General features: G+C 45.3%; 4 protein-coding genes across 7 annotated transcripts; 1 reads left to right on the forward strand and 3 right to left on the reverse strand.

Moving 5' to 3' along the window:
* Positions 1 to 261: 261 nt before the first annotated feature.
* Positions 262 to 45,880, reverse strand: STK4 (serine/threonine kinase 4). 2 transcript variants are annotated; one of them, XM_021527863.3, is made up of 12 exons: positions 45,787 to 45,880; positions 43,249 to 43,329; positions 42,289 to 42,417; positions 40,414 to 40,528; positions 39,725 to 39,889; positions 39,153 to 39,320; positions 38,453 to 38,590; positions 37,674 to 37,802; positions 37,200 to 37,253; positions 35,194 to 35,380; positions 23,074 to 23,231; positions 262 to 3,317 (listed from the first exon to the last, which is right to left on the reverse strand). In XM_021527863.3, exons 1-12 carry the CDS (start codon positions 45,816 to 45,818, stop codon positions 3,159 to 3,161), a joined length of 1,515 nt encoding a protein of 504 aa, XP_021383538.1. In that variant the 5' UTR covers positions 45,819 to 45,880; the 3' UTR covers positions 262 to 3,158. The 2 variants fall into 2 exon arrangements, with proteins under 2 accessions (XP_021383538.1, XP_021383539.1); XM_021527864.3 differs by lacking the exon at positions 37,200 to 37,253.
* Positions 45,881 to 45,942: 62 nt separating this feature from the next.
* On the forward strand, positions 45,943 to 50,296 carry TOMM34 (translocase of outer mitochondrial membrane 34). Its single transcript, XM_021527912.2, has 7 exons — positions 45,943 to 46,077; positions 46,146 to 46,245; positions 46,380 to 46,532; positions 47,109 to 47,269; positions 47,536 to 47,680; positions 48,320 to 48,446; positions 49,239 to 50,296. The coding sequence occupies exons 1-7, from the start codon at positions 45,963 to 45,965 to the stop codon at positions 49,335 to 49,337; spliced, it is 900 nt and encodes a 299-aa protein (XP_021383587.2). The 5' UTR covers positions 45,943 to 45,962; the 3' UTR covers positions 49,338 to 50,296.
* A 1,446-nt stretch (positions 50,297 to 51,742) lies between these two features.
* PABPC1L (poly(A) binding protein cytoplasmic 1 like) lies at positions 51,743 to 64,646 on the reverse strand. Of its 3 annotated transcripts, XM_085558022.1 has the most exons (17): positions 64,568 to 64,646; positions 64,134 to 64,171; positions 63,206 to 63,417; positions 62,357 to 62,550; positions 61,808 to 61,923; positions 60,906 to 61,045; positions 60,043 to 60,137; positions 59,659 to 59,796; positions 59,071 to 59,166; positions 57,970 to 58,236; positions 57,378 to 57,468; positions 56,980 to 57,108; positions 55,843 to 55,982; positions 55,456 to 55,549; positions 54,542 to 54,672; positions 53,643 to 53,732; positions 51,743 to 53,071 (listed from the first exon to the last, which is right to left on the reverse strand). In XM_085558022.1, the coding sequence occupies exons 3-16, from the start codon at positions 63,396 to 63,398 to the stop codon at positions 53,649 to 53,651; spliced, it is 1,908 nt and encodes a 635-aa protein (XP_085414148.1). In that variant the 5' UTR covers positions 63,399 to 63,417; positions 64,134 to 64,171; positions 64,568 to 64,646; the 3' UTR covers positions 51,743 to 53,071; positions 53,643 to 53,648. The 3 variants fall into 3 exon arrangements, with proteins under 3 accessions (XP_085414148.1, XP_085414146.1, XP_085414149.1); XM_085558020.1 differs by lacking the exon at positions 64,568 to 64,646 and having other exon boundaries at positions 64,134 to 64,544; XM_085558023.1 differs by lacking the exon at positions 64,568 to 64,646 and having other exon boundaries at positions 63,206 to 63,441; positions 64,134 to 64,544.
* Positions 64,647 to 66,459: 1,813 nt separating this feature from the next.
* On the reverse strand, positions 66,460 to 80,295 carry YWHAB (tyrosine 3-monooxygenase/tryptophan 5-monooxygenase activation protein beta). The gene is made up of 6 exons (XM_021527865.3): positions 80,194 to 80,295; positions 72,519 to 72,819; positions 71,397 to 71,520; positions 70,252 to 70,415; positions 68,814 to 68,909; positions 66,460 to 68,351 (listed from the first exon to the last, which is right to left on the reverse strand). Exons 2-6 carry the CDS (start codon positions 72,810 to 72,812, stop codon positions 68,295 to 68,297), a joined length of 735 nt encoding a protein of 244 aa, XP_021383540.1. The 5' UTR covers positions 72,813 to 72,819; positions 80,194 to 80,295; the 3' UTR covers positions 66,460 to 68,294.
* Positions 80,296 to 114,363: the final 34,068 nt, after the last annotated feature.

Raw genomic sequence — 114,363 nt, forward strand, 5'->3', positions numbered from 1 at the left:
CTGAGCATCACCTCCTGAAGCCCCACAAAGCTGCCAGCACATGGAACTGCCCCTCTGCTCAAGCAATCTCACCCCGAGCTGCAGCATTAGGAATGTTTTAAAACGTGTGTCTGACATGTTCACTGCTTGAAAGCTTGTGCCCTCCTCCAGAACGTTGCATAACATTGACTGGCTAGAGGTGCATCATGTTAAAACTTGTCCTGGTAAACAGTAACACCCCCAAGTACTGCAGTGCATAAATATGAGACACAACACCGATGCTTTCAGGTAGGGACAGTTTATTTGCCCTTTTGAACAAATAAGGCAAAATATTTGAGAGAGATCAAACAAAATCTCCTGTATCAAACTGAGAGGAATGCAATAAAAGTTACTGTTCCATACATATACAAACTAAAGACCAGAACACTATTATATACAAACAGCCAGATCTTACAAAACAGCATTTCAAGTCAGCAGTTTATGCCAGTGTTGCTAATTTCTTTGTTACAAAAAAAGTTAAAGCTACAAACTTCACATTTGTAAGTCTCACATGACTGATACCATCAGTATCTCCAGGTTTTAGAAGCAAAGAGAATGGTTTGTCCAGAACCCTTTCCAAATGCAGATGGACCCATGGAGCACATGAATGCAGCTTCTCAATTAAGCAAGTTTTTTGCTTAAAACTTTGTCAAAACATCCTTTCCTTATGGTACCAGCCTTGGTCATAGCTTGGAGGATTCTGAGGAATGAACAGTTTCTGTGCTTCCAGACAAAGGGACCAAAAAAAGGGAAATACTTTCTCCAACAAATTGAAAATCAGTGAAGGAGAAAATAATTCCTCTGCACCACAGCTCCAAATGCAAGAAACACCATTAAGTCTCACCCACTGCAAGCATTTTAGAAAGGTTCAAAGACAGTTAAGCCATTGGACCAGTTTTAGTTATTTTGGTTTGTTTGCTATATTTTAAGACAATCACGTCAGCAAAGCAGAGTATTTCAAGAGTGCTTACATTCAGTTACAACAGTCACAGGTTGCATATTCTGTAAATAGACACCACCCCGTGGTGTTTCACCTTAAAGTTGGGGTTTCTAATGCCCTCTGATCTCTACAGAGTTACCTATACAGTGCAGAGGAAAAAATCCTTCCAGCAGAACAAGCTTGACCCAGGCCACACAGGCAGTGCACAATTTACCATGTCACAGATCTCTGTGTCTGTCACACCAGAGGTGCTGGGCCAGATCCATCCAAGTGACTTACACAAAATCCAACACTGACCAGAGAACTGCCTGCTAAGCTGGAGGAGCTTCTTTGATGCAAAGGATGCTCATGCAAATTGGCTCATCATGAAGACACGGTCAGGGCAAAGCCTATTGCACAGATTGCAGCTGAGCCCTGATGTGACACCTGGGGCTGTCAGATTGCTGGCTCTCCCAGGATGTACTCCTCCTGCAGCACCCTACATACACTGCTCACTGCCTCCCTTTTCCTTAGGGACAGCTGTGATCCCACTGCATTATCAAACTGAGAGAAACCCATGCAGTGAGCCCTGCAGAGGGTAAGAATGGCTTGGTTCCTTTCACAGCTGTGGAGCAGAACTGTAAGCAGCAGCCAAGAGCCTGCTCCAGTGAGGAAACAAGACCCTACAGAAACATGGAACAAACACATCGCCTCTGTAGCAGCATTTGATTCAGGAGACACTGCTGTTTCATCATCCAGGTGATGTACCAAGGCCTACTTCAGAAGCACGACGTGGAAACTGTTCCCTCTATCAGAACAAAATAAAAAAATATTGGTAGAAACTTGCTCTGCCCAAGCATTCCATCATATGCTAGGCACACCTGAAACGACACAGCTGTGCTGTTGGAGCCCACGGGGCAGAGGCATTGCTCAGTCTCTGCCCTGCAAACAGGCTTTGTTTTACTCTCCACTCTGCTGTGAGCTGATTGCACTGTCCTCACAGCGATTGTGGCTGATTGAGCTATGCTGGGCAGGGGTGGCAGGGACATGAAAAAAAAAAAAAAAACCAACACAAGAGCATCCAGAGGAACTGGAAGAGACTGAACCTCTTCCAGCAGGACATTGGTAATTGTCTTCTCATCCAGATCAACTCTGCCTTTGCTCCACCACCGTGAATGCAGATCTTTGTTAATTTAACAGTCTTTACTTTCAGTTTGACTCTCCTGATGCACTAAACCTTGCAGAAATGTGAAGGATTGTGAAATCAAGTTTTTATTCAAGCATCCAAAGATGTAAATTCAAAATTAAGCCTATAAAATAATTCACAAGCTGTGGAGATTTTAGACACAGCTGAAGTACCTAATTCCTGAGAGAGGTTCACACAACTTCCACCCATTCAAACGCTGCTTTCTTTTCCCAGCACTCCATTCTCAGCAGGGTCTCCCTGAAGGACATTTCCAAACAGACAGACAAAGGGGTATCACATCACTGACTGGCTTTTGGTTTTAAGTGAGTGTGGATTTTAAATTACAGAATGTAATTTCTTATGGAGGCACAACATGCTTTATCTACTTGTACAAACTCATGAAGTACACAAAATGAGGACAAAACTGAGGTCTTGAAGATATCACACTTGCTTAAAGCACACAGTGTAAGGCATGGGGCTTATTACAGGCTTTTTAAAAACTGAGAATTAAGTTTCTTTCAAAAGGCTGGACCAGTTTGTACATGTTTTCACCAGCTCTCTTCAGTGACCTAAAACTTATCAGTACCTTAACAGTAGAAACAGTTAACAGCTTGAAATTGAGTCTGTGCATTCACAAAGGAAAACAAAAAAATCACAAAAGAATCAGCTGTTACAGACAACCATCTGTATTAACTTAAACCAAAATAGACTCCTGAAAGTTCAGTTGAAAAGAGAGTGAGCCAACTTTCATTAGCCAATTTCTATCCGGTTCCTCTGGTTTAAAAACAATCCTCCTAAAAAAGTAACAGAACTCTTTTGGAATTATGTTTTAAATATATGTCTAACATTACAACATACAATCAGGATTTTCCACATGATGGCATTCCTGAGTTCACAAAGGTGCTATGGAAAAATAAACGAGCAGAAGTATTGCCCTCTATTTTGCTAGAATATTTCAATAGAAATCAATCTGTTCAGTAGTCATAAAAGCAAGGGGCTGATTGTTTGAGGATGGCAGGAGGTTCCACCCGTGGCTCAGAAGTTCTGCTGCCGCCGCTTCTTGGCTTCGATGGCATCGAGGATCGGCTGCCGCTTGGATTGGTACTTCTGGCGAATCTCCTCGATCTCCTGCTCCATCATGGGGTCCAGGGCAGAGAGCCTCTTCTGCAGCTCATCCACGCTCCAAGACTTCAGCTAGCAGGGAGACAAAAGAGGAACAGACACTGGCATCAGTGCAACCACCACCCACACACCTGCAGGGATCCTGCTGCTGCGCTGACGCCAAGCGCATCTTCCAGCAGGGAAAGGCAGCAAGAGCTCTGCTCCACGCTGCTGGCCTCAGTGAGAGTGCTGTGAGCCCCAGGACACTGCTTCTGCTCATTTCTCAGGTACATTACATGCTCTGGTTGCTGGCTGTGTGAGCACACAACCAACCAGTGAAATGTTTCCCCCATGGAGTTGCTTTTCTAATGCTTCGTTTTGCAGGCTTAGGACAGAAATGCTGCACTGAGATGGAAGGAAAGCAAAGTTCTCTTCTCCTCCCCATTCCCTGCAACTAAACCTCCTTATGCTAAATGACAAAAGGAGACATAGGGAACAGGAAGAAAATAATATCATTGACAAAAGCTGCAGGTGGAAAAAAAAAGGCAATTATGTACAATCAGGCTGAAACTCAGTCATGGTGAGGAATTCAGACTCTGCTGCACCAGAAATCCCAGAGCACGAACACACACCAGGTCACTTCGGGTCAGCCTTGTACTGATAAAATATGCAAGTACAATTTGTATTTTCCTGTACATGTGAAGATGTCAGGCTCATCTGGACAAGCTCCCTCTCCCTGAATCCTCTCTCTCTGCCCGGCCTTTGTTGAGTTGGCTGTCTTGTCTGTGGCAATTTGCCAAGAACTGGCACAGGAAAGTTTTGCTCTCTGATTACAGATGTCAAGTGTGGCTTGGGATAGCCTAAGTTACCCACAGCTACAGCCTTTATGTAATGTTATAATATAACAATTGGTGTAACAGACAGGATTTTAGTAAAATGTTAAAAATATGGACACTAGAAGGGCTTCAAATGTTTACTTAAGCACCAGCCCTTTCCCCATCCAAGACCAAGTGACCACAGGAGAGATTATTTTACAGGCATTCCAGCAGGACAGAAATGACTGTGCAGCACCTGCTATCACTAAGCACCTGCTGTGGATGCTAAGAATATGCAAAATAATTTGGGTTCTTTCTTGTGCACAAAGAACTGTCAACATTTTTTTTTTGCTTTCAACAAATGTCATAATTAAGTGACATATCTTTATTTTCATGCAAGCGGGCCTGTTCTAGTTTAGCTGTTAATTAATCAGCTGTCATGATTACTCTTCAAGCAGTTTCTGAACCAAAACACGAAGTTAAATGTTTGCTGCCTACTATAAGGCAACAAATGAATGTTTAATGGCAGTTTGCTTCACTCCTTAAAACTAAGATATGGAGCTCCTGATGTGGAGCTCCTTTACCTGAGGTGGAAGAGATACCAGTCCCTAAATCACAGTCACCTGCTACTTGATTTCTCAAAACGTTTTTTGAAGTTCTTTAGCATATTCTGCTAAACAAGATCTTTCCTAGTTGTTGTTTCAAGATCACAAATCCGTTTTAATAATCCAGACACATATGAAACAACCTTTCTGCCCAGGGTATACAGTATTTCAGCCTTTCCAATCAGGCAACTGTTCATTAGAAAGACAAAGCACTTCCTCCACAAAGATATATATTATTTATACACATTAATGCAACTTTAACAGGCAGCAGTTTAAGTTGATGCATGGCATCAGTTGCCTTTTCACACTAACTTATTAAGGAGCAGGTAATTATTCAACATTCCACTTCCTCACAGTCTAGGGAATTGAAAAGTCAAATAAAAATGCAAAATAGAAGAAAATATTAATACAAGTACTGAATACATATACTAAGCAGCTACACCTCTCCCAGTGCTGGACTGCTTAAAGAGAGTATTGGAACAAATCTAAAACACCTTGCTCAAGGTGTAAGCCAAATATTAGATGTGAGGAATTGCCCTAGGGCTGCAATCTTCCAGGGATGCCCTTTGAGCCTTCTCTGCCATCCTCCTGAAGTGCCTGGGTGCTGCTCAGAGCCAGGAACCAAGTGCCTGAGCTGGCAGAGCAGATGTACAGATGGGCTCTCCAGAACACGTGGCAGCAAGAAAACACTGCCCTGCTGCTGTCCTTGAACAGGATGGAGCATCAGGGGACATCCTCCGTGGACACCGACACCCCCAAGTCTTCCTGCAAAGCGCAGGAGCTGCTCACCAAGGGACACAACAGCTTGGCAATCCCGGGGACTGCGTTTGTCAGGACACATGGCTGAGCTGTGTGGAAGATGCTGGAGCACAGCTGAGTCTGGAGTGGGCAAAGGCCACAGATTTGTATTGGTATGAACCAACGGGGAAGTGGGTCACCCACGTGAGGCAGAGAAAGCGGCTGCTTGCAGAGCTGATCACGGGTCAAACACCACAGGATGGTGGGAGAAGGAAGGGAGGCAAGTGCATGTGCCCAGGAATCTGGGAGCACAGAACAGCCTGTGTGCAGAGCTGTGCCAGCGAGGAGGAACGACTGGCAGAGTTTTCATCTGCAGGAATGGCACACTGTGAATGCCACGCTACTCCTGGAGGGGCAAAGCCAAAGGGCAACGCTGGTCCAGGAGGTGACTGCTCAGCCCAGATGAGCTGATGGGAGACTGGCAGGTCCCCAGTGGGTAATGAGAGCCACAAGGAGCACACAGAGCAGGGGACACCCAGCCCTCTGCTCCCGCTGTGACAGCAAGAGCCTGGGCACCTGGCCTGGCCAATTACTCAGCCTGTCCTTCTGCTCACACACATCTTCAGAAGGGAGAAAATACAACAAACTGTTCAAAATGTGATGGCCTCCATTTCACTTTGCTGTCTGGCATTTCACTGTAAGGCAATGCCACAGGCAGGCTTTCTCCCAGAAATGAAGTTTTAGACTCCAGTATATCTCTTGCTGCACTCCTGGGACACTGACATTATTCTCTTAGAGAAACGCCAGGAGCAGAATAAGACAAGAAGGACAAAGACAGTATTTCATGACAGACGGGTACCTGGGGAAAAGTCTCAGTGCTGAGCAGCTGCAATTAGAGCGGGTTTTAGCCATGGGCTCAGTCCCATTCCTCTCCTCACTTCTCAGCATCTCCTCTGCTCTAAGAAGTCTGTCTCTGTAAAAGCTATCTATTTTTGTCCATGCTGATCAAATACCTAAGACAAACTTCTAAAGGAAGGAATCTCATTTCAAATGTAAAGCTGGATAAAAAATACTTGTTCTAAGGTTGGCCAAACAAATCTATCAAAATGGTGAGGAGGCAGCACATGAAATTCTTCCAGCAAGCCTGTATGTTGAGAAAGCTAATTTTTAACTGTTTGATTAACAGTTGTATTTTTACTTGAGGTTTTGAGAACGATCTTAACTCTGCAAAAATGCCCAGCTGAAGACATATGTCAGATGTCAGAGGTGGAAGTGTTCATCTGAAAGACTCTCACCCACACTTGTTGGATGCTGTTTGTTTTCTTCAGACATCACTGACAGCAACATCTTGTTTTAATATGCTGATGATTTCTACTGTATAATTCAGAAGGACACACATAATTATATCCTTTGGAAGGACATAACCTACAGCCTTTCCATGCCTACACAGTAGTGATGGACAAATCAGGAACAGATCATTTGAAATACAATTTCTTCCTCAAGGAGAAGATTTGTAAGCTACTCATGACATTCCTTTGTCAGCATTTCTGGCAGATTTGCAGACAACCTACCCCACTGAATAATGTTCAACTCAGCAAACTGCTTCTGAGTTGCAGTTCTTTCAAATCAGCATTTTAAAAACAGGGGGGGAAAAACCCCACTTGCATTTCTTACAGTCAGGTAAAGTGTCAGAGGAACATGATATTCTACTGAATGTAAATGAACCTAAGCAGCAAAAGGAGAATAAGTTCTCTGCAGACACAGACACAGGTTTGGCATTCAAGGGCACCATGGTCTTAACTTCATACCTCTGCTGTTCTGTCCTAAACAGGACACAGCCCAAAACCCTACCACCATGCCAGATTTCTGTTTCACATAAAACAAAACAAAAAAAGCTGTTGTAAAACACAAAGCCTAGAGAATTAACTCAGCATCTGCCCTGTCCCCACTAAAACCAAGCAAAAACCCCAAATGGTGGAAACTTTTTGAATTAGAAGCTGATGCAAATAATTTATCACAGTCCCCTTAGTACCCACAGCCCTCACAGTGAGGAGCACCTGTGCTGGTTTCCCTACAGCAAGGTCTGCAGCTTGCCCAGTCTGGGACTTGGCACATTCTCTGGTCCCTCAAGTGCCCTTGAGCAGCACAAGGTCACCACTGCCTGGACCAGCCAGCACTAGTGACATAAATACGGTCATCCAGTGACCCCTGAGTCACTCCAGCCATCATTCTGATTTGCTCCTCTGGCAAAACCACTGCCAGCCAAATCTCCTTGCAGCATGAATTACGAGCATCAAACAGAAATGAGCTGTTTCCCAGCAGCTTTCACACATTTCTCTCCCAACGAAGAGTTTTGGCCAAGCTTTAGCTCACTGAATGCACAGGAATCAAAAAATGTTATCTTGGGGCAAGTGGAAAACATGCTTCTCCTGAAACATTCTTTTTACTCACTGATACTGATTTTGCTCCCTCCATTTAGCATAAAGCCTTTTCTTTGCATGTCTGCAAGGTTTCAGGCTATCTGGGCTTTGCTTTTCAATACTGTCTTTCAAGTCCTGAGGCTTGTGCCAAACAGGAATCCTCTATCCCCTGGGGGGATGCAGTTTTTCCACCATCACTTCTCAAATGTGCAGATGGACCCTGACTCTGGAACAAAACTGGAATATGTATGACACTGTGAGATGAAGTTACTTTCCTCCTGGTGAAAGCACTTGAATGGTTTTTCAGAAGGAGAATAGTTTGAAGTCTTGGTACTACAACCAATCCTACAAACAAAATTAGGAAGTTGTTCTCTTCTTCCTTAGCCCTCCAGACACATTCCTCTACCACAATTCCTGTGAGTTTGAACACTTGTCTTCCACATGCTCAGGGTGTTTTCCGAATATCCTCCCACTCTTACCAAGAGCCTGTGGCTTTTTAGAAAGAAAACACCCAGCTGTAGCAATTGCTCTGCCTGCCTTTCACCCAGAGATTCCAGGTGGCATTTACTGCTCAACATAACTTGATGTCAAACTTTTAAGTTTTATATAGCCCTTAGAAAAACTGACTTTGGCAATTATCACTTCATAAGGGGCAGTGGGAGTTTGAAGACTAAAATACAGAAGTAATAAAATTGCAGCTTCCCACGCTACACAGGGAAATAAATTCTTAGTAGAAAAGATACAAGCTAGATGGGAGCTAAGGAAAAACAAATTAATTGTCTATTTAGCACAGCTTTTATTGTTATAGTTTCCTTTTAAGCTTAGTTTTATGCTGCAATCTAACAGTTCTTGACTGCATAGCCAGTGATCATAACCCCCCATAAAACTCATCAATCCCATCAGCAGGGAGCACAACACATCATTTTTTTGGTGTGTATTTAGACAGGCAAACTCTAAGCATGGCTTGAGAAGGGTTTTTACCCAAATCAAGTTACCCAAGCCATGCTAAACATTAAATGCCAAATAGGAATTTGCTGTTAGAGATAATGAAAAGCATTACCACAGTAATAGAGTAGCAACAATCTGCTTTGGAAAAACAAAACCAGAACAACCAACTGGGACTACAATTGCGTGGAAGCCCCTCAAAGGAGGCTGTTGATGATGACACTTGACAGCAGAAGTGGCTACATATGAGACAAGTACAAAACAATTCCTACAAGTGCAATTAAATGTTCATGTGTCCTTTAGGAAGGGAGGCTCTTCACAGAAGAGAATAATTAAACTCCTGCTTCACTTGACCTTGGCTATCACCAAGGCTATCAAGATGTTTCCCTGCTGATAACACCAAGGGCACACTGACACTTCCTTCTCCAGAACCCCGCAGATCAGTTTGGTGTGCATCCACCTCAACTCCTGAACTTTCCTGCCATCACCTCCTCAAACAGAATTTGTTTTTGGGAAGAGCTCTCCCATCAGATGCTTTTTGCAGCAAGCACCTTGGGGCAGAGCTCAGACTGCAGTGGTGCTACAGACAGCACAGGCCAGGGAGGGCTGTCACAACTCAGGGATTCATCAATGTGAGCTCTAAAAACTGAGATTATCCTGGAATTAGCTTTCTGTAACTTGAAAGACTGGTTAAACAAGGTATCCATTAAATGCTCATATCAAATGTACTCTGAGGACACAGATTACTCAAAAGTACTATGCACTTTTTTTTAAACCAGAAAAAAAAAAAAAAAGCTCTCAATTTCCCCAGCCAAAATTAAATTGTAGTAAGGTAATTTCTCAGGCTCAGCAGTGCTCCAGACTTTAGATCTTGAAGATGGTGATATAAATTGGTGTTGGAATAGCATGCCATTTTTTCCCATAGCATTTTTCCTGAAATGCTGCCTCAATATCACTTGGCATACTTTCAATCACTGCTCTAAAAATTAAGTGCCTCGTTCTCATTTATGTTTCCAGCACAAGAAAGCTTTGATGTAATGTACGAGCAGGCATTAACTATTTATTCACTTTAAGTTGTCAAATGCAAAGGACACAAGGACCTACTGGCACTTTCTGACCATTTTTCCTCATCCATCAGGTCCCTACAGCTTCACAGATCTGTCAAGCAGCCATGCTACAGAGGGGCTGCAGTAAATCAGAACAAGCCCTTGTGCCTGCACCAGCACTAATTATCTTGCTTTTCCTCCCTTTTAGCATCAGCATGTCAGTGAAGTTTCTCACTGTTATGAAAGCAGTGGATGAAATGCACTCATTGTGGGATTTCATGCAAGATTAAAACCACAGATATTAATCTTTCAAAAGATTTGAAAAATAAGTCTCAGCAGCACAAGCTTCTGCTTTTAATGCACCTTAATTATTTAGGCAATATACTGGCAAAACACATCACGGGCTGCAGCATCCAGCATAGCCAAAACAGCTCTGCAGCTGAACTGCCCAAAGAAAGAGAAGAGGAGCTGTGATCACTGCACATCTGGAGATGTTCTCCAGCCCCTCACCTGAACAGCAGATGGCTTTCCACATAGAAACAACACTTCCAGTGAGATCATCAGATGCCCCAGAGGTCAAGCCAGCTTAAGGCAGTTAAATATTTAAGTGCAATCACAGCATCGCTTTTGGGGAAGATGGACACTACCACACACTCAGCTTTTGATCCCCAGCTGAACTGGAAAAGTGCATCTTAACAGAGAGTTATATCAGAGGGGACCCAGGGCCTCTCAAGTGAAGTGTTTGGGATGGCTCTACCTCACCTGCACAGACTGGGAGCTACTGAAAGTGAAGCACCTCATTGTTATGAATGCCAGTAAGGATTCCAGTTCATTTTCCATGTAGCTCTGCTTACTTGATTAAAATAAAGGTTCAAGACCCCAGACCATGGTCTCTGTGCTACCCTTGCAGAACTCCTGGAGGGCCATGTGTGCCACCAGGCACACTGGGAAGATCATGTCTAAGCTGGAAACTGCCTCTGCAGGAATGACAGCAGCCATGTAGCTTAATTTACACCCACGATGTCTGATCCTGCTGCTTCAGCAATGTCGCAGTTGAGGCAGGCACGGGAATGAAATGACTGCATGTTCAGAAGGCAAAGAATGAACGTTTATTCAAAGAACGTCTCTATAAAAGAGAGAATATTGTGAAGATTAATTTCATTGGGCTTAAAGTAAAAACATTTCACACCATTGGTGCACTACGAATAGCACACAGTGGTAGAACATATCTATTAACAATATGAACAGAAAGAGAGATAATAGAGAGTTTACATTCCTCTCAGACCTTTTCCCAGGCTTAGCCTGGTAGAAATCTCTCTCCTTTTCTCTCTGACTGAACTGGGAATATCCATACAGCAAGGACCTTGAGCAGCCCATTCCTGTGGTAACTCTGGAAGAGACACCCACGCTCTGGACACACAACTGCTCCTCCCAGCTCAGAGGCACCTCTGCCTTCCCACCCTCCCCACACTTTGGACATTTTCCCCCATTCCTCAAAAGCCTTTAGGAAGCAGAGAGCAGCTTTGCTGTTGGCAAGGTATCAGGAAATTCCCAATTTCAGAGGATTACAGCAAACATCCCATGAACAGCACAGCCAGGATCAACAGCCCTGGCATCCCTGGGCTGCTCTTAGCCAAGAACTGCACTTCACTAATCCCTGCTGTAATCCTTTCAAGGCTCAGGGAAGTTTTGGAAGCCCAACCATAGAACCTCTGTAAGATGTTACTATCCTCAGAATTGTCCTGAAGTATTAGGAAGAAAACCCATCCAAAGGTCTACTTGCTGATAGGAGTGCTGAGTGATCATTAAAAAAATAAAGCTTTTTTTTAAAAAAAGCAATTCATTTTAACCTTCTAAGATCCAAAATTAAATTTCCTTTTTTAGCCTTAGTGTCAATTATGAGTGTGAATAGCCCCATTCACTTCCAAAATCACCCCAAGTCCTGTGCACACTTCTTGTAAATAACGGGAATGAAAAATGGTGTCAGTATTATTCTGCAGCACCAAACTTCAAGAAGTCCAAACCTTGAAATCATTTAGAAACTTAGAAAGTGGCTGACTAATCCTATAACCACAAAGACAGGTTATTTCACCGCTATTTTTTTTTCAGTAACTGAATTACAAACCAAGCTAAAAGGTCAGCCTGTCTGGACAAGCAAGCAAGAAAGAAAAAAAAAGGAAAAAAAAAAACATAAAAAGGAAAGAAAGGTAAAAAAAGGAGCACCGTTTGCTTTTAAAAAGCACTTGCTTGCCAGCGGTTTGATTAAATAAAAACAGCAGGGTTTTTTTTCCTTCTCTAAGTGATTATGATTTAATTTTCTTAAGTAAGAGCACAAAAATACCTCTCAACATGCAAAAATAAATCATGTCATTAGGCCATGAGGATCTGGCAAGCTGCACAACTCAGCTATAAAGTACAGAGCTGGCCAATGTGGGGTTTTTCTCTTTTTTTTTTTTTTTTTAAGAGCAATCTGTCAGAAAATGCCGATTCCTTTAAATCAAACAAAATTCTTTTACAAATCTGAAAAGTTTAACAAAGTTCTTCTAGGAAGGGTACATATGTCCATAAAGGAGCTCCCTTCCAATTCCAGGTACCCTTCACCCCTCCCTCTCTTGCTCCTAAGGGCCCTACTTGCTGAAGGATTAACAACTAATTTCTTCATTCAGGATCACTTATCCTGAATAAAGCAGAACAACTTATCCTGAATAAAGCAAAACAACTGAAGAGGTAAGAATACCTCTTAAGTAAGAGTGATTAATTAATACAATATTTTTCAGTATGAAACACAAATGTAACTAAAGTGGTAACCAATTAATTAACACTAAATGAGTACTCAAATACAGCCTTTATTAATGATGTGGAGTAAGAAGCATCATTAACATATCTGAAGACTTCACACACTCAAATCTGCAAGGCACAGGGAAGGCTTAAAACACACAGCCTCAGTTTCAAAGGCTTAAGACTACATCATCCATGGCAAGCAGCCATTATAGCTTTAAATAACTGGGGCCTGTTTATCTTAAGAGTATTAAACTTTACTCAGCAAACATTTTTGAGTCTTAGTCTCCCATTTTAGTCCTAGCTCCATGAGAGCTGCTGAAAGGGATTTGTTTTCAGGAAGACCCCACATTGTCTACCCAAAAGTGATGCTTATTACAAAACCTTGGTCCAACAGTGTTCTGCCTCCCCCGTTTCACTCAGGGAAAGGAGGAAACAGCTGCAACTTGAAGGCAAAGAAGACAGGAGAGAGAATGAAAAGCTTTCTGAGGAAAGACTGAATTACAGAGATTTCCAGGGCATTCTGGAAAAATGAATAGCTGCATGTCCATGCAGTTGTCTTTAAAACCAGGGGTATGTGTTTAATATTTAAGAGGCAAATATTTTTTGGGACAGTCCCCAGGTGAACCATCTCCACAAAATCTATCTTGAATTAACCTGCACAATTCACTATGAAAGTTTTCCCCAGTTGTTCACTTGGGTTTCCATTTATAACGATCCTGCGTGATGGCAGGACACAAAACAAGAAGGAATCAAACACTTAATTTCTGAAAAATTTTCCTTTCAGACTGTATCAGTCTATATGTATTAAGCTGTTCTTTCTTGCTCTTCCTGAAGGTGAAAGCTTTGATTATGAATCATAAAATGGTTTGGGTGGGAAGGGACCTTAAATCACATCCAGTGCCACCCTGGCCATGGGCAGGGACAATTTCCACTGTCCCAGGCTGCTCCAAGCCCTGTCCAGCCCGGCCTTGGGCTCTTCCAGAGATCCAGGGGCAGCCCCAGCTGCCCTGGGCACCAGTGCCAGGACCTGCCCACCCTGCCAGGGCAGGATTTCACCCCAGTGTCTGGACCAGGACACCCCAAGGTTACACACACACCAGTCACGCTGGCAGTGCCTCCATGGTCCCGCAGGTTTTCAAGTAACACAAGAAGAGGCTGCACAAGGTCAAATGCACCAGGTCCAGCAGTCAGAGCTGAGGTAACTTTGCTCCTCTCACAGTTCATCATTTCAGGCACTTGTCCAGATCGAAAGTGTTCACACAGACACGATGGAGGCTTCATCCCTCCACTTTTCCAGATGGTCCAGACTCCATCCCCAAGAGGCAATCCAGAGCAGCTATAACAGACTCTCCATGCAGAGTATCCAAAAGGAGCCCTTTTGGGTGCAGATGAGAAAAACCTGGACAAGCGTGTCTTTTTAAGCTACATTACCCTTTGCAAACATTTGCACTGACAGATGAGCTGGAAGAAGATTTCAGAAGCATTTCAAACAGATATTGTTTCAGCAGCAGAGTTCTTTCTTTAAGGGAGATGCTGTGCCAAGAACACATCCAGCCCTGAAAACAGATCTCAAGGCACAACAAGGCTCAAACAGGTTTTCTAAAGAATTCAGTGTGGTCAAAGAGCATTTTTATAGTACCACACTTTCAGCTACCAATTCCTCTCCCCTTTTTCCCAAAGCAGAAATGCATGTTGCAGCCGACCTTAACCATGCAACAGCAGTGGAACAAACCCAATAATCACAAACGCAGGATGAAATTCTATTAGTCACTTAGCTCATCTGCGAAACTTTCAGTCAATGTCCTAGCAGATTAAATCTACAGTAGGCAAGGGGCCTCCAAGATAGTCCAGGATGTTGAATTTACAAGTCTGAGTACTCTGATACGAAGTCGATTTCAGGTTACATTATTTCAGTCTCCATTAAGGGCTATGACCTAAGCAACAAACTATAGCAACTCATTTTACTTCCCACTCACTGCAGGTTTCATCTAAAAGCCTCATGTCACAGAAGGCCTGCTATATACAAAAATATAGCAAAAAATGAAAATTTGACAGCAAGTTGTGGCAGTAAGTGCTTTGCAATCAATGTCAGTTTGCACCAAAGTGAAAGCAGGTGGTGAGCAATGACCCTGTTAGCAAATGGAGAGAGCAGGAATCTATTCTCTTCCCCAGCAGACAGGAGTCATGTCTCTGAAGAACCTTTTTCAATTTTCAATATTGCTAACAAATTTTAAAACCAAACGTGGTATATTCTTCTTTTGTTGTTGTTGTTGCTATAAAGGGAATTTGGAAAGGTTTATAAAACCTACATACACGGAACTCGCTGTGAATCACGTTGGTGGTTTGACACGGCCACAAATCCAACGAGGTTTGCAGTGAGGTTCAGAGTGCCTTCCTCATGCAAATGTTACAGAAGATTCAAGACTACTTAAACAATTAAAGAGAGAAGCAAGCTGCTCCTGGGATTATTTTTAAAAAAGATTGTTTGACTACAAAGTGACAGAATGAACCATTTGTCCTTAATAAAGATGTCACAAGCTAAAAGTATTTGCTAGGAAGAACATACCAAATATGCTTAAAAGAGAAATAAACAATTAACAGAGCTTTAAAAATTCTTGGCAGATGGCTGAAGAGAAAAAAAAAAAGGGAATCCATTCAAGGAATGTCAGTGTTATGAATCAAGACAGGTGACATTTAAAACCAATGAATAAAACATCAGGAAAACCTGTCTCTTTTTATAAATCATACTTCACAGTGGAACTACATCTAAGTAATACCCTTCAAGATCCTCCTCAATAAGCAGGAGATACCATGGGGGTACAATTCAGGTTTGAAAGTTAATAATTGTCTATCCTGGACTGCCTCCTGTTGTCAGAAAACCAGTCCTTTTATTCGAGTTTGTTTCCCTCCATCTCACAAAAAAGAAAAGGAAAAAAAATGTAGCCTTCATGCTCTCCCACAGAAAGAAATCTTTATTTTAGATCCAGCACAGCAGAAACAAGTACCTCAAGTTTTCCTGCTTCCCAACCAGGAATCTGCCCTAGTTCCATACTGCCCAGACAGAGATATCCATCAGCCACCCCAGATCTGGCGTTATCTCTCAAACTGATAAATGCCTCAGCAAATAAGTTCACTTTATGTCCAAAGTAAAACTATTGGAAAAAATCAGTGCCTGAGAATTTTCATTCCAGTCACCACTGGGAAAAAGGAGAGTTCATGATAGATGAAGGGAAGAAACACTTGGACAGAGAAATCCCTGAAGATTCACTCAAAGTGTTTGGTTAAGTCTTCAAAAAATGTTATTGAAAAATGCTCTACTTTAACCAAACTTTTTTTGTTTTCTACACAACACTATATGTATTCAGATGAATTTTTTGAGCAATCTTCATTTATCACACAAGGGTCAGAGAAACTTGCTCTCTTAGGAAATAAAGAATATCATCTAAGTTTCATAATAATTCAGTAGAAATTACAAGATTATTTGATTTTCAGTGATGCCGTTTAAATGACCTACAAATGTGCACACTTGAATACAGCTGTTTTGTTTTTTTTTTTTTGTTTTTTTTTTTTTTTTTTTTTGTTTTTTTTTTTTCCTGTAATTTTTTTTTTTTTTTTTTTTTTGCTGAGGCTTTCTGGTGTCTCAGTAACCAACTCAAATTATTCACTTGAGTAATTTGTCTGGGAGAAAGGAGAAACAGAAAGATTATTGCAGAGGCCTGCATCTGACACCTTTACCAAGCTGCTTAAAAGGCAGAAGTAAAAAGAAGATAAACCTAAGAGGATCACAGCAAAGTCAGGAAACACTATAAAATAATAAATTATAAGAAGTCACACACCAGCAGCTTTCCCATATAATGTAAGTATTCCTAGCTTCTGCCTTAATCCTGTATCCTCAGCATGCCTCCTTCCTACTGCCAGCAAAGACCAATTCCAACAAAATAAGAGCCAATTATTCAGTCTACCATCATTTTCAAAGCTGGCAACTACACAGAAAATACTCTCAAGTTTTTAATCGATTGAACTTTTAAAAGGACAAAAGGTAGTAAAGCTATAAAGCATCAATATTAGATTGCTAACAAATGCTATCCAAATGGATGTTCAGAGAAACCAAAGATGGTGAATGTTCCAGGTCCTGGCAGACAACGAGCTGTTCACAAGACAAATGACACCTTCACAGACAGAATGCAATAAATTAGAGACTCTGGTCATTGTAAAGCAGCGTGTGTTTACTGTTATTGATAAGCAATAAATCACCTGCCCTCCAACAGTTCCTCCCTATAAATCACTTCCAGTGAAAGAAACAGATGGTTCCAGTGTGCAGCCATTCTTCAGCAGAGCTGGGAGAGGCACTGAGCTGTGCTGAGCCACGAGGTGACTGCAGCTGGGCACGGGGAGCACAGGAGCTGCAGGTCCCTGCAGCTGGGGCTGTGCCAGGCTGAGCAGCCCCTGTGCCCCCCAGGGCATCCTCCCTGCAGCTCCGAGGGCTCAGCCCACTGCCATCCATCCCTCCTGCCAGGCCTCCCTGCCTGCACCACACCTGACACGCACAAGCAACTCATCTGCAGGCTGCTCTCTACCTGTAAAATATAGAATAAAATACATATAAAAAATACAGCATGGTCCTAGTGCTCTGGCAGCCTTGCTTTCTACACACTTCTCAGCAACTCCAGTTTCTTGCTATCACATCAATACCTAACTTGTCTAACTGGAAGGAAAAACAGATTCATGTTCATGATTTCATTGCAAACAAACAGCCTCTTGTTCAGGCTAAACAAGCTGAAGACACCATTAGATCAACACACTTTTCTTTTTTGCTGGTAAAGATACCAAAAGTCGGTTTACTTATTTATTTATTTATTTATTTTAAAAATCTGTTTCCAATGTGACATTTTGAACTACTAAGGAAAAGCACAGAAATGAGGATGCGAATAATAACAGAATATCCCAGGAGAGATCAGCATAATGAATCATTGTCTCTAGTAAACAGAAAATTTTATTTTTCTTTACTACTTCAAGAAAAATAATTATACCTTCACTCAGGGAAGAGGAAGGTTTGCTTTTATCTACATTATACTTGTAAAAAAAGAAAAATCCCTGGCTAGAAACTGCTTACAGAGAAAATATTAGTTTCCTATCAAATAATTATAAATGAACATCCAGTTATTCAGCTATTTGAAGGAGATGGCAGTTGTGATACCAACTCCTGCAATTTAAGATCTCCAAAAGATGCAAACATACTTTTGGAAATGGGACTTAATTAAATTTTAAGAGTTTTGATGTTTTGCTTCAGCCACTGGCTTGGTGAGCCGGCATCCAACTCCCACAGCTTCCAGCTCCAAAGAGCCCTGGGCAGGACTCAGGGTAAGCAAACAGAACCAGAGGCCACAGTGAGTGGTGTACAGACAGTTCTGAAATGAGTATGTCTCATTTCAATACTGGTCTGTTTTAAGGAGCACAGTGAAGTCACACATGGACAGCAAATTGTGGCACTCTGGACGCAGCAGGTCAAACAGCCAGGAAGAGTTCAGTAGGTGGGGAAGAGCTGGGTGTGATCCCACAGCTCCTGAAGCTCCTTCTCTGCCCATCCCTGACAGGCAGCTTGTGGAGACCAGAACTTACAGCCCTGGAAGCAGTGGCAGCTGATGAGTTCTTGTATTCTTCCTCCCAATTAGCGGCAATTAACACCTCCTGCTCATCCTTCTTTATTTTGCCCTGGAAAAATTTCCTAAGCCACAACTCTATTGCTTGCAGGACAGCCCTCCCCAGCAGCAGAGAAACAGATGACACTGTGCAGTGAGAAGTGATGAAGGCTGCTTTGGAATGCAGGGAAATCACAGCAATCTTTCCTGTCCAGAGGAATTCCCATCAGCAGGCAGTGAGACACTGCTCAGAGGGAGCTGAAGGGATGGGCTAAGGCACAGAATGGCACTCACAGCAGGGACACAGCGAGCTGAAACACAGGTGCACTCCCAGCACGCTGCAGGGTGGTGACACTGTGACCAAAGGCCACGGCAGCTGCCACCTTCCACAGGAATCTGACAAACAGGCCACGACTGCTCCTTCCATGATGCTGCTGAGCCAGGGAAGGGCAAAATGATCCCACGACTTCAGAAAGCAAAGTGAGCATTTATTCAAAAGCACTTCTATATTTTATAGAGAGCATCGTGAACACTAATTCCATTGGTCTTAAAGCAAAAGTATTTCACCTGATTGGTACACTGGACTTAGGTCAGTGTGGTAGAACGTATCTATAAACAATATGAATAGAAAGCAAGATAACAGATAGTTTACATTCCTCTACGACTCTTTCCCAGGCTTAGCCTGGCAGAAATCTCTCTTTTTCTCTCTGACTGAACTGAGAATATCCACACTTCCACTTCTGCAAAACCTGACATTCTCAAGGCTATATGTTAGTTTTATTTTCCCAAGGACAGAAACTCTGCTCCAAAGTGTTTCTGCTTCAAAGAGAGAACCTGTGAATGCAGATCCTCTCCATTAAGCCAAGGAGAGAGAAGGATGGACCCATATCAAGGCTGCTGATAATTGCAGGAATGGGAAAAGTCTGACTCACCAAGACCTTGCAGATGCAAGCAAACCAGGGTTTTCCCAAAAGAAGCAGCACACTTAGGAAAGACACATAAGCCTTGATTCTGGTTGTTATCTTCCTTCCCAGCAGGATGGAGATTGCCAGTGCAGAAAACCAGGGCTTCCTGCAGGGGAATGGCACTGCCACCTTTCAACAGCCCAGCTCCCTCCTGCTGCCCTGCCAGGGCAGCACAGAGAGCAGCTCCAGAGCCAGGGAAGTGTCTGCACCAATGCAGCTCTCCACAGGCAGCCTTGCACAGGCAAGGAATGGTTGGCAGAGCCACAGGTGCTGGAATCAAAGAAAACCTTGGAGCAAACAGCTCCAATTCCATGAAGACTTGATGTCCTGCAGTACTCTTGCCCTAATCTCTGTTAGAAAGTTCACGTCCTACTTGACTTCACATCCAAAACCAGCCCCCAGGATAGCAAACATTTACTGATAAATGAAAAAAACATGACTTAGAATTACAGCAAAACCTAAGTTTAACACTACAGATATTGAAAAAGCCCCACAGCCCCATCATGATGGCAAAATTTGAGACTGACCAGGGCCGAACTGCCACTGATTTTTGCCTGTGAAACCACACTCATGACATAAAACTGAAAAGGTTTCAGTGTTGTCAAAGCTCCCATAAGCCAGGAGTGGCTGGCACCTGCTAATTTGCTAACAAAATAGGCTTTCAATAGAAGGATTACTGATGTAATACCAAACATTCATGACTGGCTGATCCACAAATATGTTCTACAATAGGTTTGGCAAAACTGAGAACCTTTCAAGCAGGGTCAGAATAAAAACAAGTGATTCTACTTTAACCATAAGTGATATTAGAATACTGATGTGCTCAGAGCAGTTAAAAGGCTTTAAAAATAGGAATAAGTAAAGGATTTGTTGTGTCTAAGGGCAGGAAACACTACACAACTAATTTTCCTACATGTTACAGTACCACTGAAAGATTAAAGTGAAAAAATGTAGGTTATTGTCTAAACAAATCTTCTGGCATTATTAAGTCTGTGCAACAGCATGTGACTAATGTTCACTGGCAAAATTAAATGCAACTACAAAAATCCTGAGATCTGATTATGGCAATTAGTAATTATCCATACAATGCAGCCTGCCTATTATCAGCCTACCCCTGCAGCAATCTCTGCTAGAGTTTGTTATGTTCTTCCTAAAAGCCAGAATTTTTGCCCATAATTAGTATTTTTCTCCCCATGTTAAATAAATCATAATGTTGTTGAAAATACTGTTCTCAGTCAAACAGGGCTTAAAAGATCCTTGCTCAAACATGAGAGGGGATAAACATTAACAGCATCAAGCATTGACTAATCATTTAGTAACAACTTCCACCTTAAAAATCCAAGGCTGAAAATACTTTTTTGGAAATACTCTGGATTAGTGCCATCTCTGACCACAACCAGAACACAGCCAGAGCATCACATTTAGGAGGAATGGAGTTCATCACCTTTCAGAACAGGATTTTTGGGTTTTCAGCTCTGCAGTGGATGGGGTTGACTCAATCTAAGCCTCATCTAATGTGACATTGCCATTGTGATATAAATAGTGTCTTATTTGCCTGCTTCAGAACAACAATGTTAGTCAAGAAAAGGTCAAATGATTTTGCCACAGGCAAAAAAAGAGTGAAAATCTTTTGTAATTTAATATTGCCTTTTTTTTTTTTTTTGGGAAGACAGGAGACTCCAGGTGCTAGTCACACAGGAAGGAGAGGAATACAGAAAAGAAGAGAAAACATATTTATCTAGTCTGCAGTAGCAGAAAGCAATAATATTTCAATCATTTCTTAAGGCCCAGAGGAACAAAGATTTACCTGGCATCTCACTGATCTCATCTTTACTTGGAATGCTGCAAACTGTAGAAAAAGGCTGCTCAAACCTGCCTACTTTGGCAATGCAGAATTATAGCTATAGGCAGGTCTAGGACAGATGTACTGAATACAACTGAAGAATGCCTTTTTTTCTTATTCCACAGTGCTTATTACATTGATGCTTTCAATTAATAAATCATTAATAAACATGACTTTTACCCACAGATAGTCACAAAATCAATCAATTTTTAGCCAAATGGGAAAAATACATGATTTTAAGTCTTTGACTACATTATACAATATGAGCTTGTACTAACTCTCAGATAAGGGCTATATAAACACCCACATTATTTATTAAGGCTGCTTGCAAGCAATTTTCTCATCCTACAGGAAAAAAAAGTAGCTCTGCTCCCAAATTTACATGCAAGGCAGGCTGGTATAGTCATACACAACTGAACTAGAGAAACACATAGAGCTGGGAAGTGAAATTTCTACAAATCACTTCACAAAAGTGACCCAAAGGCAGATTTATTGCTCACTTTTATTGCTTCCAGCACAGTGGGAATCTGTGCACATGGCAATACTGCAGTACTAATGGAAATCAGTAAACAGGGTCACACATGTCACAAGAGTTGCTTTTCATTGCTAAAAATATTTGTGGGTCCTGCTTGCTGGAAAGGCAGAGACCTTTGATTGTGTTGTCTGTGCTGGCTGGGGGTACCCTGCACCTACAGCTCCAGGGTGCCCAGGGGAGTGCATCCCACTCAGAGGAAATACACTGCTAAACTTGTTATCAACCAAATCAGAAAGTAAAATAATTACAGCAAATCTTCCCCTGGGACATCCTCTGCAGACTACAAAAGACTCTGAAGATCCTCCGAAGCAGCCCATGTCTCCTGGGAAATGCCACTCATTAAAAACCAATTGTTTATCATTCAATTAAGGTACAGCATGAGGTGAATGAGATAAATGAAGCATCTGACTCGACTGGAATTGAGTGCTGGGCCCAGGCCCTGTGAGACACGGGCAGCTTGAGGGTTATTTTTGCACAAAACATGTTTATGCAGGGCTTTATGCCTTGAGACCAAAGATAACAAAAGATAATAGTGCAAAGAGCTAGGAGGAAGGGAATGCAGGAGGTCCCCTCAGCTATTCTCTGCAGCCTGAACAAGAAAATAAGAAAAGCAGGAGCAAAGACAACGAAATAACAGCAGTAAATCTATACAATCTACAGAAAAAGAATGAAAACTCCAGCTGTTATTCCAGCCTTGAAGGGAGGCATCTCCTCGGGTCGTGAACAGCAGAGGGAATTTAATTTGCTTTGCACACTTTGGGGGGTGAATGTCACCAGCTACTGCCAGAGTGACAGCCTGAACCACAGGCAGCACGAGCAGGCACTGCAAGGGCACAGAGAGCAGAAAGTGCTCACAGTGAAAGATCTCTGCACAAAAACCAGGGAACAACGTTCAGCATCTTCTGGCTTTTTGAAATCAAACAGGAAATTTTACATCCACACACACACAGAGAAAAATTTAAATCAAATTTATGAATAATACGTCTTTCTTTGAACTTCTGATAAGTTCCTGAAACTTTTGAGCATGTGAGCCTTAGGAACGAAGAATGAAAATAAGGATTTGAAATGAGAAATGAAGATAAGTTATGTTTGTATAATAAAACAAAATCCAGAGCCAAAGCTTGAGAAAAACAAGGAAATTCAATAGTTCTAACGCCATTCTTTGTCAATACTAGACATTGAGGATTTGCATTTTCCAACTGCCATCTGGAATTATTTTTTTAAATTTTAAATGCGTAATGGGGAAGTAAAGCAAGACAGCTTATACCTTCATGTCCTCAGGCTTTTTTGTTCCTTTGTTTGCTTTTAAACAAGGAACATTTACAGATAATGACTGGCTATGATTACTGAGAAATACACAAAGAAAACGAGTTTTTCAAATGCCCCATCCAAATGCATTAGCAATTAGAACCTCCTCAAGTTTCCATTAGTCTGTCAAAACAAGAAATAATCTCATGGCAGCTGACTAAAATTCCTAAAGATTGTCACATTGATTGAATTTCAAAGTATAGACTTACAAATTCGTAGTCTCCATCCTGTGGTACTTTCCAATCAGATGAATTTTTTGTCTGGCCAGAAACATTCTTCCCAAAGCTATTGATTTGATTCTCCTTCTCTTTCTGTTCAAAGTATTCAAGGAATGATGGTCTGGCTGGCTGCATTGTTTCGTCCCTCCCTGGAAATATTAAAAATAATAAAAAACCAGTTGTTTTGAAAAATACAGTTTTGGTTATACAGCCCTACATCATACCCAGAAGTAATTTTATTTTTTTAGCACGCACTAAATCACACAGTACTGCTGAAGTACTTGCTAAAATACTATTTTTCAGCAGCTTTTCCACCATAAAACTGACGGCACAGTGAGAAAAGCAGGGAAGGAAAGCTGAAAGCCAGCACAGAAGTGATTACAGTGCTTCCATCCATCCCTGCCAGCACACTCCAGGTACCCAACTGCCCTCCTGCCCTGAATGCCAGCACTGAGCAGCTGCTGCTGAGACAGGCTGGGCTCCTCCATCCCAGCCAGGTTCCACGCACTGCAAAAGAAACAAGCTTCAAAATAAACTGTGCTGTTTTACAAGCAGAAAGTCACCTTTACATTTGTGAACAGAACAGGACAAAAATTAGGCTTTCAAAGACCACAAACCTTATAAATACCACAAAATTTGCCTTGGATAGAAGTGGTCAGCTTTTCTATATTGTTTGGGTAGAAAGGTTTATTTAGCTTTCAATACTTGTTTTTTTTTCTTTTTATAAATAGTAGGTGTTCAAGTTTACTGCCCTAGTTTTCTTTTTGTAAATTAGTTCTTCTGAACCAACTTTGTTAGTAGAAGAAAGGCTTAGATTTAGACTCAAACAAGCCAGATATACATATTAATCATTCAATTCTAGGTTGTAATTAAGAAACTTGGGGTAATAAGAAATGAGAGGGCAGCTTCACTGGTAGGGTGATGACAGCACATTAAGGAAGTAAGTGATGAAATGTCAGAGGATGAAAATGCTAATTCCCAACACAGGCAGGAAAAAAAAAAAAAAAGCCAAAACAGGAAAAAAACATGACATTTAACTTCATAGCAAGTCAGGGTTAAAAGGTGTCCAGCATCTCCAAGGGAAGATTTCTTCAGTAGTGCAACCAGTCCAGCACCAGATGCTGCCCAGGCTCTGCACACTTAAACTGGGCTGTCCTGAGTTTCAGCACAGATAATTCCTTAAGAGCTTCAGTCCAAATTAAGAAGTAGGCTTGCACAGCAAACGTGCTTTAACAGGGCTGCAACACAGGCACAGTTAAAGTCTGCTCACAGCTCAATGCCACTGCACTGCTCCTGCTGATGAAATCACCAAAACCCGTGAGCAGCATGGAAGCAAGCACTGTAACCCACTAAATGGTTTTGTTCTGTAACACAAGGTTCTCTAGAATAAGTTACTCATGCTTGAAACATATGTTTTAGGTGATGCAGAAACCACAGTTTTCAGAAAGCAGGACCAGGACTGGAGTCAACAGAAAATGGCATCAGTGCAGCCGAAGTCTGGACTGCAGAAATAAGTTCATTGCTGAATGCCATACGTTTGAAATAAATATAAACTGTCAGGCAGCCAACCAACCAAGAGTTTAGAGCTTCAAACAAGCACACAGGGGATGTCCTGTGATGGGCTGGCAAGGTCTGTGTAATGCAGAGACTCTCCCACAAGAATCTGTACAGAAGGCAGGCTGTCACAAAACAGTCCTCTCTAAGGACATTCAGCAGCGCTTTCCTCTTGAAAAAATATTAGCTGCTCTGGAAACTCATTAAGATTTAATCACAGAATATTATTCTTGCATATAAAATTGCCACCCACTGATCCAGAACTTCCCTGGCAGACTCTGTCTGAACCTGAGAGAAGTGGATGAAGTCCTTGGTCAGCTACAAGACACTCTAGGAAATCATTTGTCTATAGACGTGTTAAATACGGAACAAATTTCCACAAAGTATGAGAAATCTTGGCAGGATATTTGGGTTGTGATACTGAGAGAAGTGTGGTTCTGCACAGCCCTAAATGTCATGATGCATTTTGAAAAAGCCCTGCATCATCCTGCCTCTCCAGGGCCAGCTAAAAGCTCAAGCATGAACTGAAGTGCTGACACTTTTGCACCATGACAACTGGAGCAAAGACAAATTATTATACCCCTGGTAGTAGTTCCCCTTTTTTAAAAAACAAAACTAAAAAACTCATCATACATAATTAGATCAAGAAAGACACCTTCAGACCAGCAGCGTGAAGGTCAGGCAGGGAACACGTCTGCGAAGTGGAGAACATCTTTGCAGTTGGGAATAATTACTGAAATACAATCACAATCCAATTACTGCTGAGTGATAAAACATTTATTTAGAATGAAGTAAACACACCCCTTGTACTCTGCTGCAGCTCAGCCTGCTTGAAGCAGGAGGTAAGTTATTGTAGACAATCATGGCAATGTTTAACACCAACTAATTTTGTAGAAAGAGAGGAATTCATAACTAGCCAGGCTCATCTATACACAGCTCACTGACAGCCAGCCTGGGTCTCAATAATTCAGACTTCCTAGGGGGGAAAAAAGAGAAAATCTAAATCATGTTTGTATTCTGTTTTGAAGATTAGTGTTTGCTGCAGAAGATACTGTGAAAGCAAATGTTTCACTCCAGTGACACTGGCTTATTCAGTTCTTGTCTATTTACTTTCTAAATAACTGTTCACTCAAAAGAGAGCTTAATTCAGGGGCCAGTTAAAATAATCATGTTCATTTCCTCACATCTTGTGTTTTACCAAGAACTGCAGTATTTGCACTTGGCAGAAGGGATGTGCAGAGTCTCATCTCTCCAGTGTGCCCAGGTCCCACTGGATGCCATCCCATCCCTCCAGTGTGTCCACTGCACCACACAGCTTAGGGCTGTGGGTGACAAAAGGAAGAACAGTGAAAATTATGTACCTATAGAAGACTTTTTAGCTGCCCTCGATGTCCCTGGCCATATCTAATTCTACCAGGGTTTTAGCTTTCCTAACCTGATCCCTGGCTGCTCGGACAATCTCTGTATTTCTCCCAGGCTACCTGTCCTTGCTTCCACTCTCTGTAGGCTTCCTTTTTGTGGCTGAGTTTGCCCAGGATATCCTTGTTCATCCATGCAGGCCTCATGGCATTTTTGCCTGACTCCCCATTGTCAGGATGCATTGCCCCTGAGCTTGGAGGAAGTTAGCTTTGGGTATGAACCAGCTTTTTGGGCCCCTTTTCTCTCCACGACTTTATTCCATGATATTCTACCAAGCTTATTCCTGAAGAGGCTAAAATCTGCTCTCCTGAAGCGCAGGGCAATGAACTTTCAGTGGGATCTCCTCACTGTCCCAGCAAGAGGATGAGAGGAAATGAAGTTGCATAGGGTAACTTGGCTGGGCTGAACAAAAGGAAGGAAGTTTCACAACAGGGATGGTTGTGCAACACAATGGGACTGGAGTGACTCTGAAAGGCCTCGAGCAACCAGGTCTGACTTTGTCCTTGTCCCATTCCAGGGACAGCTGCACACAGGGAATCAGCCTGATGAGCACCAGAGCTCCCTGCCCACCCAAGAGCTTTTGTGGCACATGCACCTCACACCCACCATCAGAACCTCTCACCCTGCAGCCACATCAGGCCTTGCAAACACAAGCAACATTTAGTCACCACTTTAAGTACATTTAGTCATCAATTTTAGTACATTTAGTCATAAATTTTAATACATTTCCACACATCAACATATAACTCTGCATCTTAGTGCTGCTTTGTTTTTTAACTAATATAAAGCAGAGATTGCTAACTGACAAAAAAATGGGGGAAAAAAGAGATGGTAATATAAAAGGAGAAATAGCTGTGATGCACAGCTAAGATATCTGAAATTTTAGTTGCTGCTATGATGTCTGTAGGGGTGTGGATGCAGCAAGAGTGACAGAAATGTTCCCAGAGACAGAAAGACATGACACCAAATCAATTATCATCCCAGCACAACTGAACTTCTTTTTGTCAATCCTAGCACTTAAAAGCAGTGTCATCTTTCCAAAGATGACCTGCTGTTAATTCAACACAAGAGTCACACCACTATATCTTTAAAATTTTGGTAACAGGCAGCCAAAGACCAAAATCGATCACTGCTATTTGCAGAAGCAGATGCTGCTGGAAGATGACACCGCACCAAATGTGTCCGTGCCAAAAAGCATTTAACTTCCTAATTTTATAGGGTTAGGCTAAAATATGAACATTTGACAAAAAGTGAGATCACAACTTTGGTAGAGAAGAGCCTTTTATGAGAAGGTCACCCTGTGGTGACAAGAAAGGCTTCGCTGTTGCATCTATTTTGGAATCTAAAGCGTTGCTTATAAGGATGAGCCATGAGAGCTCCCTGGAGCCATTAAAGGTCTATCATTTAGATATGCAGTCATCTTTTAGGAGCTATATTAATTACACAAATGGAACACCACAGCTCTGCTGGGGCTGGTCCAACTGACAGCAGAATTGCAGGTTCAGAGTGGCTGTGCAGAGCAGGGAGGGATGCTCAGAGCTCAGCCTGCATTCTGTGAAGAGCAGAAGCCCTCCATGGAAAACTCACAGGTGTTGGCTGGTTTTAAAGTCATGCTTAAAAAGTATAACAACATCAGTACTATTGTGTCTGAGAACAGACAAAGGTGCGAAACTAGTGGGTCCAAAGGTAGAGAATGCTCTAAGTTGTGCACAACAAATGTTCCTGTAAACTTCAATTTCTGTGCTGTCCTTCACACTGGAAAGCAATGTCCAACTGCACATGGCAGTGTGCAGGCTGGGACAATCCAAATCCAAGCACAAACAGCCCAAAGACAATTGACAGGTAGAGGCAGGGCTCTGCAAGAATCCAGCACTTGGATCCTCTCCTCTGTCAAGCTACAGCAAGGGCAACTTGTAAGGAAAAAACTGAACAACAGTCCACTCCCTTCCAAAAACTGTCACCTGTCTGAATAGTTGAGGGAATGGAACAGATCAGTCTTAGGGGCTGACTGCAGCACACAAACCACCTCACATGAAACAAAGGGTGACAAAGAAGGTGTGGAGAGCCTCCAAGTCATTTGCATTTCCATATGATGCTGCAGAGAAAGCAGAATGATAAAGAAGAAACAGCCCAGTCAATGAAACCAGCAACAGATTTACTTTTCATACCCAGCTGTAAAGAATATCCATTAAACCAGAACACTTGCTATCATCTAGTCCCAGAAATCAAAACTCATTTCGTTGATTTTGCCAAATTAGCTCTCACAATTGAAAATTTGTAGGAACTTACGAGCTTCAAAGGATGCTTTCAAAAAGAAAGGGAGATTTACAGAGACCTTTATCTATCTGAACAAGCTTGCTGAAATGAAAATTTCTGCTTTTCTCTAAAATTATTCTTCTCTACTCAAACTTGACATCAGAAGAATCCTTGTTTTATTATTCTTTCCTCTTGAAAGGGATTGCCAGGGTCTACCTGGGGTGAATATTCTGGAGTTACAAGGCTTGTCATGACAGGGAGAATAAGATAACCTCAGGAACCTCCCTATACCATAAAAATTGGAGCTGGAGTTATGGCTGGGCACAGTCAGGAGATACAAATTAATTTACAACGAAGCTGACATAAATCAACAACAGTGATCAATTACTACATTAGTGATTTTCAACTAAGACATGATCCTTGGTATATGTATGTGCATTTGTCAAAAATTCAGGGGCTGCAACCTCTACTAAGCCTTAGTCCTCAATAGTCTCAGTAAGCTGCTGCTTTATATTCAATTATGTAACTTTAAGACTGAGAATACATACTTAGGATGCACAAAAAAGTGCCTGATGGTCATGTGTAAGCAACACTTCATTAATATTAAATTTCAAATGGAACTGCAGTTTTCTTTCCTTTGGGCTATTTTTTAGAGATCACAGATGAACTTTAGCAGCTGGACAGCATAATTTGTACAGTCTGAAGAGGACTGAGTCATTTTAAGCAGCAGAGCAGAGAGATGTCAAACTACTGAACCAGAGCAAAAATTGCTCCATCGTTAATAAGTTCATCCCATGGCAAGAGGAGTTGAAATTTCCTTGCATTAAAAGCAGAACACATAACACTTTTTATCTCTTTATGAGGACAGGTCTCCCCATAATTATGGCCTATCTCAAATTAAATCAAACCAAAACACTCCCAACAGGTCCTGCTATTAATAAGAAACTCCTAAATGAACATAAAAATCAACCTAAATCTCTTAGTGAATAAGGTGTGAAAGACATCTAAGGAGAAGAGCACCAACACTTACCCAAAGCTGTAACATCTAGTGAGAAGAACAAAAATAGGGGAGGAAATCCTCACAGTAATTGAAGGTGCTTAAGGTCAGGTTACCTCCTTTTATATCTCCTCTGCTTTAAATCTCAGACATGATTATAAATACAGAGCAGCTTTCTTCCTCCATCACAGATTTTCAGTGGCCACCTCACGTCTTTCACCTCATTAGCTTGAATTGCTAATTTAGTCCAGCAGCCAGCATATGACAGGCAGGAGATGTGAAGGTGCATCCAGAAAGAAGTCAACATTTCCTATTCTGCATCCTCTGGCTCAGCTCCTCATAAATCTTAATGAGAAACAACCTCATCAGCAGGGATGTAGTCTTCATATCCAGCACCTGTGGGTAACAGCTCAGGCTCCCCAGATGGCACAGAACCAAGTAAGCACTTCCTAACTTTTCTATTCATAAGCCAGAAACTCATTTGCTTATCTAGAGAGAACAGAAAACAACATTGCAATGGACATTTTTTTTCTCCCAAAGCTTGAAAATCTGTTGGCAGAAACTAATTTGGTTTTGAACTTCTGCAATGAGGGAATTTAAGAGTTGACACTTTACCTTATTCTTACGCTTAGGAGTAAGGCTTTCTCCAGGGTTTATTTTGATCTAGTAGGGTGTGAGTTTATTCTTAGAAGAGACAGGTAAGCTCCAGTTTGCCTGTATGTGCAAAGGCACGAATGTGCATGGGACAGAGATGCACTTACTAAGTGATTTACTACTATTCTGTCTCTTGGGTGAGTCTCCTGAAGCACACTGTGCCTCCTGCACAGTGCTCAGGACCCTGTTAATCACATCTTCTCCAAGAAAAATACTTCTGTCCAGAAAAAAAAAACCAAACAACAAAATCCCCTACTTTCTATCCCCCACCCTCCTAAATACAGGAGTGCTCAATAATAAACTGTTAAAACCAGCAAAAATAGCTCTGTTAAACACATACATCCTTTCTCCAATTTCAGTATCTCTGACAAATTAAACAAATAATTAACTTTGTCTTAGCAATGAAGCTTTGTCAAATGTGCAGGACAGCCAAAGGCAGACAAGCATCCCCCTTAGCTCTTGGATTAACTTCCCTTCATTCTCCAGCCTGCACAGAGCCAGTATTTCAATTACTAGGGCCAGTGTTCAAAAAGAAAAACAAAACACACAACAAAAACCCCACAACAAAATTCCAGCACACGCAACACCTCCCATCCCTCAGAAATGCTGTCTGCATGTTCATGCAGCTTAATACTCTTAAGCAAATTTTACTGGCCACTGCTTATGTCAAGCTTGCCAGCAAGGCTGCTATGAAAAGTCAGAAAGCAACAGGAACATTTTTGTGTGCAGATTTGTATTCTCCACACCCCAAGAGTGGCAGTAGGATGATTCTTACAGTTCGAGAACAATTTAATCAATGTAGGAGTTTGTATAAGCAGCATGTTATTTAAATGCATTATAATGCTGGGAGTGTTTTATGGTTCAATTATGACTAAATGGATCAATTTGCTTTAAACACTGAACTGCACCACTGGACATTAATAACACTAAGTAGTGGGAAGCTGCTGCAAAGAGCTATTGCTGTCCATGGAGAAAACCAGAGGCAAAATAAGAACTTTTGGCCAGTATCTGTGACGCACACATGATGTAATTCCCAGCAAAATGTGGAGTTATTCTCCACGGTAGCTGCATGAGTAATTTGGATAACGTGCCACTGCACTTTCCTGGACAACTAATGATATTATCATCTATGGCTACCTCAGCTGTACACCAGTAATACTTTAGTCAATTACAATATTAATGCAATCACATAATCCTTCTGCTACCCATTCTCATTCTGCTGCTCACACTGCAGGTTTTACAGCCATTGCTTTATGTGAAAAATCTCAGGTTAATACATGGGGAAAAAACGTTTCCTGAGTCTTGGCAGAAACATTTTTCTGGCTTAGGTTTAAGTGTCACCCACTGGATGTCTCACACAGCCACCAAGATGACAAGCTTACTCTGAATCATTTGTCAAATAGGAAATTGCCAAGTTTGCATCTTAGCTCATTTAATTTGCTAATGAAGCCCAATTCCCCCTCAAAAGGGGAAATCCTCTTTTAAAATGACACAACCATGCTTAGCAGTGTGGGCATGGTAAAAGCACAACAAAACCCAAGCCATCTCAAATTGTGTAAGAATGAAGCCTGGATTTTTTTTTTTTTCATTTTGAACATTTACAAACTCTAAAGAATTTTTTTCCAGCACATTACATTATCAAGGTAGAGCCAACAGTGTTATTAAAGCTTCTGGATTACCTCTGCAGCAGTCACTGTACTGAATGTGTGCCACATGAACAAAACCCCACACCACAATCCTTCCTCTGTCTCCAGATTCCTCCTTCATCTCAACCCGAGCACCAGACAGCCCAACTCACACTGCTGCTGGCAGTTCTGCATTCTCCAATATAATTCACTAATTATTTCATGCTTAAACAAGCAAGATGTATTTTAACAGAGAAAATATGGCAGACTATAGCACTAGACAAACTAGATCAAATTTCACTTGGACCTGATCGTATTGCAGTGTTCAAGGAAGTCAACATTATTATAAAATTATGTTCTACTCTTTAAATCAGAGACAAATTCATGCCAAGATTCCACTATCTAAACAAGTACAGCAAGTAAAGCAGAAAAAGGAAGTGTAAAAGCATAAAGAGTAAAAAATGCTTCATTGTTTACTAGCACTATATATTCTCTCATAGAAAAATTTTAAAAGGACATTTCCAGACATATTAACAGCTCAAAAGTTATTCCAGCTCTCAAGCACAATGGAAATGTCAGTTATTACAAATCATTGCTCATCTATAGCTCTCCAGCTACATTTAAAGTTTTCCTGGAATAGTTTAACTGCAATCCATAAGAAATCTTTCAGCAATCGATTTAAAAGTAAAATGTGTGCAGCAGGATTTAATATCTGCAGTCTCAGGCAATCACTTGAGTGCTTTCAGAATGTGTAACAGAATGGCACACTGACATTTTTAATGATGCCTGACTATTTATATTGAGTGCCCAGAATAAAGCCAAGCAAATGAAAGAATTTAAGCAAACACAATTACAGCTCAATTGACTGCAAAAAAAAAACAACTTCCCCTACAGTGTAAAATACTGGAATTTAAGATTCCTCTGAGCTAAGAAGTCACAAACTGATTTATGCAAGAATCAAGTCTACTGGAAGTTGTCTGCACTTTCAAGGCTATTGGAAGTTGTTTGTTAGAGATTTCTAAGACAATCCTATGCATAAAACACTGAAATACAACATTTTACACACTTTTTACATTAAAAAGAAATACAACCAAACAAAAAACTAGTTAAGACACAGATTTATCTTTTTTAATTAGAAAGAAGGGCTAGAACACAACTTCAGAAACCTGCAGTTAGAAAGCCCAGGACACCTAGGGAAGCTGTAATGCCATGTAAAAAAACAAACCAGAAGGTTTTTATTGACTTAAAAATAGGTTCTATTCTGAGTCATAAGACAAACTGCCAAAAAGAAATATAGGCATCTTTAAAAATATGATTCAATGAAGCTCCTTAAAACTCAGTAGTTCTCAAACAGTATTATTATATTTATATGTAAGATTACAAAAAAGCACTTTCTCCAGAGGATTCTGCAGCAGGCTGATGAGCTTTAGGGCTAAATGCATTTAACTGAATGTTATAAATATGTAAATGGCAAGCTGAAAAATGGAGCTGCAGGGAATTCTCACAAAGGGCAAGCTGCTCAGAGACCCTGCCTTGCATCTCCAAAACATCCTGAGAACTGCCCCGTGTGAAGCCAGCATTTCAAAAGAGTTACAGCACCAAAGGAGGAAACAAGGGTGTTAAGATAAAGTTATCATTTTCATTAACATCAGATTTGCTGGAATGAAGCTACAAGCAGGCAAAATGCAGAATAACCTGCAGCAGAGTAGGCTCACTGGGCATCCCTGTGTGAGCCATGGGCATGGACGTGGCCCCTGTGCCAGCCACCACCTCCAGCTGCAGCACCTCTGCCACACACCTGGCTCTGAACACCTGGCAAGCAGCAGCTGAGCAGCAGGGAGTTTATAAGGAGTCTAAGAGGGTTTAAAATAAAAACTCCACTTTCCAGTCACGGAGATCTGGAGGTGTCAGAGCTTGTTGTGGAGCTCCCTCTTGAGGGTAGAGGCTGCCCTGTGGTGAAGGCATCGTTGCATCCTCCTAACTCACCCTGCTCCAAACCTGAGCATGTCCTTGCTGAAGAGATGCTATCAAAGGCATCTCCTCGAGCCTCTGAACACCACACACAGCACTAGGTGCTTTTGAGTTACAAGCACTGCAGCATTAAAAAGATATTGATAAGATAAGCACATGTCAAACAACGCAGATAACTCTAGAGGTGCTTTACTTACACAGTGCTGGCAGTGCAGGAGCACCAGACAGCAAAACCTCTGATACTCTGAGCCATGAAATGGAACAATACACACTGATGATAAGAAACTATCAGCAGCTTCACAGGTTTATTCAGTACTGTTGAAATGTCCTTTTCTTTGGATGACGTTTTTGCTGCTCTAAGCCTCCATCCATCTCCTTGCTAGACCAACCTTGTTCCACCACACCACTGTCTTTGCTGCCCCAAGCTGCTACATGGACTGACACCTCTGGGTTTTAATGTGCTCAAACATGTTTATGAAAATTTGGAAAAATCTTTAAAGGGATTCTGCTGAAATCTCCCTCTCAAACCCAACATCGTTTCACGAGTTTCAAAGGGCCCTGACAGGGAAGAAGCTTTCACCACAGAAATTCCTGAGGAAAGGATTTTTCCAAACTCCTGTGAAGAACAGCTAAAGGCTCAATATCAGATGGCCATGGAAGTCTTTGGAAGCATTGCCAGAGCCAAAAGAACAAGCCTTGCATGTGATGATCATACTTGAGTACTGCTAAGCCCTCAGTCAGCACTTTCTCCACTCCTTGAGCAAACAAACATCCAGGCTGGCCAGTTGAGTCATCCCTGACTACCTCTGCCTCAGCACTGGGACTTTAACAAACCAGAGACAATGGATTTCTATGAGCATCCATAATTCAGAAGATTTCTTTTCTTGTAGTCATACTTTTCTGGGAAGGCTCTCCCTGCCACTTCTTTAATCAAAGAAACATTTTCAACCCTTTTCCAGCTCAAGCTGTGAGGTCTTCCACAGACAGTAAGTCACAAAATTTTAAATCTTGTATCTCTGACAAGGCTTGTGGCTTTAGTAAGCTCTCCTGTTTTAGGGCAGCATGGATTTCAACTCGAGTGTCTGAAACAGCAACACAGCCCCCTGGGCTGTCCTCAGTGACTGCAGGAACACTAAAGCAGCACACCAACCCCTCCCACTGCGTGTCCTGCTGTGATGAAACCTGCAATGCATTTCTCATTTCATGAATCTGTCTCTTCATTGAATGCATCACTCCTAAAATAGACTTACTGCTTTCAGAGGCCAGGTTACAGCCAGATCATCTAAAGCAACACACATTTTGTGATTAACTACTTGTTAAGAGTCCCACTGTACATTCTGTGAAAAATACAAAACCAGCAAGATAGAAGTGACAAAAAAACCACCCCAAACTAGTAGCTAGAATCAGATCTTATTAACACAAAAGCTTGTGGAAATTTTGCACTTCAGCATACAAAGTATGGCTTGAAACTTGGACCTAGAAAGGTTTCTCAGAGGGCACTGACCTACATGTTTTGGCTCCCCTACAACCAAAAGAGTCAAATATTTACCAAAAATATCAAAGCAGGCTGGGAATACATATCATAGCCCACATGAAGCTTTAAGTAATATTCTAGAGTCAGAGAAGTTTCCTTACTTTTCATGGTGCCCTCCTCCTCTTCCTCCTCACTGTTGATGACCATTGTGCCCAGCTGGGACTCCAGGGTGCCATCGTGTTCTATCATGGTGTTGGCTCCATCACTCATGGTGTTCACAGCCCTGATTGTGCCAGTTTCATCTCCACTCGCCCTCACCATGGTACCCGAATCCGTCTCATCCTCCTCCTGTTCAAACGTGCCACAAACAGAGATTTTACTGATGCTGCTGAAGTGCCATGAAGAATTTCTGTATTTAAGGACACTGCCAAGTCACAGTAATTCAGAGGTTTTTACAGACACACACGATGTTTGGTTTGTGCACTTTGTTCTCTCCCTGTCATCTCCAAACAAGTAATGAAAACTAATGAATACTTTTCTGCCAGCATGATAAGTAAGAGAACAGATAAATAATCAGCAGAAACTTCTCAGTGCAAATTGTATCTCATTTCTGAGCTGGTGAAGTGTCTGTAAGAGTACATCAGAACACTCAATCAGTCATTAGTGTTTCTATTCATGCAGGCAGTTCTGAGAGCTGAGCTTAACCCACTGCCTCCAGTGGTACAGCTCACTGAGGAGTCACCAGTTACTTGACAGCACCAGGTCTAAGTCTGGAGAGTGTGTGGCACATGGAAAGAAAAGCCCCTCATCCTGTTCTTTTTCTAACATTTAGGTAGTTTTACTCATTATAAACTTCAGGAGCACTGAAAAAAAAATTAACTATATTTGCAAATCTTTAAAAAGGATTCAAACAAATTATCAAAGTTTGGTAACTTTTTTCAATGAAAATTACTTTTTATCTTTTCATTTCCTTAAAGGGACTAATAAAAAAGTTGGAATTACTGCTGCCAAGGCTTAGGAGAATGATTCTGTAGGAAAACACAATCTCTTCAGAGCAATTCTGGCAAAACAACTTCCTGGCAGAGTTATGTCAGCCAAAGGTGGCAGTTTCACCAGGAGGTGTGTGCTTCACTAAGTGTGTATTTTGACTAGGACTCCATGAAGAACTGGGTCAAGATTTCCACAATCCACCTGGTTTCTTCAAAATGTGGACCAGCTACCCAGCTGCATGAACAGAATTCCCTTTCCAGCCTGACAGTAGAGTTTCTGGGCACCTCACCTTAGATGAGATGCTCATGTTTTGTTCTCAGTATGAAGTTCACATTCTCTATGTGACCATGGTCTTACTGATCTGTGTTAGTGTTAGAAGGAAAACACACAGGTGTTGCACATCAAGCTGTAATAGTCCAGCTCAATGTCATGGAATGAAAGAAGTCACCTCTCCAAAGTCACAAAGTTCTGGTGTTCCCAGCACTTTACCTGCTGTGTCAAGAGTGTCTGTAAAATTTACTTCCCAACCTCAAAACCAATAGCAAGAGAGGAGAAAACTACACAAGATGTTAATAGAGGAGAATTAATTTTGTGTGGAGTTTAGTGGGTGAGAATAAGTAATAAATTTGTTAGCTACACATCATTTAACAAAGGACTACATCAGAAGTTTTCACATCACTTGGGAAGTGTTTGGGAAGCTTTTCTGCTAGCAGACATGGAGTAGAGAAGCTTCAGGAAAACACACACACCAACAGAGAGGACTCAACTCCACCACACTGACATCACCTCTCAGCACTGTGACCCCAGATCAGTCAGAAATGAAGAAGGGACAGCAAAGACAAAACTCAGGGTAGGGACAGTACTCATAGAATTGACATCATGGCAACATGACCCATAAAGTAACTTCCACACTGAAGAAATACCCAGTCCTAGACTGCAAAACCAGATGCACAATGTGTTCAGCACAGATACCATGGACCATGCTGCTCAAGTGTCACCCCTGAGCAAGGCTGGCATAAAATGCCTTGTGTTGCCCGTTTCATTTACTCAGGCTGAAGCAGGCAGAGGCTCAAAAACCAGCTTTCAACATGCTTCCCAAATTGACATGCTGTAACCACTGAAACACAGAGCCAAACTGAAATTCACAGCAAGCCCTGAACACTTCCCATGCCCTCACCTCAGGCTTCTGTCGGCTGCTCTTGTGTAGAAGAAAGTTTCTATAAGGGATGTTCTAAAGCACAATAGCAAAACAACACAACAGACTTATATCACAGTGCATCAGAGATGATATTATTATTTTGTAAGAGGAGAGCAGTCTAAGACCTGAATCTACAATTAAAACATTCTCACTACTGCATAAATAATATAATCCAAGTGGGAAAATGAATCAAGTCTTCTGCATACAGCACTTTGTAGCCCAGCCTTAAGCTACACTATAAGGTGAACAGTACCCCACACACACTGCCTCTCCCACTCCAATGCAGCTTGAGCAGGGACCAAGCATCAGGAAGACAGTCATAAAAAACTCCAGCACTAAGTCAAATCCGCTGGTAATTGGACAAAATATTGCAAAAACAAAACCTGAAGCAGTTAAGCCTTATGAAAGGAGCAAGAGTTTGGACTTTGCACACTGCTGCTATAAAATACTCACTGAATTTTCTTCATCCTCTTGATCGAGTTCACGCTGTTGTGCCTCTTGGCGTTTCAGCTTGATGTCCATTGCTTCATTAATCAGGTCCCGCAGAATTGATACTCCTTTGGCACTTTTAACAAATGGATGCTGAGAAATATTTTAAAAACAAATAAGCACTGCATCCAAAGCAGGACAGAGCAGTAAAACACTTTTACTATGGCCCACCTCAAATCAAATTAAGGTTTAACTCGAAACATTACTAAAATAAAGATCCAGTTCTTCTGTTGGCACAGGAAGGAGAACTTCCACCCTTCAAACAAGAACAAGCTCCAAGAGCTCAACTGATGTAAGACCTTGGGCTCATTCACCACCCACAGCTCTACTTACTTCTTTCTTTAGCTTAGCTGTCAAGAACCAATTACACAGACCATTACCACGCCTGGAACATTCTGAGCAACCACTTACAATTAGCCTGCCCTGTTTTGTGTTTTAAGAGACAGTTTCTTGGCAGTGTTGGTGGGAATTTGAAAGTAAAACAAATCCAAACCAAACAAAACCAGCAAACCAACAACAAACTCTGAAAGCCAAAACAACAAAAACAACCCAGAGAAGACAAAGGAAGTTGAAGTCAGACTGGTTCTTAGAGAAGAACTGAGAAGTTGAAGAAATCTGTGCGAGGTTTTTAAAATGAGTTACTAAAAAGTAAAATCTGTAGTGAGCAGGAGCAGCAAGAAACGAAACCAACATTTCAAGAGCCACACAGCACAGAGCTCATGCTCTCCTAAGAAAAGGCAGACCTGCAGCAGCTGTGTTGCAGTGGCTCTCTGCTCCGGGCTCTTCACGAGACACTGCTTCACAAAGTCTGTAAAATTGTCCGACCACAGCTCCGGTTTCCGGAATGTTGGAGGTGGATTGGTAGGAATCATGAAAATTGCCTGAAAGCAGGAAGAGTATTTCAGATTTCCACAACAAAGCAAAAAACCAACAATTCAACATAAATACACCCAAGCAGATGCTGGTACTAAAGAACAGTGGACTTTTCAAGGTGCTGCCTCTGAGGAGTTTGTGCCAACATTACACACAAATCTGCTCACAGGGATGAAGTAGCAGGAAAACAGACTTTCTTCACAAGGTGCTCACACTTGGCTGAGCCATTATGTGCCCCAAAAGTGTGACTCTGACATTTTTCAGTCTCTAAAATTTGTGCTTGCATTAAAAAAAAAAAAAATTATTTGTATAATCCAGCTGAAAATATCCTTCACGTCCAACACAGAGCACCAGCTATGTCTTAACAGAAGAGGACTGTGATTATTTTTATTCCCATGCAGACTCTTCTTGACAAAGACCTGTTTCTCATTTAATCAACAGTACAAATAACTGACAGAAAACAACTTGTTCTATACATTAAAAGCAAGATTGCATGCTGATGTATGATTCAGCGAGGTATGATATCAAACCTTTTCCAAACAGCAATGCATTTAGGGCCACAGTCCTTACCCTCATGGGATGAATATCTGCATATGGTGGCTTTCCTTCAGCCATCTCTATTGCAGTGATTCCCAGGGACCAGATGTCTGCCACACAATTATACCCAATTTCCTGAATCACTTCTGGAGCCATCCAAAATGGGGTCCCTATGACTGTGTTCCGCTTTGCCATGGTGTCCTGAGGAGAAAAGGATAAAGATCCAGACAATGGCAACTGTATTAGCCACAAACAGTCATTCATAATTAACCAGCATTAATTATCACTCTAATTATCTTGCAGGCATGCAGATTATTAGACTCGGCAAGACTAGAATACAGAAGTCTGCAAAGATCAATTAAAACGTGCTCATAGAACTTAAAAGTATCCTATAAAAAACAGCAAATGCTACTACAAACCATTAATTAGTTGTAACAGCTTCCACAGAGGAAGATCTGCTTTAATCTCCTGCTGGTTTAGCATCTCATGTTGATGCCAAGTGCTAAAAACCAGCTATGAGCAATTTGTCCAGCTCCACAATCCTATCAGACACATAGATTTAAAAGATAAACTGAAATGTACACAGCCACCCTGGTTTTACTTACTGTAAGTTGTCCTGCCACTCCAAAATCAGCAAGTTTAGCATGTCCCTCTGTATTTAGCAATATATTTCCAGCTTTGATGTCCCTGTGTATTTTCCTCATAAAATGCAGGTACTCGAGTCCTTTTAGAGTCGACTGCACTATTGTAGCAATTTCCTCCTCTGTGAGCTGAAGAAGGGAAGAGTTACTGCCAACGTACCAGTGGCTGAGACACAGCACTATTGTGCTTTGGTCTGTATTTTACTGAGATTCACTAATTGCCACTTAATTGCCTTCACTAAAGGTTGCCATACCAGTGGGGAGTTAGTGACTTACAGCATTATGTAGCAGGATTAGATCATAACCAGCATAAATAAACACACAACCACATTTCATATGCCACAACCTTTTCTCAGCTAGTAATTCTTCTCCTGAAATAACCAAAGTAAGGCAAAGTAGGGTCTTACGTGGAATCAATCTGGGTTTTTAGGAAAGCCAACACACCAAAACCTGCTCCACCAATTAAATTGTCCAGGAAACCAAAACTCAATCAGTTTTCTCGTTTTCAGAGTAACAAAGGACCTGCATCTCAAATTATGGCCAATGGCTGTGTCAGGCACTGAACACTGAGAATTATGCCCTAACTACTCAGCTTCCTTGAGCTGCTGGACACCCATATTCCCACCCACGCACTCGAAGGAGAAAGGACGTACAGTTTTATTTCGTAACCGAATAATGTCAGACACAGATCCAGCACCACAGTATTCCATGACTATCCACAGGTCTGTGTTCTTAAAATAGCTGCCGTAGTATTTCACCACATGAGGACTAGGAAAAAAGAAGGATAAAACAAAGGGTCAAACACCAGTAACCAGCATCACTGAATAAGCACAATACGCTGCAGAGACCCCCGATCAGAAGTATTCCAGAACACCCTGAATTCTGCACAGGGCTCCCCAGCCCTGCCAAACCTGTTCCCACAGCAGGGCTCATATGACCTGCCAGTAAGTCACTCCAGGGAGCTAAACTGGTCAACAAATCCCACAGAAACAAGGAGTGATTAGCCCTTGGTCTGGTTCAGCTCCCTGAACCAGGTTACAGCAGGGTCAGTGCTGGGGCAGGACGAGGAATGGGAAACAGGCCACAGCAGCCCCTGGTAAAGGTGCTACAGAACATTTGCAGACAAACAGAAACAATAAATAAAGTCCACAATTTGCTGGAAAATAGCTATCATGCTTAGACAAACATTCCCCCACTACCACGTGAACCTACTTGTCTCTTTGATTTAGTTCATGATATATTTTAAGATCTCAGCACAACCTAAGACTCTGCCTCAGTCAGCTATCTGCCTGCCCAAAAAGCAAACAACATAGTAAAGTACACTCCTCAGAAAAACCATATGTCTTCTGAAAAAGGTAAAGCAGAAACTAACAGAAAGACTGTCCCTGATTTGATAGGAATGGAGCTAAGGAACAAAAGTGTGTTTAATCTATTCTCTGCTGAACATAAAACTAGCAAGTCAGTCACACTGCACACTGTCCCTTAATGCTTGCACAGAAAATGTGATGCTCCAGTGATTCACTCCCTCTGCCGTTCACAACTCTGAGGTCTCACTTCAGGCCTTACAATACTAATATTTAATTTAAGAGAAAGTAGTAATGCATTTCAATTTATGCAGTAAGCTTTTTCAGGAACAATTTCTTTTCAAGGTACTCTCTGCTGCCTACCCCTAAGTCATCTTCATTTAACTACAGTGAGAGTGGAAAGCAATAGAGTAAGTGACTGGGACCAGAGTTTTATACTGCTCATGTAATTTATTTTAAATGGCTTTCCATGCAGGAAGTCCTTCAAAGTAGTGTTTCCTAAGGCCAGATTCATAACACCAGAAGAAATGAGTGTATTTCAAACCTTCAGCCTTAAACTTTGAGAGGGTCTTCCCTACCTACAAGTGGATAGGCTAAGTCACTGCAGCATCCCTTCCTATAAAAACATGCACAAAGGGGAACTACAGCCCACAGAGCTGCCAGCAGGTCATTCTGGGGGTGCTCAGATCAGCAGACAGCTTGTGCTGCAGCAGAGCCTGCAGAGGCAGAACAGGACTGGGAAGGACAGTCCTGCACACGAGCAGCTGACAGCACAGAGGTTGTGCACATGCAAGAGCAGTCATGCATTAGCAGCTCTCATCCACGTGCCCTTTAAAAAAGAAACAAAAAACCTCCTCCTGACAGTTTTCTAGGCCTTGTTGGGAAGCCAGCACCCCTGTGCTGCACAAATCAAGCTCCCACTGTCCAAGGAGAGACGTCGCCCGGGCAGGAGGCGGCGACTGCTCACAGGGCTGGCAGCAAGTGCAGTTACTCCACTCAGCTCTGTGCTCTCTCCTGCTGCAAGCTACACTTCTTCTGTCTTACCTCTGCACTACCCAAATGGTCAGCTAAGGTGACTGTTGATATGAGGTAACTTGACTGTACAAATCCAGCCTTTTAAAAAAACACGTAAGGCAACGTCATGGCTCTTATTTGATTAAATGCCAGGTCATGGGTGATACTTTTCCTTGCACCCCAATAAAGGGTTTTGCAGCACACACTTACCTATCACATTGTTGCATTATGGATATTTCCTTGATAATTTCTTGCAGGTCAGATTCCACAGGAACTTGTTTAATTGCAACAACTTGACCCGTTTCTTTATGGATGGCTTTGAACACACTGCCATAAGAACTAGAAAACAAAACATAAAACAAATACTGAATATAGTAATATTTTAAAAATGCAAATATTATGGTTTTGCTTTTTGTGAGTGTAATCATCAGGTAAAATATTAACTGTCCTTTTATTAAAAATATTTTGTATTTTAATGTAAATAATCATCCCACTAACTTCTAAACACTGTAATACAAATAAGTCAGCACACTGAGACTGTGAAGGAAGGGCACAGCATCATTACCCTGACCATGGCTTTGGAATGGCCTTTCACACAAATTCAACAACTAACATTTCTTTTTTTCCAGCATGGAGTACAAGCTGAGCATCAGTAAAAACTACAGTTCTGGTCAGAAAGGTTTGCTTGTTCCTGTCAGATATTACCACTCTTATTTCCAGCTTCTTTACTTACAGCAGCCAGACAGATTTACAACTCAGTCTTTTCAAACTGCTTAAGCAGTAGTGTTGCCATGCTGCTCTGCCTCACCAAAGGGCACAGTGTCACAAGTTCACTCCACCAGGAAGATCTCCCTCAAGATGTACCAGGGATGAACCACAAAATCTCTCAAATTCCCAGAGAGCTCTGCCAACTCCTGGCTGGGATATTTCACAAACTTTTAAACTCCCTACTACTGACCCATAACCTGATATTTGGATTAAGCTATTGCATTCTTGGGAAACAAATTCTTTATTCTGTTATTAACCAAACAATGCCACTATGTCAGTAACTACCTTTCAGAAACAGGACTATGACAAAAGTGAAACATCAGAGTCTGCTGAACACACCTCCATTACAGATGCATTTTCCTAGAAAAATGCATACTGAGCCCACTGGAACACAACACATACCCTTCTCCAAGCTTCTCCAGGACATCAAATACTTCTTCAGGTTGTTTGGTTAAACTGTCTTCGTCTAACTTCTTCAGCTGCCTGTATGGGTAAAAAGAGAGAAATTATTACATTTAATTTTATGGCAGATTGGGCTCTGCTGAAACAGAAGAATAAATAGCACCACTTAAACATCCAAAAGGTTTGGCATGAAGTAAATTGATTATGAAGTATTTCCCTATATTTCACCTGATTTTCCCAGTATTTCACCTGATGAGGAGACTGGATATTATTAGCACCCAATAGCCAAAAAGGACTGGGAATTACAAAGCACAGAGTGTGAGCAGGCACACAAATCTACAGCTCCTCTTGGCAGAAATCAGTTTCAGGATCTATATGCTGGTGGTCACATCTCAGCATGGCACAGTCTTGAAGCCATTGAACATATCTGCAGAATATCAATACTGGAATGGAAGGATAGCTACCAAAAAAAAGGGAACATCATCTTCCTTGATGATTAGAGTATGTGTGGAATACATCTGTTGAGAGGCAGGAAGCAATACTACTCTCACCTGTACATTTTTATCATCAAAACTTCAGATATTAACTTCATAGGCCTGGACACTTACTAGGAAGATTCTATCAGGAAAAAGGAAACTGTATATGACTCTCAGGATCTTAATGCCATCCTTCTTAAAGTATTGCTAATAAGAGTCAGCTAAAATAATTTCTAGGAATAAAAACCTGCCATGTCCTCTGATTCTTCACATGGGCCCCCTTCCCCTAGTACACCTTTTAGGGAGATTCCGTGCATAAAGCAATAAGAAGCTCAATCATATTTGTTTGAGTCTACGCTGGAGAGCTGTTCATCAAACCTCCTGAAACAGCTAAGGACTACATAACCAAAAAGTCTGAAAACAGTATTTTATTGTCAGTGGTAAGAGTATCCAACAGCCCACAAACAAGTGCTCTTTCATTTTCACATGAACTAAAAAAAATCTGAAACAACAATAAACAAAACCAAAAAATAGCCAATAAAACCCCCTCCAAACTCCCGAAACCATCTCATTCAAGTTTTTTAAACACAGAAACTTAAAATTTTGAGTCTCAGAGTTTTTAGCACTGACTGGTGTTTAAAGTAAAACACACGCGGTTGCCTGCAACTGCGAATTACTCCTGAAAGCTCTTAACAGCTGCTGCTAAAGATCAGGACTCCAGTTACAGGAATATTAATTTTTATACTAAATATATAACTTTTTTTACCCAATTTCTTCAGAAATAGAACGAAAAACCATTGATTGATCCTTGGCTATTATATTTATGCACAAAAGCCACATGGGAGGAGCAGTTCACGCATGGAGCACATACAATGGCTTCCTGAAGCAGAGGAAACATTATATAGAAGCAGACTCAGGAAGTGGTGAAATACTGAAAGTAGCTGCTAGCTTCCCTGCTCAGATAAGCATTAACCAGAATTTACTTGTCCCTGTGAAAATGGAGAGGGAAGAAGGTGTGGGAAAAGGAGAAAAGCAAGTAATACATGCACCAGAAAACACACAAGCCACCATTTCCAAGGAGCCCAAAATGTGGTGACGCAAGAGGCAGACCCTTCTTATTTGAGGCCTAAATTCTACAAGTATAAAGAAAGAAAAAAAACCAACTTTTCATATACCAAACACAACAACCAGAAAACTACTGGGCTTGCAGCAAGCAGCCTAATTTCTACTGCAGACCAGAGCCCAATTACTTTGCATTGTCCTGCTCCATCGAGTGCACTAGCTGCTGCCTGACACACTCTGCCGTTCTCCTGGATGCTTTACAGGTGCAACAGCAACACAAACCCAATCTCACCTCTGTTATTATTCAGATCTAATCTTAATCACCTGCCCTGTAAACACCGGCATAAGCAATTCCAGAATAAAACGAAGGTTGTTTTGTTTTTTAACAGCACATACATCACTGTTTAACCAAGGGGGCCAGTGCCACTGGGGATCAGCGCCAGCAGCTTCCTTTGTTCGCTGCGGAAGCGCTCCCCGGGCCCAGCTGCGAGCCTCTGATAGGATTCTGACACTGACACTTCACTCAAGCTGCCGCCGGTCCCCAGCTCTGCCCCGCGGCCCCGGCCCGGCAGCCCGAGACAGGCGACCCACGGCTTCCTTTCGCCCCGAAACGCCGAGGGTCGGGCTCGGTGTGCCCGGTGTGCCCGGGCCGGGCACCGCGCCCGGACACGGCACCGGGGGCACAGACCCGCACAAAATTCAGCCAAGGAGAGACGCGAGGGGAGAAGTGACGGGGCTTTGTCAGCGCTCTGGCACGGGCCAGCACACCGCGTACGGCCGCGGAGCTCCCGCAGCAGCGCGGGCAGCGCCTCCTCCCCAGGGCTCCCGGTGCTGCCCAGCACCGACCTGCCCGGTGCCACGGGCTGCTGCCCCGGCCCCGCGGCTCCGGAGGACCGAGGGGGCCGGAGCCCGGCGCGCCCGCAGCCCCGCTCCCGGCCCCCGCGGGGGTGACCCGGGCCGGCGCATCCCCGGTCCCGGCAGGGACACGCCCCGCGCTTACCGGCGCGGGTTCCGCAGCTGCACCGTCTCCATGGCGGCGTGTCGGTGAGCCGGGTCTGCCCCTCACCGCTCCATGGCACCGCTCCGCCGCTTCCGCCCGCCGCCGGATGCCGGCGGGGAGCGCCCGCCCCGGCTGCGGCGGGCGGGGCGCGGCTTCGCGGGCGCGGCGGCGGCGCGATGGCCGCGTCCCCCGGTGCGCTGCGCCGGGCCGGCAACGAGGAGTTCCGCCGCGGGCAGTACGGCCCGGCCGCCGAGCTGTACTCCCGGGCGCTGGCGCAGCTGGAAGCCGCAGGTAGGGTCGGGGCGGGCGGGCGGGGGCAGCCCTCCGAACCCCGCCTGAACGGCGTGTGCCCCGCGCAGGGGATGCCGGCGCCGAGGAGCGCAGCGTGCTGCTGGCCAACCGCGCCGCCTGCCACCTCAAGGACGGTGCCTGCAGCCTCTGCGTGGCCGACTGCACCAGGTGAGCGGCGTTGGGGCCGGAGGGAGCCGGAGGGAGCGCTCGGCCGCTTCCCCGCTCGGCCGGGGCGGGCGGAGCAGCGGCGGCCCCGGGCGTGCCGGCTGACGGCGCCGCGGGCGCTCTGCCCTCCGCCGCAGCGCCCTCCAGCTCGTCCCGTTCGGCATCAAGCCCCTCCTGCGGCGGGCAGCGGCGTACGAGGCGATGGAGAGGTACTCGCTGGCCTATGTGGACTACAAGACGGCGCTGCAGGTGGACTGCTCCGTCCAGGCGGCACACGATGGAGTCAACAGGTAAGGAGCGCTGCCCGGTGACCAGAGGGAGCAGCCAAAGGCTCGGGAGTACGGCAGCTGGGTGCTGCTGCTCCATCCGTGCTCGTTCCTGCTGCCTGGCTATGCTCCCTCTCTGCCTGCTGGTACCTATAGCTCCTTTCAGGTCGAGGTCTGGGAATGATTGCTGTGGGACTGTTTTTGCTTTGACCAGTGCCTGGTTTAAAGGAAATAATGAACTGACGTTCATACCCTATCCTTTAAGCATCTCTATGTTTGCTGTGTTTACAGGCTGCTATAGTCCTGTTCTCTTTCTGGTGCTCTCTGCTTGCCAGACCAAGGAGTGAAATGCATGTCTCTTGCTCACCTGAGCAGTCACAGCCCCAGCCCATGTCCTGTTGTATTTTTAGCCCTGCTGGTGTGAAGATAATCTTTTTGCAAATGTCCTGTCTGTAGAATAAACCTAGCTGAGATGCATGTAAAGAAATCAGCAGGCAGATGCTGTTCTTAAATACACAAGCCAGGTTAAAAGTGATGTGGCTGGCTACTGCGTGGCCCAGCCAGCCAACAGCCAGGATGACTGGCAGCTGTCTCTTCCAGGATGACTAAAGCCCTGCTGGAGAAGGATGGCATGAACTGGCGTCAGAAGCTCCCACCAATCCCCACAGTGCCTGTTTCTGCCCAGACGAGGTGGAGCATTCCTTCTGCCCAGGCCCCTGGGGCAAACACTCCTCCTGCAACTGCACCACGGGGAGAACGAGGTGGGAACGAGCCCTGGGGCTGGGCAGAGAGCCCTGTAGCTCCCAAGGGTGATGAACAAGACAGCTGCCACACCTGCTTGGTGTGTTTGCAGCCTGGGCTGAGACCTGGAGAAACCCAAGCCTGGTTCTGCCAGAGCCTTTTCAGTTGATTCTGGTTTCTTTGATGTCTCTGTGTTTTGCCTCTGGCATGGGGATATTTGTTTTCTGTGATGTTTGATATTCTTGTTGGTTTTATAGAGTTGTGTATCCTTTCACACCATTTCCAGACAAGACTGCTGCTGACATGGAGAGAGCTAGAATGCTTAAGGAAGAAGGAAATGAATTTGTAAAGAAAGGAAACCATAAAAAAGCAGTTGAGAAGTATAGTGAGAGTTTAGAGCTCAACAAGGAATGTGCAACTTACACCAACAGGTACTGTTCAGCTCTTTGCCCAACTATTTCTTGGCCCTACATAAAAGCCACCATGGTACTTCCTAGCAGAACTGTTTAATATTTGCTCCCAAACTAATGAATAAAACAAAACTACCCCCTCAGGTTCATCCCAAGTGCAGCCTCCCCTGTAATATACATTCTTTGATTAGGTAGTACAGAACCCCTTGGAGACACTCCCCTGTGGGCTGCCAGGGGATTTCTCCCTTGACTGCTTTGTCTGACAGGACTCAAGTATGTTGAGTGGTCTCTGCTCTCTTACAAACCTCAAACTGCAGACTGTTGTTCTTAAACACTCAAAGTGCTTCTAAGGCAGTTGCAGCAAGCAGAGCAGGGGCTGCACTGGCAGAGGCAGGAACCTGCATCCTCAAAGTGCAAGTGCAGGTTCTTTGGCTTTAGGGCAGGTTGCTCTAAACATCTTCCTTTTTATTTCTTTGCAAAAACCATTTCCTTTTCTTCCTCCCTGTAAATGAAACAAACCTGAGCTCAAGATTAAGATGGCATAAGACACGAGGATGGTTTTGGAGCCCAGCTTTGTGCTGCACTGGCAGCTGCTCTGTGTGTTGTGGCAGTGGATGCTGCTTTCAGCCAAAGGTCTCTGAGCAGGTGTGTGTGTTGCAGAGCTCTCTGTTTCCTGACCCTGAAGCAATACAAGGAAGCAGCACAGGACTGCACTGAAGCTCTGAAGTTGGATCCTAAGAATGTCAAGGCACTATACAGGCGTGCTCAAGCACTTAAAGAACTGAAGGTAAGTCAGGAGTTTCTGAAGGGCTTTAGGCTAGGACTAGATGGCTGTTGATGCATGATCAGAGCCAGGGATACCCTTCAGGGTTTGTTTCTGTGCTAGGCAACCTCTGCCATCAGACCTTTAAGGACTGAGAGTCAGACTTTGCTGTTTGAATCTCATGAACTTGTCAGAATTAGGTCCAGTTTTAGAGATGCTGAAGGCAACTGCTTTTCAGAGAATCACAGACAATGCTGAGTTGGAAAGGGCCCACAGGAACCCTCGAGTCCAGCTCCCCACCCTGCACAGCACCAGCCCCAGCAATGACACCCTGGGCCCAAGAGTTGTGCAAACACTTCTTGGGCTCTGTCAGGCTTGGGGCCGTGACCACATCCCTGCGGAGCCTGTTCCACTGCCCACCCATCCTCTGGGTGAAGAACCTTTTCCTAATACCCAAACCTCCCCTGACACATCTTCAGGCTCTGCCCACAGATCCTGTCCCTGGAGAGGGACCAGTGACCAGAGACCAGTGTTGTGCTGGGCTTTTATCTTCTTGTCTCATGAGGAATGCTGGAGTCAGTACTGGAGTACCTATTGCATTGGTGTTGGACTCAGAAGGCACTTGAGTGATGAAATTATCTTCTCAGCCCTAGTTTGAACATGTTTTAGAACAGCTACATCAATGCCAGTGCTGAGCAGTTACAGGGAGGGAGGCACAGGCTTAACTGTGCTGTCTTTGCCTCTGTTGCTGGGTAGTAGTTCTGCCTTAGACTGCCTTTTTAATGCACTACCCCTTAAAAAATATTCTCTTTCTAGGATTATAAATCAAGTATTGCCGACATCAAGAGCTTGTTGAAAACTGAACCAAAGAACACAGCTGCACTGAGATTACTGCAAGAACTGAACAGAGCCTAGGGTAACCAAGCAACAAGGAAAGCTTTCTTTTCCACTGCAGAGAAAAGCTTTCTCCCTTCTGCTGTTGATACAGGGACCAGTCAATGCGGGATTGGTGTTAAATCTCTCTTCCAGTGCTGCTGAGATCTAAGAGGTTCTGTACCAGCACAGTGATTGTTAAGACATAATCTGCATCAAACTCTATTCAGCTGGCTCTATGATCATGCACAGTTTTAATGCCCCTCCCCAAGAGGCACTTAGGTTAATTTTCCTGGTTGAAGTCAACTTGCCTCTAACTATTGGCCTCAGGGACTCTTTACATGTTGGCTAAGATGCACAGAAGTGGCTGTTCCTGTCTGAAGAGCTACAGAGGGGTTTTAGTCCTTATTCAGGTGACAGTTTTGCTGCATTTGTGCTGCTATTACTGAAAGAAAGTCGCTGCAAGAGCTGCTGTAGTTGCCAGAGCTCCACATACCCTTCATGTGACAGGGGCTCAGTTACTTGCACAGGGCCAAGCTTGTTCCCTCTCCCCCTTCATGCCCGCTGGCCCTCAGCTGGGTTCTGCTGCTTAGTGTTGCTGGGCAGATGTTTACAGTAGCAGCTTTCTTTAATTATTCTGCACATTTAAGAAAACAGCAGCAAGTTAAGCCTGCCTTGTTACACTGTGCACTGTTCTTTCAGATTCTGGGTGCTTGGGAATTTTGCAATGGTTTGTTTTGTCCTGTTTTTTTTTTTTTTTCCTTTTTTTAAACCACTTTAGCTCTGTGCCTTTTGGAGCAGTTGCTGTGGGGTGTTACAGGGAGGAAAATATGCAGTAACACCCCAGCTGAGGTCTGGCTTACTACTTCAATGCATGTTTAAATTTCCCCTGGTCTGATATTGTTGGCACTGATTTTAAATAGTAGATAAAAAGATACTTGGAATTACTTTGTGAACTGTTAAAACCTATTCTCATTAAAGCCATGTTTATTTTCATTCTAGGACTGTGTTTTTTGTGATGGATGGAACAGGGGAAGGGGAACACTTGATTAATCATTTCATACTGTCTCCTCTCTTTCCCAGAGGATTTTAGGCACTGTACAGGGGCCTTGCTTTTTCAGACAGTGACCTCAGCTCATAGTTGCCATTAAAATTAGAGTTCAAAGAACCAGAAAGCCTACAGCTCCAGGGACACTGGGGCTGGGAAAGGCATGCCAAGGAGAGCACAGCACTGCATCATGGTTTCCAACCATTGCTCAGCCTTGCACTCTGCCTCAGCTAGTAAGATGCCAGGCAATGCTGGACCTAATCCAACTCATAATACAGAATAATAAGATCAGATAATAAGAAAAAGCTAGCCCTTGGTCAGGGTTCAAAAATATTTGTTTCCCACCTTGCCAGTCCCAGCAGTGTTTCAGGGCAGGTACCCTGCTGAATTGAATTTTGAGAGCAATTGAATAAAGAGCAATCCCTCTAATACCATTGAAGACAAAGACCTCTTACCTTAGCCTGACATTAAACAGCTTTTTGTAGGTCCCAGGGTTGTACTCCATCAAGTGTAATGTGCCAGGGCTTGGAACAAGCCCTCCCTGAGGGGCACAAATTGCTCCATTCACTCCATTCCTGCTTCTAAGCATGGCAGCTCCATTGATCCCACAGCCAGCCCTTGCCCAGCTCTCAGCTGCTGTGATGGATTTCAGGGTGGGGAAGCACACAACGGTACACAGATAGGCAGAGAAGGACTGGGAGTAGGAGTCTAGAAGACACCACTGCAAGCTCAGGGTCATTTCTGCTCCTGTCTCCCCTCCTGCTCCTGCTGAGGTGCTGCTGTCTGTGCTGGACACTGCCCAGGTGGGCAAAGGTGGTGCTGGCCACAGGGCAACAGAGGGTTTATCCCAGGGACACGCCTTCAGCTGCCCCATTCACAAGCAGCAGCTGTTCCAGAGCCATTTGCATTGCTGCCTCAACTCCCCAGAGTCTCAGAGTTCACCAAGGACTGCAGCCAGGGAACTCCTCTGAATAATTTCTAGTATCATCAGGGATCCAAGTGCTGGCTTCACCTCTTCTGATTATCATTTGAAAACCCCTTGTCCTTGTTCACATCCTTTCAGAGGCTATTCTGATATCTCTGTGTTCCTGGGCCCCACTTGACATTCCCTCTGGTTTTAAAGAGGGTTCACCCAGCACAGCCATCTGGCAGTGTAGGTGGTGTCAGGCACACCTGAACTGCCCTGTTACACCTGAAAAATGGCTGCAGCCAAGCTAAACAACAGCAGAATGAAGTTTACCTGTACAGCTCCATTCCAGCTCTCCTTATGTGCATTACACTCATGCAAATACATGTTTTTCCTCCAGACACCAAGCAGAAAAGCTTCCAGCCTGTGACACTCAGAGAAATAACAAATTAGGTTTCTGTATATTAAGTGAATTAAAGTCCTTTATATGCGTCTCACTGAGGGGATGATATCTAAACAGTGAACAGTTCAGGCTGAGGGATCCACTAAGAGGAAAATAAATATTTAAGGAAGTCAGATTATTAACTGGTGAAATGAAGGTGAGAAAAAGGAATTATGAAAAGCCCCAGTGGAGCAGAGCAGACACCATGCAGGAGCAAATGTGTAAGTGGTTCTATTAAAATGCTGGAAGGAAAACAAGAGGTAGGAGGGGTGACTCAGCAGGGAGCTGAAGTGAGAGTATGATACAGCACAGAAGGAAGATTGAGACAGCAAAACCAGCACGAGCTGCACAGAAAGAAGGTGGGTGGTACTGGTGGAGGTGTGCTCCTGCCAGCTCCAGGAAGAAGTCAAGTGAGGTCAGTGCATCACCAGCCTCAAGCACTGAGGAGTGAGTCTCTGGGGATTGAAATTCCTTTCCTAACTAGGAAGAGCAAAGGATTAAGGTCAGGGTGATGACAGGAACACAGGGAGCACAACACAGCAGTAACAGGTCCCAGCTCCCCCTGCAAGCCAGAAGTGTCCTCGTAGGACATGATGCAGTCATGAAGGCTTGCAGGCTCTTCAAGGACTCCTGGGAACCTCTGGTCAGAGGCATACATTGGAAACAGCTTTTTATTTACAGCTACTCCACAATACCTCAAAAAGTTGATCCTTTGCACCACAGACACACAGACCCTGTGGTGAGTAGTAGGAGACACTCAAGGCCATTACTACAGGAACAGCAGCAATAGCTCCTGTTTTGCTTAAACCCAAACTCCTAGGGAATCAGAAAGGATTAGAGGAGCCTGTTGGTTGGCAATTTGTTAATGTAGAGCTGTATATCCCTTCTGTCAGCTTTCCAGGCTGACACCCCACCAGCATCACAAACTTCAATCACTAATTACTGCAGCCTGAGCTCATCCTTCCACCTGTGAGAAGCAAAGTATTGGCTGTCTTCCTGCCAAGGGAACTAACCCATTTGTGGGGGTGGAAGTTCTTTATTAGTGTCAGCTACATGAACAAATAAAACTACAGAACCCAATAAATTCAGTGAAATGATGATTCATCAGCACTCATCATTTTCCAGGCAAGTGAGCCAGGCTGGGTTCCACACTACATCTCACAAGGTGCTTTCAGCAGTGAGAAGAGATTTAATGTGAAGATTTTTACAGGTGCAGGAGGAAGCAATTCTACAGGGGTTACAATACACACAAACAATAGGATGGGGCATTTGAAGACAAGCCAGGGTCACTGTAAGGGCATGATTCCAACAGCATGGTGGGGTTGCTGCTCCTGTTCTTCAACAGCAACATTCTCAGGGCTTGCTCTCAGTCCCATAATCTGCAAGACACAAAGAACTCACATATGTAATTGTCAACTGCTAAAGGAAGAATTTCATCTAGAAAACATGAAATTCACCTGAACTTGGATTAACACTGTTACACCAATATCAGAACTCAAGAAGACATCTGAAATATCTTAAAAGGGGTGCATACAGTCTGAATTGCTTTGTTAGTGCATCTATCCCAGCCTCAGCAGGAGGGCCAGCTTCCTGATCAAGCACACAAAGGATATCTTATAGGGGTATGTACTGTCAAGGTTCTGCAAAAATCCCACTGGGAATTCCCAGGAAAGATTGTGCTGGTCTCCAATAGACCTACAGAAAAGCAAGGATATTTCCTATAGTCCTTTCTGGTAGCAGAGTCATTGCCCTCATCAACATAGAAAGAACCCCCACAGGTCTCTGTGGTACAACTAAGAATAGAGGATGCAATTCAAGAAATGGAATATTACAGTCAAAGACACTGATAGTGCTCATTAAACCTGTCTTGGCCTGGATGAGAAACCCAATCCCCAAATTTCAGAGTAAGAAACCAGAGACTTGGAGCACACCAGGGCTCCCAGCACCCACCTGGAGTCAGGGCAGGAACGCCCCAGCACTGCCCTTGTGGGGTGTCTCCGTGCTCTGGTGTGCCTGGAGAACAGTGACTGCTTCCTCGATCTGACAACAGAGAAGGGAGAGAAGCTGAGTTGCTGCAGTGTACAACTGCACTGCACCAGGAACTCGGTATTTTGGATCCCAATGTGGCTTCCACACAAACCCGCTTTCAAAAGGTAAAGGACTTGATTACAAAATCCAAGCCTGCTGCTTCTGCAGGAGACTGATCAGCACAAAGACGTTTTCTGTCTCTTACCAAGGGAAATTCTGAGGAAACTCTCCTTTATTATCAAGTCAGAACTTGCTAGACACAAGTCAGATTTCACAGGTAAAGCTACCTGACACCACCCAGCAGAGCCCAGGCTCCTCAGAAAAACAGGAGTGTAAGAATGAGAGCAGCTCCTGTCTCCAAGGAACAGCAAAAAGATGCAGTCAATTTACTCCAACTACTTCAATGGGAACCAAAGCTCAATATTCACCAGAATTAAGAAGGAAACTGAAGAAATACTGTAGAGAGGCAGCAGTTAGTCTAGTTTTTATTCTGAAGAAAGAGCATCTTCCTGGCTACTTCCATGCAGACATACCACCCTGCTTTTCCCCTCTCACTTCCCAGCCACCTCCAAACCACCCTGAAGCTTGGTCTGTGCTTCCAGGGAGCTGCTTCCAGCTTCTCCTTTTGCTGAAGGCAGGCAGGCATTCAGGCACTGGGTGTGGTGACATCAACCTGAGGCTCCTTTTTCACGTGAAATAAAACCAGCAGCTGCTTGCTCTTCCTACAGTGATCAATGTCCTGGGCTGTGTCATCTTTCCTTGCAGCAGCAGGTGAGAAGCCCTTTGGAAAGGGATTTGTTTGGGCACTGAGTCTGTCCTACCTTGGAGCGCAGGGAGTCTGGGGACTCCAGCAGCAGCAGCAGCTCGGAGTTGTCAATCTCCAGCAGCATCCCAGTGATCTTGCCGGCCAGCGAGGGATGCAGCACATGGATCAGAGGGTACAGGCGTTCTCCTGCTCCAAACACCAGTGAAGACATGAGCACTCTGCAAGCCCCCCAGCATCCTAAAAACCACTGCAAGTCCCCCCCTGCCTGCTCAACCAAAACGGGATACGAGGGTGGTGATGGTGGTGGAAAAACCACTGCTCAAAAGCAAAGCTACTCCAGCATGTCTCAACAACAGGAAGCTGCTGGGTGAAGTCAGCAGCAGGCACCTACAGTGGGCATAGGGCAGTGGAGCTGTGCACATCTGCCCACCTGTGCACAGGTGAAAGTGCCAGTTTGTGCAGGAGCAGTTTCCCCCGGGAAGAAAGAGCTGGTCTGTGACCTGCTGTGCTTTGCCAGGCCAAGCAATGCCGTCCCACACCAGGGCACTGCCTGCTCCATCACAGAACACCTGAAACCCAAGGGTTGTGTGGCACAGCTGACCTTAACCCCTGTGGCCACCAAGCTGTTCAGCAGTGCCCAGGAGTACAGGATGGTTCAGAGCTCAGGGGAGTTGTAAATGCCCTGGCATGGCCTGGCAGCACAGGCGGGCTGGATGGAGCCCTGCCTCTCTGCAAAGCTTCACCAGACACTCTCTCACTGTCAGGCAGCTCATGCAGACAGGGAGTGGCTTTATTGCTCCCATCCAGTTCCAACACAGACTGAATTTATTATTATTTTTTTAAAGCAGCATAATGTCAGAGCAATCCCACAAAGCCTTACAGCTTCCCCCAGCAGTTAATTTGGCCCTGGTGCATGCAAGCCCATATGCCCCCAGGGTCCTGCAGCTGGACCTGCTCCATGGCACCCACCGATCATTTGCTTCTGCTCCTGAGGGGGAGCTGCTGCAAGCAAGGATGCTGTCAGTGGCTCCTGCCCCTGGACATGCACAGCAGGTTCTCCCACCTGGAGGAAAAACAGGGAAGAACAGCAATCAAAGGCTGGAAGGGATGTGAATTACCTGACTTACAGGAATGGTGCTCAATACCAACCACAGGGCATTCCAGCCTTCCAAGATGCATTGTCTGTATTCAAACACCAGCTTCCAGAAAAGCTGGAGTCAAGCATTAGAGCTGTGTGGCTACTGGATCCACAGCCCCACAGCATCGTTCACAGAGCATGGGGGTCCCTGGGGTCAGCAGTCACATTATCCCAGAGCAGGACCAGAATGTCACATTTTGGTGGCTACAAGCACTTACCTGCGGGGCCACCACAGATGGCATGTGCCCCATGGGCTGCATGTTCCTGGCAGATGAGGAGTACTTGTACTGCTGGGCACTCCGTGGCAGGGCAGATGAGGAGGGCAGCCGGGTGCTGACTGTCTGCGTCCCGATGTTGACTGCAATGGGGACAAGAACATTTGTGAGGAGGAGTCCTTAAATGCATGCCTGTGTCAAGGAGGCTGAAGCCACAAGGACAGTGTGCTTGTTTGGAGGGCCTGAAAAGTCCTCCATGGGCTCAAAGCAGCCCCCAGGTCAAAGGCAGGTTCCCCATGACAGGTAGGGCACTGCTGCCCTTGGGGTGGGGTGGTCTGATGTTGTGCAGAGGGCAGGAGAGCTGGCAAAGGCAGCCACACCTCATCATCTCTCCTCCAGAAACCCATCTGCATCAGCAGCCAGAGAAGGGGAACAACACTGAGTAGGGTGGGCTGTGAGACCCTTGTCTCCCAGCTCATCCTGAAGGGAGGTGAAGGCAGAGAAATGAGAGGACAACGACAAAAGGAGAAGGGACAAGCCACAGACAGCCCTCCTGGTCCCACTGCTCACTTCAGCAGTAACAAAGATAACTTTGGGCAAAATCCCATGAAGATGGGAAGGCTGTAGGCAGTCACTGCCCCAGATGGTCATGTGTGGAGGAGACACCCCAAAAGCCAGGGCCTCAGCACAGCCAGGCACTGGGGATGCCAGCAAGATATGACTCTCAGCTCCAAACCTCTCTAACATGAGGCTTGACATTGGCAGCAGTTCAGCCAGAGCCTGTAAGATCCCCTTCCTGCACCCCAAAGATCCTTTCCCACCCTCTGCCTTTGTCCAAGCACTAAGCCCAGGTGCTGTGGCTGCACCACCATCTGCTTTAAGGATCATATTCAAGGCATAGCCACCAACAAGACCAATCTGCACATCAGAAACCTGTCCCATTGCCTAAAAGGTCCCAGCTTTCCCCAAAAGTTACATACTTAGTTCCTACAGACATTGCTCCAACTCCATCACACCATCCCTCCACAAGCAATTGCACAAACCAATCCATCCTGACTGGAGACCTGAGCTCACAGCAAGCACCCTTGCCACCATGCTGATGTCCCAGCTTGCTATCATGGGGGTTCTTCTCGCACTCACCCACTCTCTGGGCCTGGGGGGGCACACGGGGCACCTGGGTGGAGGCCTGCCTGGTGGTGCTGATGTTGGACAGCAGGCGCCGGGGGGGCACGGCAGCCCTCAGGATGGGGGTGGCTTCAGGATACACTGCTGCAGAGACAGAGCACACAGGATGAAGCTGCTTGGTAGCAAAGGCATGGAAGGAGGTGTGGGGAGAGTGGCTGTGGCTAGTTCAGGAGCACCTCACCTCTGGTGTCACTGCCAACATCTCACCTCCCAGTGCCCATCACCGTGACCCTACACACTTTTCCAAGATAAATCCCCGTGGTTACACACTTCCTGCTACTTTTAAAAACCCTCAGTCCCTGACTGAGCCCAGCTGATGCAAAGAGCCCCCAGGGAGAGACGGGCAGACTCACAGGGAGGCCGGGAGGGCTGCGCACTCCAGCGAGTGGCAGGGCGGACTGGGACAACGGGGCTGGGGCCGTAGAAGGCAGCTCTGGTTTGTGGCTGGGGAAGAAGAACACATCCAACGTGATTGGGGAGCTGAGCTGAGCCAGAACTAGCCCAGAGGCTCTTGGTACTCCCAGAGCCACTTGGTGGCTGCTGCACACAGACAGACAAGCCAGAACCATGCTCTGCAGGATGCCAGAGCACTTTAAAGACCGACCTCCAGCCCTGCTGTCAGCATGTTCTCCAGCAGCTCTACTTCATGCCTCCTCAGGAGCTTCTGCACATCTGTAACCCTTCTCCCTTGCTCTCCATGCTTCCCTCCCACCAAACTCCTCCTTGCTTCCCTTCCTCTGAGGAGCAGCAGTAAGTATGAAATCCCCAGCCCATTTCCTGGAGCACCTGCACCCCACCCTGCTGCTCACATGGAAGCCCAGGCAGATCCCACAGGGTGTTCCTAGATCTGCACAACCCAAACTCTGCTTCTCAGCCTGACTGCCACCCCGCTCCAGGGCAGACTTGAGTCCCTGTGCAAGGCTGCCATTGGGGAGCAGGACTCACCTGAGGCATGGGAGGTAGGAAGTACCCTGAGGGGGTCTGGAAAGAGCCCAGGAGAGGGCCAGGCAGGGCCCTCATAGTGGCCAATCTCTGCATGTACTGGTTGGTGAGGATTGCTTTCCGCTCCTCTTTCCTCTGAGCGAGCGCGACGTAGAGAGGCTTTGTGCTCACAATGCGCCCGTTCATTTCTGTCACGGCCTTGGTAGCCTCTTCTGGGGAGGAAAAACATACAAACCCAAAGCCTTTGCTGCGGCCACCCTCTGTCATCACCTAAAATAGGATTAGAACAAGACAGCTAAGTCCACAGATCACTGCAGCATCCACAAAACACAGTGTCGAGGGGGTTGTGTGGGATCCAACCACAGGCACCCCGTTTCTGCCCCCACACCCAGGGTGGGATGGATGGGACTGCATCTCTCTCACAAACAGATTTCTCTGGGGAAGGCCAGGATTTGCTCGGGCAGTAGGTTTGGAAAATGAAGATGGCAGAGTCTGAACCAGCCTGCAATCAGGAGCTTGTGATCATCTGGGGGGGAATATGTGCCTCAGTCTTACAGGGCTCATGGGTCAGAAATGCTCTGGTGCTGAATGCTGCAGGAGCCAGCAAAGGATGGGGAACAGTGGGACTCTGTGCCCTGACAAGGGCCAGGCAGCATCTGCCCCTGGTAGGTTATAGGCAGCTGATCTTAATGCCAGACCATCCCTTACATGTTGCCTTCCAGAGAATCCTGACACCAGTGCCAGTGAAAAGAGCGACATGACCACGGTGTTCCAAAAGGCCAAACACCAGCCTGTCACCCCACTGTCCCAAAAGAAGTGTATTGTGGGTCATTTTCATTTGTACCAGTGTCACAGAGCAGCTGGGCAATACTCAGAATGTTGCAGCTTTAAGGTCCCATACCTGGCACCTCATCAGGGTAACTCAACAAAGCTACAAAATATTTGCTCCTCAGGGCAATGTGAGGTGAAGCAGCATGTTCCTTACACCTGGCTTGAGACACAAGCCATCAGCAGGGAAGTGTAATTCAACAGGATGATAACCCCTATCCATCCCCAAGGGCAGAGTGCACCAGTTTACTGACCACAGGAGCTCCAGTCCCTCACCTTGGCACTGGTGATGGTGCCATAGGGGGAGAACTCCTTCCTCAGCCTCTCATCGTCTATCCCGTCATCCAAATTCTTCACATACAGGTTGACCCCCTGCACCAAGGTGAAAAAAAAAGCAGCTTGGGATCCCAAAGTTTACAGTAGTTTGTCACACTGGATGCACATCTCATGAGCAGCTCAGCTGGAAGGTGGGACATCCCAAAGAGACATCCCCTGCAGGAGCAGTGACATGGAGAGGGGCCAGGATTGTGCAAAAACTCCACTCAAAATGCAAGCACCCTCGAGTGAAGAGGGCACTCACACCATCACTGGGAACCTGCTGAACCTCATGAAGCTGTCTCATTTCCAGATTAATATTTCTGGAAATTAGCAGACCCATTTGTTCACCTCTCAACATCATCCTAGGTTTAAATCTCTCTCCTCTTTCCTGATATTGCTTCCCAGGACACTCCCAGGCAGTGACTGGACCCCTAATTTCAGGAGGTACCCACGATGCTGATCTGCTCTGGAGAGCTCTCTGCTGTCCCCAAGCTGAGAGCATCCCTGGTGCAGACCTGCAGGATGGAGCACCCTGCTCTCCCTTACCTGGTACCTGTTCACCCGCTCTTGCTTCATCTGCTCAAATTTCCTCTTGAGCTCGCTCTGGCGCTCCAGCCGCTTCTGGGCACGGCCCACGTACAGCAGCCGCCCGTTGATCTCCTTCCCGTTCATGTCAGCCACCGCCTGCCGGGGCAGGAAAGGGCTCTCAGTTCAGCAGGAAGCCCAAGGCCACAGCTCTGCTCTTCACCCACCACCCCAGGGCAGTCCCACAAGCAGAGACCCGCTCCCCCTTGCCAGGTCCTGCCCATCCAGGTACCCAGCGCCAGCTCCCAGACAGGCACAAAGCTGGTGAGGTTCCCCCTGAGGAGAGCTGGGAGCATCACCAGGTGGCACTCTCAGGAGAGAGATGGGCAGTGAGGAGCCTCTTGCCTTCTGGGCTTCTTCGTGCTTCTCAAAGTTGACGAATCCGAAGCCCTTGGAGCGGCCGTTGTTGTCCATCATGACCTTGACACTCAAGGTCTTTCCTGCAGCAGGGAAGGACAGCACAGTCTGAGGGTGCCCTCAGGGAGCACTGCTAGTGTGCAGCACTGTGCTGGACAACCACCATGAGAGACCAGCCCAGCGAGGACACTGGACAACCATGGCAGCATGGAAGAGCCCAGCAGGAAGACAGACAACAGGATCCCCAAGAGGCAGGGACAGGAGGCTGTGAGGTTTGGTGAGGGTCAGCCCTCCAACCCAGGCTGCTGCTCTCATTGCCCTGGGCTCTTCAGCTTCTCCAGCCAGTGCAGTGAGGTCCTTTGGCTAGAAAATCTCATTTCCTTTATATATGAACACATAGATTGGGTTCATATGAAGGATAACCACAAATTACTTGGGATGACACTGACCATGTATGGCCCATGGATTGGCACAACACCAAAACCCATCACAAGGGGCATCCTCCAGTAGTGGACTAAACTGAAAAGCCTGTTTTCCTTACATTCAGACTCAACAATTCTTATTCACAGGGTTCCTGTAACCAGACAGTATGCTGGTAACAAGACAACTTAAAAAAACCATAAATTTTTCAAGACCAAGTACAAGTTATCCTCTGTCACAGCAGGAAAGCACATGTGACATCCTGACAAATGAAGTGACTGCAGTCCTTTTTTTGGTGGAGTTGTTTAAACAAGTCATATCTCATTGAGAAAAGGGGCTTGCTATTTCAGCCAAGCACTCCCCCCACTTCCTTTTAGGTTGCTCCAACTCCAGTTTATCAGACATAAGGATATTTCAACAACTGCACTCACCAAATCTGGAGAATATTTCCCTCAGTCTGTCATCATCCATGTCATCCCCAAAGTTTTTGATGTAGACATTGGTGAATTCTATTGCCCTAGCCCCAACCTCTGCCTCACGCTCTTTGCGGGATTTGAAGTGTCCAACAAACCTGTGGGAAGAAAGGAACAGGCCTCAAATCCTGCATGTCTCCTGCAGAGGGAAGATGGACTCAGGCACACCTGCCTCAGTTACAGGCCAAGAGAGATCCCATCACCTCAGGCCATGCTTCGCTCACCCACAAACTCACCATGAGTTTCACATACAGCAACTTCAGCGTAACCCACTCTGGTGTACATACACCCGAACTCCCCATTGTCACTGCCAAAAGTAGAGATTTGTCACCCCAGGACACATCCAAAGACTTCAAAGGATGCCACCACCACAGAAGACCCCAAAGGATACCACCAAGTGCCAGCTCTCTTCCTCCAAAGCATTCTCAAACACTCTGGGTAGTCCTTGCCTCTGTGGGATGTAGAGAGTGAGGTGATGCAATGCAGAGAGAGGAACAACAACAAAACCTCTTCCTGCCCAGATTATCTGATGGCAACAGCCAAGATCAGGGACCAGCTCCACTTTGTGGGCACTCATTACACCACCTCAGCAATAAAACCCAGCCTGGGGCTGGACTCCTTCCCCACCATCTGGGAGCAGCTCCAAACCACTATCACACTTCCCCCAGCACCCACCACAAGTGACTCACTGTCCCAGAGAGCAGCAGAGCTGCCATGCCCAGCAGGGATGGAAAAGGGAAGAACACAGGGCAGCAGGAAGGGCATGCCTGAGCAGGGCATGCTTTGACTGCAGATAGTGGACCAAGGCAAGGGAGGAGCAGAGCCAAGTCAGAGTCTAGACCCCCTTCTCTGGCACTTACACCTTCCTGTCATTGAGTAACATCCCATTCATGGTCTCAATGGCCCGAGTTGCTGCCTCATGCGTCTCAAAGTGGACGAAGCCATAGCCACGGGATCCATTTTCATCACAAACCACCTACAAACAGCATGAGGTGCAAAGGAAGGAGACAAACATGTTTGGTTTTGTTTTTCTCCATGTCTGTACATAAGTACATCACAGGAAAGCCCAGCCCTGTTTTCCCTCCCTGATAACCTGCTCCACTGCAGCTGAGCTCTTTTGGGATATTGGCAGCAGGTCAGGGATGTGGGCAATCCCAGGACCAGATCCATGGTCTGCACTGAGCTGGGACAGGATGACACATAGCATCTCTGCACAGGGACTGGAGGGAAAGCCACTATTCTGAGGGGAAACACAGCCAGGCCTTTTGGCTTCAAAGCAGCTGGGAATTTAAAGGAGATGATGTGGGAAATGAAATGAGAAAGGGAATTCCAGCTGGCTGGAGCATGCTTCCAAGAGTGAGGGCAGATCTGCAGCAAGTCCTCTCCTGCAGGGCCCTGGGCACACCCACCTTGCATGACAGGATGTTTCCAAAGGCAGAGAATGTGTCATACAGGGCTTTGTTGTCAATGGAATCATCCAGGTTCTTGATGAAGACGTTTCCAACCCCTGATTTCCTGAGCCCGGGGTCGCGTTGGGACCACATGATGCGGATGGGTCGGCCTTTGATCACCTCGAAGTTCATGGTGTCCAGGGCTCGCTCAGCTGGCAAGAAAGGGGGAGGAGAGGGGAGTAACAGAGACAGATCTCCCTCACATTCTGCAGCAGCTGAGATGGGCACAGGAACTGGGGATAGGGGCTTGTTACCCTAAATGTGATAGGCAGTTCTGCCTCTCCAGCCCTCCAGCCACACCACTCTTAGACTAATTACTTTTTTTCTCTCCAAAGCATGTCTGACTCCCAAGGATCAACCATTTCACAATAAGCTCCAGCCTGGCAGATGCCCAGCTAATTTACCCAGTAAGGATTTTGGTCTCTAGGGCAACTAAATCAACACCTTCCCATCACTACAGCCTCACTTCAGCATGGAACACCTTCCAATTACAATACTGTGTCATGGCAATGCTTGCCAGGAGAGTGGCCTCACTTTACACTGTGAGCCAGTGGGCAGCTGGGTACCCCAGGGGAAGGGCAGAAGGGGTTTTGGTGTCCTTCTCTGATGGAGAAGGAGGGAGGAAACTCTTCACCTTCAACCCCTCACCAGAGCCCAGATGAGATGGAAGCAGGATGGGTCACCATCAGAAAGCAGACTGGGATTAGTTAGAACCAAGCCCTAACAGCAATGCAGCCACTCAGACAACTGCTCCCCCCAAGCCCCTGCTGTGAGGCAGCTCCTCAGAGCTGCTTACAAGGAACGTACCATCCACAGGCTGCTGGAAGTTTATGTAGGCATAGCCCAGCGACCGGCGCGTGGCCACGTCCCGACAGACTCGGATGGACATGATGGGCCCAGCAGGGGAGAACTTCTCGTAGAGCATAGCTTCTGTCACATCTTGGTGCAGGTCTCCCACATAGAGAGAGGCTAAGGGATAGCCAGGGCCACTGGCATTCATGGTCAACCACAGAGCTCAGCTGCAGAAGGAGACAGACCTGCAGCTGCAGGGCACAGGTTTCAGATGGCCTGTGCAATCAGAGACCCACGCTGGGGCTGACCCCACTGCAGCAGCACAAGTCAAAGCAATGCTTTTCCCTTCCCACCAGCAGCACTAGGATCAGGAATACCCAAGGAAGCTGCAATCTCAAAACTTTCCAGGACATAACAATTTTGATGCAAAAGTTGAGCTGGAGTATCTGTACCTCACAGCCCTTGCACACCCTGGAAGGATGCAGAGGGACACACTACACACATAGAGATTTGCTCCTTAAAACACACAACCACAGGAGAAATAAAATGGAGTTTAATTTTTCAGAGGGTAAACAGCCCTTCTCCACCAGAGACTTCCATTTTAACTCTGTAATGGCTCCCTCCAGCCAGAGCAGAACCAAGGATTGGGGGTTTGTACTGATGGCCAGGGACAGAACTGCAGCCCACGTGCTCCCTGCAAACAACTCCACCTCTAAACAAGGCAGACACAGGGTTTTAGCCACTCCTTCCCAGTTTCTCAGCTTGTTGACTGCTGTTCCCTGAGCAGGCAAATTGATGCTCAGTGTCTGCCTGGTTGCAGTTGAGTATAAAGTTCTGTGTGAAGACAACAGTCCAGTGCCCGAGACCCCCAGGCTACTGCCTAGGAACACAAAAATGCAACTCCTGCCCCAAAAACTTATAAATCCATCCTTGGGGATCTTACCTTAAAGTTCGACAGTCCTGAGACACTTGTTTAGACACCTATAGATACCCAAAATTAGCACACATATATAGGAGAGGTGCATCGAGCAATCCCCCGGCCAAAGGCAGGTCCCCACGGCGGGGAGCCCGTGGCAGAGCCGCGCACCGGCTCCGTGACCCAGCCCCGCTCCTCGCACCGCCCAGAGCCCTCCCCAGAGAAACACAGGGTAACAGAGCAGCCCCAGGCCCCTCCACAGCCAGCGGGGCAGGGAGGGAAGGGAGCTCAGCCGGGGAGCGGCCGGGCAGAGGCGGCAGAGCCCCGCCAGGGAGCGCAGGGCAGCGCACAGCGCCGGACACGGGACAGGGCTGCGGAGGAGCGCTGCTCGCCCTGCCCGAGCCCCCGGCCCGCAGGAACGGCCCCGGCAGCCGGAGCTGGGCTGCTCGCCCCGCACTCACACCGAGCGCTCGCCGCGGCAGCACCGCTCCGCTGCGGCTGCCGGCGCCGCCCGCCTCTTCCGCGGCGGCCCCGGGGGCGGGCCGGGACCCCCGCCCGGGACCCCCGCCCACCGCCCGCCCCGGCCAGGTGCGGCCCGGCCCCGCCCTGCCCCTGCGCACACGGCGGGCAGGGCCGGCTCAGGGCGGGAGCGGAGCGCCTCGGGGCTCGGCAGGTGCAGCTCCTCATCTCGCAGCTCCTGCGCATCTCCTGCCTTCCCCAGCGAAGGGCCGGGGAATTGCGCTGCGTGTCACCCCGGAACGCTGACAGCGTGTCCCACCCACGCGCTTTTAAGGAAATCACATTCACCTTCTGACATGTAATTCCCCGAAGTTAAGGAGAACAGGCAGGAGCCGTACACGGCTCGGTTACAGATCACTCATCACCGGGCACTCATGCATTTCCAAACTGCACAGCAACCTCCCTCAGGACCCAACAGAGAGACAGGGAATATGGCCTCTGCCATCATCATCCCTTGTCCATATGGCCTAGGAGTTCTGCAAGTTCACTTTCATCCACTGAGGTCGCACCCCAGCTGTTCTGGACATGATTGTGCTACTGAAACGCTGAATGAACAGAAACCCCGAGCCGCAGGCAGCTCCACCCCATCCTGCAGCCTCAGAAGGGTCAGCTGCGAGGCAATCAGAACCATCACCTTCACAAAAGCCTTCTGGTGGTTTCCCACACCAAGATGCCTCACCCGCAGGTCAGATCAGCATCAGCACCAAGAATGAGAGGCTGCAGCAGCAACAGTTTGATGAGTCAAAAATGTTGAGAGCACCTGGACTCTTACTGTGGCTGGGTCAGCTGCAGTGCCCTTTCCCAGAAAGACAGAATTAAATAAAAAATGGGGACACCCTCTCAACTCATCACTGCTGCAGACCAGCCTCCTCAGCTCACGATTTCCCCAAAAGAGACAAGCAAGGATGAGATGTTATGTGAAAGGACTAAGACAGGAGGTGGTCTCTGAACAGGAACAGCTAGCAGATGCAGGGATTTTTCTTCTCAGAGCTGACAATGCCATCAACATGAGTCAGACTGGGAGTTGGTGCACATTATAAAATAATTTAAGATGTGTGGTATGTGCATACATTTAGGTATGTCCATAAAGGCTGAAGAAAATGATGAAGTAGTAATAATTACAGATATGGAGGAACCACCATGTAAAGCCATGGCACAGGCCAGAACAGTGGTCAAGCAACAGCTGGTTAGATTTTGTCCTAATGCCTTCATTGGTCAATCAAGAGCAGCCAAGTGATATTTTCCACTGTGCATACTTCTGTGATGCCACACTCTGGGAGCAGGACCAAGCTTCCTGGAAGCTTTCAGGCTGCCTGGCATCTGCTACCTGGCTACTGCCATCCATCCCTTCAAGTGTTCTTACGTCCAGTGCACCTCTGCTATTTTGCACTCTTGGTGTTCTTTTAGCACAGCCCAGTGTGAGACAAGCAGAGCTGGGTGTGCAGAGGTGAGGCCAGTCCTGTGCACAGAGCAGGTATTTAAAATATTCCCAAGAAAATCTCTAAATGTAACCAACAGATGTTTTTTTTACAGTGTGTTTGACCCTACAATAGGCAATGACTCATGGCAAGTTAAACGATTATTCAGAGTTGCATTTAAGCCCTGCAGTGGCAATATATTACAAGTATGCCCTTGATGAAAAAGAAGAGAAAATGTTTTCTCCTCCAAATCTGGGAGGGTGTGTGGGAAAGTTTCTAGTTGAAGAAATTAGTAACTCGGTATTTGTAAACCATGACTCAACTCACAAAATCCACAAACTGAAAACTGAATAGAAGTGGTGATTTTACTACCACGGGTTTCAGCAGTACTACAGCAAAGATGACAGACAACCAAATGATAAAATTTTTTTTTTATTATTCACTTTTGAATTCTTTTACACTTTCCTGATTATTTTGTGTAAGGTGAAACTAGAACTGTTTAAAAGACATACACAAATCTAGTACATCAATAACCAGGTATTTCTTTTTGCTATACTATTCTCACAACCACGTGTGTGCTAGGCAATATAACCGTCACAGAAGCAAACTTTAGGCAGAATACTGGTCAGTAAAAACAAAGCGAAAAGAGCTACCAGATATACAGACAGGCTCGGTTCCACATTCACTACTGCATTTATCAAGCGCCAAGTATTAACTGCACAATTTGTTCAGCTAGTAGAGGGGAGTTTTAAAATCAGTGCATGAAATTCTCTTCAGCAGACAGATGGACAAACAGATGGATCCTATATCTAAGTGGAATGTGAAGGCAGGGGATGATACCACGGGACTGATAGGTGACTATTCCTAATCTTTTCCACTGCATTATTCACGCAACTCTTACTAGGTTTTGTTTAATGGGACATGTTTGAAACATGGTAAGGTGAGGACATTTGGAGCTCAAATATTACAAGCATTACAGATGAGTAGGTCTGCATTCCAGTACAAGATGGGAAATCCTGAATATTTGAGCCAGTACTTGAGCCAGTTTCCTGGTACTACCAAAGAATGGCAGACAAGAGCTGAAGAATACAACAGCACTGGCAGCTCTCGAACACCCAAGGAAGAAACCTGTCCTTGGTGAGGTGAAGGCCTCATCCACCATCCTGACATCACCAGGAACCAAAGAAAGGATGATGCATATGGGAGTCCAAAACTGCTTTAATGGAGTTTAAACAGGTGAAAGGGTCAAGGATGAACAGAGTCCGGTGGGAGAATAAAGTGAACTAAAAGATGGCTCAGTGGATTACTTAGGAAGTTTTCAGGATAAACTGAGAATGGGAATACCATGGAGATTTTTATTTACCTAAGAATAAAGTAATGCAAAAGTGGCAGATCACTTCATGGTATCATTCAAACTAATAAGGCCATTCAAAAAATTGAATCTTCTCCTATTGCAAGTCCATGGCAGTGAACCAAGAGTTTTTACTACTGAAGAATATCTAAGCTGTAACTAGGTAAAAGTTATTGCTGTGGGAAGGGGCTTAGTCATGCATGTGGTATGAGCATGAAAGCACTTTGAGAAGTCAAACCCCAGTTATCTGCCTGTGTAAAGAGTTTGGAAATCAAGCTGCTAACTCCCCTGTTTCCCTCCTCCCCAAAACAAACCCCATCCCCAGAAAGACAGGATTGACAAAGTGAGCTTTTAACTGAAAGTGGTGCCTCAGACTCGGTTACAAATGTCTACAGAGTGTGCCTGTTCAACTACCTCATAGCAGTGTCCCTAGCTGGAATGCCATACATTGGATTGTTTTCCTTCCGTGCCCCAGTGTGACAATAGAATCTCTATAACTTTCTGTACAACTTTACAACAGAATTGTATTTCAACTATTTTGGTGCCAAATTAAGCTCGCCAGAGTTACACAATTGATGTCTACTTTTCTACCAATAAGAGTTTTGTAAAGTCAATTGCAATCACAAAACCCTTTATTATTATTATCATCACAGTGTTCAGTTAAAAATATAAACACGGTAATCGGAACTGTAAATGTTCAGAATAGGAAAGTTCGGAATGCCATTGGAATAACCGACCTCCGCTCTAGGTACACAAAACACCAACCGGTTTTACCCCACAGACAGTTTTCGCTACGTTGAGGTTGTGAAAGTCAATGTACTATTCTTTTTGCTTGTCGCACAAAGGGATTATGTGTAGGATACAGGGTGACATTGAACATATAGTGAAGCGTGACAGCCATTAGTTCTCTCCCTCCCCAGCATCCCCTTCATCTCCCTGGTTTTCCGACGTCCATAGCTGTAAGGAAATACAAACATGTGTTTATGCTGGAAGCACAGTTAATTACAATTGTCAGGAAAGGGAAGACAGCGTAATTAGTAGTAGCTGTGCAATTTTCTCAGCTAAAAGCAATGCAGAACTGAACTTAATAGTAAAGCTGAAGAATAATAAACTAGAACATGAATAAAAGATAGGCAAGAAGCTAGCACAAGCTGGAAAGTTCCACATAAAACTGTTGAGAACAAACTCCACTCTGTGTTACAAAAGGAATCTGAGTTTGTTACAGCAGTTAACAAATGATTCGTAGTTCGAACAAGCAAGTCTAACTGGTCTGGTTACAAAAAGCATCGCAGTTAACACATGCAGTTAATGCCTCAGAAAAAGCTTTTAACGGCACAGAACCGCATCAGCTTTCAGATGCTGAGTCCCACTTCAGAGTGCAGCAGCCTAGAGTGCAGTGGTTTGCCCCATGGTACTCACAGTGAGGTTGTCCCTAAGCAGCTGCATGATCAGGGTGCTGTCTTTGTAAGACTCTTCATTCAGCGTGTCCAGCTCTGCTATTGCTTCATCAAATGCCTAGAAACATAAACACAGCCCTTTCATACTCAGCTTTCTGAAGTCACTTCTGCTTATACAGAACTTAAAAACTGCCACATTACTATCCACATTCTATAAAAAAGCTTCCAGTATTTTAGCTTCCACCACAAGAAGAAATGTAAAACAAAGTGAGTACCAGATCCTAGACAGCCAGGGGAAAACAGAAGTCTTCAGGGGTGTCCAGATAAAAGCCCAGAAAAACTTTACTAAATGCCAATTCCAAACACTGAAGAGACAAGAGCACACTATGTGTCATGCTGAAAAATGGTTCACATAACTTGAAGTCAGGTTTAAGACAACACTTAAAAATAAGACTTTCTTTTAAAAAGGAAGGTCTCCTTGGTCTAAATAAGCAGTGAAACACAAAGGTACCATTACTTGAATAAGTATATATTTATATATATTGCACATGAATCAGTAGACAAGAAAATGGAACACAAAATTTTTCGACAGTGGGGAGGAAGGTTTCCAATTTCTTTTCAAAACAGCAGAGGAAATCAGGTATGTTCCACTAGAGATTAACAAAGCCATTCTTCCCATCCATCTGTTACACATGAAAATCAATACTGTGAGTCTGAGAGCCGTAACTGCTATTTCTTCATTCAGGTTTCAAAGAGATGCAAGCATTTTGACTAAAAAAAGCAAGAACAGCAGCAGCATTTTACAGCATCACTTCTTGCTACAAAGTCTTACTGAAGTGCATATTAACAACACAAAGATTCACCTAAAGCCCTGTTATTCAACTTACTAGCAGACAATATTCACAGACGCAAAAAGCTCCATTTAGAAGACTAATCCTATTTTAGGAAGAAGGCTAAGGAAAAAATGACTGGCTATTTGCTTGCTACAACCCATCACAAAAGCTCTTTTTGGTCTCTGGAAAGAGACCTCTGGAAGAGGCACACATGCACATGGATAACAAGGACATTCAGGGCTACAAAGATGGGCACACAGACAACACTTCATGTACTGGCTAAGTGCTCCAATCTAAAGAAATATTTCACTTTAGAAGTGCTAAATTAATTCAAGTGTTTTCCATTTTGACACAAACACATTCAAAGAGAATTAGGTGGACATTAAACAGAGGCAATTTGTCTTCCCTGTCACTGGAACAGCTGCAGTAGCAAATTAGCCTTACCCAAAGCTAAGCTAGTCTAGCAAATCAACTTACCTGAAACTAGACTACAATGACAAGCATTTTATGACAGCATTTTTAAGGAATTTGATATGAAAAAGCATAATCATCTACAAAGTGCTACTGTAACCATGCAATTACCTCCTCAGCCTCCACAAAAATTGGTGATATGAAGAGTCTGCTTACCGTCTTTGCCAGATTACAGGCTTTTTCAGGAGAATTTAGGATCTCATAGTAGAAGACAGAGAAATTTAGAGCCAAACCAAGTCGAATGGGGTGTGTTGGCTGCATCTCTTTCTTGCTAATTTCAAATGCCTCCTGATAAGCTTGCTGGGAGTTTGCTACCGTTGCTGCAAGAAGCAATTACAACCACATAAATACACAATACATCTCTCTACTTCACAAGGGAAGCAATTATATTCTCAGCCTAGACTACAATTCCACCAGAAATTCATACAATTACCTATTCACAGACACTTATTTCAATGTTTTTACATGCAAAAGCCTTCCACTTGCCGAACAATTAATGCTGAAATAGATTTTTTAAATAGAAACTTAAAATAAAATCCAACAAATTCCAACCAGTGTGAATGGATGTAAACTCTACTTAAGTGTTCTGGTTTAAACCATTCATTCCCAGCCCAGCTGAAGAAGTCATAATAAATCCAGACAAATCAATAATAAATCCAGACAAAGCCATATGGGGAAGAAGAGGTAACTAAACTGCTGCAGGTAGGTCATTAATTTTGTGTTTCAGGTTGGGGTTTCAGGGCAAAGCCAACAGTCCCCTCCTGGCTAGTAAGTAACAATAAGCTCCATACTGACATCAAGCTAAGTTTGCAAGACATGGACTACATTAGACACTCACAGGAATTCAGACAGTTCAGCACTTTCCCATTTCAGAATTTATTACTTTAGAACCCAGGAACCCAATATCCCATATCTGTACGGAGAAACACTTCACTTTGCAAACAGTGAAGACTTGAGCTGAATCCATATTTTAAACATGAGATCAAACAAACAAAGCACTTTCTATGAGAAAGAAACCTACATTCTCCAGGAAAATGATTTTACACTGCCACATATGCTCGAAAACTGGCTACTGTGGTCAGGGCTGCAAGCAGAGTTTGATGGCATTGATGAACATCTGTCAAGCAGTTTTATCAGTTTCAGAGAAGTCTTTCTCTAAAAGTGACTTACACTGCACCTATCTTCATAACTACAGAGCAGCAGTGAAAAGAAATAAATAAATGATATTGGGGAAAAGAATACAAGTGGTTTTTATACTGGTTTCTGCTTGGTCCACAGAGAGACATTTAATTTATACTTACTTTGCTTATTGTCCCCAGATGCCACCTCTGAGAGGTATCTGTAGTAATCACCTTTCATTTTCAAATAGAAGACCTTGCTTTCTGGCTGTGTGGCATTGACAATAAGGTATTTATCCAGGAGTTCCTGAGAAAGATTTTTAAAAAAGTGATGTTTCCTGAGTCACAAAAATAATGTCTGAAACAGAGCCTTTGTTACAATGGCGAGCATGAACTGTTCAAACAGTAACAATGACTTCTGTCATGACTTACGCAGACTCATGTGTTAATCACTTTGCCTACTGTTGTCTAAACTCTGGGAAAAAAAATAAAGATAAACTACTTGTAGCCTAATCTGTGGAAAGCTGAAAACGTCCTATGTTGATCCTACCCACAATTCCTCTCCTCAGGATCTGAAGGCTATCAGGGCTTAAGCCTGCTGATGCAAACCCACATCCATGACCAAACTAATGAAAAGCAGCAGCTGGAAATTTGCACATCTGGTCACTTTTGCTGCCACAAATTTGAATTCTATATAGAACTGTGAAATTGTCCACAATAAACTGATTCTATCTCCAACTTCAGCTGAAAAGTTTGACAGTGGCATAAGCAGCACACGTGCACTCAGAAAGAGATGCAATGATTGACTACACTAACAGCATCTGCTCCTGACTGATCTTAAGCAAATGGAACAACAATAAAAAGAATCCCTCTTGTCTGAGGGAAAGAAGAGCAAAATTAGTCTGGGAGACAAACTACACACCTTGTCCATTAAAAAAAAAGTACTAAACAAGACTCAGGATGTCAGCATTCATTAATTAAGGAATTCAAACAGCAGGCCTTTTAACAGGACTCATGTCTGCACTCCAGATCTAAATTTGTTTTCATGGTGAACCCCCTCCAGCCAGCAGCCAGGGGTCTTCAACATGGCCTTGTTTGCTTTTTGCTGCTAAAAAAAATATATTCCTTTATAACAAATTCCCTTAGCTCCATTCTAGGAGCTAGAATTGGACCCAAGTATGTAGCTATGCAAAATTATCCCCCTGCTAAGGTGCTGCAGTGTCTCCAGCACTACTAAAATTCCTTAAGCCTCTCTGGAGAATGCTGCAGTACTAACTACTGTTATTTTTGCTGTTGGATTATTACCAGAACATCATTGCAGATATCCTGCAATTCAGCCTCAATTTTCTCACGATATTCTTTTCCCATCTGCTGTTTCTTCTCGTTTCTCTCTGTTTTCTGTTCGATGCTGGAAATCACACGCCAGGACGAGCGACGGGCACCAACCACGTTCTTGTAGGCCACGGAGAGGAGATTCCTTTCTTCATTGGACAGTTCATGTCCCTGCTCAGTGACAGCTTTCATAGCAGCAGCCATGTCATCGTAACGCTCAGCCTGCTCAGCCAGCTTGGCTTTCTGTACCAACTCACTTTTATCCATGGCTGTCCTGCAATTAGCGAGGAATAAACAGAGAGAAAAATGTCTCCATGGTCTGCACTGGGGAAGTTCAGGCTGAAGAAGATCTTACAGTCAGTAATAAGAGGGAAATCTATCAACTGTAATAAAGTAATACAAAGGGTTTATTTTAAAAAATATATTTGACCTTTTGCCAAATATGTATAATTTCCATGTGTAAATGACAATCCTGAAGATACGAAAGCATCATTCTTCAAAGTGCAGCAGAAGTCATCCTGGCATTAAGCACAGCCCTATGTGAATCTCTCCTCTTTCCTTTACCAGCCACAGCTCAGCTGGGGAGATATAAATGAAGACACTGCTGGGGCTTTTTCAGATTTGTTTGTTGTTGTCTGTTTCTCTCGACTGCAGTACAAGAGCAGCTACTTAGGAGCACTGAAGCACTGGACAGCTCCTTCTGACACTGAAGATTTTTGGCAAGTTAGAGATGTTTCTGTGGGTTTACATAAACCATACCCAGGAAAGCTGTAGTTGTTGGCAACTATGGGAAGTACATTTATAATGTTCTGCCAGAAAATAACGTGGGTTTTTTTTTTTACATATGCATCAACATACACATAATGGACAACTCTACACAGTTAGGGTGGCTGCAGTCTCAGGTTTTCAAGACCTTTTAAATAACATTGACATTCATAAAATCTGATTGGGACGTGGCCCACACAATGGTCACTGCTACAAAACAAATTGCTTATATAGAAACAACTTGTTTATAATTTCTGATAATGCAGTTTAGTAACCAAAGCTGTGAAAGCACAACAAATGGCCACAGCATTACTGAAGAGCTTATGCCAGGGAGAATGAATAAATCACCCAGGGCCAGGCTCACAGGACAAAGTAAAGACTTTATCAAAATGGTCCTCACAAACTTACAGACAACCCAAATTAATCTGTGAAATTTCTTCAGGTGTGCAGGTTCACTTTTGGACACAGCCAGCTGTTATTCTCATCAGCATTGACCAATACTTATCCTCTCCCACTCCTAAATCCTAATCAGGGCTCTGTCTAAGTAAGTTGTCAGGCTGAGATTTAACAGCCTAAAAAAAAACTTCTGAAAGAAAAATAAAAACCAAACAAGAACAGTAAGTTTACATTTGTATTTCACAGACTTCTGTTCATTACAGAAGTACCTACAGTCCTATTAGAAAGAACCAACACGCTGAAAGAGATTGCTGCAGCCTTTTCCCTGGCTCTCATCTTTGAAGATTCCAGTCTGACAGGCTTCTGATGGAGAACATCTTGCACACTCTGCTCAGCTTGTATTTTACTCCAAGGGTCACCTACCACACTATTATAGAGGTAAACCAGTCCCCTGTGCCAAGTCCTCAAACAGGACAATGAGACACAGACCCAAATTCCAACTGTGATACATTCCCAAATTCATACATTGCTCACACTGCCGAGGATGAGTCCTAACTACAAACTTACTTTGAGATAAGCACAATCTGTACCTCCAGCTGAAGATATTCTACTTTAGCAAAAAATATAAATCATCCAGTATATCAAGTCAAACATTGTTATTTTACGTAAAAGTTCCTGAAGTAAACCCAGCAACCAAATGTACCTGCTCGGTATCTGCAAGTCACACTCACCCCTATTTGTGTTTGATCCTTGTAGATTCTAATACATCCATCTTCATAAGGCACTCAAAGTAAGGACATGGAACACTACAACCAGCCTCCTGAAAAGGGATCTTTTACTGGTAAGTAAAGCTGGGCTCTGCTTCAGCTCCATTTCAAGTGCTGTTTTTAAACCAGTGGAATCTGGGACCTATTGGAAGGTGCCACACAGACTTCAGATCAAAGCCCTCAAATTTGTTTTCATGACAGGGTGACTGTGGGCACCAGTGTGACAATTTGTGGTAAGGCATGATTCATTTGGTTCTCTCTTCCCCAGTAAACTTTTACCCTGGGGATATTACCATTGGTTTCCACAGGCTTATCAAACAGATAGCTCCCAATGATGGAAAAGGTTAAGTGGGATTTGTGATGTGCATTGTTTCTTCCTAATTTGAAGCCTATTACAGCACCAATGCAGAATGAGCCCAAGGAAATCATCAGACCATTTCCCCTTGAGACGAACCATCCAACTTTTCCCTGTTGAGTCTATCAAACCTTGTAAACCATTCCCTTAACTCAACACTATTTGCAGACTATGTGCTTAAGGCAGGAAGTAATTTGTGAGTGGTATTTCTCTAGTCACTCACTAAAATCTAAACATGAACAAAGTACACCTGAACAATGCTTTTTGCATTACAACAGCCAAACAACACGACATTGAAACTAAGCAGTTTCAGAGCACTTTTCGTTTCTTCATTGTCTGCACAGCTTCTAGAAGTATTTATACTGCAAACATCTTATCTTCTCCTCTTCTTCTCATGGAATGTGATTGTTATGTGGAAGCAGCCTACTTGTTGAAATGCAGAGGCATGTAGCTCCAACAGAGTTTACATTTTGCCATTGAAAAGTCACTTAGTTTTATCTTTGATCTGCACTTTGCCAATAGTGGTCTAATCTGTTGACAAGTCATCTGTGCAGAATTCTGTTTACAAACAATATAGTTTAGTTTTGAAAGGGTGCAGAGATTGTTTTATCAAGCTCACTGACATATTTAGATACAAGACAGTTCACAGGAGTCAATGGGTTCATATAAGGACACATGAAGGAAATCACAAAAGGAACTGCACATGAAGGAAAACACAGGGACACAAAGAGCTAATGGATAAAAGACATCCAGAAACCAGTATAACGTAAAATACCAGCACAAATTAGAATGTTGCTTCTCATCAAGCAATTTTCCTCAGCAATGTAACTAATTTATGCACATGAAAGTCATTTATGCATATATGAAACTCAAACTCATCACTAAAGATGGAGCTCCTGAGTGCTTCACTGGCTTAGTTCTGACACAAGAATTCAGTATACACAGGCTTGAGTTTAGTTAATTTGTGTTAATATCTGTACTGTTATCAGGCTTGCTATGAAACACAAGTATTATTCAGTAACATAGATTTAACAGAACTTAAATGGAGTAAGAAAAGAATTGCCCACACCAAAATATCTGCCAATGATAGTAAGCCTACCATTACTACCTTCCCAGGATGCTGCGTAAAGGAAGACTTAAAATCCTCATTTGATTCTCCATTGCTTACCTTGTTAGAAGCTTGGAGAGAGCTTTGCAGAGCTATGCTGGCTTGAGCTCCAAAAGAGGGAAGTGTTTGCCAGAAGGAAAAAAGATACAAGGAAAGGAGTGATGTTTGAAAAGGCAAAGAAGCAACTATCAGTTATAACTGGTCCCTCCCAGAGAGATGAAAGCCACACTCTAACAATGGACCAGTGTGCCACAGTCTGAAACAAGCAAAGCCTAGAGCTAAAAATACACCTAGGCCACACACAGAAGCCATCTACCAAAGGTTACCTGCAGCTAGGAGCAAAACACACAGAGGTGATGAACAGGAGGCTAACAGGAATGGTCTATTCTAGCACTGATAAAGCCATGCCATGGTGGCAAAGGGAAAAGAGGGAAGATGGAAAAAGGTGCAGAGACGTGCAGATCACAGCCATGGAGGAGTCCTGAAAGTTGCCTGTTCTAAGCAGAAGATTCTGATATTAGATGCATTAACACAGTTCAAATTCTTAAGATGCTGTCTTCTTAAGCATCTGTCCAACACAACTTAGTAGCCCTCAAAAAAGAAGTGACTGGATATTGTTCACAATAAGGAATGCCAACCACTGCCCAGCAGTCACAGCCAATAGCACCAGCTGCCAGAAATTTCAATCACCTGAAGTCCCACACTCAAAATGTAATTTTTTTACTATCTTTTCCCTCTATCTCCCATGCAGCCTGGAGCTCTTTCAATCTCTCTTGCAAATGCAGAAGGAATATGTATACAGGCACTATAAGTTAGAAGTGCTTACTCACACTTCAGAAAGCTTTACACCTGTGTGGACAAGACTGAATCATATCACAAAGCATCAAAGGTAAAGACCAGAACCTGCAAAACTCATTAGTTTGTAGCTGCCTGCATCTCTCAGTGGAAGATGCAGTGAGAAGGGGATGGTGTGGCCAGCCTGGGAACAGCACCTGGTGTCAGTACACCCACAGATCTTTCAAGAGTGGATGGACACAGAACTGGAGCTTTACATCCCATTAACAGCTGAGGGGTAAAACATGCAGCTACTGTTCTTCAGAAAACTGCAGGATTTTGAGAACTACAGCTTACTCCTTAGCACTTATTCCATCTGCTCTGTAGCCTTTATTGGTTCCCGTTCCTATGGGCCCTTTAGGACAAAGCCAAAACTAATCAGAACTAACTGTGCTTAAAAAGTCTGTAAAAATCAAATGAAAACTGACACTGAAAATAATCTGGCTTATATAACATATCGAACTGACAGGACAATTCTAATAAGCTTATGTTGGTCTGAAGTCTGCTGCTCTTGATGACCTGTTCTTCTGATGCTAATTAAGTCATCGATTTTTGTGCACTGTTTTTCTCTCTACAGCAAGCATGAGAATCTATCAGACAAACACTTCCACTTTGTAGAAAAGAACTGGTGAGAAAGCAGTGTAGTTATTGGTTTGACATACTGGTCACTAACATGTTGAGCAGAGCTGCAAGTTAACAGACTTGCATATTTCACTGTGAGACAAGAATACAAAACAAGGTTTGGTGAAATGGGAGGCAATCATACTTCCCAGTCATAAGCTCTCTAAGTCCACTCAAATTCTACCAGAAAAAGCAGCAGACTGGTACAGAATTTGCAGTTCAATATTCCAACAATATGTGAACACACCTTATTTGATTTCTGGACAGGCAATTCATTCTGAAAATAAACATTCACGTGAGGTGAGTGGTACCTCAAATTACAGTTCTGTAACTACAGAGAGTAAGAGCTCTGGGGACATTATTTCTAAAATAAACAGAAAATCATTCTCCACCATTCAGGTACACACATGCTAACACGAGTATCTGCATGATGGGGATGGCATTCCCTGTCAACTGGACAGTGCTTCCAACATTTATTTTTTTACAGGAAACGGAGTGCAGCTCTTTCAGTTGAGTGTAAGGAACCTTCCTTGCTTTCCTGTAGCATTATGCATTTGATTTTATTAGTTGTGTTTCTCTAGATGGTTTCCTCAAAGGCTACCATGGGATGTTTGAAAATGAATAGCTCTGTTAAGATCTGAACAGCAAAATCTTCCCATCAGAAGCTTGGGTATAACAAGTTCAGTAAAATATCCTGCAAACATAATGAAGGAACATGACTTCACAGCTGTGATATTCTTGCTGACCTTGTGCAGCACATAACTTCAGCCTCCTCTGCATCTACTCTGGCCTTCGGCTCAAGTCTCTATGCAAATGCTGAGATAAAATTAACATTCTATAAAGCCATGCCTCACCCTGCTCCGGCCATCTGCTGCCATCATTACTTGTTGCTTCGTAAAATTGAATAAAATGACATTCAATGGCATTCACTCTCCATAGAGTATTACAAAATGCCTATGACCACTACCAACAGCACGTGGGGACACTGATATTGTACAGACATCTTAAATTTAGTGAAAGCAGCCTTGTTCTTCCTAATGCCAGGCTGAAAAGCAGAGCTCTGCTCCTGCCTATGGCCCTTTGCTCAGTACAGCTGCAGGTGGAGACATGCTGGCACTTCCACAGCACAACATCCCCACATGGCAACACCTTTTTGTTCCAACCAGCAGAACTGTTTTTGGCTCAAATCCAGGTGGAAATTGTGACTATACCCAAAAAATCTTCCCCCGGGCATAAAGTTCACGCCAAAATAATGTATTCATATCACAGGTAAATCACTTTTGTTAATAATAAACTGACAGTATTTGTATTACAGGGTGGGGCAAGGAATGTGGCCATATAACAGACACACTACTGTAATGCCTGGTATTAGGATACCACACGGATCAGAGTAGGAGCTTTTACCTCATTAACCAAATAATTATTTACTGAGCTCCTCCTCATCCGAGTTTATTCACATGCATCACAAAAAGCTGCATACTGGCACAGGCCTGCTCAGGAAAAAATAAAACGACTCAACATCAAAATAGCGGAGATCAGAACATGCGGTACTGACATAATGAGGTTGAGAAAACTGCACCAGGCCCATCTGTGCAAGGAGTCTATCACTTTATTGGTACCAATTTAATAAACAAAATATGATACAAGGGATATTTCTGCAGTCCTTTAATATGAAGGGAGAAAAAGGCACTTGTGTTCTTGTTTTCTTTTCTAGACCAGATTTTATCTCATTATTGCTTTAAAATTAAAATAAGCTCATCTTTTTTCATATTAAAAGTGTTACAATTTCTGACTGAGGTGTCCTGAGTTAGTGAACATGTGAATACACAAATATTCCTACAGCCACTGAAGATACTAAACATTACAAACACCGCCAAAGCCTCTGATGTTCTTCCATGGGAATTTAGCTTTTATGGTGCTGCATGATGTGTCTTTTGTTCTCCTATCAGTGGAAAATGTGTTTTAACTATTAATAAGGAGTCTATCTGAAAGCAACCAATTTATATTGTGTTCTTTGCATGAGATGCATTGATGCCAATACAGTGATTGCATGTCACTGTTATTTTAACATCCCAATTAATACCTGGTTATACATACCTCAAACAAAACCCAAACCCGTTAGATCTGGGCTACTGCCCAGCCTTTCTGTACGCTGGGACTGAACCAACCTTCTTTCCCTGTGGAGTCCTCCCTAAACGCATCTCTATTCCCAAATGGACACGAATGATCAAAACTGGAAAATAATAAACGGGTTTTATTCCCTTCTAAAGCGCTCCTACACGGCCGCGACCACCTACGCGGGCCGGCTCAGAGCCGCGGGCACGGGCACGGCAGCTGCGCTCTCCGGCTGGGCACGGAGCTGCCGGCGCTGGGCGGCCGGAGGCCGGCCCGGCGGTGCGGGCTGGCCCCGGGCAGCGCCGCTGGCTCGGGCAGCGCCGCTCCCGGCGGGGCTCGCCGCGGGCCCGTCCCGCCGGGCGGGCCCAGGTGAGCGCGGCCGCGCCCCGGGCCGCCAGTGACTCACCGGGGCGGGGCGGCGCGGCCGCCCGGGGAGGGGCGGCGCCGCCCGCCCGCGCCCGCCGGGCGAGGGTCACGCCGTTACCCGGGCCGGGGGACGCAGGAGCGGGGAGGCAGAACCGGGGACCCTCCCGCGGAGACCCCCGCACGGCGCGCCCGCCGCGGCCTGCGGCTGCCCGCGCGGGGCGGAGCGGAGCGGAGCGGAGCGGGGGCAGGCCGGGGCGGGCTGCCCCGGGGTCGCGGTGCCGATCCCCCCACGCCGATGCCCGCCCCGGCCGCGGCCCTCACCTGGCGGCGCGCGCGGATCCCACGGGCGGAGGGAGGCGACGGCAGCGGCGGCCGCTCCACGGACACGCGCACACACCCTGCGGCGCTCGGCCCGCTTCCGCCGCGCGGCACGCCCCTTCCGGCGCCAGGGGGCGCCACCGCCCGCGCGCCGCCCCGGCGGGACGGTCGCCATGGCGACGGGGCCCGGCCCGGCCCGGCCCCGGGGCTGCGCCGGGCTGAGCGGGGCCGAGCGGGGCCGAGCGGGGCCCGGCGCTGCCGTGCGAGCGCGCCCCGAGCGGGGAGAGCCCCCGAGACACGGCCCGTGCTGCGCTCACACCCCGCAGCCGCCGCGCTGCGCGCTCTTTGTCTCCGCGGAGCTCCCCGGTGGGGGTCCAGGGGAGGGGTGCTGCGGCCTGCAAGTGCAGCAGCTTCTCCGGCAACAAAAGGAACGGTTTCTGGTTTTCTTGTCGTTTCGCACTGCTGTTCTTTGGCTGGACCTCACAGTAGAAGTGATAGAATCACAGAATTGATTAGGTTGGATAAAGCCGTCTAAAATCACCGATCTATGACTGAACGCTTCCACCCCGCTTAGAGCATGGCGCTGCACCCGGTCTTACACACCACCGGGGACAGTGACTCTGCCGCCTCCCTGAGCAGACCGTTCCGAAGGGATATATATCGGACATCTCCTCGGAAAACAGGCAGTGTGGTTATTCTCTGCACCCTCAGAAATAAAACCTGACAAATGCTTTGAATTGCAAAATCACCTTTAAATGCTGTTTTAGTAGCAGCTCTTCCCTACAACTTCAGTTTTCACTGAAAAATCAAGATCCATACTGGCTAGATAAGATTCATGCAACTTACAAACTGCATTTTTCTAAGGAAATGGCAAAAGAGAACATTTTTGGGGCATGAGGAGAAGTCTAGCTTGGTGTCCAAAAAGGAATCCAAGTAAAAGAGTTCAGTTTTGTAATCCGTATAATCCTTTTGGATAAGAAGTGACAGGACACACAACTCAATTGCACTGCACCCAGATCTCAAATTTATGGCAGCAACACTTGTCAAAGTGTTATTATTTGGACTCGGTTCAATTACAGCATCCTGGAGTCAAATTTTCTCTTCTACTTTCAGATACAGTCCTGGGCCCATCAAAGTCACTGTCAGATTCCTTTTTGGTGATGGAAGGACTTCATTAATTTCCTGCTTAGTCTCAGTCCAAAGGTTAATTACTTTGGAAACTCAGAAGGAAAATTACTTGGCACCCACGAGTTATCTTAAGCTGCAAACACTGATTCAGCTCCATTAGTTGCTGTCATCACTCTCTTTTTTCTTTTTGAGGCAAAACTTGTTTTTTACCCCTGATCCTCTCCATAGTCCTTATCTTCTCAGTTTCCATTTGGGCCATTCCCAGTGTTCTTGCTGAGGCCTTGAGGGTGCTGATTCATGGCAGAATTACTTGGTTTTGACATTCCTTGCCTCCATATCTGTGTATCATACGCAGTTTGCAGAGGTGTGCTGTCAACACCTGTTCATTTGGACTTCCACTGTGCCTTCTTCACCCTTCTCCTCTTCCTACCTGTGTTGTCACAGCTCATGCCTCTTCCAGTGAGGTGCACTGAGCTCCTTTCATACAGCTCCTCCAATTTGTCCACACAAAATTCTCATCATCACCGCTGAAATGCAGCACTCAATCCTTCTCAACTGCTATTTTTGGACCATGCAATCTCCACCACACCATCCAGGTAGGGCAATTCTATACTGTGTAGTCAGAGAGGTGAAGCATCACCCTCTGCTGTCACAGAGCTCCTGCAGCTGTGTCCCTGCTGGGCCAGAGGCCACTGAGACAGAAATGTGTTAATGATACAGATATTCCTCCTTGAGCTTTTCCTACCCTGGGGGCTTCCCAGTCCTGTGCCTGGTCTGGTGCTAGAGATAAGCAGGGCACCCTGCAGTTCCTCCAGGGATGGTGAAGGCTGGAACCAACACCAAACCTCAACTCTGGAAAAGCTTGCACCAGCAGCAAGTGGTTCAATGTGTCACCCTTCAGAGGAGGAAGTGCACATTGGCTCAAAGAATCTGAGATACCCAATCTGTGCAAGAACAGCCATTATCTCAGGGACAGGCTGGATCCATGAGGAAACAAGCACAACAGAGAGACCAGCTTGCCTGGCTCTCCAGCAGAAAATGTCCTGTTGTGTGTTTTTCCAAAGAGCCACATTTCAGGTAGGTAAGTGTGAGGTCTAAATGGAATTTGGCTTTAGCTGCTGGTCAGCGTTAACCTGTTACTGCCCTGGGGAGCACAGAGCAGCTGCCCTAAGAGTGCTCACACTGAGCTACAGCCTCACAGACCGTAAATCCAGAAGGGAGGAAATCACAGGATTTGGTGTGAAAGAGGATACAGCTCATGGCTGAGGTGGAGTCCCTTTGCTGAAGGAGTGGTTCTTTACAAGGACTGTGAGACCAAAGCCCTACCCTGGATACACCACAGGCTTCATCCTTCAAAGGAGGCTCTGCAGGGCTGCAAGGACAGTTTGTTCCTGTCTTGTGCAACTGATTCACTATAGAGAGCGAGTTTCCATCTCCAAACCACTTCTCTTGCACTAAGTTAGTACTTAACATCAATAGCAGGTAAAAGAAGTGTAATAAGCTTTTTGACAAAGATGTCAGTTGCCAAACAGGGAGGGCTGGCTCTATTCCTGTGCGAGCAGCAATGTCAGAAGCTGTTCCCAGCAGATGGCACAAGAGCTCGAGCTGCTCCAGTCTCTGTACCTGCCCTCAGGTGTGCGGCTTCTGGTACAGGAAAAACGAACCTGAGATTTGTACTAGAACAAGTGGACAAACCTTTGTTCAGAAATGCCATCCTGACGAGTCGCTCAATTTTTGTGATTTTTTTTTTGTTTGTTTGTTTTTGGTCATTTGTGTTGAAAGTAGTAGGTCTCAGCTGCTGTGGGTACCAGAAGCAAACAGTTGATGGCACTGCATGATCGCTGTCCCTGCAGCTGATGTCTCCCTGCAGCCTGACCGAGTGAAAAACGAGGGTGTTTCATTTCCATGCTGTAGGAAAGACACTCACAAAATGTAATCGCCACCTATTAAGTATATTTTATTTCTTGATTGCTTTGGTACTCATTTTCCCAATCTTCCGCTCTGTGTATGAGAGTGTACAGCCTGGATACTTCAATTGTTCTAGAGCTGGATCTCACAGATCACTAAATAGTGGATTAGGTGATGGATCCTGCATGGAACTGGTGCAGCAGTTTATGGCAGCTGACAGAACTGACCTGCTGGAGCTGACAGCTGGGATGTCCACCAGAAGTCTCATCAGTAAATTAAGAATTTCATCATTTGTCAATGCTGGTTGTGGTGTACTTTGAATTGCACATGATGGTCCTAAGAAGGAGATTTGTAAGGAAGAAACAAGGAACATGAAAGAGCAAAACAGTACTTTTAAATTAATATTTCTGCAATAGGAAATTTTTAAAAGCTCCAAGGTAAAAATTTCTGCAAAACATCTTGTACTTTCTCTGTGCATAAGCTGCTTGTGACATTATAGACTACTGTGATGAAGTCAAAACTAGAATTAGGTTAGTTAGAACTAAAATTACAAGTAAACTGGGCTCAGGCATAAACATCTTGCATAGGATAGAACTATTAATAAGTTTAATTAAAGCAACATTTAAAGCAAAGAGCATCAGGTTTTCCTCATGGTCCCTGCCAACTAAATGCTAGACTAAGTAATACTTTGTTGGGCAACTTTCAGTCCTTCCTTCTGTCCAAGGAATGCAAGTAGTTTAGTTCAACTTCTCTATGAAATGTGATTTGGGCAAAAGTCAAATTGGTGTTTTAATTTTAAGGTGTTTAAAGGTCTGAAGGTGACTTTGGAGAACACAGTTAAGAGCATAATTGCAAAGCAACTTATAAGAAGTAACTGTGGGAGCATGAAAATATAAATGACCTAAATAGTATAAAATAGTATGATGGGAAATGTGGTTGGAACAAACGTCTTGGATGGGATAGGAATTCAGCTCCAGGAATGCAATTTTGGCAGTAGTGCCCCAAACAGAGAATGCTATTTCTGGGGAAATGCACTGAACTCTGGGTCATGAATTAAACTCAGGTAATTTATGTTCTGCTCATAAAAAGTGGCAGTGCAAAAAAAACAAGCAGAAATGGAATGGAATATATTGCTGTAAATTTTTGTAGCTGTTGGGACCTGGAGAGTCGTTGTGTACTTCTGGTGCCAGGTAATACCTAAGAAAAATTCAAGCCAAGGAACACATAGCAAACCCTTCAAAGCTGCCAACTCAGTGACCCTAAGGAAATCCAGTTTCAAAGCAACATATGAAGAGAGGTTTGAAGAGGTGACTTCCCAAAATCTGAACTTTATTTATTAGCTGTTTCTGACAAGCTCTAAAGAAAGGCAAATGTCTTGATATTTTGAAATTGCATGGCGTGTGTTCATTTTCTGAGGAAACTCTGATCTTTAGGAAATACCAATATTATTCCATTTCCTGATTTCTCATTCTTTTTTCTCTTGGTATTTAATACCAGTCTGCTGTACAGAACTTCCAAGCCAGTGTCTCATCCAAGACTTGGCTGCCTGGGTCTCACAGAGCTCCAGCTTCCTCACAACCAGCTATCTTCCAGGTGCCTTTGAAGTGGGATTTCTGCTAGAAAAGCAGCTATGGGAGAAATAACCCTCCTGTGGTAATGACAGGTAGGTCTGCTAAGGTTTTGATAACGTTTCACTCCTCAGCATATGCAGGTCAGCAGGAATTCTTTATGGGGAGATGCAGCCAGACAAGAAACCTCCACTTGGCAAAGGGATGGGTCCCTTTGGGATTTGGTGAGATCAGCTTGGACAAGTCTAGGCCCCTTATGGAAAATTGGGGAAAAAATCTCCATAATGCATGGAGTGGTGGAGCTCCTTCTTTGGTATAATGCATAGGGGAGCTTGGCATGATGTTTTCTCTGGATGTCTCTGGGGAAAGGCAGCTTCTCTCCCAGCAATATGTATCTGTTTCAGGCCATACTTCAAAGTCCAATCTGGGTTTTTGGTGTTTGCTTTTCTCCTTTTAAAGAGAAACTATCCACAGGGCTAAAAATCTGAAGTTTAAAGAGCTATACAAGCTGCCTGGAGCTCCAAAGTGTTTTTTTATAATTTGTATAAATGCATTAAATATTTAACCTTCATCCTGTGAAAACCCCGACTTTTAAAAAAGAATTTACAGCACAGGGTGGAGTTTTATCTGCTCCTAAATAGGACAGCAATTTCCTTCCTTCCATTTCTGCCCCAAATCTCAAATTCCAGAGTGCAATGAATCAATTGCAGAGGAGGAGATGACTGTTCATCCACCTCCCTGTGCAATTGACTCTCAAAAACTTGATTTTTCTCAGACGAGTCAGGGTGAGAGTTCTGAAGTAGCACAACTCCAGCTGGGTATCTGTTCTTTATTCTGACTTGTGGTTCAAGGTGTCTTTTTTCTTAATAAGCACCTGCCACTAGACTGTTAATAGTTTAACAGTCCACAGCTTCCAGGGAAAGGCTTGCCAGCAGTCAGAGCTGGAAAATAACTCAGAGCATGGCATAGGCCTGATAAAAGGATTAATAAATCATAGCCCTGAGAGCTGTGAGTTCAGCTTTGTCTGACACTGGCTCTACAGATTATTTTGTGCATTCAGTGCTCTTAATTGCTTTTTCTCCCCGGAAGTTTGTATGCAGCTCTGGGATAGATTTGGAGAGCTTTCCTAACAAACTGAACTAGATTTCTTTCTAAATTATATTTAAACTCTGGTCCTTACAGCAGACACTTGTATTTGAGCTGTACTGAGAGGGCTGAAAAACAGAGAGGAAAAGGAGTGACACGTCTTCTCATGGCAAAAGTAGAATATTTTTGCAGAATAAAACTGCCAACCATTTCAACCTAGCTCTGCTATTCCACTTTTACTGGAATTGTTCCGTCTGTTTCTCTGAAAATGAAAGTCTGTTTCTACTCCTGCCACCTGCTATTTCCATATGAAAAAGCTGTTTGGTTATAATGAAGGTACCATTTCTCCCAAGGGCGAAGTAAGGACATTTCATCACACTGCTCTTCCTGAAATTTCACTAACCAGATTCAATATGTTACTAGAGTTGGTCTACTTTTTCACAAAGCTTAAAGCCTTTAAGGGAAACCTCAAGTTCTGTGTGAATATTTACAAAACAAAATGTCATTTCCCTGCTGAACTGTAAGACAGTCTGATCTGGCAAAACAAAAAAGAGAATCCAAAACCAAGATTCGCTTTAGCTTTGAGACTTACTCAGTGACAAGCTTTTGGAAATCAGAATGATTTCCAAGCACAAAGCATAACTTATCCCAGGCAGAAGTCTACAACAGTGTAAACAAAAAGTTCCTTCATGCTGACTTTGATGTGAGCAGTCGGAATGGCCAGAATTTGGGTTCCTGAGCAAGTCAGCATTTTGCAGATTCATTTGTGTTTTTTAAGAAGCTGTTTAAACTGTCCCTTGACTCCAGGAGAAACTCTCCAAATGAGTCGCTTTTGACACCCACCTTTTCATGAACCTCTTGACATCATGAGCGTTGTTCTCCTGCTTTCCAGGAGCAGAGCAAGAAAACAGTCTGAAGGCTGATACTGGGCCACCAGAATTTCCTTAGCAGGATTTCTGAAAAAGAATAATGGAAAATCAATCCTGCTCTTAACATTTGTGTAGCTAACTCAGTATCTAACCCATGACAGAGTATACTCGGGAGTATGTGACACTCAGGAGTTTATAACAAAATTAGTTTGATCTTGCAGGCCTGGATTCACTGCAGGAGATTCCCAAATGGCTGCTAAAGGCTTTGGCAAGGGAAAGAGCAGGGAGTCTGCCCTGGGCCACTTGCTGCACTTTCAGCTGTGCCTCAAGTCCCCTTTTCAGAGCAATGCAGACACAAACATGAATCAGAAAAGATTGCACAGTTACAAAGCTCTTCCCAGCACTGTATCCTTTTTCCTGGTAGACTGGCAATCTCGTGGGCTGAGATACACTCTCTGCTTTGTTCAGGGTTAATAGGTATCATTAGGGATGGAAAGGTACAGGCTGCACTGAAGACTGAAGAGAAGACATAGCTAAATTTTTTCTCAAATCCCCAGAAAGCCATCAACTGTCACTAGAGCTCTGGTCAGGATTCTACAGCTCCTTGGAAACTATCCAGGCTCATAAAACACAATAAGCCTCTTGCTGCTTCTTTGACTCCTTTAGGTTCCAGTCTAAGTTGAATCCTGAAGGAATAAGGATTGGGGTCCATAGCAGGCTGAGGCTTTCTTGAAAATCCCAATTGATACTTCCCTATTAATATTAAAGGTCTGCCTGCGTTTTTTGCAAGTCATCTTTATTTCAGGCCTGATTCATGTATCAAATACTCACAGATCAGCCAAAGGCCAGGGCAGTACAAGGGAATGTGTCAACACGTTCACTCTTGGATTGCCAAAACATTATCCAATTATCTGTGCTAATGCCAGCTGCTTGGAACATGGAAAGCCTTTAATAAAGAAAAAAAAAATATGGTAAAGAAACAATGAAATGAGAACAGCTGAAGATGTCTCCCCAGGCTGGGGGAGAGAGCGACGCAAAGGAATCATCACAAATGCACACCTAAACATTTTGCAAATATGAATATATCAAGGGATGAAGTCTTTGTAGCCCCAGAAATAGAGGCAGAGTGTGTATTTTTGGTTTAAATAGGTTTTCTGGCAGATTTCTTGGAGGAAGCGCCACAAAACTGCTGTAAGCCCTTAACTACAAGTGCTACCAGCCACTAGATGTCCCAGAGCTGCACTCAAGCTGTACCCATCAACTGCAGACAGAGGGAGGGCAAACTTGGCAGTCCAGGAGACAAGGTATAATTTAACAGAATAACTGATTTGTCTGGAATCAGCACATATATATCCTTCTTTAGGGCTTGTATTGTACCTCTGATGGTACGAGGAAATAAGGGATCTGAACACATGGATCTGAGGAAGAGTTTCCACATCCCAAAGCTGGTCTTGCTTCATTTATTTTTACCTTAAACAAGGGTACAGCAGCAATGCTACCACAACAGGAAAGCAAAGAGGGATGGGAAAGCTGACACTTCAGTGTTAATAAACTCCTCAGAATAGTAATATGGAAGAGCAGAAGGCAAATATTTCTGATCTTGTCAAGCTGGTGCAACCATGGAATCTGCACGTGCACATGAAGGTGCAATGTCAAGTGCTTTTCTTTTCCTGTTCCTTGTTTGTAGCTTAGCATCTTTGCTCAATAAGGTGCAATGGTGCAAGTTTCTATACACACATGCACTGTTCTGCACCCACTGTTTCTCCCTTCATTTAATTGCTTTGCTATCATATTCAGAAGTGTTGTGATTTTGCATTTGACCTAGGAGAAAGCTGTGAACAGCTCACTCAGAGGAAAAATCCAGAAAATGGCTCAAGCATGGCTTGTGCTCCTTCCACACAGAAGTGGTTTAGAAACATTCACTTTTCTGACATCCTGATGCCCACAGGGCCTCCTTCAGCCTATGTTTAACCTCCCTTCACCTCCAGTTCGTGGCTATTCTCTCTGAACAATCTTTATGATGATCAGTCATATCTCTGCTTGTATGAAGCCTTCTGCAGCACTGGAGTGTTGTGTTAGGGCTCCTGTATTTCTCTTCTCCATGTTGCTCTGTTGCTTGATCCATCTGAAACAGCCCAAGCAGAATAACTTTGCCTGACATGCACAGCATAGCTCTGAACTCACCCCTCACACATGGTTGGGATTTTGGGGTGCTCAGAAACCCTGGGGAAAAATCCTCAAAGTCCACTGCTCTGCTTCCTGCTTGAAGTCATCTCCTACACATGATTTTTTTCCTGATTATCAGGGAAAACAGAGACTGTGGTCCTGCAACACTCCCAAATCTGCCTCTTTCCTATGGCACTCGCCACACAATTGCTTTTTCTTCTCTGTCAGAGCAGTAATTTAATAACACATACCAGGATCCAGCCAGCATGTCCAATGAAGGAACAGAAGCAATTTAATGTGATTCATGATCAGGACTAATCATGATAGGACTAATTCTTTGGCATTCATTCCTCAGAGTAAAGAGTCAAGGGAAAAAAAATATATTCTTGATTAGATTCAAAGAAAGTAGAGGAGTCTACAACCTGTTCACAGGCAGAAAGGAAGGGAAATGAATCCACCAATTATTTTTTTTTTTTTGTAAGTGACCCCCTGCACTGCTGGATGAGGAGGGAGAAAGGATTGTGTCAGAGAACTGTGGTGCTGCCACTTGCCTCCTCTAAACCATTCCTTCCAGAGTGGAAAAATTTCAGGGGACAAGGCTGGATGTGACAGTAAAAGATTCTTGGAGTACTGTGGTATCTTGCTTGCTTGCCCTTGATATCTCAACTACTAAGCAGTGTGAGATATAAATGGAGTTTTGGATGCAGAAAGGTTGCATGGGGGCATCTGCTCTCTGTTCTGGTGCAGAATGGTGGTGTCATTTGTGCTTGGCAGGTCCTGAGGATGAATGAGAGGGAACTAATGAGAACATCAGAAAGAAACCATTTATTAATGCTTCCCTTGCTAGAAAAATCCATTGTGTCAGTCTTCTGTTCCTTCTACCTTACTTAAAACTCACTGACACTGGGTGACATTTTTAGCTTAGTCATTTTATCAATGAGGCTGTGAGATAAATCACTGCCCAGTGTGGGAAATGAGCTCAACAACATTTATAGCAGTGTGGGGTCTCATGAAATCTTAATTTAATGACCTTTGAGTAAGAATAGAGGCAAATATACACCCCTATCAGGCGACCACATCCTGGACTCAATCAGATCCTGCCATCTACTTCTCTGGCTGTTCTGATCCTGTGCTGCAAACCAGCCCAGGTCTCAGATGATCCTCTCCTTCAGGCTAATGGGAGTGCTCAGAGAGTTCATTTCTGCAGCCAAAGCTGCAGGCAAGAGGGATGAAACCTTTTCCCAGGGTGCAGCAGTGCCAGTGAAAGAGCTGTCAGTCACCAGGACTGCCAGCAGCTGATGGTTAATGCCATCTAAAGGCAGGCAGGGAGGGAGCAGGAGAGGCTGCAGCCTTGCTCTTCTGAAGCTCGTCTGTGACCAGAGGAGCCACAATAAAGACCCTTTACAGCATTATCACATCACATTCATCTGACAAAGCTGTCGTTTTGCACTTTGGGCCTGGGGAAACCCCATGATGGGCAGGATGGCAGCCAAGCCTCGATCTATGCATGATGTGACAACCCTGTCACAGTGCCTAGGGACCTCCTGTGGCATGGATGTCCCTGTGGTTAATGGCATTAACCCAGGCACTAACTGTAAGGGATCAGGACAATGTCCTGGGAACTGCACTCCAAAAGTTCAGCAATGACAAGTCCACAGTGCAGCTGCACAGAGCTTGTGACAGCTGCAAGACAAAGCACAGAGTGGGCTCCTGAGCACATGAGCTCAGACTGCCCAGGCTGGTACACTCCCCTAACTGTCAGAGGACTGATGTTATGGTCCTTTGTAACACACCCATTCAGTGCCTCTTCATCTGCCCACTTCTCTTTCTATGGCCCAGCCTCTGAGCTCTTCTCTTCACATATATCTAAATAAAGGAAGAAATCAGAAGAAACAGTGGAGCAGCAGTGATGCTACTCTTCTCATGATCATCATTATTTGTCATATCTACCATCAGTTATGGTTTGTTTGTGCTGGGTTTTATCCAAAAGCATGGGAATAAGATATTCCTCACCAGAGGGAACACAGAGTGCAGTTTAGAATGTGATGCAACAGGTGGGGGTGTTTCAGGCTGGCAGGGACCGTCTCTCCCTGTTTGGCTGTGTGGCAAATCTCTCTAGCCCTGGGCAGGAGGAAACCAGGGAGCCTCTCACCTGCAAGGAAGCAAAGAGAAAGTGTTTGGTGTCAGCTCAGCCTGGTGACAAGGACAGGAGTGCTCCTAAGAAGTGGAGGAATGCCTTTGCCAGGAAGCTGAACTCCTGGGTGGTGGGACACGGCTGTCAGGAAGCCTGGCCAAATGTCTCAGAGAGCTTGTGACGTGGCACTGCTTCGCCACCACACACACACCATCTGCCACCAGCCGTCCCCAAGCACAGCCTCAATGTGTAGCTGCTCTGCCAAGTGAGGCTGCAAATTAGCTCTGGGAGATGGAGGCTGGTAGCAAATGCCACCCCACGCAGGGGTGCTGAGTGTGGGCTCCGGAGTGAGGTGGGGACACTGCACAGTGACCAGCCAGGGGCTGCTCAGTCTGCCCAGTTCACACAACCACCATGTTGACAGGGTAAAACAACTTCCTCATCAGTAGCTTCCTCACAAAACTCTGAAGAAGCTTCCCTAGAGAGAGAGAGGTGAGACAGCTCACAGTGACAGGTTGACTCTGTGCTGTGATGTGCATGTGCAGCCCTTTGCACCTTGGTTTGAGTAGATTTGGAGCCCAACTCCCTAGCCAGCACAGGGTCCATCAAACTGCTGATTCCTCTGCCAACCTCATTCCTCTTCTGCAGCTCAGACATCCCTGGTTTTCCCATGAGATGCTGCAGGGCTGAGTCTGCCTTCCATCCACAGCATGGCCATGGAATGCACACTGGTCCCTGCCATGGGTGCACGAGATAGGCTGCAACTTGTCACCCTGTAGTTTTGAAAGTTTTAAAGTTCTTTTAAAAGTCTTCTATGCCTTCTGATGTTTACATCTACTGGAGTTCTTATGCACTGTTCATGTAAATAATGATTATTTTGCATTCTTCTTTGTGGGAGGAGAGAATTGATAGACTGTTGCTTTGACCAGTTTAGTTGGAGAGGTGTAAATTTCATCCTCCAATCCACTGTCACTTTTAGAATTCTATATATTGCGAGGTCAGAAATAAAGTTCCCTCCTTTTACTCTTTTCCTTCTTTTGCATCTCGAGTGAATATGTGAGTTATTTCATGTTGTAGTGTGACAGCAACTGGTGTTTGCTTTCTATAGGGCCTGTGCCCCAGATGTAGTCCTTTGCTTTCTTTACTGGTAGAACTCCCCCTGAAATAGAAGAATTTGCCATTTTAAGTGGAAACTATTATTGATGAGCACTAGGGTGTCACAGATTTTTACTGTCCTCTACCCTCTCCATTTCCTCTCTTAATTTTCTTGCTGCTGGAGACAGCTATCTGCTCTGCCTGCCCAGGGCTCAGCCCTTGGGATTATAGTATCTCCAAGCAGTCCTGAGTACAGGAAAGCTAGGATCCAGTAGACTCTGTGAGCACCAGAGTGAGGAAGCCTCGTGGGAATGGAGTGAGAAAACAGCAGGCCCAGCCTAATCATCCTCTTGGAGCACTCCTTGCACCTGGGGAGCTGAGACCAGCGGTGGAAAGAAGCTGCTCTGTGTAATCACTGCTGCACATGGAGCAAACCTGTGCCAAGCATCTTCCTTGGTTCCCAGGCTGCTTGGCACCTGTCTGCCACCCAGCTCAAATCCAGAAACTTTGCAAAGAAAAAGAATGTCAGTCTTCTCAATGGCTTAGTAGTGAGTTCATTCTATGCAGCTCCTGTTCTCCAGGGGTTTCCAGTAATCAGCTGCAGCCTGACAGCACTGTGAGGACTCCAGCAAAGCCCAGATCTGTGGCACAGTCAGCAGAGGCTGGACAGAACGAGCTGGCAGCTTAGGATTGCCCCTTGCCTGTCCTTCTGCAGACTGGGGCTCCGGTGCAGCTGCATGGGGCTGATAACCTGCTGCACTGCTTCATGGGCAATCACAGAGCTGAAGGGATTGAGCCCCAGGACTCTTCATCAAAAGGGTGGAATGTCAAGTCCAGCCTGGCCAGGAAAATCAATTCCTCCCTGCGCAAGGGCAGGGTGAGTTTAGCAGGCTGTGCAGTGGACAGCTAGCACTGACAAAGCTGTTTCTTGGAGAGTAGGGTTGAGCTCCACCATCCAGGGCATTTTCCTTCCTCCCTCAGGAGACAGAACTGTGCTCCACTTTTTCCTCTAAGAACTTTCTTTTCTCCCTGCAGTCTTTAGTTAACGAGACTTCCCCGCTCCAGAAACTCAGAAAAAAAAAAAGTAAAGTGTTGCCAACTTTCTTCAAGATTCCATTACAAGGAATCCAATAAAGCACAGGAATAGATCTGATTTGCTAGAAAGTAGGATTTTTTTTTCCCCTAGAGCTTGTTCCTATTGCCACAGAGAAAGTTCCAACATGGTGATCCACCTGCACCTGGGAGTGTGGTAGGAACAAGCCCAGAGGCAGGTGGTGGATCCCTGGCTCAGCAGAGCTCCTGAAGTGCTTGCGAAGGGCTCCGTGCTGCTGCTCTGTTCACGATCACCTGGTGGGATTTGCAAGTAGGGCAGGAGTGCATGGACTCCATTTCTCTGACCTTCCTGTCTGGTATTAGCTGTACCTGCTGGAGATAGAGTCTGTAAATGATTGATGTAAACAGAAAGGAAAGTTTATTCCAAACAAGAAGAGGTAACAAGGAGTGAGCCACAAACAGCCTCCCAAAGAGGTAAAAAGGAGTGATCCACAAACAGCCTTCCAAAGGGGGAGCTGGGAGTTTTCAGATCCAGGCTGAATGTTGCCCTACTGAAGTGGAAATATGGAAAGTGCCACAGCTCCATACCTGTTCAGGTCACTGTGTCCAGCCCAGGAGGACCTAAAGCCCACCTGGACTCCCTGGGAAGGGCACCTACTATGTACCTAATAATCTCATGTTTACAAAATGCCCACGTAGTCCTGGAGCTGGACTCACTGGGATGAATGCTTTGCCAGGGAAATACACTCACTCAGGGTGACAGGCTGCCTGCAGCCCTGCACAGATGTGTAGGACAGGAAACCAAGGAGAACAAATATCCTGTTCAAATACTGGAAGACAGTGTGTAATTACCTGAGCTGGGAGCTGGCCAGGATTCCAGGAGCCATAGTGCTGCAAGAGTAAAAGATGAAAAACGTGAGGTAGTGATGGATGGGGGAGGTGGGTACCAGAGAATCAGGCACAAATTTTTACTCTCTTTAGGAAAGCAGCATCTCTGCACTGTGCCCATTGCTGGGGCTTTGATCCAGTAAGGATGGAGAGAGAGATGTGTGTGCCACTGCACCCTTCCCAGCCACTCCATTGCCCTGCAGGGCTGGGGAATCTGCCCAGGGGATGCTCTGGCCCAGGTAGCCCTTGTAGCATCCCTCACTCTGTGCACTGGGCATGTTATACCCTGTGCCAGGCCCAAGGTGCATCCACCCCTGGATGCTTCTGGAATGGCATGTAAGAATTTCAGGCCAAAGCAGTCCCAGAATCTGGTGGGGAAGATGCAGAGGGGTTGGAGCAATGCATCACAAAACACTTTGGGACAGAGCAGGGTGTCACAGCCTTCACTGATGGTAGGAAACCCCTGTCACAGGCCTGTGGTGCTTGCAGACACCAGTCCACAATTCCCTCTGTAGAGAAGTGTCAGCCTCCACCATCTCTTCCTTCCCAACCACATCGCCACATATCCCATCACACTTTTCAAGAACCATTTTTCTCTTTAATCACCAGCCCCAAGTTTCAAAGTTAATTGGGGCTGGTGAGGTATAAATAGATGCTGGACCAGATGGAAACTCTGTCGTGATTTATAGCTCACTGAGCCATCACATGTTCCACTTGTACTCTGAGCAAGGGCACCATTAATTATGACACTGCCCAGGCAGATCGCAGGGGAGGTTACAACAATGATTTTCAAGCTGAGGACTTAAATAGAACCAGGTTGTGACGTTTTGCTGAGTGTGCAAGATGCAGACAGGACCTGCTTGTTGCAGTGGCACTGTTTCCAGAGCATTTCTCCAGGAGCCCCAGGGGAGCTCATGAAGCAGCTATTTTGGTGACTTTTGCATGGACAGAGCCAACATAGCTAGTCCTTTGCAGGGTCCTGCCTTTGTCCAGGCAAAATGCAATAAAGCTGAGGGATATTTTCTAAGCCCTGGGAAGGGAGAACTGTGCATTCCTGGCCCGAGGAAACAAAAAACAAACAAACAAACAAAAACCCACCAAAAAAAAAAAAAAACCCACAAACAAACAAACAAACAAACAAAAAAAAAAAAAAAAAAAAAAAAAAGAAAAAGAAAGGAGGTGTGGGCATCCCATGCCACAAGCTCTGTGTCCTCAGCTCCACAGCTCCAGCTGGATGTGGACCATGATGCATCACCCTTAGGGGCTGCAGTCCAGGCTGATGAGAGCAGTGGAGAGGGACATCTCAGCAGTGTTTCCAGAGGGATGCAAAGATCAAAGGACTTGCTGGAGGTCATCTGGGTGGGTCTGGTGCTGCACCAGGTCTCCTGAGTTTCAGGTCTCTTTTTATCACTGCCTGTTTCTCCTTGTAGCCCACGCTTAAAACTTCTTTTTAGTTATCCATTGTGAATTGGGATTTTGCTAATTACTGGAAGAAAGGGAAGCTCAGGGCAAAGGGGATGACTAGTCCTGCCTTTCCCCAAACCCATTCTGCCTCAGGAACACACTCCCCATCACATGTGAAGCACCCAGTTCAACAACAGTGTGCAGTTGTCCCGATTTTCCTGGGACCTGCTGCTCAGAGGTAAAATGAGAACACAAGCCACAGCCTCCTCTTGCTTTTCAAAAGTACTGACCTCTTGCATTCCCTGCACAGTGCAGCTTCAAAATACAGACACGTGTCACACCCTACTGCCAGATATGGAGAAATCTTTACAAAATCTTCCTTGGGGACTCTTTGCATGACAAACTGAATAAGATGTGCAATTACAGAGCCATGATTTAAGAACTTAAAACCTAGCTAAGCTCAATAGAAGGTATCAGACTTAAAAACAATACGTAGGGAGAATTTAATCTTGCAGGGACTGCAGTTATTTGAGGGGAGAGATTGTGTTTGGGATTAAGAGTCAAATTACTCCACAAGTTTTTATTAAACCTTTATATTTTCAGCTGTACCTTGTAATGGCTGTTTTGGGACAGGAGCTTGATTTTATGAGGGGCATAAATCCCCCCAAAATAGTTTGGATTCTCTGAAACAGACAAAACATGAACAAAATTGATTTGGACTTTATCTGGGCTGCTGACGACTTAGAGCCCACACACGCACATTTCATTAAGGCATGCAATTTTCCAGAAAGCAAAAAAGAGGTCTAAAAAAATATCTAATTTCCCTAGTGTCCTAAAACCCTAAAGAAGCCTTGAGCACATACACACCCTCCTCGCTGGGAGCCCTCCTGTTCTGCATGCACACTCCTGCTGGGAAGTGCATGTCTGAGCATCCCTGTTTTGAATTGATCCCAGCACTGACACACCACAGAAACATTCACTTGTGGGAGCAACCTCCTGATTATCTTAGAGCTCCAGATAACACGGCCCAGCTCCTCTGGGGGGATGCTGGGTGGGGTTAATGTGCTGGACAGGGCTCTGTCAGTGCCTGGATGGCCACAGCCCTGGCTGGACACATGGTGTGGCATTGTGGTGGGGACCTGGGGGCTCAGGGGCTGCCAGAGGGTCACGCCTGTGACTGTATCCACAAATGTCCCTCTTCCACCAAACACAGACATCATGTCCTGGTGTGCAGTGGATGTGTCTGTGCAAGACAAATGTTTGGTTCTGAGTGAGCATCACTGCTGTAGCAGAGAGGGCAGGAGCTGGGACAAATGCTATTCCCTGTTGATGTCTCTGATTAAAAGTGGCTTTATTCAGCTGGCAGCCAACTCTGGGACTGGGAGCTGAGCTCAGAGCTGAATGGACCTGGCTGTCCCCAGCTGCAGTGTGGCATCCCTCTCCAGCTGTGTGATGGGTAATGTCATGCTATCAAAACATCCTTGCCTGCAAAAATACCTGGGAAAGAAAAAATGAGTGTCTCTGGCTTGATGCAGGTAGTGCTGGCCTGGAAGTCTCTGTGCAGCAGCTCCCTGCAGCTCATCCTTGTTGCCATCATCCAGCAGCAAGTGCTCTTCTTGAACAAACCCACTCCTGTCTCTGCATCTTTGCAAGTGGGGTGACAAATGCAAAGTGCTCTAAGGCCCTCTGTGGGAAATAACTCACTCCTGAGTGTGTGAACATAATTTTATCTCTAGGGAATGCAGGTGCATGCCAGGTGAACATGGGTATAGATCACATGTCATTAAATGATCCACAGAGATCGGGAGCTGGGAGAAGGAAGGAGCAGTCTGAGACAGGGAGCAAAATACAAAACACACACTGAGGTGTTTGCAGGTCAGACCCACGGCACCAGAAACCCTTCTGTGCTGTGTCTGTGCAGTGGATCTGTGCCACCTCCCCACAGGCAGGGCTCCAGTGCAGGCTGCCGAGACCCCGCTGTCACAGCTGACACGGCAGGAGGAGGAAGGCTCTGCTCCCTGTCACCTCCTGCTGCCGTGCTGCTCGGAAATGGCTCTCTCTTCTCAGCTCCCTTTGCTGCTTTGCTCTTTCCTGCCCAGCTCAGCTGCTTTATTCCTGTGGGGATTCAAACTCTGTCCTAAATTGTCTGAGTTTGGGCAATTCCAGCTTGTGCCAGCTCCCAAGGACCTTTTTACCTTTCCACTTTTAGTTTGGAGAAGATGAGGTAAAGTGGGGCAGCATCATGCACCAGGGTACCTGAGGTGGGTACCAGGGAGCTGCACCTCTGAAAGCATCTCGGGTACATGGACATGGGTATTAAACATTACTTGAGGAGTAGTGTGGTAAGACACTGCTGTGAAAGTGTCCTTGTCACCATGGCTGTGGTCACCTGCCATCACAGACTGATGCAGGCAAAGGCCCCTTTCTGTCCAACAGCTGTGCAAATGCTGGCTGCAATCCCTGGGCCAGCAGGGCTGGCCTGCAGCATCCTCCCACAGCAGCACCATCCTCCCTGCCCCTGTCTACTTTTCTGCTGGGCAGCAGAAAGGCGAAGGGCAGGGAAATATTCACCAGGTTCAGGGCTGGCTTCGTACTGGGGAGAAACCCTGTTCTCTCAGCAGGATCTAATTTATAGCGACAGAGGGAAATAATTTGATGTATTCTGGTGGCTGCACTCTGCTATCAGCCTGACCCTAACTCTTGTGGTGTGAAGCACTGGCTCTGTGGAGGCAGCTGGCAGGAAAGGAAGACAAGGGCCCTTCCTTCCAGCACCTTTGCCTAAGCAGCACCATCCCTGATGCAGGGCTGCTTCCTCCTCCCAAAGCCACAGCTCCTTCCCAGTGACCCTGGCTCACTCCCACTGCAGTTGCTGCCGTTCTGGGTGATTAATTCACTGTGAGTAATTTTGGAGCAGATGATCTCATTCACGTGGTTCCTGCTATTTCTCTGGCAGAGAGGAGAGGAGGGGGAGAGGAGAGGAGAGGAGAGGAGAGGAGAGGAGAGGAGAGGAGAGGAGAGGAGAGGAGAGGAGAGGAGAGGAGAGGAGAGGAGAGGAGAGGAGAGGAGAGGAGAGGAGAGGAGAGGAGAGGAGAGGAGAGGAGAGGAGAGGAGAGGAGAGGAGAGGAGAGGAGAGGAGAGGAGAGGAGAGGAGAGGAGAGGAGAGGAGAGGAGAGGAGAGGAGAGGAGAGGAGAGGAGAGGAGAGGAGAGGAGAGGAGAGGAGAGGAGAGGAGAGGAGAGGAGAGGAGAGGAGAGGAGAGGAGAGGAGAGGAGAGGAGAGGAGAGGAGAGGAGAGGAGAGGAGAGGAGAGGAGAGGAGAGGAGAGGAGAGGAGAGGAGAGGAGAGGAGAGGAGAGGAGAGGAGAGGAGAGGAGAGGAGAGGAGAGGAGAGGAGAGGAGAGGAGAGGAGAGGAGAGGAGAGGAGAGGAGAGGAGAGGAGAGGAGAGGAGAGGAGAGGAGAGGAGAGGAGAGGAGAGGAGAGGAGAGGAGAGGAGAGGAGAGGAGAGGAGAGGAGAGGAGAGGAGAGGAGAGGAGAGGAGAGGAGAGGAGAGGAGAGGAGAGGAGAGGAGAGGAGAGGAGAGGAGAGGAGAGGAGAGGAGAGGAGAGGAGAGGAGAGGAGAGGAGAGGAGAGGAGAGGAGAGGAGAGGAGAGGAGAGGAGAGGAGAGGAGAGGAGAGGAGAGGAGAGGAGAGGAGAGGAGAGGAGAGGAGAGGAGAGGAGAGGAGAGGAGAGGAGAGGAGAGGAGAGGAGAGGAGAGGAGAGGAGAGGAGAGGAGAGGAGAGGAGAGGAGAGGAGAGGAGAGGAGAGGAGAGGAGAGGAGAGGAGAGGAGGAGGAGAGGAACATGATGTCCATGGGAGTTGTCCCTCTGTACATGCTCAGGAAGCCCAGCACCACTTTGATGACCATTTAGTGGTACAGTGCTACAGGCAGAGCAGAAGAAAATTTGCTGGCGAATTGGTTTCTCTCAATAGAGAGCAGTTTGATCATTTAGCCATAGGAGCTCAATTATGACTTTGTAACAAGGCCAGCATTTGGGGCAGCAAGTGGCTCCTGTGGCTGAGGAGCAGCCTGGCTTGCTGGTCTCCTGGGGGCTGGGGAGGGCCCCCAATGTTGGGTGTGTTACTGGAAGTCTGGGCCCTTGGGGACTGCCAAGTTCTTTCCCTACCAGGGGCTGGAGAAGCTTTGTGAGGAGCAGCAGGGACTTGCTGCAGTCTCCAGTTACCAGTAGGAAACCCCAGTGGATTTAGAAGCCTCCAACTGCCTGCTGACAGAGTCAGAGACATTAAAGACATCTGTGGGCCTGTGTTTGGAGACACAGGACCTACACTGAGGTGGTTCCAGACTGGCAGCATGGGTGATGGGAGAGCGAGGGCAGCAGCACTGCCCTGTCCTGGGATGTACCACGAGCAAACTGGAATGAACCCTATGAAATGGGATGAGATTAACAAAACAGCTGAATTATTCTAAGCTAATAAAGTACCAAGTCCATATGGCTCCCACTATGAATACTATTAAAGAGAAAAACTCAGGGTAAATTAGGAGATTTGAAGCTAAGGCTTTTCTTGTACAAAAGATGCACTGTGGGGTGAGCAGCAGTCTCCTCTCCCTGGCTACCTCCAGGGGCAGAGATTTGGTGTTGGTTTTTTTCAGCCCTGGAAAAAAGAGTATATACTCCTTTTCACTCCGTTTCTGCTGTCTTCCCTTGGAAACCATGCTTACTGCTTCATGGCAGTGCCAGGCTTGGAGCCATGGGGGCATCTTCCTGCCACACACATGCCCCAGCTGCCTGGAATCCATGTGCAGAATTATTTCCCATCCCTGGGAGTGGTATGAACCCCTAGCCATTTCTGTCTTGGCCCCCTCTCACTGGCCCAGACAAGTGGGATCCCACTCAAAAAATTTTCTGCTAAGGGAGTAGAAACCATGAGTTTGCTTCTGAATTTTGGTGCCTGAAATAAGCAGCAGTAGCCCTGTGCTGCATTTAAGGGCCAGATCCAAACCACAGCATGCCAAGGACTGTTTGTCCATCCCTCAGCCTGGGAAGTGGATCCAGAGGCAAGAAGTGGCTGCAGGGCTGGGGCAGCCCCAGCCCCGAGCTGCTGCAGGGAGTGAGGCAGTGCTTAGCAGGGTTCAGAGGGGACATCTGTGCCATGCAGAGGGGAGTGACAGCTTGTGACATGGGGTTGACACCAGGCAGAGCAGCTCAGAGTAGGGCAGCAGAGCAGGTAGGACCCAGTGGGTGCTTAGAGGCACAATATTTCCTGCCCACTGTGGTGCCTGGATGAGGATGGACATTTAAAGCACATCCTTGCTCCAAGAGGGAGGAGAAGAACCATGGCAGGGAGGGAAGGAGCTGGTTTTGCTCTACGGTGCCTGGGGCAATAGATGGCTGATGTGTTTAGTTTCTGAATTACCCTGATGAGATGTATAGGCTTGTTCTTTGTTTTAATTAATGAGAAGGAAACTGTTAGAGTGCCAGAAAGTGTGAAGAGAGGGGGAGCAGAGAGGGGAGATGGGGACATTTGGAATTGAAGCATCCTATTAATATCTCTGCTGTTGAATGAAAGGTCATTAATGATCCAAAGAAAAATGAGCGTGGAGAGAAACAAGAGAATCAAATCCCTCTCTGCCTCCCATCACCCACGTTGTTAACAGAACATCTTCCAAGCCCTGCTGCAGTCCTGCTGCCCCTTGTTCTCTGCTTTTTTTCTGCTGTCTTTAATCTGCCACCCTCCCATTGGTGCTGGATGGGGTGGGAGTGTTTCAGGGAAGAGGAGAGTGGTGCCTCAGAACACTGACACAAAGCTCCTCAAAACTGCAGCTTTCTGCTGAGATCCAGAGCAACGTCTGCTGCCTTTGTCCCAGGACCTCACCTGGACACAGCAAGTCTTGATCTCAGCTGAAGGCATTGAAATACCAGCCTTGGAGTGATGTTTGACAAGCAGAGGTGCTGCAACAGGCAGAAAAACCTTACTTGGTTTATTTTGCTAATTTTTTTCTGCTCTTTTCAAGGTTTCCATGACCAGTGTGTGTTCCCAGCCCTGTGGTGAAACTGTGCTTACCCAGGAATTGGTTTGTCACGCCTGAGGTGGAAGCAAACACAGATTAAATTTAAGCTATTTGTTCAGTATCTCAGGTACGCAATTGGACATCATAGATTAGGGAAGGTGACCTCCTGTAGCACAGGGGGGGATTTACTGAGATGTTTGAGCAAATATTACACTTCCTGGTATCCATCACAATGGAGAAAGGAGGAAAAAGTACTGCCTGGCTGCCTCCCTGCACAAGCACCTAAACCCCAGTGATCTCTGTCTTCCCTCAGAGCCTCAGGCTGGATCTCCAAATCAGGGCCAACCCTGGTTCCTCCTGCAAGAAAGAAAAGGAGAAAAGGAAAGAAAGATAAATAGAAGGAGAAGAGGGAAAATGAGCCTTTGTAGGGTCTCAACTACCTGCTAAACATGACCAGCCCAGGAGATGCAGGATTTTGTACCAGTCACCATCACCCTGAGAGCTTCATGATATTGGTACATCCAAGGCTCTTGGTACATTGAGGCTCTTGCTTGCTGCAGGGAGGCTCCCAGGGTCAGGGCTGGTCTGAGGGTTGTGGCAGTGAGTGGGGAGCAGGCAGAGGAGAGGACACAGCTCTAGGGATCACAGGAAGGTTCATTTGCTCAAGAGGCCAGCAATGGACCAGCAGTTTAAAATTTAAATCAGTGTGCTTAAAAAAGAAAAGAAAGGAAAGGAGCCAGCCAGGATTGGTGGTTGCACTGCAAACTGTCAGTGTCTGTTTGTGAAAAGGCTTTTGACTGACAGCAAAGTTGTCAGAAGCATTTGACGTCAGAGCTGCACAGCGAGGTGTCGAGGTATCTGAGGGCACAACTTGCCAACGGCAACAGCAGCATCAGCTGCCTCTGGGTAGCTCTGAGCTCTGCTCCTCCTCCTCCTCCTCCTCCTTTTCCTCCTGGGCTCGATTTTGGAGCAGACAAGCAAGCACTGATGTGTCTGCTGCTTGTGGAGCTCCCCACATGGGGGAGGAAAGGGGAGATGCTCCCTGGATGCTCCATGGCTCCAGAGCTGTTGGACCCCCGAGATGAAGACATCCTGGCACAGGCAGGGCAATGCCCAGTGCTACCTCCTTCTCCATGAGCCCTGACATCCAAGGGCTGGGACAGGCTGGGCTCAGCCTGCGCCTGGAAAGGGAGTGGGAAGGGGAGCTGGGATCTTACAGCAGCACAGTGCCAGAACGGGGTCTGCCTTGCACTTCCCACACGCCTCCCACTCTTCCAAACCCCACCCAGGGTTTTACCCACCCAAGTGTTCCACAGTCCCTTCTCTGGCTTCAGAAAATCCATGAATATGCCAAGTGCCAGAGTGTAACACTAACCCCGGGCCTTCCCACTCTCCTTGCCTGGTTCTGTGCCACCTCCCACACGACCTGGACAAAACCAGGGCTCTACCTGAACAAACCAGGCAAACCAGATGGAGACTAAACCTGTTTCTGCATGCTTTAGCACTGAAAAAAATGCAGTAGCTCTGGCCATGGCAAGAGCAGGGCAGAGATGGGATAGAGGGGGAGGCTGGGGCGAAGGCAGCTCATGTTTGCCTCTTGATGTGAGGTCTTGCAAATGGAAATGATTCTCCAGGAGCATCTGTTCCTCAGGCAGGGGCTGTACCATTGCAGGCATCCTCCAGAGACATCACTGGCACAATGTGCAGATAAATAAATCAATAAAAGCAGTGGCTACAGGAAGGGATTTGGCCTTCTTGTCTTGGAAACACCTGAGTCACCCAGGATGATCACCCTGTGGTCTTGGATGGGTTTTCAGAGCCCTGAGACACCTGCTTGCTGCTGAAGTGGTTTAGTCCATCTGTTTAATGCTGTGCTAGCTGCAAAATTGTTTCTCTGCTTTAGCTTTAAATGATGAATTGTTGCCTGAAAGATTATCCTCTGTTTATCTCTGTTCCAGTGACCCCCTTTGCTGCCTCTCCTCTCCGCTCTGTTTGGGCATTGCAGCAGCGAAGGCAGAAGGAACAGGAGATGTGATCATTCCCAGCCCTGAGTATTGTTGATCTTTCCTCTAAGCCATCTCCATTTCCAGATAAAATTTTGCCTCTTGTCCAGTTCCTGGTTTCTCCAGAACACACAGCAGAGCCTGGCACTCCTGAGACTGGAAAGGAGCACCTGAAATATGGAATAGCTGGGATGAGAAGGGTGAGGAGGAGAAGGATCCTGTGTGGGCACTGCCTGTGTCACTTCAGCACCCCGAATCCCAGCACTAAGGGCATCTCTGTGGCCCAGCTCAGATGGTTTCCTGTTTTCCCTGTGTCCAACAGAATGGTCTCTAGAGCAGGAATTTGCCAGCTTGATTTGCATTTAGAAAAATCCTTAGAATTGCCTTAGAAAAATCCTTGGGTCATAACTCTCTTAGAAGGACCAAATGTTTTCTCTCTGGAATCTGGCATAGCTTGCTGCCCTGTCAATGCAGGTGTGAAACTGTTCAATATCCAAAGACAGCTGGGTCTCTGACCCTAAACTGAAGGGAGCAGCAACCCCAAGTCCCAAAGCCACCTGTGAGAGCTCCCACTTAATTTTTGTGCTCTTGAGAACTGCAGCCTGAATTCCTCTCTATTTCCTGACAACTTAGACCAACTGCTTGGGAACCAGGTTTTCATGCAAATAAATTCAGAGAGGAAACGGAGCCATTAGAAAAAGGATTGAATCTCACTGAGGAAGCTTTGTGCAAGAATAAAGTGATGAAGTGACAGAATGGATTAGTCTTTAATTTGGTTAAAGCTGTGGTGGCAAATCTGCAGAAGGTCATAGTGACACTAAACAAGTGTCTTGTATTAAACCCAGCTCAAGTTTTCATGTCTTGGTAAAAGAGCTGGAGCATCTATAACTAGTAACAGGTTATTTTTGGCATCCCAACCTATTTTGTAGCTCCCAGGAGGACAAAACTGCCTCTCTTTGACTTTGCAAAGCCTGGATTTCTTTTTGTGTCGGCAGGATGCTGGGATCTGCATTTAAATTCTTCTGACACTGCCTGTCTTAACAAAAACTCACAGTCCAGGCAATTACTGTTCTTGCTTGCTTTGCTTGCTGTCTAGATGAGGGCTGTGTTCAAAATAACAACACAGAAGTTATGTTGAGTGACCAGCTCTGAGGGGATTTTAAAAACATGTAGATGCAGTGTGTCTTGGGAACATGGATTAATGGTGGTCTGGGCAGTGCTGGGTTAAACAGGGCTCAATGATTTTATAGGTCTCTTTCCACCTGAGTGATTCTATGATTCAATTAAAAGATGCCACAGCTCTAAAAAGCCTCACTCTTTAGTAGACACAGTGGTCCAAGAGGTTTTTGCCTCCTCAGAGGGCACAGGGCCACAGATATTTGTTCAAAGTCACTTGGGCATCAGCAGCAGAGGCTGCTGCCAGAGCTGGGCCATCAGTGCTTATCAGACAGGTTTCCATGACTCTCTCTTCCTTTGCTGTCCCTTCCTGTGCCCAGCTGCACCCACACCATGTTCCCACTCTTCCTGAGGCTGCTTGCCAGACGGGTGCGGATCTCCAGTTCTGCGACGCACAGTGTGACATCTGCTCTGCCTTCCCTCCCGCTTCTCCCAAATGGAGATAGCCAGAAAAAATATTTAAGCCAGCATACACAGAATCATCGAAATCAAAGTACTTCACAAAATTTACTGCGCTTGACTGGAATTTTGTTTTGAAACAAAACAAACAAACAAAAAATCTGGCAGAATCAAAACATCTTTTTTCAGCGTTTTCAGAAGAAAACCTTCCTGTTCTATTCTGAAAAGGCTTTTCACTGCTGAGATTGTTTCAGAAAATAGCGAAATCAAGCAGAAAGCAAATTTAAAACTCAAAGTCTCTTGGAGATGGATCCAATTTCCAGATTTTTCCCTAACTGGCAGCCAAGAGGAGCAGTGTCCCTTGAGCATCCCATGGGTGCTGGTCCAGCACTGCTCTCCTCTGGCTCCCTGTGTGTTCATGGAGGGGACAGGGAAGAGCAGGGATGTGACCCAGGGCTAAAACCTGGGAAAACGAGGCAAAATCAGGGAAACCCTACTATTGGCGAGGAGCTTGTCTTCCTCTCATCAATGACAAACCTCCAGAATAAAGTTGTGCACTGATGAGAGACAAAGAGGACTCAAGATGTGACAAGAGCAGATGACCTAGAGGTGTTCAGACAGCTCCTGCCTCTGCTTGAGGAAGAACTGAGTGGATTTTCCATTGCATCACTGCACAAAACACCCACAGAATATATGTGGGGACAGGAGTGTTCACACAGTTTGAGTCCTGTGCCAGCAAGGTGGGGACAACAGAGCACTCTGCAGCCCCCCCAGCAGCCAGATGATGGGAGCAGACCCTTCAGAGATGGGGTACAGCTCACAGGCTGCACAGGTTGCTGCTGCAAAATCCATTATGGGAGAATTGGCATGGAATCTGGGGCTCTGGCTTAACCCTGGTTTTTAATTCCCCAAACATCTCATCTCTTCCTTTGTGAGTATTTCATATTTCCTTCAAATATTCATATAGGCCCCTCTAGCACTGGCTGGCACTATGGAAAGCAGCCTTGTTAGGAAGTAGAGCCCCTGGCACAGGGATGTTGGGCAGACGCCTGCAGAGCCATCAGCTGGAGATGGGGAATGTGTGTACAGGGGGAGCACTTCCTCCTGTCTGTCCAGGGCTCCACATTGCGTGCATTTTGCCTTGAAAAACAAAAATCAGCATCTGCTCCAATAAGTGATTTGCCCAGGGCAGCAATGCATCTGCTGGAGAAAGAGCACATCTGTGCTCAAGGTAAAAGTGGAGCAGTGTGTGGAGCTGGGATGCTGCATGGGAACAGAGCTCGGTCCCAATGGCCCTGGGAAACCTCTCCTGGGGTTACACACCCAGGGTACAGCTCTGCAAGAGCTGACACATACAGGTTGAATTTGGCTCTTTGTTCAAGGAAAACAGAAGTGGATTCAAGCCACTGGACCCCCAGCACTGAGGAGTGTGTCATCAGCCTGCTAAGACCTTGGGCAGGTGCTGCTGGATAAACAAAAACCCAACTCCTTTGGTGATGTGAATTTTAGAGACAGGAGAGAAAGAAACCAACAAGATGTTTACAAAATAAAAAAAAACCAAACAAAACTAAACCTGGACTTCTTTGTGCTGTCCCCCCAGTCCATCAGGGATCCAACCAGGAGCTGGAACAATCTGTGCTGATGCATTACGAGCAGTGAATCCCTCCTGCCCATAATTTTACATCCCCAACAGTTTTACTGATATAAACTAAAAGCAATCTCAGACCTTGTAAGACAAGGTAGTTATCTCTACAGCCAGCCAGCAGCAGATTTATTGACCTCTAAGATGCATTCAAACCATATTTGCTTTCCTATGACAAGTGTCCTCTGTTATTGAAGCAGTTTTTCAGCAGTCCTGAATCACTGCTGCAACTCCATTTTGTCAGAGGCAAACTGAAGATGTTTTCCACTAGAGTCAAGGCAACTCAGCACAATATCTTTGTGAAATGGGGGACATCAAACCATTAATGATAAGAATTGAAGTTTAAAAGGGGCAGATTTTCAGGCAATGATGATAAACACTTCAATAGCTGAACTCTAAAGTGAGGAGTATTTTTGGCAGCAAAAGCAAAATATGGTAAACTGTTTTACAGTACTTTTACTAAGTATTTGAATGAGTAGGACTAATATTTTGAAGATTGGAAGCAATCTGAATGAACTTGAAAAATTTTCCTTGTGAAAAGTGTGAAACGCAGCCTGAATTGCATTAGGAATCCTGGCAACCAGGCCCTCAAACAGACTGAAAAAAAGGGGAATGATTTGATGAGACTGCAAATGTAAAAAAGAGTTGAAATTAAATGTGAAGAGGGGAATAAAAACAAGACAGATGAGATAAGAAATGGAGTGATATATTCCAGTACTTGGGGTGAAATATAGTGTCTGTAAAAACATGAAAGCATTATCTGGATTTTCACTGGTACTACCAGTGTATCTTTATAGGCAGATGATAAGAAATATAATAACTCTGAGAGCACTAAAACAATCAATGTAAAAATATATTTCCAAGACATGCTTGTAGTGAATTTCATAGTGTGCTGCTTTAATTTTAAGCTTTCAGAAGATACACATTCTGCCCAGTACAGAATCCCCTACATTTCCTTCTATCGTTTTCTATACTTAGAGATTTAAGAGAGGAATTACAACACTTGAAGGAGCAATCTGTTGATGGCATATATAGATAAGGCATTTTGAAAGGTAGAGCACTTTTTTTTTGGGTGGGACTGTCAGAAGACAGAACAGAGTTGTGAAGCTAAATGTGAGCTTGCTGGTGATAACTACAACAGGTCATTAAGATCTCTGTTTATTTTCAAGCAGATGCAATGTTTTAGGTATTATGATCAAACATGTGTTATCACTTGGTTGATCAGCACTGGCCTTGCTTTCAGTTTGTAGCTCCACAGTTTGAGTCACAGCTTTGAACTATTTGTCTTGTGTAGTGTTCTATAGACAATCTGTTAGGGGCTTCTTATGTAACATTATTCCTCTCAAGTTCAGCAAAAAATGCTGCATCGTGAAGAATGTGCATAATGTATAACAAATTTAGCCCCTCTGCTAACTGCAGACGAGTGAATTTCCTTTCATTTGGGGACAGAGTATTGCAGCCTGGAGGAAGGAGGGAGGGAAAAGGCAAGGCAGAACAAGAGAAAGGGTTAAAGCAGCTTCTGTGGCAGGGCCATAAACATGGAAACACATTTCACCCACAAGATCCAGTTGTGCTGCACCTGCATCACCCCATTCCATAAATCTGCCAATGTCCATCCAATCCTGGAGCAAATCCATTTGTTACCACTTTTACAGGTACTAAAGCCCATCTGTAGGAAGCCTCACAGAGGATTATTTCTATCCTCTTCTTATTAGAGTCTCAGCAGACTCGTTTAAAAGAGCTATTTCCCAAACTGGTTGGCTCCCAGGCTGAGGACTGTGTGCAAAGGGGCTGCAGTCCAAAAGCCACTGACTTCAGCAGCATCCATGGCCCTGGCAGGCCTCTCCTGCAGGGGAGCAGAAATGCTGAGATGAGGCAGGTGGCAGCGATGAACATTTTGTCCACATGATTATATGTTCTGGCAACTGAAGGATCCAAATCCTAACATTAAAATTAAATTAAATTACCATTCACTGGGCTGCTGAGATGTCTGCTCCAAGGGATGTTTATGGCAGAGATTGCAGCAAAACCAGGATGTTGGGGGCAGTTCTCTGCCTCTGCTCTGGTGAGACCCCCTCCTGCAGGGCTCCATCCAGCTCTGGGGACCACAGAGCTCATGTGCCCTCATTTCCTGGGTTTCCCCAGTGAAGCTCTGAGCTGGTTTAGTGCTGGAGGGACTGTCCAGGACATGGGCAGATCCCTACTATGGAATGCTTCGCAGGGTGCCTGGGAGGTGTTCAGCTCTGAGACTTCTGAAAGCCAGGAGTATTGGTAGCTCACAAATGCATTCTTAGCTACAAACCTGAATTCACAAACTCAGAAGACCAGAAAGATGAAATGTCTGTGATGTTGTGATTCTATGATTCTATTTTCTGTACTCATTCCAAGAAATGCTGTAGCTGCACAGGTAGCAGAACTTCCCGGTCTTGGCACTGAACACTGTTGCTACAACAGTATTTAAATATTTCCTCTCCTTTCCTCTGTACCTGTGTGAGTGCACAGGGGAATCAGATAGAGACACAGCCCTTTGAGTGCCAGTGAGAGAAGCAAGCCTGAGTCTCTCTAAGCCTGGCCTGGGATGGCTGCCATTCTATTAATATGTAATTTGGCTGGGTAGCTCTGAGCCATCTTCATTCTCCAGCCATCATTACTTTGCTTGGTTATCATTCAAACATTTCTATGTGCTAGTTTGCTTGGAGAGAAGAGATTGGACATTTAGAGTGGATGAGTCTGTATTTTTGGAATTGGAGCTAAATTACCCACCAGTTGAAGCATCATTGTGTTTTACAATAATTGCTGATTAAAATCCAAATGCACTAAATTCCACCTGTCATTCCCAGCATTGCCTCTGATGTGACAACACCAACACCACGAGCTGATACAAATGAAAGGAGCGAAGAAAATGGTTTGTCTGCAGAATTCCATCCTTTCATTCTGCCACAATCTGCCAAACTCCTCTCCCAGACCCTTGGGATATTTGCCACAAAACGTCAGCTCTGCTGGATGCTTCATAGAATGAAACCCCATGGTTCACATTTCCAAAGCAGCCTCTGTGCTTTTACAACCATACAGGACAGGCACCCACCTGTCTGAGCTGCACCCCTCTCTCAGGTGTGGTCAGTCAGCCAGGAGCATTAAAACACTGATGCTCATGACTATTTGTGGAGTTTTCAGATGGTCTTCTCTCTTTTTGGAGGAGCTAGACGGGCTGTTAGTGTACGTGAGCTCCTACTAAGTGTCTCTTTTTCTCCCAGCCACAGGATGTGCCCAAGTCCATTTCTTCAGATCTCTTGAACTTGCCTCTGGCTGCAAAACTTTTCTACAGTGGCTAAACTCCCCAGTCCTTTCCTTCTCCTCTTGTGCCTCCCACACTTCTGCATTTTTGGCCTCCTTCTTGCTTTTGATCTTCCATTCCCTTTTGCCCAGATCTCAAGCTTTTCCTCACTGTGCCTAGCCATTTCCCAGCCTGGGGAGCTGGGGATTAGCACAGGCCCTTGGGAGATGGTTTGTTTATCGTAAATCAGGGAAGTAGATAAACAAGTACTTGCTCTGTACAGCACTTTCTACATGCAGGTGCTTCCTCTTCCCTTTCGCATGTGAGTGAATATTGCAACAGAATGTGTCTGCAAATCACTGCTACCCTGTGCTCCATCAGTCTGGGTCTGCATTTTAGTCATCAGAAGAGAATCAGCCTGATTTAATATCCTTTTATTCATCCTGGCTGGCTGAACCAAAAAAAAAAGCCTGACCCAAACCTCAGCATTGAGAAGGACACAGTGGAGCAGAAGATTGTCTGCTGAGTGTCCAGCCCATCCAAACTCCTGTCAGGGGTTGGAAGTCACTGAATGGGCTGAACCTGTGCAGTTTTAGTAGATACCAATGGTAAGAACAGAGTGCAGCATGTGCTGTGAAGCCTTGAGTTCTCTTGACTCAGGAAAACCCTGGCTAGACAAATGTGAGAAGAAGCAGGGCCAGCAAGGGACCCAAGGCTGACAGCTCAGCCCCTCATTACTCATCCTCTGGGCTCGGTCTCACTAGTCATTTAGCACCTTTGTGGGCTTGTTTTTGATAGCTAGAGAGGGCGTGAGAGAGATGTGACTAAAACAACAGGATCTCTGCTTTTAGATGGGGTGTCAGGTTGAAGTAGGTGCAGAGCCTTGTGAAAGGTTCTGCACAGGTAGCAGCCTGGCTTGCTCTTTAGGGCATTATGTGTGGTTCAGCTGTGCACAAACCAGAGCACTCCTGGCTTGCCTGGATCCCAGCCAACAAAGGATGTTGTAAAAACCTGTCTGGCTTATAATTTCATTTTGCTAAGGTTAGAACATTTCTTCTATTAGTGAAAAGCAGAAGGTAGTTTTGAGATTATGGCAGGAAATCTACAGTCAGTTCCTAGCTCCAACAGAGATTTTCCTTATAAAGGGTTGGGCAAGACAACCAAAACTCACATGATTTGGACCCTGAACTTGTATTAAAAAAATTATACTTTCACTTCTGTTCTTTGACTTCTGTTCTTTGTCTTGGCTTCTTGGACAATGAGCACTTGGGGAAAAGAAAGGTTTTCACCCTATATTTATACTTTGCCTGGTTCTTTGAGGCGTCAGCCTGTAGTATTCCATCTACAGAAATAGCAGGAAAGAATAAATAAATTAAAATGTGTATTGTTATGTAAGTGCACAACAACCAAGCCCAGTGAAGCTGTGGTACTTGGTGTGTTAGGCATGTGAGCCAGTACCTCTGAGCATCACCCAGGACTGATGCCATGCCATGGCACCACAGGCCATTCTCTGGCGTTTAGTCCCTGGGTCTGTGTATCCATGTTCAGCACATCTCACCTCCTGCCCATCACTGCACACTCCCAGCCAGGTAATAATTAGCATTGACTCCATGCTTCTCAGAAGGCTGATCAATCACTTTATTACACTATACTTATTAAAAAACCCATCGCCTGGCAGACAGTCACCACACAGGTGAACCCAACTGGTCCTTCAATCCAAACACCATCACCACTGGCTAATTAAGAAACCACCCTTTGGTAAACAAATCTCCATAACACATTCCACATGTTCCAAACAACAGGTGCAGCAAGTGGAGATAAGAATTTTTTCTCATTCTTTTCTCTGATCTTCCCACAGCCTTCCGCAGGACAATGCCTAGGAAAGTTGTGTGCTGCTCTCTGTGGCCAGAGAACTGCTGCCATACCAGCCTGCCCAGAAAGGCCAAGAGGAACTTCTAAGTGGAATCAATTAGAGCCCTGAAGAGCAGGGTTGGTCAAGTCTGCATTTGTTTTTGGGTGCTGGAGAACATAGTGTGCTGCCAACCATGAGCTGCCTGGCTTCAGCATCAGCTCAGGGCAGGGAAGGGGTAGCACGAGACAGGGAGGAGCCCAACCCTCCTCACCCTTAGGAATGCTGTATTTACTCTGAGCAGATTTATGTATGAGATGTGTTTTCACTAGCAGGGCTTGTTTCTCTGCTGCATTTGAGCTCCCAGCATGTGGACTATTTTTTGAGCAAGCAGTGGGCAGAGAGAGCAGAAAGAGCAAACATACACAAATCAGAGAGTTTGGTTTTATTTCCAAACAGGCATACACAGAACCATAGGGAGTACAAGAGGGAGAGGGCAGCATATCCTCTTGCTCCAGTATAAAAATGAACTTCCTAGACTGACCCAGACACCTAAGAGTAAAGGCAAAAATATAAGCTACGTGACTAGTGGGTAGAGAAAGAGCCAGCAGGAAAAATCTATCAGAGCTTTCCATGGTTCAATCAGTCAGAACCTGCTTCACTGAGGAAACAATCAATTAACCACTTCCACTAGGGCAGCCACAGACGTGCTGTTCTGGAGGTAGTAAATCTTAGTTTATTTGTTCTCGGCTGCACTCTCAGCTTATTTACAACATCACAGAAATCTTCCTCCCTGTTTATCCTCACTTCTGCAAGTCCCTCCCAAGGATCTTTCTGTCCATGTTGATCAATGAAGAGAACTCTTAGAGATTAACAATTTCCAGCTTCATTGCAAATCCCTATTTCCCTTAAACAGGAAGCCAAAACAAATAGTTTCATCCAGGCATCCGGAGGGCAATACACCTTTAACTATCCATCCGATTTCCAGCTGTCAATGTATTTTGTCTCACTTTAAGGCAGATGGTTTTGGTTTAGGATGTTTTGGCCCAACCAGTAATCAAAGAGCCCTACAGGACATATATTTGTCTTGGCCCTGAGGAGCAAAATGTAGCAGTCAAATGAGAAGCAGATGACACCAAAGCTAAGGGATGGTGTTTAAAGCATCCAGCCCAAGCCACTCTGTGGCAGATGGGAGCAGGGAAGGACTTGAACATGGCTGGTCCCACAAATATAGTAAAGAGGGAGGTGTAAGACAGCCTGGAAAAAAAATGCACAAAAGGAGCATTTAGAGAGTGTGACCAAGTGGTGCTGAGTTGTGCAGGTGCAAGGGGTTCAGACTGTGTCTCTGGAGGAAGCTGGCAGATGGATGAGCATGGAGAAAGGTGGGGATGATGATGGTCCTCCTCAGCACCTCAAAAGGAAGTTTCAAAGCACTAAAAGCAGAAGGGTTTTCAGTCCTAGTATGCTGGTGAAGAAAACAGTATTGGAGACAGAGACTTATTCCCTAAAGACCTGTGTCTACCATCACTATGCTTTCAAGATGTAGTGAAATGAGCAATGGCCACAACATAAAGCTGAGATTAAACTTCTATTCCTCATTTAAATTTTTTATTGCAGTCTTTAAATGAAAAAAAAAAAAAAAGCAATTGTCAGCACTTTTAGATAACTTCTGTGCCTGGCAGCCTGGAAGAAAATTTTGATTCACAGATGCCTCTTGCTCCTCTGATCAAATGTGCTGGCAGGACTGGTAGACAGGAACTGTCTTAACAGTTTTAATGCACCTAAATTTGTGCCTGTAGCTGCTGTTAATGTCTTGATTGGTGCTATTGAAATATCTTCTTAAACATATGGTAATACATTCCTCACTGATTCCCCTGCCTTTCAAAACTCAGACCTGGAGATATCATTGTCTGTAATAAGTTCATTCTGTTCCTTCTGCTTTACTGCTTGCCTTGCCTAGCTTTGATGAAGTAATTAATATAACTCACTAACTCCAGAGCAAGTTTTGATTAGTTTTTGAATTAAATAACATATTTTCTTTTAGGAAGTCCTGCAAACTCATCTTGCCATCTGATATTCATATGACCTCTGCCATTTTGGATTCACTACCAGTAATGAAGAACCTGGATGTCAGGGTTGAGTGAGCTAGATGGCCATAATTGCCCCCAAAACTTCCCTTTTGGCCTCACATTTACCCTCTCTGTCAGGAGCTCCATTTAACCTCCAAGCCTGGGTGGCTTCTAGCTCTTGCCTGGGCTGTAGGTGAATCTGTCTCACCTACAGACCTGTTCCTGAACTGATGTTTGGCTTTCCATGGATGGCTTTGGAGCTGTTGTGTTGGTAGGGGTCACTGCCATCACCTCCTGCTCTAGCTGCCATGGCAGGGGACTGTGCCTGGTCATAGGGATGTCCCTGCCCTGTGCAGAGGCTGCTCCTGGCACCCCTTCCCTGGGAGCAGCCCTGCTCTTGCTGCTTCTTGGCACTGGCAGCCACAAATACAATACAGCTCTGGTAGGGCTTTCAGT

The sequence above is a fragment of the Lonchura striata genome, chromosome 20 (assembly GCF_050655825.1).
Source record: "Lonchura striata isolate lonStrDom1 chromosome 20, ASM5065582v1, whole genome shotgun sequence".
In the NCBI taxonomy this organism is placed as follows: domain Eukaryota; kingdom Metazoa; phylum Chordata; class Aves; order Passeriformes; family Estrildidae; genus Lonchura; species Lonchura striata.

What these genes read in the sequence shown, in the direction of transcription:
- PABPC1L (XM_085558022.1), bottom strand. Translation starts at nt 63,398, where the DNA reads ATGAATGCCAGTGGCCCTGGCTATCCCTTAGCCTCTCTCTATGTGGGA. An exon ending in GCAGCCCTCCCGGCCTCCCT is followed by an intron (nt 57,109 to 57,377) that starts GTGAGTCTGCCC and finishes CTGTCTCTGCAG; the next exon opens with CAGTGTATCCTGAAGCCACC. An exon ending in CATCTGTGGTGGCCCCGCAG is followed by an intron (nt 55,550 to 55,842) that starts GTAAGTGCTTGT and finishes TTTTTCCTCCAG; the next exon opens with GTGGGAGAACCTGCTGTGCA.
- STK4 (XM_021527863.3), bottom strand. Translation starts at nt 45,818, where the DNA reads ATGGAGACGGTGCAGCTGCGGAACCCGCGCCG. An exon ending in TTCGGTTACGAAATAAAACT is followed by an intron (nt 39,890 to 40,413) that starts GTACGTCCTTTC and finishes TCCCTTCTTCAG; the next exon opens with CTCACAGAGGAGGAAATTGC. An exon ending in GAGTGGCAGGACAACTTACA is followed by an intron (nt 39,321 to 39,724) that starts GTAAGTAAAACC and finishes TTTTCTCCTCAG; the next exon opens with GACACCATGGCAAAGCGGAA.
- YWHAB (XM_021527865.3), bottom strand. Translation starts at nt 72,812, where the DNA reads ATGGATAAAAGTGAGTTGGTACAGAAAGCCAAGCTGGCTGAGCAGGCT. An exon ending in ATCTGGGGACAATAAGCAAA is followed by an intron (nt 70,416 to 71,396) that starts GTAAGTATAAAT and finishes TGCTTCTTGCAG; the next exon opens with CAACGGTAGCAAACTCCCAG. An exon ending in CCTGTAATCTGGCAAAGACG is followed by an intron (nt 68,910 to 70,251) that starts GTAAGCAGACTC and finishes TTATGTTTCTAG; the next exon opens with GCATTTGATGAAGCAATAGC.
- TOMM34 (XM_021527912.2), top strand. Translation starts at nt 45,963, where the DNA reads ATGGCCGCGTCCCCCGGTGCGCTGCGCCGGGCCGGCAACGAGGAGTTC. An exon ending in GCACACGATGGAGTCAACAG is followed by an intron (nt 46,533 to 47,108) that starts GTAAGGAGCGCT and finishes TGTCTCTTCCAG; the next exon opens with GATGACTAAAGCCCTGCTGG. An exon ending in TGCACCACGGGGAGAACGAG is followed by an intron (nt 47,270 to 47,535) that starts GTGGGAACGAGC and finishes CACCATTTCCAG; the next exon opens with ACAAGACTGCTGCTGACATG.